This window comes from Malaclemys terrapin, chromosome 8, assembly GCF_027887155.1.
Source record: "Malaclemys terrapin pileata isolate rMalTer1 chromosome 8, rMalTer1.hap1, whole genome shotgun sequence".
In the NCBI taxonomy this organism is placed as follows: domain Eukaryota; kingdom Metazoa; phylum Chordata; order Testudines; family Emydidae; genus Malaclemys; species Malaclemys terrapin.
This window is the reverse complement of record NC_071512.1, coordinates 62,769,416-62,891,311: the sequence shown is the minus strand read 5'-3', so window position 1 is coordinate 62,891,311 and position 121,896 is coordinate 62,769,416. Positions and strand designations below refer to the sequence as shown.

Genomic DNA, 121,896 nt, shown 5'->3' with positions numbered 1-121,896 from the left:
TATTGCAAAATCCGTAATAAAGAAAACTGTGTTCATTAACAAAGTTCCATTTATTTTATTTTTAAAGGTGTGTTGGAAGGGGGGGGGAATGGGGTGAACGGGGGTATGTAGCTGCAGAGGATAGTCAAGAGTAAGTGGGTAAAGAAACGGGGGGAGGTTCAGCTTCTCTTTAAACAAACTTAATAGTCAGAGGTTACCCTGCTCACTGAGGAACCTAGCTTTCAAAGACTCCCGGATGCACAGCGCATCCCGCTGGGCTCTTCTAATCGCACGGCTGGCTGGCTGGGCGTAATCAGCAGCCAGGCTATTTGCCTCAACCTCCCACCCCGCCATAAACGTCTTCCCCTTGCTCTCACAGAGATTGTGGAGCATACAGCAAGCTGCAATAACAATGGGGATATTGGTTTTGCTGAGATCAGAGTGAATCAGTAAGCTTCTCCATCTCCCCTTGAGACGTCCAAAAGCACACTCCACCACCATTCTGCACTTGCTCAGACAGTAGTTGAAGAGTTCTTTTTCAGTGTCCAGGGCGCCTGTATAGGGCTTCATGAGCCACGGCATTAGCAGGTAGACTGGGTCCCCGAGGATCACTATAGGCATCTCCACATCCCCAACAGTTATTTTCTGGTCCGGGAAGTAAATACCTTCCTGCAGCCGTCTAAACAGACCAGAGTTCCTGAAAACACGAGCGTCATGAACCTTGCCCGGCCATCCTACGTTGATGTTGGTAAAAAGTCCCCTATGGTCCACCAGTGCTTAAAGCACCATTGAAAAGTAGCCCTTTCGGTTAATGTATTGGGTGGCCTGGTGGTCCGATCCCAGGCTAGGGATGTGAGTTCCATCTATAGCCCCACCGCAGTTTGGGAATCCCATCGCGGCGAAGTCATCTATGATGACCTGGACGTTTCCAAGGGTCACTACCTTTGACAGCAGTACCTCAACGATTGCGTTGGCTACTTGCATCACAGCAACCCCCACGGTAGATTTGCCGACGCCAAAGCGATTCGCGACTGACTGGTAGCTGTCTGGCGTTGCAAGCTTCCAGAGGGCTATGGCCACTTGCTTCTGGACAATCAGGGCTGCTCGCATCCGGGTGTCCTTGCGCTTCAGGGCAGGGGACAGCAGCTCACAAAGTTCCAGGGAAGTTCCCTTCCGCATACGAAAGTTTCGCAGCCACTGTGATTCATCCCAGACATGCAGCACTATGCGGTCCCACCAGTCCGTGCTTGTTTCCCGGGCCCAGAATCACCGTTCCACAGCATCAACATGACCCATTGCCACCATGATGTTCACGACGCGGGGTCCCGTGCTTTGTGAGAGGTCTGTGCCAGTCTCAGACTTCATGTCCTCACCGCGCTGCCGTGGCCTCCTCACCCGATTTCTCAGCATCTACCTCTGGAAAAGATGGATGATAAGGTGCGAGGTGTTGACAATGGCCATAACTGCAGCGATGGTTGCAGAGGGCTCCATGCTCGCAGTTCTGTGGCGTCCGTGCTGTCACTCACCAGAAAAGTGCGCGAACTGATTGCCTGCCGGCGCTTTCCGGGAGGGAGGGCGGGAGTGATGGTTGGATGACGACAGTTACCCAAAACCACCCTCGACACATTTTTTTCCCCAGCAGGCATTGGGGGCTCGACCCAGAATTCCAATGGGCAGCGGGGACTGCGGGAACTGTGGGATAGCTGCCCACAGTGCACCGATTCCAATGTCGACGCTTGCCCCGTTAGTGTGGACTCACAAAGTCGAATTACTGTCCTTAGTGTGGATACACACGTTCGACTTTGTAATATCGATTCCACATATTCGATTTAAGTACAATCGAACTACTCTCATAGTGTAGACATACCCAGACTTGTGGGACTTCAACATGTACGCTAATACCGACCTTGTCAGTGTTAAACTTTCAGCTGTCCCTCTCTGTACTCTGGAAATCTTCAAGGAGAGGTTTAGGCGACAGCAGCCTCTCTGCGTTGCCTCCTGGCTCCTGCCAGAGGTAAGGCCTTTGCAGATCTCAATCAATCAATCTGCTATTGGGGAAAAAGAACTCCTCTCTCTACACTTCCATGGAAGGAAGGCACAAACCCTACTCATCCACTAATGGAAACATTTGGGGAGGCAGCCCACATAGGGGACAATATAGTCCCACATAGAGGACAGTACAGTCCTATCAGTACAAACAAAACCAGTCAGAATATAAAATTGTACCCTATTAGTATCTTTCAATAGAGAGTAAGGTAAATACTTAGGTGCATATTCCATACTCCATCTTTTCAATAATGGAGAGGATATGACTAGAAGTGGTACACAATTCTAACAGATGTACTTAATGTCCTATTGACTGTACTGAATGTTTACCTTCACTCTGCTTATCTAGTTCAAGGATTTAGGTTTTCAACTGGGCTTATTTCAATGATTCAGTATTAGTGTAATTCTCCACTGTCAATCTGTCAGTACGGTCATTAGTCCAATCAAATCCTTTTAATTATCATAGGTTTGTGCAAAATTGCATAAGGTCATTTCACATTTTCTAAGTACACACCTTCCTAATTTTCCAATCCATGTAATTTTTATACTAAAACACTGACTCTTATTACTTCCCAATAAGAAACTGTACTTACAACACCTACCCAGTTTTCATTAACATTTCTGGCTCAGCAGTAAACATTTTTATTAAATATTCAACTATTGTGTGATTTAGAAAAAATTACTATATTAAAACAAAAAAACGACCACTGCCTTTATTTGAAATAACTAACAACGTCTTGATAGAGTATATTCCCCACGTTCTTTGTACCTCTTTTGCAGGAGGCTTGAAAATGTCAGGGAATTTCTCACTCCAAAAGGATAGGTTACAAGGAGAAAAACAAGATGGGGGAACTGCCTCTTGAAATTCCTTTTACAAAGAAAGCAATGGAGTTGCTTCTGGATGTTGTCACCTGAAAAAACTGTTAATAACCTCGCATTTTGAAAACTTTATTCTACTACCAATGATTAACTGCAAGAAGTTCCATTCACTTTGACTGAAAGGCACTACTCCATTACCACCAGTTCTTCAAATGACATAATTTTAAAAAACAGCTCAAGTGCTGTCCGTGTAAAATTCATGACAGAGTGGGATTCTTCACTGTTCTGATTAATCCTCGAAGTAGGGCATACATGGGTAGTATGACACCTTGAACATCAGTCTGACTAACTGAGGCAGTAAGCCTGGGGCATGCAGTCACCCATCTGATATTTTAAATATTGTCAGAGTCTAAAATCTCCATCCTACAAACACTAACTTTGAACTTATTTTCTTTATACTTTAAACATATTGAATAATGAGATCAAGAGTTTATCCATTGTTCAAATGTGAACACCTGCTTTACATCTCAAAGCATATTTTCAGCACAGCAACAGAAGTGTGATGTATTATTTACTATAATTAGCTTATTTTATAACTACAATCTTTTTCAAACAAACACCAAATTACTCTTTTAAAATAACCACAGCTAGCAGGACTAGGGTGACCAGATGTCCTGATTTTATAGGGACAGTCCCGATTTTTGGGTCTTTTTCTTATATAGGCTCCTATTACTGCCACCTCCATCCCAATTTTTCACATTTACTGTCTGGTCACCCTAAGCAGGACACTGACAGCCACATGCATACAATTTAGGGAAAGATGTAAAGTATTACTAAAAAACCTTAAAGATAAAACTTGTGTTTTTAATCTGTGACATTTTGATATTATATAATCGCATTACTATTAATCCCTGCTCTAAAACAGAGTCAAGAAGTTACCTGTAGACATAACTTTCTCCCCTATGCCTTTTGGCCTCTTCTTTCTTTATTGTCATACAGAAGATTAAAACTCTCATTTCCAATACATTGCTAAACAAGTAAGATTTTGACTGTTAAGAGGGCAGCTGTATAATGCAGAAAGATCATTGTAAGAATGTCACTATGAAGTAGACAGTTTTGAAAATAGATTACGGATTTAATTTCTTTTTAAAAATCAGAAAAATAAAGTTAATCTTTAAACAGATTAAATGCCATGAAGTGCTCTGCTTTTTTAGGGTAAGATTTCTTCAAAAGAATGAGCAGATAATACAGAAATTAACAGCTAATTTTTTTCTGATTATGATGACCAAAACTGAAGAGTTAAATGCATCTGAATTAGTGTGTTAATCTTCCTCATCAAAAAAGCACTTGAAATCTCAGCAAGCTATTACTTTGGAGGATGGGACTTCAGGGATCCTCTTTTGCTAAAAAGAGTTTGTACAGATTTCTTACAAAGGATACAAATTCCACAATAGTGCTGCTGAAATTGCAATGTACAAAAACTGCCTTTCAATTTACCAAAAAAGTTACATATTTTATTTTAGAAGATCCAGATAGTAATCTGTTCAGAAAAAGTCTGATTATCACAATTTAGTCACATATTTCCACTTTCACTTTGTCAGTATAAAATTTGACAAGTAACTTTTACACTCCATCACAGTTACATGGTCTAGTGCACTCCAGAAAATAATTTCTCTTTTATAGATTTGAAACTGAACAATGGAAATGGTTGAATCTTATTCTTTTCAAATACAAAGATTAAAAAAAAAAAAAAGGTGAGTAAACTGCTGTTAAACTAACACTATTTAAAAACATTAACACCATTTCCCTTTCCTGCCCCCACTCCCAATACCAGAAGTAACTCGTCAATTTATTATTGAAGACAAAGGCATTATACAGTGACAGAAAACCTTAGTATTGTTCAACTATTATAAATGAAATTAAATCAAACTGTGTAGCAACATTTAGAACGCTTTCCCATTGTTATTTTTAAACTATGTGCAACAAAAAAAAAAAGTAATAACTCATCTGCTTTTCTCTTTACAAAAAGGTATCATTCTGATATGTGCATCATGTGCCATATTTTAGTATAGTACATTTGGCTGGGAGTTCTCAGGGCAGAGTCTCTTGCCAGCAATGGACCCACTGTGAATAGCAGGTGCTCACAGATTAAATCAAATCCAAAGTGAAGTTGCGAATGACATCTAGAGCTCCTGTGTCAAAGCCACATATATCCAACATCCCTCTATCATCTGGGTCTGCTATGGTAAAGCCATTTGATGTCATTCCACAAACGATCAGTTTAGCTGGAATACCCATTTTCTAGAAGTAGGAAGGAAAGCAAATAAAGCATTTTCAGTACACCAGAAAATACACACGACAATTTATAAATCAGCTAGGGCCTAATCCTGCAGTCCTTACTCAGGTACTCCATAGTGCACTGATTCAGTGATGATGGCAGCAGGAGATTTCATGAATAAGGATTGCAAAATCTAGCTGTTAATATTTTTTTAAACCAAAATAAAAGTCTGAGTTTGATTTATGTGAAAATTAAATAAATACAATCAGTTGCTTTTACCCACCACCAAAGCCTATGGACAGGAATACACAGTTAACCCACTTTTCAGCACAGACTATTTCAAATGGAAACATTTACATTTTCTATGGACTACATTTTATATGACTGTTGTCAGTAATGGCCATCCACTCATCTAATAGGAGGAATAGCTGCATTTATGGATAAAATAGCTCTTGCAGTCAGATCAGGTCTCAGCTCTGCTACAGACTTCTTGAAAAACACCAAGGAGTCTGGTGGCACCTTAAAGACTAACAGATTTATTTGGGCATAAGCTTTCGAAAGCTTATGCCCAAATCAATCTGTTAGTCTTTAAGGTGCCACCAGACTCCTTGGTGTTTTTGTAGATCCAGACTAACACGGCTACCCCCTGATACTTGACACAGACTTCTTGGTGACCCTTGGTCTAGTCATTCAACATCTCTGCCTCAATTTTACTCAACTGCAGAACAGAGGTAACACTTACCTACCTCACAAGGGTGCTGTGGTGATTAAGTTTTTAGTGTTTGTGAAGAACTCTGAGGTCCTCACATGAGTTATATAAAGTAAAAGGTATAATATGAATATAAATTAAATCTCTTTCCTACAGAGGATGTCAAAGATCTATTATATTCAGAATTTGAACAACATTTTATTACAGTGGAACATGTTTATATTGAAGTAATTTTTCTGCAGTTTGACTTCATTATAAGTGAAGTTTCATTTCAAATCGACTTATAGGGAGAAAGCCTACAGAGCTTACAAGATCAGCACAAGAAAAGCTACTGGAGGCTAGTAGCCTGCCGAGCTAATAACTTCAGTAGCTTTCCTCCTGAAAAGATAATAAGCAACATAAGCTCTGTTTCAGTGGCTTTTTCACTCCTGTTGATCTGCCTTCTTTGCAGGCTCCCATAATCTCATACTGGCAGCTATTTCTATACAAGTTTTTACTTCATTACTGAAAACAACTCTATCCCAAAGCACTGAGGAATATCAGAACTTCACTTTTTTTTTGTACAAGTAGAATTTCACTGATTTACCAATCATATATCCAATAGAAAAGTTCAAAAATTCACTAAGCATGTCAAATTTTGTTACAGAAACTTAAACACAGGATGTAAATATTGGGCCAATAATTAATGAGAAATTTTTATCTGAAAATTGCTGTTTTTTCCCCCCAAGATTTATCTGCAACGAATGCCATTCATTTCTCCCTGAGTGTACAAAGATTCGAAGAATGAACCTTTTTTTCTGTAATACAAAAGTATACATCTATTGCATTAAACCACAAATGCTTTCGTCTCTAAAAGAAATTTCTGAACAATTTAATATTTTTCCCACTATTGTATGAGAGAATAATGATACTGTATTATCAGAAGGTTATTTACCTCCCTGTACTCCTTCAGAGCAACTGCAGGATGAATATTTCCAGCAAAGGTCTCATTATCAGTGAACACAATAAAGACATCAGCAGCTGTGTGTGTTTTTTGAGCCCATATCATTGGAAGAGAACAATCAGTGCCACCCATTGGAATCTAAAAATACATAAGAATATTATTAAGAACTGTATAAGGCTCTTCACCATAAAATTCTGGAAGTATTACAGTGATATCTTATAAATATTATCCTTTCATATTAACAGCTATGATTAACTATCCAACACCAATGTGGCCCTGAATTGGATAATACAAAGGAGGACATGACAAAGTTAACAGCTTTCCTACTTCTATCTACAATGTAGCATTCAATGGGTTACTCTTTCTTTGATATTAATTGCATGAGAAACATTGAACATAAAATGTATCAAAGTATATTTAAAAACAATTATGTTTATTTATAGAGCTGATTGAAAATATTTCAGTGATACAGTGTTTTGTTAGAAAATGCAGATTTATCAGCTTGAAGTGTTTTGTTGAAAAATATTGGGTTTGAGGAACTTTTGATGAACTCAGGGTAGGATTCCAACAGTGAAACTAACTAGAATCATGTCAAGTTTAGTCAGTAGCTACTGGGTCCCAATAGCATATTTCCCCTTGGAATCACAATGTGTTGTTTCCAAAACAATTTTTTTTTTCCAGAATTTTCAGTTTGTGAGAAATTTCTAAAAATTGGGTTTCATTGCTACCCAAAATGAAATACTGAAATTTCTATATAAAAATTTCAAATGTCAAAATATTGAAAGTTCCCACAAACTGGAAATTTCAAGTTTCAGACAGCTCTAGATATTTAGAAAGTAGTCAAAAAGAATTTATGAGCAATTATGGATAAACTGAATGTAAATTTCTCTGAGGATGGTTCTTTGGGGGGGGGGGGGGGGGAGGGAACCTTAACCAAAATGATAAGGGACTCAAGTATAGCTTACAAGCAACTCAATACATTGAATTTAGCTTTAAAAAACTATGTTTAACTTGAGTGGGTTTGAGATGGATGTAGAGGAAATATGATACCTCAAGAATATGAAGCACAGACTTTACCCTTCAACAAAATTGGCCAGTGCCAACAAAATTGAAAACATACAGAAAAATAAGGAGTAGCAACATAAAGGGAAAATTAATAAGTTTAGTAATCAAGAAAAGTCTTTCTGATGGCAGACAGACAGTGAAGTTTTTTTCCTTACAACTTACTTATAACGACTAACTCAGCAGGCCCCATCCTGCAATGCAAGATGCATGTCCACTGAAATCAGTGGAGTTCCAAAAGGGTGCACAAGTCTACCTGTGCTCATCAAATTGTAGGACTGGGCCCTGGATTTTGGCCTTTTTTACTCAATACTGTAATTGGAGGCTAACCTAACCACTGATGTCAACTGGAGTCTTATCCAGCTGCAATGGGCTTTGGATACGTGACCAGAGGAGTTTATTTCCCAGAAATTGATAAATTTTTTGGCACGTGCTGTTGTAAAGCACAAGTTAACAGCACTGAAAAATATGAATTAGAACATTGCAGTGACTATGCAGAATTGAAGATATAAAGATGACTGTTTATACAGTTGCTTTGAAAATGTAAAGTATTTTATGTACTATATGCAGAAGCTTTTTTCGTAATGTTATAAAAAAAAAATTACACCATTTTGCCTTACAGAATTTATTGTTCTCATCTATTTTTTTAAGTTTATGAGATTATGTGCCAATACCACTTCTCTAAAATTAAGTGTAGAACTATTCAGATAGTAAAGTAATACGATTTACTTGACATAGCTTTTCAGTAGCAATCAGATATATTAAGAAAAGAAAAACAAGAAGAGTATTTTACTAAAATGTAGAATAAATGTACTACTAGGATTAATTAGAAAGCACAAATTAGAATGCAAATACTAAATCACTCAAATTATGTCTTAATTTTTGGCAATAGATTTATCAGAATTATACAGTAACTACAGTACAACAAAACAGTCTTCACATACTTCAGACATTTTCAGTAATACTTGAGGTAATGTCATGTCTTTTGTCACTGGACAGGGGACCATTTCATGCGAAAAGGCAACAATATTGGAATCTTTCTCTGTGCGTGCAACAACCTGGGAGAAAAATAAGGTTTTGGGGAATTAGGTCAAGTATTTTAATTATATCACTTTGTAATTATCTGCAGATTGTTTGTTTTGTGATAATTCAACATATTTTCTACTAAAAACACAAAGCACCAAATTAAAATAATACAGATATGACTGACCCCCAAAAAAGTGAAGTTAATGTTTCAACTCTACCCTTAATTTGCACTGATATCCTAGAGTGCCTAAATATTGCAGCAATCCAAGAGGAACTAATGGACCTAATCACTATAACAAAAAAACACCTTAATTTTTAGTTTCTAGTTACAAAGTTAGAATTTTTTCTGTTCTCTCTCTCTTTCCTTTCTGTTATAGGAAACTGACTACATTTTGAACATGGTACATTTCTATTTTTCTATATTCCTGAAATTTAAAAAAGCAAAAGTAATTTCATTTTAAAGTTTAAGTTTTAAAAACAAATTGACTGATATTTGGAAAGTGCACTGGAGTATTTTTCTATATTACATATTTCCAGCAAAGTAATTTTAAAACCTAAAAAGGAAAAAAGTATGTATTTTTCCCCCGATTTAAAACATTATCATCCTTTCTAAATTAACATTCCATATGTGTGAATACATTCCTCAAAACATGGCTTGCTGAGATGGATTCATGTATAAATATTTTCCCAAATCACTTTCAATTCAGTCTGCATTGTGCTGCAAGGATAGTGATTTTAAGACAAAAGCAGCCTGAAGACTCCTCTAATATATGCTGGGTACCAGCCTAGTATTTAGGCTGCTCTTATTGATTCTGGTTACCAACAGTCTTCAGGGGCCTTTCTAGCAACCATGCATAAGGGTGTCCTGGCCATATCTTCTATACCAGAAGCCAGGAGGGGGTTGGCACAGAAGCTACTTTTGGTGTCCCTATGCCACTCACAGATTTCCACCATGCTTAAGGAATCCTCTAGTGGCATCTTGAAGACATCTTTGTGCCAGAAGAGCAGTACAATACTAGGGTTACCATACGTCCGGATTTTCCCGGACATGTCCGGCTTTTTGGGCTCCAAATCCCCGTCCGGGGGGAAAGCCCAAAAAGCCGGACGTGTCCGGGAAAAATCGGGGGGGGGGGCCGGGACGGGGGCTTGGGGGCCGGGCCGGGCCGGCGGAGCGGGGCCGGACCGGGGGCTTCGGGGCCGGGCCGGCGGTGCGGTGCCTGGCCGGGGCCTCGGGGGCTCCGGCAGTGCCAGGCCGGGCCGGGGGCTCGGGGGACGGGCTGGCGGGGCCGAGGGGCCGGGCCGGGGACCGCAGTGCTGGGCGGGCGGGGGTGGTCGGCCGGGGGCCGGGCCCGGGGCCGGCACCCCAGGGCCGGGGACAGCCTGGGCCGCGCCTCCTCCCCCCACACTCCCCCTTAGCTGCTTCAGGCTTCCCGCGACTTAAATGTTCGCAGGAAGCAGGGGAGGGGGCGGAGACTTTGGGGAGGGGGCGGAGTTGGGCGGGGGCGGGGGCTGTGAAGTGTCCTCCTTTGGGAGGCACAAAATATGGTAACCCTATACAATACTGACTCACTGTTCTAAATAATCAAGCCTAAAGAATTCTGGATGGCTACAAGAAGAGATCCATTTCTTACCATACACATTGCTGCAGCAACTGTACTAGCATTGAGCACACTGCCCAAAACTCTTTGTGTCATGGAAGCACTGACATCAACTGCAAGCAAGAAACGCTTCCCTGTTGGTTCCACTGTCTAAACAATGACAGAAAAAAACATATATATAAAAATCTCAAAATACTGATTTATTTTCAACTCTCCCCCTCTCTCCCTTTTCTATTCCAGGAGAGTATATTTTAAAGCAGCTAAACAAATCAAGTGAATGCCCCTTCTCTTTTGACACAATATTAAAATTACTAAACCTTTGCTACAAAAATTCAATACTAAAAAGGAGATTAAATAATAACCCTGGCTCTGGTAAAAAAGGTCTTGAAATCTTCATTGATGACACGTGGTCAGGACCCCCATTTTTCATTTTATTTGAGAGTGCCCATGGAATCATGCTGGGGTATTGATTCATTACAGAAATTTGTCAGAAAAGTACCTCCCTCTAAATCACCAAATCCACATAATGTTCTCTCAAGAAACAAATGAAACTAACCATACAACCAGCAGCTGAATTCAATTTAGCCAAACAATTATTTAGGTATTGTTTAAATGCAAAAGTACTATGACTTCAAAATATTAGTGACAGAACTTACAACGCAATGTAACCTTTTAAGAATTACACCCAGCTTACTTCAACATTTACCAGCATTTTTTTCCATGAACAGTAGATTAGTAACTAGTGTAATTACAGAACTAATTAACTGGTGCCTAATATCTGAAAGTCAATGGACATAAAAATGTGGCAATAAAATGCAGTCTTGACTTCATAATATTCTGTTTCCAGGAAAGGCCCTGACACCCAAGGGAAAAACCAATCAACCAAAACCAAAAACTAACTAGGTAACCGAGTGTTTTGGTTAACTCATCAAAGTTATCACTTTCTAGCTTAGCTTCATTGTTCATATATTCCTCAACTGAAACTGTTGGTTATCTGAAAACATTATCATATTGTGTTTTACAAAATGGAATGCTATCAGCTGATGAAAGAACTTTTTTACGTAATAATTTGATAATATGATTTAGTAATATATTTTTATTTTGTGCCAATGCTTTTGAACAAAGATGGATAGCTACAAAAGTTAAAAGGACACTATAGTTTAAGGTGCCTAAATAAATGTGGGGAAAATTCAATTATGAGGAGAATACTTCTCCCCTAAACACTTCAGATATTAATCATGCTTATCAGAAAGGCACATTTATATCACAGATCATAAAGTTCTTTAAAGCTGACTGCACCTCATGATCAGACATGGCTAACAAAATGACAGCAAAAAATCTGCCCTTCAATTTAAAATAAACAACCTCCCACACAACATTAAGCTATGCTTAAACAAAAAACAAAACCACCACCCATTTTGGGCCATCTAAGTTAAAAAAAAAACCACTAACAATGCACTGGATAGCTGGAAACAGATCCACTTGCACTATAAGAAAAAGAATTAAGGCAGGAGGCAAAATGTCCTTTAATAGTCTTGATGTAATGGGGTCAGCACCCACCTCTCGCAAGTGCCCCTTTCTGGTTGGGGTGTCTGCGTTCCTTCAGTTTTGGTGACCCCTTTCAGGGTTCTTAGGTAGTTTTTCCAGTGACTCAGCCTTCTCACCGAGTCTCACACACTAACTGCATGTGAACCAGAATGAACCCCTTCTGGGGTATACAGTCCGCCAGGGTCTATCTCAATACCCCACTGGTGGTGTTTCTCTAGCCCTCCCTGGGGTCAGTCTTTAAGTAATCCCAGCCCTGATGTGGGACCATATCCCCAGGGCTTCCTCCCTGGATCTTCCTACAGCCCTCCCAAGGTTCACTCCCTACTCGGTAGCAGCCCCGGCCCCTGCTAGCAAACTGTCTTTGGCTCAGTCTTAGCAGCCAGCCAGAAGCCTCTCACTCCCCTGGTCCCTGCCAGCAGACTGTCTGTGGTCCTGCTGCTCTTCCCGCCAGGCATGCAGTCCTTTCTTCTCCAGCACCAAGTACCAACTAACTATTGCTTTGTTCTACAGTTCCTTTTTTATGGCCCTTCTGGCTCCTGATTGGCTGTTCCAGCAGCCTCTCTGATTGGCTGTTTCCTCGCAACCACTCTAGACCTCTTGGAGGACCTCTCCACTGCTCCTTTCCAGGAATGGGTATGGCAGAATCCTGAGGCCTCCAGCAGGGGGCCTTTGGGCCTAGTCCACCCCATCATACTTGGGAGAGAATTTTAGGACCAATCTCAGTAAGTAAGAATACTTGTGTATCTTATTGCTAACTCTGCTTTAAAACACTCCAGATATTTGCAAAGCCAGGCTTATGACTTCTCTAGCAGGGAATATGATAGTTAAACAGACCATTACCTTGAATGTTTTGTAAAAAGAGACATCAAGAGCTTCTAAAATGTCTTTATCAGGAAGCCACCGAAGTTTTCCCCGGTTTCCATGTCCTGCTTTGTAGGTTTCTAATGCAACCAAAACATGGAATGGATGTATTCGAGCCTATAAACAAAACATGCTTTAAAAATACATTTAAAGTACAAAGTTCAATTATTGCAGAAAATATTAACTACAATTGCATTCTCTCTCTACAGCTGCAATTATCTGCCTTATTTTATTGTTTCTTCAAATCTTTAAAATACAATTATAGGCACTCTCTGTGCACTTATTTCGTAAATTAAAAATCACAACAAAATAGAAACAAATGTGGCTATACACAAATATATCCTCTTTAGTCCTCACATCCCTTAAAACAACATACTTAAAGAGAGAAAAAACAGTTATGGGGCTGCTTGGACCTCTGTCTCCTTTCTGGTCTCCTCAGCTGTTTGGCCTCAAACCTTTACTTAACTCAGAGTGGAACTTTGCAATTCTTTCACTCTTAGACCTGGACACAATTACCCTTCAAAAACCAGTGATATGCAGTGACCAACAACCTCTTAAAAATAAAAGTATTTTTTATTTAGCAGTAGGAACAAAACTTTAGAGAAAAATTATTTTAAAACGAACAGTCTACACGCATGTCTATCTTAACTAAATTCCCACCATTCCACGATGGCGACCTATGTAAGCCTAGCTTCTCCAGACACCCCAGCAGGTTCCTGTGTCTGAGGCTAGTTTAAGTCTGGTTACTTGCTTAGGTCTCCTTTTTAAAACAGTCCTTTTTAAAACCTTCTAGAGTTCTTTGTTCTCCTGTGCCTGGGAAGTCTGAGCCATTCCTGTTAAAACCAGTTTCACAGGCTGGCCAGAGACAGAATAATTAAGTCCAATAGTTTTGGCATTGTCCCTTACCAACTCTTAAGTGTTTGCTGATAAATGGCTATATTGAGCGATTCTTATCCTTCTGATCTATATTGCAGACTACCCAATTGAGTTAAACCAATTTTGTCATACAGCAAACACTATCCCAACAACCAGGCCAATACAGAACGTAACTTATTACAGGGCACCCCCAGAAATTTCACAATGAGCTTTACAGTATGCCCTAAGGTTAACAAGTTTGGGCTCTGGCAAACAAGGGAGGAGGGTGAAGCAACTTAAAAAAAATTAAAATTACCACAGACATTTTTTTCCCCAGTAGCGCTCTCTCTCATTTATGTTGAGAGAACTCCAGATCCACTGCCTCTGCTAATCTCAACAGTGGCAGTATACCATGGCATGAATCACTCAGCTAATCAGGTACCCATATATTTAAGGCTTTATAGTTATAATCAACTCTTTGAATTCCACCCAGAAGCTTACTGGAATCAGTGCAGATCACACAGCACTGGTCTAAAGTGCTCCCAAAGTGCAACTCCACTTAATAAGCAGACTGCAGCATTCACACTACCTTCAGCTTCCAAACAGTCCTAATGTGTACCCTGTGCACAGTGCATTGCAGCAGTCTAATCTTGAGAGTTAACAAAAGCATGAATAATTGTGTCACCAAGGTCCTCTCTCTCACAAAACATACATAAAATTGCACTCTTTTAATCAGGCACAGATGGAAAATCTCCACTAAGGGACCCAGGCGCATCCCAGGATCTAACAATACCATCATAGTGTGCACCTGTTTTACAAACTGCAGTGACACTCCCTCTGTGAGGGGCTCAGGTATGAGGGTGCCCACCAACATAAACTCAATTTTCTCTGGATTGCTTTGCAGCCACCTAGCTCTCATCAATGCCCTAAATTCATCAAGGCATTAGGCAAGTTGTTCCATTTCTCCAGCTAGGTCAGATGCAATGGAGATGTAGAGCTGTGTGTCATCAACCTACTGACTGAATTTCAGCCTATGTCTCTTCACTAACACTCCTAGCGATCATATACACTTTAATCAAAGAAGTGACAATATCAAGCCCTGCAGCACCCTACATGAGTGCTTGGGATAGAGCTGAAGCTGCCCATAAACACCTTTTGAATTTGTTTTGAAAGAACAGAATCAAATAGCAGCAGCTCCACCCATCCAAACTTGTTCGCAAACAAGCCAACAAAAATCTCATGGTCAACTGAATGGCAGATCTAAAAAAAAAAAAAATCAACAGGCATACTTTTAGACCAATCTAGTATAAGATGAAAACATCAACAACAATAAAAACAAACAACAACAACAAAAAACACCTGCAGGGCAGCCAGAGCGGCAGAGCAAAATAAAAAACCCGTGCAGGGCGGCCAGAGCGCAGGTGCTGGGGGACTCCCGGCGCTGCAGACGTGCCCTGGGCAGCAGGGGGAAGAGGGAGGGAGCGGGGGGAGAGAGAGAAGGGGGTAGAGAGAGAAGGGGGGAGGTCAGGGCTTCCTTCAGCGGGGCGCTCGCCACTCAGCCCCTCCCGCCGCGCCGCCTTCCGGGAGGGCTCCGCGCTGGTCCGATCAGCAGGCAGGGAACGACACAGGCTGCCCTGCCGGGCTTGCTACAGACCTGGCACCAGCTGGGGCAGATGGAGCGCGCAGCCTGCTCCCAGCAGGGTGCTCCCCTCCTCCACGCCGCCGCCCCCTACAGGGTGGCCAGAGCGGCGAACCAAAAAGAAAAAAGAAAAAAAACCTGCTGGGCGGCCGAAGCGGTGAAGCAAAAAATAAATAAATAAAAGGATTTGAGGGAATCTGCCGCCCCAAGCACGAGCTTCCTCGGCTGGTGCCTGGAGCCGGCCCTGCTGGGAATCTTCTAGCTTGGAAGATTTGAGGGACAGAATGCAACCCTGTTAAGCATTCTCCATCTTAATAACTGAAAGACATTTCTTTTAAGTTGATCTACTGTAGCACTTAAATAGGGTTTCATCTCAGAGCCAAGTGAAAAAAAGAAATCCTTTTTCAAAATAGAAAAGTTGTCATTTTTATGTATTAAATATGAAGCTACGCTGCCAAATTCAGTTATCTGAAACTGACTTTTTTGGAAAAGTACTATGTTAGCCTATTGGAGTGGTCCCCAAACTTTTCAGGGTCATTCCCCTCCTTGTCCATGTCCATACCCACGCCTCCTGAAGCAACATTCAGGCTATGCGGACAGGGGTAAGGGGGCTGAGGCTGGGACCACAGCTGGCGGTAGGGTTGGGAGCAGAGCTGCGGCTGGGTTGCGGTACAGCCTGGCAGCTGGGTCTGCGGCTGGGTGTGGAGCTGTGGCTGAGGGCCAAGGCTGAGGATGGGAGCAGGGGCCATGGCTGGGGACAGGGCCGGAGCAAAGCTGGAGCCAAAGCAGGGCTGGGTGGCGCTCCCTCCCTGTCCCCTGGGGGGGGTGGCCTGGGCCCCGATGTGCCTGCCTGAATGTTCCTCTGTGTCCCCCTAGGGGTTACGCCCCACAGTTTGGGGACCAACCAGTCTATTGTCTCTTACGTATTTTAGCCACTGTTTTTTATTTTGCTTTACTAATTTATTTTTTCCCCTCATTTTGTTCTCCTTTAGTGGTGTTTATGTAGCTTGCTTGTGCCAGCAGGAAAATGTGAAGGTCCAACAGATCTAAACATGTACACACCTTCTCCCCTCTTTCGTAATAGCGCCTCCCCTCTTTTGGTCACTCCTTTCCCTGCCAGTTCTGATGCTATAAGCTTTTTGGAGGGATCTAGGAAAGAGGAGACCCTTTCTTCTGACAGGCTTCTGCTCTTCTGTGGGCCTCTTGGAGAGGATCCTGGAAAATGAAGATTCCTTGACTGCAGTCTTCTCTGCATCATCCCCAGTCCATGGAAGGCCCAGGGAAGGAGCCACATCCTGAAGTCCAAGTGTCTCATCCATCACTGTCGCAAGGACCAACCCACTTTCTTCCTTCATTTTCTCAGCAAGTGCCTCAAAAGGCTCAGAGTGGGGTGGGGGGAAGGGGGGAAGAGTGTCTCTCCCCCACTTATCATGCTTTGTCTTCCTGTCTTGGCTCTATGCACTTCTCCTCCACTTGCTTTCCTAGTTTCCTCAGGGATCCTTAGGAGTGAGGAGATAACCTCACTTCTGCTCCTTCTCCTTGTGCAGGGGCCTGAAAATGGAACGCATACCAGGCTGCTCTTCCACTCCATTCCCAGGCTTTTGCTAGACTTTTCCATTAACAATATTAAAATTTCAGAAATTCATAAATTTAAAGTATTTCTAATTATATATTTCAAACTCTGAAATAGCAACTGCTGCACTTTTACCCCACTATTGGAGTAGCTTCAGAAGACCACGTACAATTGATTACTAAAGCAGTACATAAGAATGCTTAAGTTACAACATTAATGCATGAGACCAGCAAATGAAATTCTCCATGGCTCCAACTCAGGAAAACACTTAGTCAAATACTTAAAGTTAAGTACATGCTTAAGTGCTTTCCTGAATCCAGGTTCATAAGCAAAGTGAAGTCAACTGCAGAATAGTAAAAAAATAACAACTTTCACATACAAAGGTTATCTTTGATTAGCAATTATTATATGTAATTGGATCTATGTCAAAACATACCTAAACATTTCCCATCAATACATACACTTCTGAAGTTTTTAAGAAATGCAATTTAGGAAGACAATCATACCAGAAGTAAAAGCACTGAGTAGTGAAAACAGTTCTTACCTTTTTTAACAGTTTCTCATTTCTCAGTCTTTCACACACTATTGCTACTTCTGGGCTTGCTGGTTCAAGTACTGAATTTGCAGTCATCTTTCCTAGATTCCTCAACATTGCTGTAATGGGCATCTCCTGCAACAATGCCTTCCACACCTGTTACAGTAGTATACGGAAGAGGGGTGGAGGGAGGGAGACAACATTTTAATTTGATGAGAGGCTGTCTGGTGTATACACAAAACATCAAGCAAAATATGCAAACAATGTATTTTAAAATGTCAGAATTATACAGAGAGCTTCATCATGTTAATTTAACTACTTATTAATTTATTTTAAAAAGCTTTAAGAGTTCCATTTGGATAAAAATATATTTTCAGCAATCCAAAATTGTCAAGATAAACAAGACAACAAATTTTAAAAGGGCACTAGTTATTTGATGCAAGATGTTAATATTTACATACACATACCCACCTCTTTAGATTTCAAATGGTTTGTCTGGAGATGCTCCCTAACTAACCTATACTCTTCTATCAAATTAATAACTTCCAATTCATCTTTCGTACGTTTCACTTTCTCCACAGCCTCCAGATATTTTAACAATTTTTCAGTCTCAGAAGAAAATTCCTTGTCTTTATATGCCTCTTGGACTTCCTTCCACCCCTTGGTGATATACTTAGTAACTACAGCGAGTCCTATTGAAAGACAAAAATATTTTCCATTCAGGATTATGACCCAGATATCAGAGAGTTTAGTAAGTCTGTTAGGAGTGTTGGTTAGAAGGATGCTTTTAACTATGGTTTCATTCCCAGAACTGCTAGCCAGCTATCAATAGAGTGGGTTTAAGTTAGAACACTATAGTCAAATACATTAGGATGCGCAATTCAGAATACTTTCCAAGATTTATTTTATTTACTGTATCATCTCCCTTTGGAAGGATGAAACTTAATACAAGTCGTCTTCTTTACAATGTTTTGTCCCCTACTTTACACCACAGCAAGCACAGTGTTGTGAAAAATAAGGGGATAAAACTAGTGAGAACATACAATGAAAAGATGACTGTCAATCTGCTATGTATAAATATTTCAGTTACCCCAACACGCTACAAAGCATTAAAGCATTTTGACGTAATCTGCATTTTTTAATATATAAAAATAAATTATATTTGAGGAGAAACATAAAACGGTGACCAAAGGTCAAAAATAATGAGGAAACAACAGATCTGGTTGAATAATGAAAAAATAAATGTATTTGCCACTGATGGGGAAAAAAAAAAATCAACTAAATGATTTGTAAGAATTATTCAGCCATCTCTTGACAGCAGTCACAAAAGATAATGAAAGACCAGATTTATTCTTAAAGAGTCAAGATAAACAGACCATATTTTCTAGCTATCAGCTCTGTATTATTTCTAAAGTTTAACCTGAAGGATACATGGATGCTGAGAGACCACTATTCCATCAAGACCTTTAGACTTCCAGGACAGACATAGGCTAGAAATGATAGGCTTAATGTAGTATTGATATAGCATATTTTCTTAACTAATCCAGTCTCAAGGTCAATTAAACATTACTGTTACCTTCACTGGCAGGTTTTAGGTGGGACAACCTCAGTAGATCTTTATGAGACCAACCATTTCTTTGTTTATATTTTGTAACTGCTAAAGCAACCGCCAGGCCATTCTTTCCATTGTACCAGTCTGCAACAGCTTTTCTCAGGGCACGGCCCCACATGCCACACTTCATGCCCTCCTTCAGATCCTTTTTAAACTGGATGAAAGTAAACAGATGAGTTGGTATGCGGCAGACTTCAGAAACAGCCTTAAATGCTGCTTGTTTTGTTTTTGCATCAGAGCACTGTGAACAAATTGCAAGAGCAAAAAGCATGGGCTCCTGTTTTGCTGCCCTGCCTTCCTGGCTGAATGTCTTTATTTCCTGTACCACATCACAACCTTTACCATCTTCAATCAGTCTTATTAAAACTTCAGCATTTTCAAAGCCCAGTTTCTGCTCCTTGATGTAGTATGTACCACCTTCTGAACCAAAACATAAGAAACGGTGGAGTCGATTTATATCGGTGACCTGCCATACATATCCACCTTCAGAGTTCGGCACCTGCTTGTCATTCAAGGGCTGCATTTGATGTGCGTCTTCATCCATTGCTTAGAGTTTCAGGAAGCCTGTTAAAAAAGAGAGTACAACTTTATTACAAATAAATGTTGAACTATGTTGGATTTTTTGGCTCGTAACATTTCCTCCTTTTACATCTGTAGCCAAATGAGTACATCATATCTGTAATGCCTGCTCCCCTTGCCTCTTCTAGATTTATATTAAACATACTCCAGAACAGCAACAACCTAGTCCAGTAAATGCTTAAGTTACTAAAGAGCATCTTCAAAGAATATATTTAAAAATTGGGTTTATGCCCTTTTTGGCTTTGTTATAACATATAAATAAATTGTGAAAAGTGTTTGCTTTAAGCAGGGATATCAAGTTTGGTTTTAATTTTCCCTGAATTTTCTGGTGGTCTCAAAGCATTTTTATTGTTAGCTCTAACAGCTTAATTGAAGGGGTAGAGGTACTCAATATTTAAATACATCCTTTATCCAAAATGTTAGTCACTGAAGTTAAGCAAGTGTTGATTAATAAAAAAAAGAAGTCATAAGCAGTCGAACTAAAAATCTTTTTCTGAGTGATATGTAGTTCTCCAGGCAGGTAAGTCTTCCAGGGCAGTTAGGTCCTGAATTTCTGTGGGACAGATTGTACCCAAGACTAGCAAAATGATACTAAACTTTATGAAGGGGAATTTTTTAAATTCAAGCTAATTAGGAAGAGCCTTAATCCCAAAGTTGAAAACGTAAATTCCTTAGAACCAGCATACAGGCTAGTTAAAGGTGACCTGCCAAGGGAAGGATGGTGTTTGTGCTCTGTCTAATGTTATAAAAATTATAAAGATTTTTTTTTAAATTAAAATTTATCAGATCTTGTCCCTCCCATTTTTTGCTGGAGGGCTGGATGACAACACTGCATTCGATAAAGGTAAAAAACCTGAGCAACTCAGAATGCAAGAGAGTCCTAGACTTAAAAACAAAAACAAAAAAAACTTTGTATTTTGTTTGTTTTGGTTATCATCTATTTAAATGAAACACCTGACAAATAACGAAGAAAAATGCCATCGTTAATAAAGATTCAAACACACTTGTCCTTTCAAATGAGAACTGAGAAAGCTCACAAGCAAAGAGAGAAAGAGAAACAAAATACATCCCAAACCTTTCAGGTCTTGTTTACACACTGCTAGACAGAGAACTAACATAATATCATCTGTAGGCATACCATATTTTATTCCTATCCAAAATAAGACACAAGGCCACAAAATTTATATGGTTAAAAGGTAAAAAGTTATTTTTTGAGAAGTAAAAATCCAGTTGTAGTGTAACCAAAAGAAAGAATCATACATCATAACAAATGAAACATAAGCTGGAAATTAGAAGGCCTACGAGGAAATTTGAAGATATAGACATGCATGTTTTTATGTCTTGGGCTACTAAGTATCAGAAAGAACAATCCTCTGCGTGTCAGATGATCTTCTAGATTACTAGGGAGTAAAAGGAGCAACAGAAAAGAATAAGTACATTAGCTTCTTTGCAAAGTACTTTGCTGCATCAATTTTAAGTACAGAAGATCACAGACCTATTCTTTTAGGAGTAAAAAAGATGAGGCACTGTCACATCCTGATCATGACTAGCTCACACATTTTTACAGGTGTTAAACTGTATTACTGTTTAAAAGCATTTTAATTAAAAACATAATCAACATTTGTATTTATTAATTCTATTCCTACTTTGGATACAGACATCTCACAGATTGAAGCGAGTCAGTATTCTACCCCCTACATGTGATGAGATATACACACCCTATCCAAGAATTACAAGGGAAAGAATTAAACATTAGTTGTCTCACTGTATCCCTACTCGGCTAGATTTTTTTTTTTTTTTAAGCAGTGAGGTGCCAGCAACTGGATTCGGAATGCTAATTTTATTCATCTTATATTTTCAAATAAAATTTCCAAGTATTTCTCACTGTGAGTTTTCAAAGCAAATATGTGCAACTTTCTTTTAAAGGTTTCAAAGGCTCTCCGTTCAAAAACTGCTTGCAGCCAAACTCTAATTTTAAAACACACACTGATTCTGAGACATGCCAGATACCCTGAAAATAACAAGTGTTAGCTAAAAGGGGTGCATGTAAGGTATATATGCAACAAAAAGTATTTTGATATCTGAAACACGATATTCCAACATGTATGAAGTCAAAAAGAAGAACAGGAGTACTTGTGGCACCTTAGAGACTAACAAATTTATTAGAGCATAAGCTTTCGTGGACTACAGCCCACTTCTTCAGATGCATATAGTGGGCTGTAGTCCACGAAAGCTTATGCTCTAATGAATTTGTTAGTCTCTAAGGTGCCACAAGTACTCCTGTTCTTCTTTTTGCGGATACAGACTAACACGGCTGCTACTCTGAAACCTGTCACGTATGAAGTCGTATGCTTTGCCAAATTGCAGCTATAGTTACATCATACTTTCAAAATTAATCTTTAAAGTCAAGTGTTACACAAGAGATTAATTTAGTCAATTAACTAACTACAAAGATTTTCTTCCATATGTAGAAAAATGTTGGTATAGAACACTAACCTGAACATCTCAGTAATAATACAAGTGGGATGTGTAATACAAGTGTGATTGTGACTCTCAGGAATCAGAATCCTGTGTGTGAAATCTATGGAGTGATTTTACCCTGTAAGTACCTGCACTTCTGTAATTCTGTACAGTGACAGGTTGGACCCCTTGGGAAGCCACCTTATGTGCTGAGATACCACTGAGTCTACCTGTTCTGCAGCATAGGCCCCCTTGAACTTGTCTTGCTGAGCCAGGCTATTAAAGCCTTCTCTAACACACACAAAGACAGGGCCACACCCAGCTGCACATCAGCTCTGGGAAGACTCGGTTTAAGGGACTTGCTCCAGCACTCAGATGTCCACCTCCTTTGGAGTGCAGACCTATAGCTATATTATGAAATTCGCCCCGTCCCTCAATGTGGAGAGAGGTGTGCACGCTTCTTGCCCCTCCCAGTTAGAAATTACAGAAACTGGGTTTAATAATAAACAAAACTATAAAAAGCAGATTTTAAGTGGTAACAGGGGTAACCAACACAACAAAGCAGATTACTAAGCAAATGAAATCAAACACCTAAACTAAGCTAGTTTCACCAAATAAATTGGTTATAAATAGTATTTTTCACCCTAGATATTGTTGCAGGCAGGTTGCAAAGTTTCTGTGGTTCAGAGTTCCAGTTATATTCCTTTTCAGACTGGACCCCCGTGTCAGTCAGGACTCCACACTCCACCCTCCCTTCAGGTGGCCTTTGCAGATTTTCTTCTTGGGCAGGTTTCAGAGGGATAGCCGTGTTAGTCTGTATCAGCAAAGACAACGAGGAGTCCTTGTGGCACCTTGGAGACTGACTAATTTATTTAGGCATAAGCTTTTGTGGGCTAAAACCCACTTCATTTTTCACTCCATGCATCTGATGAAGTGGGTTTTAGCCCACGAAAGCTTATGCCCAAATAAATTAGTTAGTCTCTAAGGTGCCACAAGGACTCCTCGTTTCTTCTTGGGCAGACAGCCATGGAGAGGAGGATTCCTGTTTGCCTTCTTCCTCACGCTTAAACAGGATTTACATAAGGCAGGCATGCTTTGTTTCCCAACTTTGAACCCCCTTCCCTTCAGTGGAACGTTACAAGACACCCCAGGTAATGTTTTAGTATCAGGTGACAAGACCACCTGACCCTGTAATATCACAGCATCCATGAGTCAGTGGCAGTATGGAGTGTCCACAGGAAGGCCAAGCTTTTCACAGTCCATTGTCCTCGCTGATGGGCCATCCGCTCTGTCTGGCTTTTCCATTGTTGTACCTGAAGTGTTAGCAGTGGGCATCACCCAGAGTAGCATAGTTGAAATACAGATACATAGTCAATATTTCTTACTTCAGATACAGAAATGATACAGGCATACAAATTGGATAATCGCATTCAGTAAATCATAACCTTTCCAATGATATCTCACAAGGCCCATCTTGCATAAAGTATACCTCAGTTATGTCATATTCATAGCATAAGCATATTTTCATAAGGAATACGGATATATGTGGCCCTCCCAGTGTGTGTGTATTAGAGGAAGCTTTAATAGCCTGACTCAGCAAGACAGGTTTGTGACGGGTTGGATCACAGAAACCCCTTTGGGACTGCCACCTGATATGCTGAGACTACCTCTGAGCCCATTTTCCCTGGCAGCTTGGGACCCTGCCTGGTTGTGCTAGACACACTAGCCTGCTACAAACACAGACCAGGGTCTGAACCACATCCCCCCCAAGCTGCAGGCTTAACTGAAAACAGCTTAAGAAGTGTTCCTGTCTCCAACACTCAGCTCCCAATGGGATCCAAATAAATCCATTTTACCCTGTATAAAGCTTACACAGGGTAAACTCAAACTGTTCGCCCTCTATAATACTGATAGAGAGGTATGCACAGCTGTCCTCCCCCTCCTCCCCAGGTATTAATGCATACTCTGGGTTAATTAATAAGTAAAAAGTGATTTTATTAAATACAAAAAGTAGGATTTAAGTGGTTCCAAGTAATAACAGACAGAACAAAGTGAATTACTGAGCAAAATAAAATAAAATATGCAACTCTAAGCCTAATACAGTAAGAAAGCTGAAATACAGATAAAATCTCATACTCAGAAATGTTTCAATACGCTTCTTTTACAGACTGGACACCTTCCTAGTCCGGGCCCAATCCTTTCCCCTGGTACAGTCCTTGTTCCAGCTCAGGTGATAGCTAGGGGATTTCTCATGACTGCAGCCCCCTTAGTTCTGTTCCACCCCCTTGTATATCTTTTGCACAAAGCGGGAATCCTTTGTCCCTCTCTGGGTTCCCACCCCTCCTTCTAAATGGAAAAGTAGGGGGAGGGATGTTTGAGCATCGGCCTGCTAAACCCAGGGTTGAGAGTTCAATCCTTGAAGGGGCCACTTAGGGATCTGGGGCAAAATCAGTACTTGGTCCTGCTCAGGGCCGGCTCTAGGATTTTTGCCGCCCAAAGCAAAAACAATTTTGGCCGCCCCCCTCCCTTATTTAATTACCCCACCCCCGACCCCGCCTCAACTCCGCCTCTTCCCCAAATCCCCAACCCTGCCTCCTCCCCCCAGGCTCTCAAGCCTAGGAGGGAGGGAGGGAGGGGGAGAAGCGGCGCCGCGGCACCTCGGAGTCTCCCCCTCCCTCCCAGGTTTGAGAGCCTCGGAGGGAGGGGGAGATTCTGAGTGGCCACGGCGCGGGCGCCCCTTCTCCCCCTCCCTCCCAGGCTCTCAAACCTGGGAGGGAGGGGGAGATCCCGAGCGGCCGCGGCGCGCGAAACAGCTGATTCGCGCGCCACTGCTCCCCCTCCCTCCCAGGTTTGAGAGCCTGGGAGGGAGGGCGAGTAGTGGCGCCCGAATCAGCTGTTTCGCGCGCCGTGGCAGCGGCAGCGGAGGTGAGCTAGGGCGGCCGGGGCACATTTTTAGGGGCGGCATTCTGGCGCCGGCCATGCCGCCCCTAAAAATGTGCCGCCCCAAGCACCAGCTTGTTTTGCTGGTGCCTAGAGCCGGCCCTGGTCCTGCTAGTGAAGGCAGGGGGCTGAACTCGATGACCTTTCAGGGTCCCTTCCAGTTCTAGGAAATAGGATATCTCCATTATTTAAAAAAAAAAAGAAAAGCACCATGTTAAAGATGGATTCCAGTTCAGGTGACATGATCACATGGCACTGTAAGACTTCATTACCCACTTGCCAGCACACAGGTATACAGGAAGACTTACAAGTAAACAGAGCCATCTACAGTCAGTTGTCCTGGTTATTGGGGGCCATCAAAAATCCAAGCTACCATTAATGGCTCACGCTTTGCATAATTACAATAGGACCTCAGAGTTATATTTAATATTTCTAGTTTCAGATACAAAAATGATACATTCATACAAATAGGATGAACACACTCAGTAGATTATAAGCTTTGCAATGATACCTTACAAGAGACCTTTTGCATGAAGCATATTCCAGTTACATTATATTCACTCTCATTAGCATATTTTCATGAATCATATAGAGTGCAACGTCACAAGGCTAAAGGGGGCTTATGCTGCAGAACAGGTAGACTCTGGTATCTCAGCACATCAGGTGGCTTCCCAAGGGGTCCAACCCCTCACAACTATCACTGTCCAATTAGGCTGAGCGGAAAAAAATTCTTGTCACTTGTCCATGGACTGCTAAGATTTAAATTTGAATTGTCTGAGAAGAAAACATGGTCATCCAAATGTTCTGGCTATGGTCGCATTCTCTCAAATTAAGGAGAAATATTGTTACCGCTGTGATTATCTAGAGGCATTTCTACTATGTTCTGCTTTTTCTTGTTTCAACTACTAGGCCAACTTCTTCTTTTAGTTCTCTTGTTTTCAGTGCACCTATTTCTCCTGGTCTTAAATGCTCAGTTTTGTTTTCACTTTACTATAAATTAAATGTCACAGCCCCCAACAGTTTGAGACCACAAGTCAGAATAGACTATTTAATCATTTATTTTAAATTCATTCCAATAGTTTAACAATATTATGGATAATGCCCATCTAGTTTGAAATGAAGATCTGGATTCTAGAAAATAGAATTACCGTAGTCTAAATCTCCACTAAAACAGCTTACTGTTGCTACTGAATACACTCTGCCTTTGTACTCTCACATGTGTTTTATTCTACTTGAACCTTCATTTCAACAGAGAACAGCCTTGTGGTAATGGAAACTATCTATCCCTGAGCCATTCACTTGCACCTACATCAAGTCCTTGGAGTCGGTGCTCTGCTGCATATACTTACATGACTTATTTTAATTAAATTTACAGTGGAAAATGTACATTCCATTACAACAGTGCTGTCCGACAAAAGCAATATATCCTCCAAGAGCCATATATCCTGAAAGAAAAATAGCCTGGTGGTAAAAAGAGTTGTCATATGCAGGGTTCTGTGTCTGCCGCGGAAGTCACAGATTCTGTGACTTCCTGTGACCTCTGTGACTTCTGCAGCGACCAGTGTGGCTGACTCCAGGGTCACCCAAGCAGCTGACCCCAGAGGCAGCTGCCCAGGCAGCCCAGGGGACAGTCACATCAGCCGCTGCTAGAGCAGCTCTGCAGCCAGCCGCTTAGGCGGTCTCGCAGCCAGTGTGAACGGCTGCTGCTCTGGCGGCCCCGGGGACCACCCAAGCAGTTGCGGATACGGCTGGACCCAGGGCTCCCCCGTCCCGGTGGCGGGGACCCCCAGGACTCCCCCTCCCAGCGGTGGCCAGAGCAGCAGCAGGCCCTCTAGGGTTCCTCCACCACAGCAGGTCCTGTCTCCCCTCCCCCCCATTCAATTTTGAGTATTTTTAGTAAAAGTCATGGACAGGCCATGGAGCCATGATTTTTTGTTTTTTTGCCCGTGACCTGTCATGATTAAATCGTAGCCTTAGTCATATACAGTGTCATCGTTATATTTTTATAGTAATAAAGTGTAATTTTAGAGGTACAACTGATGTAGGGCTCTCTCCCTCACTCCTTTTTACTCAATATCTCTATAAAGTGGTCTAGCACAGTGGTTCTCAATCAGTGGTCTGAGGTCCCCTGAGGGGCTGCAAGCAGGTTTCAAGGGGTCTGCCAAAATAAACCAGAGACCAGGGCCAGTGTTAGACTCATTGGGGCCCAAAGCAGAAAGCTGAATCCCGAGCCCTTCCTCCCCAGGCTGAAGCCAAAGCCGGAGCAACTTAGCTTCACGGGACCCCCTGTGGTGTGAGGCCCTGGGCAATTGCTCTGCTTGCTACCCCCTAATGCCAGCCCTGGCTTTTAATCTACTGAAAAACAGTTGTTGTTGCACAGGTGCTCCGTGGAATTTTTATAGCATGTTGGGGGGCCCTTAGTAGGAAAAAGGTTGAGAATCCCTGGTCTAGCAAATTGCTAATTCGTGCACTGCAATAATGGATTTTTTTTTTTTAATCACTAGGCCACTGTGGAGTCAAAGCATTGAAACCACATGTGTGTCAGTCACTGTAGGCTGATGAATCTGATATCTGTATGTTTAATGTCAGCTTCAAGCTTACAGATTTGATTTTTCTGCAGCTTTGGCTCTGAAGACCCAGACCTATTGACTTCTTCAAATCTGCCATAAAGATATATTTTCTTCCCATGTAACAACCAAGATTGTATTTCACTACTGCAAATTCTAGCTGTTGCAAAGCCACAATCAACAAACTCCTAGAAAAGAGACTTCAATCAGATGGTAATTAACACCATTGTGAAATACAACATGCCCACAAGTCTGCTTATCTGATCTTGTTAAGAATGCCCTTAACTTGGGCAAGGTCAGCCCCGACTCAGTTTCTACTATATATTTCAAATAGGAATCAGCCAAATATTTTTTTTTATTGCCTTCACAGCTGTGGCTTGACTAGCAACCCAGTGGATACCTCTGAAATAGCTCACAGTTACCTCAACAGCTTGAAGTTGATGTAATCTTTTGGGCCTTAAATACAAAGGAAAAAGGTGGTGCAAAATAAATTCACACTTTTTAAGATAAGGATAATCTTTGAGATCAAGACTACCAAGCTCAAGGTAGACACTCATGTACTGCACAACATGAGAAACATCTTATATAAACTTCATCTTAGCGTATGTGCAACGTGCCTCAGGTGGCACGTGATGAGGATTCATCAGTGAATTTGGTCCGCTGATTGGATCATCAGCTGCCCTGGCCCAGGCCAGGCACTGACGGGAAGTGTGACATGAACACTGATCCATCACATCAGTTGAAAAGTTCATATTCACTGCTGTATCATATAAATCTGAGTTGATCATTTCTGACTTGAGCTCTTCTCTGTTGATCTCCCAACTCCTAAATCTGAATTCTCCCATGTGATATCGTCGGTCCTCCCAGATTCCAGGACTACTATGTTAGCAATGTTTTCTACTTAGCACCGATGTGATATATACCTTCTACTATCCAACGTTCAGCAGTACCAAACTCTGAACTTCAAATTAACTTGCTCTATTATGATCTGAAGTTCCTCTCTTTAGCAGCATAAGCAGCAGCAACAACAAAAGGGCAACAATCATTCTAATGGTTATTGTCAAGCTGTACAAATAATGTTACCCAGTAATATACTGGATTATTTTATCTTAAAAAAAAAAAAGGTATGTGTGTGTGTCTAAAGTGCAGAATGGAAAAAAATTCTCTTTTTATGTGACTACAAACTTTCATGGCTTTATGACACAGACAGTAGGTTTGTTTTTTCCTGAACGCAGAAAACTTGCAGAATTTGAGAAATACTTTAGAGCCAAAATTCTTGTGGGACTTGTTCCCTACATCCTTGCTATTTTGCGCACATTTTTCCCCTTTATATATTTGATTATTTAAAAATAAAATATAAAATGGCTGGTCATAATTTAACCTGAGAACTTAGGGAAAAAAGCATATATCTTTGAATGCTGAAAATACTGACGAACACAAATTTTACCTGCTACCTGAACTGTTCCCTAAGAATGAGTATGCTCAATATACTCCTGGGGGAATTCTACACCAATGCACACACGCAGAATTTATGTCCCCCGAAGGATTTCTCCCTCCCTTCCTCCCTCCCATTCCAGAAAATACATTCTGTTGGAGAGCTGCTCCAATTACACCTTTTCGACAGACTGGGGTGGGGGCACAAGAGCTAGTCCGGTGACAACATTGAACCAGGGGCTGAATGGAAGTCGGGATGCAGGGCCACATGGGGACAGGGGAATAAGGGTGGCTGAGTGGGGGTGCAGGAACACATGGGACGGGGGGAGGAGGGTGCCTGAGTGGGGAGGGAGGGACAAATGTGGACAAGCGGGTGCAAGAACACATGGGGGTGGACGGGGGGGGTGCAAGTGACACATAGGGAGAAGGGCAGATGTGCCTTACTGAATGGGAGAGACTAGGAGTCAGCCAGGGTCTGCATGAGGGATGCTCCTTAACAATCCCTCCCCACCCCAAAAAAACCTGTTCCATACTTTCCCCACCCATATCAACAACCCTTCAAATTCATACCCAGGCTCCTTCCCAACAATTACTTCCCTCTCCCTCAGCTCCTTCATTACTCCAGCTTCTCCAATCCTTTGCACTGCTTCTGAAGGGTGCAGGAAATACATTTCTGTATTGTAGTTTAAATAATTATTACTCAAAGTTCCGTATTAATATGACTAGTAAGGAATCTACTTGTCAAAAAACATTTCCTGAATCTTTTTTGTTGCCTGCATTGTTACAGACATGCTTGCTGACAGGTATTTTGAAATAAATTGTCAAACTAATTGAAACAGGCATTATTACATTGTGTTATTTGACAAATGAAATATGCAGAATTTTAAAATACCATGTGGAGAATTTTTGGCACAGAATTCCCCCAGGAACATCAATAACACCTTTCCCACTCAAATTTATCTATTCCAAAACAATTAGATGCTAGTAGAGCAGTGACTCTGTGGTCAAATTTAATAATATATGCTCAGCAACCACTTGCACATAACCCTGGCCATCCAAAAATCAATACAAAATAGATTGTCCATTATTTTTCATTTAAAAAAATAAAAGTAAGTATCATACTCATGAATTTCCTCTTGGACAGCCAAAGATAACTGCAAGTGTCCATTTAATATTTAATTTTAAAGGACTTTACCTCGCTCTTTACTACTAGTACTGCATTTGAATCCAAGTCTTGGTGCAAGACTTAAAGCAATGACATTCTGGCTCAAGAATTCTACCACCTGAGTTACTCTGAGACCAACAATAGGGTTACCATATTTCCACAATCAAAAAAGAGGACACGGGGGGGGGAAGCCCCACCCCATCCACTCCCTCCCACTTCCCACCTCCTGACTGCCCCCTCAGAATCCCCAACCCCCCCTGCTTCTTGTCCCCCGACTTCCCCCTGCTAAGAACCCCCCCACCCTAACTGCCCCCCTAGAACCTTACCTGTCCCCTGACTGCCCTTACCCTTATCCACTCGCATGGGTGGCAGGGTTGTAGAAATTTTGGTGGTGCCCAGAACCCTCCCCACCTGCCTAAGGCTCTGGGAGGGGGGTTGGGTGGGGGGAGGAGGTATGGGATACAGGTCCTGGCCTGGGGATTAGGGTGCAGGAGGGGTGCAGGCTCTGGGATAGAGTTGGGGTGCTGGGTGCAGGCTCCGGGCTGGGGCAGGAGGTGGGTGTGCCGGAGGGGGTGAGGGGTGCAGGTTCTGGGATGGAGTTTGGAGGTGGGAGGGGGTGCAAAGGGAGGGAGTTTGAGGGCAGGAGGAGGTGTGTGGGAAGGGGGAGGGAGTTTGGGGATAGGAGGGGATGCAGGGTGAGGGCTGTGGGTCTGAGGATGAGGGGTTCATGATGCAGGAGGTGGCTTAGGGATGGAGCAGAGGATTAGGGTGCGGGGGGATGAGGGCTGGGGCTGAGGGGTTCATGATGCAGGAGGGGGCTCAGGGCTGGGGCAGAGGATTAGGGTGCTGCGGATGAGGGCTGGGGCTGAGGGGTTTGGGGTGTTGGAGAGGCTCGGGACTAGGGTGGAAGGGCAGGGTAAGGGCAACCTGTCTTCCCATTAGTGGATGTGGGATGCTAGGTCCCAGGGGCAGCAGACAGCAGTTGCTGCTGCCTCTGGCAGTACAAGCAGGCAAGGGAGAGGCAGGCGGGGGGGACCCCACAAGGGGGGGGCGCATGGAGGGGGGGGCAGGTGGAGGCCGGGGACCCATCCAAACACTCCCCCGCTCCCTGACTGCCCCCCCCCCCCGGACTCCCCTTACCATTCTGGCTCCACGTGTAGACAAAACATGCTGCCCGGTGAGTCGGTTTGTGTGTTACACAGGGCTGCAGACAGAAGGAGGGGGGAGCAGGGGAGGGCTCTGGCTGCTGGAGGCCAATGGGAGCGGCTCAATCGGCCCAGCCGCCCAATCAGCAGCCGCATTCTGCATGGAAGGGAGGGAGGCGAGGGAGAAAAAAACCCCGGACATTTTAACCTTGTTACCAATTCTCCCCGGACGGCTATTTAGAGACGCAAAAGCCGGACATGTCTGGGGAAATATGGAGGGATGGTAACCCTAACCAACAACATCAATGCAAGTCCTACTATGTTGGGATAGCTACTTTGTAAAAAAAAAAAAAAAGACACTTACTGAGCCAAATAATACTCACAGGTCCTCATCTTGGCTACCAAGTAATTATTAGTATGACTTATAGGCTCAAGAATGTATGGTTCCTGCTAACAGCAGAAAGATTAGGAATAGATGCTGATGATGCAAATTGAAAATATAAAGTTAAAACTTGATTTCAATTAAAATATTGATTCAAATTTTTAAAAACTAAATTTAAATATATTTTAAAATCATGATTTACACTGATCACGTTACATTTTAATGATTTTTGCAATGTTATTGGTACATGTTATTTTTAGTCTTATTTTTTTTTTAAAACATGTACATGAACCTTCCTTATTTACAGAGCAGAATTTTATCCACTGTGAAGACTTACAGGAATATAACAGTACCCTTCATACACAACGTTCCTAAAGAAATTTAGGAATCTTATTTTCAAACTACACACAATTTCATCCACCTATGAAATACAGCTCTTTCTGGGATGGAACCCAGTAGCTATTAAACAGTGCATGGAAACACTACACAGCAGCTTAAGACACAAAGTGAAGAATACCCTATCCAACTGTAATTTAGGAACGAAACATTTATTCTCTTAAATGTTTGTTTATTGGTATATAATTTCAATTACAGAATGAAAGCATTACAAAACATAAAACTCCAGTATACTTTCTATTCCTGATCATTGCACGGGCACCTATCATCATGTAACGTAAAAGCACACTAAAGAATTTTTAGTGCACTGTAGTATTGTAATGTCTATATGTGGGTCATGGCTGTGCAACAAGCTACTGTGTTGTAGTCACACCCTGTCTTGCCCTGCAGTAGTGTTCTGTGTAGTCAAATCCTTACAGCTGTATGCTTGGTTATTTTTACATTCTGCAATTAAAAAATTAGAATTTATGTCCTGACCATCACCCATATAAGTTAATATTTCTAAAAAACTACCATGTGATTTTTGAAGAACCCAAATGATCAGCTGTAAGCCTCATTAGAAATACAGCCCCCTTCCAACAGAGAACTGTGCTCCCTAATACCACAGTGGAGGAGTTCAGCATTGACTGAGAGTTACTCCTGGAGGAATTCTGCAGGACTGCATGCCTGCAGAAAACATTCCCTCCCTCCCCCCAGATAAATTTCCTCTGTTTCTCTATGGAAGACGGCAGGGAAGTAAAGGGAAGTTATGCTGGGGGGAGGGAGGGACTATTGGTGCAGTTTTGGGGGGGCTTCCCCCCTCCAGAGGCAGGACATGGGGGTGCACATGGGGTTACATGCCTCGCCTCCCCACCCCCCATTCTGCAAGCGCAGAGCTGCCCAGCAGAAGGAGGCTGTCTGTGTCTCTGCTCTACTGACTCTGCAGCTCAACGTTGCCTCTTGGGTCCTAGTGTCAGTCATGCTCCCCTTCTGTGTGCTGGGAGCCTTCTTGTTTTCTATTCTATGCAACAGTGAGTGGGGTGGGAAAAATGAGGAGGGGGGGAAGAGGCAGGAAGAGGGGTGGAATAGGGCAGGGGGAGGGAAATATGGCAGAGAGTGGAGGGAGATGGAGAAGAAAAGGGGACAGCAGAATTGCGGGGGGAAGTGGGAGCCTGGCATGCGGCATCCCTTCGGGCTCTCCCGTTAAGCAGGCCCATCGAACCCTCACTCTGACAAGCCATACACGCCTACACTGGACCCCTCCGACAAACCCTCCCACATCCAGACCCCCATCCCACTCATTCCCAACCTGCTGCACCTGGACCCCCACCCCATCTAGTCCCACTGTCCCAGCACCCGGACCCCTCCAAACTCCCCTCCCAGCCCCTTCCCCCCCACACACACACCTTTACTGGCATCCCCTGTAGATTCCCATTGCCCCTGCACCTGGAACCCTCCAACGAGCCTGTGTGCATTCAGATCTCCCACTGAGCCACCCGCACCCAGATTGCCCCACACAGAAACCTCTCACCCCAAATCTGGATCCCCCCCACAAGCCCCTCCACACTTGGATCCTGCTGGGCTGAGTCTGCCCATGCACATCTGGTGCACCTGGCACAAAGGGGCAGGGCCCCTGAATGTTTTTGGGTCAGGCTCAGCCCTTGCAGTGTCAGGGTCAGCTGCAGCCTCACTGCCAAGTCTCTATACTGAGGAGGTGGGGGCTTCAGGGTGATCTCCCACCTCAATGCAGCCAGTGGCCTGTGCTCCCCACTGCCATGCTGGAGCCAGTTATTTATTGACAAGTAAAATTTGCAGAATTTTAAAATATTGTGCACATAATTTTTAGGCACAGAATTCCCTCAGGAGTACAGAGTGCAATGTTCTTGTCGGCCAAAACCCTAATGGGGAAAAGTTGTCTTAAGTAAACTGTATTCTATTTTGTTTATTTTGCTTTATACTACATTTTGCTAGTTTTAAATTAGTAAAAAAAAAATTTGTTCTGAGTTTATTCTTTGCTAATTGTATTAATAATTGTTCTTAAATGAATAAAAGTTTTGTGGCTATAATTATTGCCATAATTATTGCCTTATTTACTGGTTGGTAAATAAGTAAAAAATGTATGGTAATTAATTAAAAAAAGACTGCTGGGCTAAATGGTCAAGAAGGGAGTGAAGGAGTTGAGAGGCACAAACTTTATTATCAGAATCACCCAGATGGCAAATTGACAACCCCAAAGAAAAGGCATACACCCTAAAAACAAAATGAAAAATAAAGCCAAAGAAAAAAAAAAGACCCCCCAAAAAACCCAGAAGCAAATAGTCCCAGTAATGACTCAAATAATGCTAATTAAAAGCAACCTTAACTACTTCATAATTAACAGCTCTGGTGTAACACAGCAAGGTCCAAACACTTGTATAAAAACTTCTTACTATAAAGAAAAGGGTGTATTGCCATGGGACTTTGGGTTCGTTCTGAATCAACATCAAAGCTTCAAACGCGTTCGACAAAGGCCCAGCTCCCCTCCTTCCTGTGCAGTTTCAGCTGGCCACTGTAACTAACCAAGCAACACTAAAAACTGGTAACTATACAATCCAGCTGCAAAAGTGTGTGTGTATGAGAGAATCAAAGCATATGCTGGTTAAATAAAGCAACTCCTAAGTTCATACGGTCACTCTCTAAAGGAAGATTGGTACAGAACCTTTGATAAGGAAATGGGGTTTGATAATATTAATTTCTAGCTAATATATATCATTTTTCACTTGCAGACTCCCATTTCTATCTTACAGATGTGATTTCATTTTCACCAGGAAACCATTCTTCAAAGGGCTTTGCCGACCCCTTGCTTTCAACCCCTTGTATGACTTTTTGAGATATCTTAACAAAAAAGGTTGCAAGAAACAAATATCAGTATCCCAGAACACCTGGAGCACGAACACCGGTGCCCTGCGCGCTGTATGCGCGCGCCTCACCCCTGTGTTTTTTCCTACCCTTCCCTTATACAAGGGATCTCGGGCACCTGTCCTGGGGGTTTACTAGGCGCCCCTTCCCGCGGAGAGCTGCTCTGCCGACCCACTAACACTGGCCGTTCACCCGCCCTCACCCTCCCAATTTGGGAATATCAGCAGCGGGCGAAACGCTCCACCCCAGCGCCTACTCCTGCTTCCCTCGGCAGCTCCCGGGCCTCCCCCCACCCAGGGAGTGGCGAAGGCAGAAGAGGCCTCCGCCCGCAGAAAGGCTCCACACGCAGCCTTAAGCAGACGGGCGGCTCTCGGTGCCTCCTGCTGAAGCAAGGCCGCCGGGAGGGGCAAACCTGAAGCGAGTGTGAAAGGTGTACGGCTAGGCAGCTGCCCAGCGGCCTTCCCCAATTGAGGCCCTGCCTGCGGCGCGGAGCAGTGGCGCAGCACGGGACGCTCGGCGGAGACGGCGGCTATTGTTGCTCAAGCGGGGCCTGGCCCTACCTGCGCGCGTGAGCCGCGGGCCTGGGCGCAGCAGGTTCCGCAATCTGTCTGCGGCCGGCTCGGTTTCTCCTCAGGCAGCTGATTTCCCTCGAACTCAGCCCCTCCCTGGTCGGATTCCTGTCAGGACAGCATCGCTAAGACCCGGATGGAGCCGCTCTTCCTTCCCTTCCCTTCCCACAGTGACCAGGCTCCGAGGCCCCGGATGGAACCGCCCCGCCTATCCTACCCCAGGGGCCAGCGACCGCGGATGTAGTTCCCCGCTTCAGCAGCGAGGAACATTAGGACCCGGATAAAGTTCTCGTCGCTCCTCCCATTAGTCCACTCTCCGAGCACCCGGATGGCGCGCTCCCGTCAGGCACAGCGGCGGAGGACCCGGATCCCCCTCAGCCGAGAGGCTGAGGCCTCTTCCGCGGCTGCTATTAGTATCCCGGATGTGCTCTCTCTTCTCGTTTTCCGTCCGGGCCGAGCCCGCCCCCACTTCACCATAGAGATGACAGCGTGGGCCGCGCAGCCTGCTGGGAAGGAAGCGGCGGCGGCGGCGTGCGTGGGGGCGTGCGGAGAGCCTCAGCCGGCGGCTGGTGGCAGCGGCTGCTCCTTGAGAGCCTGTGAACCGCCACCATGTCGGGAGGAGGCAGCGCCGGGGAGTGGTGCCTGATGGAGAGCGACCCGGGCGTCTTCACTGAGCTCATCAAGGGCTTTGGTGAGGGGCCGAGCGGGACCCGGGCAGGGGGCTGGGACCGGCGTCTGGGCAGGTGGCGGGCGGGCACTTTTGAGGCCTGCAACTGTCCCTCCGCCTCTTGCGGGAAGGGGGTGGCTCGTCGCTTCGGGACCTTCCTGAACTTCGTCCCTAGTTTCTTCAGCGGCGTTGCTGGGGTGCGACACCCCCTCCCTCCAGCAGATGAGACGGGCTGAGACGGCAGTTTTGCTCTAGTGGGATCAGACACGGATGCCCAAATCCCCGCGAGCCAGACATTCCCCTCCGCTGGGAGGACGCAGTGCCCAGCACCTGCTCAGCTTCTGCAGGGCTAGTTCTTCGCAGGGGAAGCCACAACCCGCTCTTCTGTTCCTACGCTTCAGCCTGCCTCGACCCATCCCAGCCTGCAGCACGGTTCAGCTCCCCCGAAACCCAGTCGGGTCCCATTTGTGCTTGAAAATGGGACTACATGGTTGTTATGAGGCGGCTTCGGCCCTCAGGCACTGAACTGATGCTGTTTCTTTGAGGAAGACCTTGCCCTCATGTTCAGTAACTGTAGTGACCCCGTGCCCATGGTGTACATATTAGCATTTTGAGAGTAACTTAAAAAAAAATCCTGAATGAATACAGTTGTACAGAGGTTTGCATGAGCATGTGCCTGCTGATCTGTGAGAGATTTCTTCTATCTCAGTATGTACAACATGTTGCATTTAAGATGTAATACTTACATAGCACACTTGCATTTTCCAAGCACTTTATAAATGGTAACTAGTACTCAGAAAACTTGTGTGAAGTAGGTAAATAATATCTTAATTTTACAAATTTGGATACTGATTTACAGAGGGCCAAGTTCTGTCTTGATTTACACCAAATACAATGCAATTGGAACTATTGGGATTTTATGGATTGTAAATCAACATAGAATTTGGCCCAAAGAAGCTAAATTGTGTATCCAGTTCCACATAGTAGATTAGAGTCCTTTACTAGACTATCTTGATTTATAGTTCCAAGCATGTTTCTTACCTGCTCCATCTTTTTTCCCCTCACTTATCTGACCCATGAATAAGTCTGACTTTTTTTACACCAGCGCTTGCAAAAATGCCTTAGTAGTGACATTGGCGCGGGCACTTAAGCCATCCATTTTTGCAAGCCATAATTTTTTTTCTTTTTTTAAAATAAAAAGTTTCCATCCTTCATGGCTGTGAAGATGAAATGTGAATTGTAAACTGTTGTAGTGTTCCTATTCTGGAGTCTTCAGACACAGGTCCAGTGTGTCTACTTTTACTTGCAGCTTTGTGAAGCAGCGCAACCCAAATGAGTTTAACAAGTTTCTGGGCAGTAAAACTATTGCTGTTGAGAATCATTTGGGCAGCACTGAATTTGTCAAATCATATTAATTTCATGCTGCTGCTGTTTGTGAAAGCTAAGGGGCAGGCACTGTAATTATTCACAATTTTGGAGGGAGGCGGGCGAGGTGGGAGCATGGTAGAATAGCAGAGACTTTCCTGCAATCCAGAAAGCCTAAGAGGGGTAAAATAGCGGAGATTTGATCCTACTCTTTAGGAGGCTGTATCTTCCAGAAAGAGGAAGAATTCTGGAGGGATGTGGAGCTAAGCTTTATCACATGAACTAGCCAGAAGCTGATATGAAGTTCCCCCTTCCAAGATGCTCAGACACCTTCTTGAAAGAAATGTCAGCATACTTCCCAGCAGGTGTTGATTGCCGGATGGGCTGAATTTCTCACCAAGGATTTGCCCCTGTACTTCACCAGCAAAGCCTGCCCCACTCCCATCCTTTGTATCTACATCTGGCTAGTAGATCTAATTTTCCAGCTTGTACATCTCTGGAAAACTTCTCAAACTCTGTTTTACATAGTCTGATTCAATAAACTCGTGTGATGGCTAACTTAATTTCTTCTGTAGGTAATGAGGAAGGAATTAATATAATTTGACAATTGGATGATGCAAAGGACTGGTAATGGGATAAAAAGTGTTTTTATTTTTACATTTGTGTCCGTGTCAAATTTGATCAGTTTAAATGATCAAATTTGAAAGCCATTCAGTTTCGTGAATTGTACTGGCTGTGTGTCTGATATGTAGAGCAAGAGCATTATCAAACTGTGTATCTGCAACCTCCTCCCCTAGGGATAATTTGACAATTTGTCTTCTATGGAACCTATTCCTTATTCACTCTTCCAGACTCCCACTGAAATAGGCTTAGATCCTTAGATGCTACAAATATCCATCAATAAACATTCTGTCAATTCTTGGAGGATTTTTTTTTTTGAGAGAGGAACCCAAAGCTTCATTGGAAGCCTGAGGATTGAAACAAAAGACTGAGATACATCTGAGGACTGGTCTTGATTCGTTGAATGTTGTACTATGTTACGAAAAAAAGATAGCTTCTCTCTTAAAAGGCCTGGTTAAAAGGCTACCTCTTAATTGGCGCTGTTGTTGGCAGTATTCTCAGTGAAGTGAAAACCTGAAAATGAACTATGAAGCCTGAACCATCCTCATTCCTAGAGATGGTCCTACCAGGTCAAAGCTGAGGCATATTGGCAAGCTGTGCAGGAAGCTTGTACTGATACTTGGTTTATGGGCAAATTGAGGACTTTAGTCTCCAGGATTGCCTAGTTTGCTCCCTTTCACGAGTACTGGCCTGATATTTACAAAAACTATTTATTTGTGTAGTACAGATACTCCCCGACTTGCACAAAATTTGAGTTAAGCAAGGCATTCAGCAACGTATCTCTAAGCAATCCTCCCTCCCCCTCCTCCCCCCAAAAAACCCTCCTATTTCTAGCTTACAGAACTTTTTCCATAAACTCGGATTTTCATACGTCAGGTTTACGTAACTCGGGGAGCGTCTGTAGTTAAATCTGAATGAATATTAATTCAAATTAATGTTTATGTAGTGTTTTACATGCTTTTACCTACATACACTATCTTAAAATTGCTGTCAGTCACAAAGTGAAGATTAGTGGCATTATGAGATTCTTGTGGTTCTCCATTAAAATATTTGACTTTCTTATTCAGTCAACAGTGGTTTCTCTTTATAAAATTACGCAAACTGAACTAAACAATTTTTTTTTCTCTAATCTTTCATCCATATCAGTCATAGGCTTATTTCCTTCTTAAGTCTGGGCTTAGTTATAAGTAAGTTTCTTTAAGTGTGTGGTGTGTTCTTTGGTTTTTGTTGTTGTTTTATTTCCCCTCTCCCAGGTAGGATAGTTTTAACTATATCTTTGCTTTTCCAGGTTGCAGGGGAGCACAAGTTGAAGAAATATGGAGTCTGGAGCCAGAGAACTTTGAAAAATTAAAGTAAGCTATTGGATTTACAAAAGCAGTCTCCTCAGATAAGATTTGCTTAGTCTAAGTTCTTTGTAAAATCACTGAAGATGCATTGTATTGCTACTTGTCCGATATACTGTATTGCTTTTGGTTTCTATAGCAATTTGCCAGGATTTTAAGCCCTCGTTATACAATACATTCAAGTTAGTGAACTTTCAGATGTGCTTTTTGTTGTTTAAACTAGCTTCCCTCTTTATGGGAAGTGACCTAGACCAATGGCTAGAGCATAGGACTAGGAATTAATCAGCATTGCTATTGACTGACTTGCCCAATAGGAACACACAGTAAATTGCTCTATTCTTTGGGTTTTTGCAGTGATATTTAAAGTATCTACCACCTTAAATTAATTTATTGCACTTGTGCACAACTACAGCCTCTTTCTTGTTAATCTCTCTCCTGTCAACACTAATTTTGTTGTCATTCTGCATATCTGATCAAGAGCATTGTATTTGTTCATGTATAGTACCTTAAAAGAAAAGTATCACCTAATCTTCTACTTCACTCCTGTGCAAATATTCTACTCTATAATCTTCTAGAAAATAGGACAAGAAGTACAGAATGTACGGTCTCAACAGCTAACTGACTAAAGCTTCTTAGGTTAGCAATGTATTTGAACTAGAGGCCCTCAAACATAACTTGCCCTGTCTACAATAGGCATTTTTAAAACCTCTTGGTTATCACATTTTAAAAGCACTAGGAAAAAATTCTGTCAAAACTCTTAAAAAGCATCTTCTCTTATGTCTGAAGTAGTGAATAAGATGCCAATGCATATGAACATGCACTCTGACTGTGTTTCATTTCATAGAAGATTAGGGTTGAAAGAGACCTCTGGAGGTCATCTAGTCCAGCCTCCTGCTCAAAGCAGGACCAACCCCAACTACATCATCCAAGCCAGGGCTTTGGCAAGCCAAGCCTTAAAAACCTCTAAGGATGAAGATTCCACCACCTCCCTACGTAACCCATTCCAGTGCTTCACCACCCTCCTAGTGAAATAGTTTTTCCTACTATTCAACCTAGACCTCCCTCACTGCAACTTGAGACCATTGCTTCTTGTTCTGTCATCTCCCACCACTGAACAGCCTAGCTCCATCCTCTTTGGAACCCTCCTTCATATAGTTGAAGGCTGCTATAAAATCCCCTCTCATTCTTCTCTTCTGCAGACTAAATAAGTCCAGTTCCCTCAGCCTGTCCTCGTAAGTCATGTGTCCGAGCACCGTAATCATTTTCGTTGCCCTCCGCTGGATTCTCTCCAGTTTGTCCATATCCTTTCTGTAATGGGAGGCCAAAAACAATGCAATGCTCCAGATATGGCCTCACCAGTGCCAAATAGAGGGGAATAATCACTTCCCTCGATCTGCAGGCAATGTTCCTGCTAATGCATCCTAATATGCAGTTAGCCTTCTTGGCAACAAGGGCACATTGTTGACTCTATAGTTGTTGTAGTGGCCTTTGTTTTATAGCTGACCCTAAATTCAGATTACTATGATGGGGGAAAAATTTGTGCTAATGCATTTTAAAAAGATTTCCTAAAACATTTTTAGAAGGACTCGTTCCCTCTACAAACGTTATTTATCACTGTTATGGTAATACCTAGAGGCCGCAACTGAGATCAGTGTCCCATTGTGCTGGATAATTTATAAACATAGTAAGAGTCCATCTTGTGAAAGACATAAAACCTAAATAGACCAGAAAAACAAATGATGGAGAGAGAGAGAGAGAGAGAGAATTACCTTCATTTTACAGATTGAGAACTCATGAAATCTTCGCGGGAGCTTAGCTTTATGGATTTTTCCTTTTGAACCCAGCAGGATTACCAAATTTATAGTTTCAGTGCTTATCAATGCTTGGATAATGAATCTGATATTAGTTTCCAAAGAAAGTGTTACTAATAGCGTTACTGATGAAATTGCCAGATGCATCATGCAGGGAAATATATAGTTCCTGTGTGGGTGGTGATGGTGTGGGGAGGAACAGGGTCTAAGGTTAATATGTACTGGATTTCTTTAACTTCTAAATGTGTATTAGAGCTGAAGCAAACTGGCACTTAAAGCCCAGTTTACCAAGTGATCAGCGAGTCAAATTTTGACTTTTCAACAGTGCTATTTGAGTACTAACTCCACCTGGAATTGTGGGTGGCATCTCTGAAAATTTTTAATCATTCAAAATTAGAGGTTACATCTGGGAGTCTGAGCCTAACTGACAATATTTAGAAAGGAAGAATTAACTAAGTTGCCTTATCAGGTGATGATACACTTAGATTAAAAATAGTTTGCGTAGTTCTTCATCACACTTTTTCTGCTTTGACATTTTATTTTATAGACCGGTTCATGGGCTGATCTTCCTCTTCAAGTGGCAGCCAGGAGAAGAGCCAGCAGGCTCTGTTGTTCAGGATTCCAGACTAGACACACTATTTTTTGCTAAACAGGTACAGTATTTTCAGTGACTTCCTTAGGTGCCCCATGTGTACGAGGTATGTTTAGTCAGACAAAATCTTGCCAAAAAAGTAACATTCTGTTGGAAGAAGGAGCTGAAGAGTAAATGAAAATGATGCTTTTAAAACTTCCTTTCAGTGGCATAAAGGATTATTTTCAATGTGTGTGTTTTTGTTTTGTTCGTTTTGTTTTTTTTTTTCTTTAAATCTTCATGAGTCAATGATATTTTGAAACCACTTTCAACAAAAGATCATGGGGGAAAAAAAATTTTCACTCCATCAAAGTAGAGCTGCTATCACTATATTTCTCAAATACTCTTTGTTATAGGAAATGTTCACATTCTAGAGCCATATTTACCTGTTTTCCGTACAAACTTAATCTGAAAATATTCCTTCAATTATTTATATCTGAAATACATAAGGTTTGAAACAACTGATTGAAAATGTTGTTAATGAAATCCATCTTATCTCATTAGATATAATGCACTAATACAGAATTCTTGTACACCTCTACCCTGCTATAATGTGGTCGTGGGGAGCCAAAAATCCCTACCACGCTATAGCTGAAACACTGTTATATTGGGGTAGGGGCGGCAAGGCTCCGGCAGTGATTTAAAGGGCTCCAGCCACTGCGGGGAGCCCCAGACCCTTTAAATCGCCAGTGGGGCCCCGCTGCTACAGCCCTGGGGTAGAGGCAGCAGGGCTCCAGCAGTGATTTAAAGGGCCTGGGGCTCCCCGCAGCAGCTGGAGCCCCGGACCCTTTAAAGCGCCGCCGGAGCCCCGCTGCTACCGCGCTATATGCGAACCCGTGTTATATCGGGTCGCGTTATAGCGGGGTAGAGGTATATTTTTGCTTTGGCAGGCAGATCAATGTATATTACTAGTGACTTAGAAAAGCAAGAAAGAGTAACCAGATCAAATGTAAATTTTCTAACCAACAGAAGTTAGTTCAGTAGTAGGTTTTTTCGTTTGTTTTTGTTTTTTAATGCATATAGGTATGTATGACGGGCTACAGCTGGCCTTTGTGGCTTCTTACAGGAGGCCCTGTGTCTGCCGACACCCCACCCCAGGAAAGGGGCAGCAAAGGTGGGTCCTCCAGACCTGCATAAAGAGGCTGCACAGAAGCAGCCAACAGACCAGGAGGCTCAAATAAAAGAAGCTGTATTGCCTTAGCAGATTAGTTTTTGGCTGGGACCAGAGGGGCAAAGAAGGGTACTCCCTTCTATCTGGCCAAAGGAGCTCAAGGGACAAGTAGAGCTTGGTTCTGGCTTCATTTGCTCAAGCTCGGGGAGAGAGGATCTGAGAACTTAACCCTAAGTAAGGGGCAAAGATAAAGGGGCCAGGTAGAAAGAGGCCCAGGGAAGTAGCAGCAGTTAATCAAAGTGAGCAGTACATGGCAGATATTTATAGTGTTCCTGAGTTGAAACCAGGAGTGGAGGAGCTGGGATTCCTCCACTGGCAAAGTGGTGCAAACCCCAAGAATGGGACAAGGCTTGTTTGGAGGCCAAGCAAAGGGCTGAATTAAAGGGCCCAGGGCTGGGACTGAAGATCCTGGTGAGGGCAGATAGACAGTTTTGGTTGGACTTCTGTTACCCTGGAAGGAGTTCGTTTTGATTGTATGACTGGGCAGAGGGCTGAGCCACTGAAGATCAACCAAGCAGAGTTGACAACCTACAGGGGATACCAGGAGTGGGAAAGGACTGCGGTAGCATACCCAGCTGCTAGCAGGCACTCGAGCTGAGTTTTCCCCCTCCATCACAATTTGGTATCACAGGTGGGGTTACAAGACTCCCTTCCCGTCAAGGAGCGATGTCAGCGCAGTGATGCTTACTCCTGTCTCTAGTGCATGAGGTCTGATATCTCATCTGAAGCTTGAAAGGGAGCTGGGAAGCCATGACGTCATCCAAATAAACCTGGGTGTCGCAGGTGCCAAAAGGAAAGAAGGCAGATGGCCCACTAAGTAGACGCATCTACTGTGTGATTGAAGGGAATGCAAGTGCAGTTTGCCCCTGGAGTAACACAGACAAGATGGATTATTGGCAGGTACAGAGTACTGAGATGCCAGGGAAGGTCAAAGTCACAAACGATGCCTTCCCTCAGATGCCAGAGGCTGTGGTGGCTGCTAAATAGACTGATAAAACATGGTTTGGGGCCAAGAAAAGTGAGGGCTGAGGGGAAATGTGTGAAGTGTATCAGCAGTTCAGTGAGGCTCACAGAGAGTAGCGGAAGGTGTGATTTGAACTGCCACAACAACTAGACAGGCTAGAGGAGCAGCAGTACCTGTTATAGATCCTGCAGGAAAGAAACAGCAATGTCTTCAAGCACTGGGTAGACAAGAGTGATCCAGTGGGCCTGAGACCTGTCTGAGGAGATGTTATGGTTGTGGATGCTGCTTGCCATTGAGTGAACTGGGGTGGGAAAAGACTGAGTTGCTGGGGTGAGCTGTGGGAAGAACCACAAACTCTGCTAGGGGCAGGGAGGTGGACAAGACTTAATTGTCTTTGGGTTGGAGAGATGGGCCACATAAAAAAAGTTTTGCCCTTTTGAAGATGGACTTGCTGCAGGAAGAGATGCAGGAGCCCCAAGGCAAGATAAGAAAAAGGTGTCTGATGGTACAAATGCCTCTGAGCTAGGTTCATCAGAACTGGACCTGGAAACAATGTATACAACTGGTCGGCAAACCTATCCAGTGGAGGATGAAGGAGTGTGGAATGAAACAACTATGATCACTGATGCACATCTTGCTGAGGTGTCAGTGTACACAGACATGCCCCATGGGGGCTATGAGGTGACAGCAAACAGTCCACAAGGGCAACCTGGTGCCATGAGGCAGACTCTACTGGCAGTCCTAAGTAAACCTGAGTTGTTGGATGTCTTTCTGAGGAGATGAGACCAAGGCTTCTGAAAACAGCTCAGCCTTGAGAGGAGAGAATGTGAGAAGCCTTCTCTCCTTGCCAGAGACGTATAGTAGAGAACTTGATGCTATGAAAGAAGCTAGATGGAAGGCTCTGGAGGAAAAGGAGCCTGAGTTGCAGAAGCTCTTCAGGCAGAGGTGCCTGAGAGAAGACCTTGACCAAGCAGGCCACCTGATTAATCAAGGCAAGGACCACAAAAGCTCTCCAGACAGAAGCCTGAGACAGAAGACTCTACCCAGGGCCGGCTCCAGGCACCAGCCCAGCAAGCAGGGGGAAGGGGCCGCATGTCGGGCTGTTCGGCTGCAATTTGTCGGTGGGTCCCTCTTGGAGGGAAGCACCTGTTGCCGAATTCCCACCGAAGAAGAAAGAGGCGCAGTGGAGCTGCCGCCGATCGCAATTGCGATTGTGGCTTTCTTTCTCCCCTCCCCCCACCCCCCGCCACCCCGCTACCCGCTTGGGGCGGCAAAAACCCTGGAGCCGGTCCTGACTCTACCAACCAGGGCAGGGACTAATAACAGCTCTCCATAGAGAGGGGCCTGGGAGAGAATACCTTGAGGAAGAAGGGCAAAGACTGCATAGGAGAGAACACTGCCTTCAGACAGGATCACCACCCCAAATTCTTTCTGTGGGGGGAGGTATGTAATTGGGTATACCTGGCCTTCATGGCTCCATACTGGAGGCCCAACAGTTCTTCTACACCCTGCTGCAGGAAAGGAGTGACAAAGGTGGATCTTCCTGGCTTGCCTAGAGAGGTTGCACAGAAGCAGCCAATTGGAGCCCAGCAGGCTCAGATAAAAATAATTGTAGGGCCTTAGCAGGTCAGTTCTTGGCTGGGGCCAGAGGACCTGAGAACTGCACCCCAAATGTAAGCGGTGAAGATAGAGGCCAGGTAGGAGGAGGTCCAAGGTAGTACCAGCAAAGAATTGAAGTGAGCAGTATATGGCTGCTGTTTATAGGGTTCCTGGGTTGGAACTTGGAGTAGTGGGTGGGCCCAGGTTCCCCCACTGGCCAAGTGATGTGAACCTCAAGAAGGAAACAAGGCATGTTTGGAGGCCTGAGCAAAGAACTGAGATTAAAGTGCCCAAAGCTGGGACTGAAGACCCAGATGAGGACAGACATAGTTTTGGTAGCACTTTTGTTACCCTAGAAGAGACGGTGCCACTGAAGACCCACCAAGCAAGGCTGACAAACCTACAGGTTACACCAAGACTAGGAAGAGGACTATGGTACTGCACCCAGCTGCTAGGATGTTCATAAGAGGTGAGCCCCACCCATCATACCTTGCCTCTCAAATATAGAGGTATAGCATTCAGTTTAAACCAAATATTCATCCTTTCCACAAAATTTATATTATGTTCCTATTTGTCCTTGTAAAGATCTGAAATCTTGCAAATCTTGAAACAGAACTTATAGAAATGTGTCATAAGTAGAACACTGCTATTTTTGTTGTTTGTTTTTGTATCTGTTATAAATTGAGACCATTATCACACATTTGCATTTTAGGAAGTTGAGAGGTATCCACATAGATTTATCCACAAATAGAAATGTGGGAGATAAAAAAGCATACTTAACCCCTCTAACTATCATGGCTCCTCTATATCTGTGCTTCTGTCATATGCTGATGAAAATTCATCAATGCTTTGTTCTTATCCCACTGTCTTCCTTTTTCACTCCTCTTTTGCCCTGCTCTAGAGGCCCTCATTCCTTGGCCTTTCCTAATCCCACTTTCTTCATTTTTCTCTGCAGTCTCTTGAGTCTTATCAAACAAGAAGCCTAAGATCCTGTTGTGGTCTTGTAATGCAGTGAGATAGCTGACAGTTCAGCTAGTGTCTGTATGAATGGTTGGTTGCATATTCATTATTCTGGGTTCTGCTTTCTACCATAATCAAACATTCTGTTGCTTCTTAAATATTCTAGACCACTTGTGTGTTCCTCTGCTTTACGCTTGCTCATGTCTTTTCTCTTTCTCCATTAGGCTCGTTTCTGAAGCATTGCACTTGGTGTTTAACAACTTGTTTTATTTGATTATGTTTAAAGGAGCCTATTAGAATTGACCTATAGAATGCAAATACAGAGACTAAGCTCAAATAACATTACATTTCTAAATGGAAAAAGCTAGGAAACCTCAAAGCAAATGGTGAAAGAGTGTTTAATTTCCAAGGCTCTTGGTAGTCTCTGAACCCTGAAAGTATAGCTTGTCTGTGTAATGGGAGAAAGGGAAATCGGCTTTTTTGGACACCCTCTTACAGACAGTAATGACTGCTCTGAAGTGTCTGGCATATTGTATTTCTTTTAAATGGTGAGAAGTAGCTAATGTGCACTTGTAACTGCTCTTAAAGTAGTAGTGCATGATTTTGCCACATGATGGCGCCAAATATTTGAAAAATGACCTGCTGGGGGGTGAGGAGAAGGGAAAAGGAGGGTACCTTTTTGCTTCTTTGACCTTGTCCATATTAGACAAGTGCAGCAGCCTAACTAAATCAAAGCACTTGATGAAATAAGGATGCCTAAAAGAGTTCTCTTGCTTGTTTTATACATTAGAAATTCACATTTGTCTATACTGAAGGATTTAGTGTGACTAGAGAACAAGTAAAATTATGGCTTATAGGAGTGTGAAAGCTGGTCATTAAGAGGGGAAGAGTGATGGTTTTTTTTGTTTGTTTGTTGTGTGTGTGTTTGTTTCATTTTTTTAAATGAGACTGTTAAATAGGTATTTTTAAACTTTTAGTGATTAAAATTTAGGGGAAAATAAACCTTCGTTAAAGAATCAGCCACATCAATTGTGGTCTGAGAGCTACCCAACAAGTCCTCCAGCAAAACAAGGGACGACCAGGGCTGTTTCTTGTAAGAAATGGGGGGCAAGGGGCAGTAAAACTTTCTTTATACATCATAAAGAAGCAAAAAGGGGTATAAGCCTAGGTTTTTTTTTTTTTTTTCCTTTTCCTTTGCAGGTCATCTTCAGAACAGATTGCTATTTTATAAAGTTTTTCCACTGCTGCTTTTTTTTTTTTGTAAAGAACAGACGAATAAAATACCTTTTTGTATGTAATCCACCATAGTGTAAGGGAGAGTGAGCAGATCTTCTGTCTGGGCAAGCAAACTTTCCTGGCAATTGTGTAAGACTGAAGTAAGCCAATGAAGTAGTAAACATTGGGGATTGGTGGTGTCAGTTTGCATAGTCTCTTTTAAAAATAATTAATAATACAGTGGGAGTTCCAAACATCTTGAGGATCCCCCAACTCTTTTGCTCTCAAAACCCAAATTTTTAGCCATCCTCCTTCCATATGTTCTTTCTCTTAAAAAAAAAAAAAAAAAAAAAAAAAAAAAAAAAAAAAAAAAAATTTACAATCTAGATCGAGATCTTGTACTCTGTTAACTTCTGTGCTGAAAACTTTTTTATAATGTAATGATAAATCTTTATAAGACTAAGTGTGTATATATCCTTGTATGATAGTACTATAATATGGGGACAAAATAAAGGTATTCTCAGTGCTACAATTCAATTTGTACCTAAGTTTCCATACATCTTAAAACTTTTTAAAAAAAATTTCTGAACGTAAACTTTACATGAAAAGATCATAACTCTGAAACAGTGTTTTATTGTAAAATTTAAATACCTCACATGACAATGGAACAATCTAAAAACAAGCTTTGAATGCATCTGAGCGCTTTTAAAGCACATGAATATGTACCGTAGTTGTGGGTTAGTAACTGAAATCTAACAACTACTGTGTATTACAGGTTAGAGCTTGAGTATTTTGAAAAATAAATTGAATGATAGTATGTTTAATATGCATGCTTATTAACTTTTTATTATCTTGGTCAGTTTTATATGTACTCATGTTAAATTTGGCCTCCCTGTTATGCCTAGGTATGATATGGTCCTCTATTTGGGGCCTCAGAACTCTGGATGATCTTACATGCCATTTGAGCTAGGATACCTAGGCACAATGAGGTGAGTTAAGGATACGATTTCAGCCTTAACTCTGAATGTCTTAACGTCTGTGTGTTGTTAAACCAGACCCTTAATTTTATTTTCCACACACAGTGGTTACATGTGTTAATGCTGCCACTAAAGTATTCAATAATCATTAATGTTGCAAACCACTGTTTGCCAAGGAACAATTGCTTATGGCTTAGCACAAGAAGTAGACCCATCTCTCCAAGAACAACATTTGCACAAGTTGCCACTGTGGGTTGACACCTTTTATACTGGTTTTAATTTTTTTGTTGGGTCTCTTCAATATTTTACTAGCCAAGTATCAGTATGACATATGAATTTTTACTGGATATTCATTCACTGTTTTGCAGTAGCATGATAGAACACTAACTAGGAACTAAGTACGTTGTACCTGGCGGGGGAGGAAAGGTCACATACAAAGAATGGATTTTAGGCATAAGTGCATCCCAGTAATCTGGGGAGATTTGTTTTGTTCATGTAACACTCTCATTGATTTAAATTGGTTGAGGATCAAGCCTTCGTTTGCAGGTTTAGTAATGCTAAATTTGAGCATTGAGGTTGGCCCAATTTGAGAATTAATCTGGTTAATAGACGAATTAATTACGAAACATTTGCACCTCATGGCACATACAATATAGTCACGGTCATGGAGGGATTGTCTATAATGGAGTATAACTAATATAGAGAATTTACGTTTGTTCTGAAAGGTAAAATTGTGCATGTGTTGAAAATAACAAGTTTTAGAACCCAAATCTACCCTATAGTAACATGGTTGCGTTTGGCTGCAGATCTGGTAAAATAATCTATTTTGTGGCATGCAGAAGTTTAGAAGATGAATCTACAAGATTCACAGTGATACAAACCCATGTATTATAATGCGAGACCCTCAGCCCTTATCCTCTTTGGTTCTCCAGAACTCTTTAAAAAAGAGAATAGCTGACCTACAAGACCAAGGTACTTCTCCCCCCATCCACAAGAAAGTGGATTGGAATACTGCATTGTAACGTATGTAGTGCTATACGTGACATCAACCAGAAACTCAAGCTGATGCACAAGACTGGTTCCCACTTATTAATGGTGAATATCACTGGGAGCATGTGACATGAGTGCTCTGGGATAGGCATTAACTGCATATTGGTTTCTGGGTGAACTTATGATGTTGGGTTTAAACGAGTAAAGCCAAAAGCTTTGTACTAGCTTATTTAAGATCGCTTTATGCCATACTGCTGCAGTATGGCATCAACACAGATGCTTAAATAGAAGGGCAAATACTTGGGGAGACACCAGTAGAACCAAAGAAAAGACAAGGTGGGAGTGGGGTTAGGTAACCCAATCTTCCTTTTTGTTTTTGCTCTTGTATGTCTGGCTGTCATCTGAAGTGTCCATCTTGATCTTCAGTTACCATGTTGAGTTCCCATCCAACCCCTTAGCCTCCCACCTCCATGTCCTCTTTTCCTTGTTTGACTTTCAGTCTTGGATCAGCTTTCCTAGTTACCAAAACAGCCATTTGGTCAAGCTTGTCTTCACTGTTCCTTTTCACCCTCTTCACGTCTTCAAGTCCTTCTGTAATTTGTTTATGACTTATGTCCCCTCCTCTGATTTATCAACTCAGTCATTGACTCCTTTGCCCCTCATTCCTGGTGCAAAGCCCATCCCACCACTCACAGCTCACTCCTAACATCCACATCCACTTGCTCAGCACCTCTGAAGAAAGGTCGATAATTATGGACCTTTCCTCCTGCAGTTCCTCTATCTTCCTGGTTAAGAAGAGCGACTTCTCCACTCTCAATTATCCTAGGCCTGCAATCCCATCTATATGCCACTATTTGGCTCTGTTGTAAAACCCTTCCATTGTTTTCCCACTACCTTGCTAACTTTTTCGAAAGAGATGTTCCCTTTCCCCTACTTCTCCATAGTCTCTGAAGTTTCTCACCCACTTTCCAGTTGAGCCCATCACCTCCTGTTTTGTGATTCCCTATCCCCCCACTTTTGTTTTTCTCCTTAATCTCTTGCTCTTCCCTTCAGTTTTTCATCTGATAATATATCTGCTGTGGTCTTCCCTCATTCTAAGGTCCTACTCTAGACTTCATCTGTGTCTCCTGCTAATCCAGTCTCCCTTCTCTCTGTCACCTAAAGTTCATATATATTCCATCTTCAGCTGTTACCTCAACTTCTCCCCTTCAGTCTGGCTTGTGACCTTTCCACTTTACTGCAACTGTTCTCACCAGTATCTACAAGTACCCTTCCTGGTCATTTCTCAGAGCTTCTATTCCAACTTCATCATCCTCAACATTGAGTGCATTCTACACGTCATGCAGTTTTTTTTTTAAATCTTGTCCTTTCTTATCTTTCACAGCTGTGTGCTGTTTTTCACTTTCTGCCAGTCTCTTGATGCTTCTATTTCCCTTTCCCACTGTCTTAATTGAGGGACATGATGGTGTTCCCATGTGCTCCATCCCTTGGCTTCACTGTATAACTATGCATCTAGATGCTCTGTGTAAACATGTGTTACTGTCATTATTGTGTCTTAATTCTACTATTGCTTCCCATTGTCTTACACCCACTTATCTTATTTCAAAATTGACTCTACTTTCTTCAAAGCAAAGTCTGTCTTACATGCTTAGAACATTGGGACACCAATCTTAACAGGTGGCTTCTGGGCATTATAAATCAATTAATTATATCTGGCATGGTGTACAACATTAGAACAGCTGAGTCTTCTCAAAAAAGGGGTGATGTTTCAGGTTCTTTCTAGAAGGTGAGGGGAGCAAGGAAAATGAGAAGAGGGTTGAGGGAATCAAATAATATGTATTCAACAAGCTAAGAAATATCTGTCCATCTTGGCTTTGTCCTCCATACCAAGATGGCTGTATTTAATGTGTGTAACTTGTGAATTAGTCAAAATAACTTTTTGTCTTCCCCTTCCCTCTGACATTTTGAGGCATGTTGTAACACTGCACCTTTGTTAGAAGAGCCGTACAATTTCCAAGAGCATAATTCCATATTTTCCTTTAAATAGCAGCTCTAGATTAACTTTATTTCCTACATGCAAAGCTATGCATGCGCTTGAAGAGGGAAAAGGCTAAATATGTATTCTAACTCAGTAGTATAGATGCAGTCCAGTTTTCCAGTGACACACCTATTTTTGGACAACTGAATGATAAACTCCTATCATGGAGCAATGTACTGTTCACTACATAAAGTACAAATAGAGCACTTTCTAGCATCCTGGAATCTTGAGGATTTTGTTTTATTTTCCCCGATCTTGCCAAAGAGAAGGTGTCAGTCTGTTCTGACCTGCTTTGACTAGAAAACAGATGTTGTCTGTTCACTTTTTTTGTTGGAAGTGGTTTCATGTTTACAGCCCTGAAGTATATTTCAAATGCTTGATATATAATTAACCTTACCTTGTCTTCTTTTAAAATGTATGTAAACCTTTATACTGGATGCTACTCACACAGACTGGAAAGTCTCTTCCCCTTCTCTCTCCTCTCTCTTCCCCCCCCCCCCTACAAACTTACAGCTAATAATCATCCCTCATGCTGCACATAGCCCCAAACCAATACAAATTCCTTGTCCAAATTCTGCCCTTAATTACACCCTTGTCAACTCCATTGACTTAAAAGGAGTCACATAAAGGTAATTAAAGGCAGAATATGGCCCCATATCTTTTATGATCACTTTTTTGAAAGGTAATATTCACTCTCCATCCTTCAACATGTAGATCAACATCTTCAATATATAGAGCCCATATTTCACTTCCCTTTAATAATAATAATAATAATAATAATAATAAGAATTAATATTATAAAAAAAGGCTGTTGAATAATTGCAGTTAACTTGCGTGATTAACTTAAAAAAATTAATCACGATTAATCGCACTGTTAAACAATAGAATATCTATTGAAATGTATTAAATATTTTTGGATGTTTTTCTACATATTGATTGCACACAGAATACAAAGTGTACAGTGCTCACTTTATATTTTTGATTACAAATATTTGCACTATAAAAATGATAAATAGTATTTTTCAATTCATCTCATACAGGTACCATAATGTAATCTCTTTATCATGAAAGTGTAAGTTACAAATGTAGATTTTTATTTATTTTGGTTACATAACTGCACTCGAAAACAAAACAATGTAAAACTTTAGAGCCTACAAGTCCACTCAGTCCTACTTCTTGTTCAGCGAATCGCTAAGACAAACAAGTTTGTTTACGTTTATGGGAGATGCTGCCTGCTTATTATTTACAGGGTTACCTGAAAGTGAGAACAGGCATTCACATGGCACTTTTGTAGCCAGCGTTGCAAGGTATTTACGTGCCGTATGTCCCTTCATGCTTCAGCCACCATTCCAGAGGACATGCTTCCATGCTGATGATGCTCGTTTAAAAATAAATGCATTAATTAAATTTTGTGACGGAACTCCTTCAGGGAGAATTTGTATGTCTTCTGTTCTGTTTGACCCGCATTTGGCCATATATTTCATGTTATAGCGGTCTGGGATGGTGACCCAGCACACGTTTGTTTTTAAGAACACTTTCACAGCAGATTTCACAAAACACAAGGAAAATACCAGTGTGAGATTTCTAAAGCTACAGCACTTGACCCAAGGTTTAAGAATCTGAAGTGCTGTCCAAAATCTGAGAGGGACGAGGTGTGGCGCATGTGTTCAAAAGTCTTAAAAGAGCAACACTCTGCTGTGGATACTATAGAACCTGAACCACCAAAAAAGAGAGCCAACCTTCTGCTGGTGGCATCTGATTCAGATAATGAAAATGAACATGCGTCGGTCCGCTCTGCTTTGGATAGTTATAGAGGAGATCCTGTCATCATCATGGATGCATGTTCTCTGGAATGGTGGTTGAAGCATGAAGAGACATCTGAATCTTTAGTGCATGTGGCACATAAATATCTTGTGATACCGGCTACAACACTACCATACAAATGCCTGTTTTCACTTTCAGGTGACATTGTAAACAAGAAGCGGGCAATGTTCTCCTGCAAATTGTAACCAAACTTGTCTGAGTGATTGGCAAATAAGAAGTAGGACTGAGTGGACTTGTAGGCTCTAAAGTTTTACATTGTTTTATTTTTGAATGCAGTTATTTTTTGTACATAATTCTACATTTGTAAGTTCAATTTTCATGATAGAGATTGCATGACAGTACTTTTATTAGGTGAATTGAGAAATACTATTTTTTTTATAGTGCAAATGTTTGTAATAAAAAAATAAAGTGAGAACTGTACACTTTGTATTCTGTGTTGTAACTGAAATCCATATATTTAAAAATGTAGAAAACATCCAAAAATATTTAAATAAATGGTATTCTATTGTTTAACAGCGTGATTAACCGCGGTTAATTTTTTTAATTGCTTGACAGCCCTAAAAAAAAATGTTTTAGGCCATGTATCTCTCTTTAATGAACAAAAGCTCTGACTAGCAGTAAGGTTTTGATTTACTTTTTCAAAAAATAGAATATTTTACCAAAAAAAAATATTCAGCAAGGTGAATTACGGCTGATACTCTACCTTCTTAACTGGCTTGAATTTTTTGGTGTACTAGTTTGTGCAACTGTCTCAGTTTTTAAAAATTAACTTGGATTGAAGGAAGATAAGTGTTCTTGAAAGTTCTTGCTTTTCATTTCATAGAAGTTTATAAAACTTTTTAACACAACAGATCTGAATTTGAGACTAACTCAGTGTATTTGCTGAGGGTTTTTCTTTTTTTTTTTTTTTTTTTTTAACAGGACTATCTTAAGTCTAGGTTGCATGCGATGAACTCTTTTAAAAATTTATATTTTGGTAGTCTTTTCCCCTGTTAATCTAATTTGTAGTGTTCATTGAATGGTATTGTTATATTTTAAAGGGGGAAATGGAAATAGCGATATGAACAGCCAGGTTCAGACACTTTTTTTTGTGTTGAGTAATACCTTACTCTGCCAGTGGTCCCATTGAAATCAAGCAAGGTAAGGTGCTAGTCAGCCTGAGTAAGGATGAAGCCCTGAATTACTAGTAGAATAAGGGTATACACTAAAAGTAACAAATGTGTCTAAAAGTAAGCAAAAGATTCTTTGCTGTGCTTTAGCAATCGATGACATCACTACATCTTGGTCAGGTTGTTGTGTTCTTTACTCTGTTTTAACTGTTCTTTTAGAAGAAGTGAGGGGGCAGATTACAGGGTGTTTCTAATATATTTACTTAGAATAATTGCACTTTGTCTATTTTGCCAGTTGTACCTGTACAACCAGCATCACTTGGTTTGTCTTGTACAGCAGAGGCTTTTATGGCTGTCCAGGCTAGATTTGCTACCTAGGTGGTAGTACATGTTTACCAAAAAATTGGTACTGCTTCCAGGCTGAAATTTTTGTAACCTAAATCAGAGCCATGTAATCAATGGAAAATAAGGGTTTATAAAGGAAGAATTGGTCCAACTTTTAATTCTTTCTATGTCATCATCTGTAATGAACTGGTCCTCACTTTCCATTCCTCTTTCTAGGTAATAAACAATGCTTGTGCTACTCAAGCCATAGTAAGCGTGCTATTAAACTGTATTCATCAAGATATCCATCTAGGAGAGACACTAGCAGAATTTAAAGAATTTTCACAAAGTTTTGATGCTGCGGTAAGTGCAACTAACTTTTGTACCTGGTGTACGCTGATTTGAACAATTGGCTTATGTTCTTTCTCTTATTTTATTTTTTTTATATATTTTTAGATGAAAGGTTTGGCACTAAGCAACTCTGAAGTGATTCGGCAGGTTCACAACAGTTTTGCCAGGTAACAAAAGTTATGCGTGTTACAAATCATACAAAATCCAGTAACTTTTCTCTTTCACTTCAGCATTGTTTATTTTTAACCTTTTAGACAACAAATGTTTGAGTTTGATGCAAAGTCATCAGCAAAAGAAGAAGATGCATTTCACTTTGTAAGCTATGTTCCTGTTAATGGAAGGCTATATGAACTAGATGGACTAAGGGAAGGACCAATTGATTTAGGTAAGTTTAGTTCACTGTGGCTAATTTAAACATTGTACCTTTTTGCATTTTTCACAGTTTTTTTGGTGGCCATATGTGACCAAAACAATTGTCCTTTTGAAATAACAGCTGGTTCTTAATACTTTTTGATCTTTCACTGAGAGACTTATTTAGACAGTGTATTGAAAAGGGTGATTAATTGGATTAGTCCCCTCCCCCACCTTTTCAGGTTTTTCCTTTCAACTAGTTTTTGTGATGTCAGAATCTCAGAATTTTATTATTCATTCCCTTAATATTTTAGTTCCAAGGCAAAATCAACTGGTACAAAGAAGTGGAGCCTGTTAATGCTAGGTCAAGAAGTTAAATCTAATTTTTTCATTCCACTTTAAATGTTGTCATCTATCAGATATCTCTTCTAATTTTTAAGATTTGCAAAGTCTTGTTAAACTAGCTCAGTTTCACCTGGAACAGTTCTTGTTACCATATCTTTTTTTCATGTTGCCTTCCACCGCCTTTTTATATTCCAGGGAGCATGTTAGTCATCTTTGTAATCCTAATGTTATGAGAGTAGAAATCTCACTACTTGGCACTAAATTAATACTTTATTTGTTCCTTGCAGTATTTATTATGGTAATGTAAAAACTAGTAAAGTAAATGCATCATCGAAAGGTGTATTTCTGTCATAGTTTCTCAATTATTAAGATAAATGTGAAAGATTATTAGTTTCAGTATAGTGAATCTTTCATTCTGAAATATTCTGATCACTTAAAAACAAAAAAACCCACTTCCTACCAGACAATGGCCCTGATGTAGTCAGACCTGCATGTCATATCATTGATTGATATATATGGGCTTTCTGTGGACGTAAGGATCTGTTGGCATGGAATCCATTTGCAGGATTGGGGAGTATGCATATAATTGCTGCTCAACTCACTACTATAGTGAATACAGAATTTAAAAGTATGCTGTGCAACAGTTTAGGACTGGAAGTGAAGAATACAGATAAAACTACAGGGGGAATCTTATGTCTCTTTGATCTAGTCCTCTTTTTGAAATGAGAGTAGATCAAAGTGCTATAAGGAACTGTTAATGCACATTAAATGTTCATTTAGACAAGCCCTTACTGTTTCATCTTCAAATGCTTTACAAGTGCTAAGTACTGTTTTAAAACATGAGGAGGAACCCTCCAAAATTTGGAGAACAGAATGGAAGAATAGATGATCCTAATGATATATAAAGGTTTCTAAAGTCTCTAAATTTCTGGCAGAAATTACTGCATGAGGAAAAAAATCAAGAATTTCATATACTTGCTCCCTCCCCCACCCAATTTGGAAAACCAAATTTCTGCCTTTACACTCTCACCAAATGACTTGTGCTTTTTTTCCTCTGCCAGTAATAGAGTGAAGGTTAGACCTTTTTTCCCCCTTTTAAAATCTAATCCACCTCTGTTGCTTTTCTAAATATTATTCAGTAGAATATTGAAAGGTATTAACAAGAACCAGTGATTAACTTCCTATTTCAAAAAGATCATTTTGAACAATCTAGTATTGTCATTCTCCAGAGAAGAGATCCACTAGTAGCCTTTGCAAATGAGTATTCAGAGCTTGAATTGTCAGTGTCTTGAATTTGCAGCAAAGCTGGCTCTTTTTTTTTGTTTTGTTTGTTTCCTATCTAGGTGCCTGTAATCAAGATGATTGGATCAGTGCTGTCAGGCCTGTCATAGAGAAACGAATACAAAAGTAAATGTCCAGCGTGCTTTTCTTTTTCTTTTCTTTTCTTTTTTTTTTTAAAGAACATACATGTATAACTTTTTACTGCAAAAGAACCAATTCCTAACTTTCTTCGATTAAAAGTAGTTTTCTTTTTTCTTGTTTAGCTTTCTAAAAATAAGCTACGGACATCAGTTTTCCTAATTTCTTAACCTTCCTCCTCAAATCACAACTCCAAAACAGCTTGGGCTAGAAACACAACTTGTTTGTGATTTCAGTTATGGAGGACAGTTACTAAAGGGAGTCTTCTCATATGCCTACGTTTTATATTGTGTAAAGCAGTTAACTAACAGTCAAATTATATAAACAGAAAGATTAACATTTAAGCTCAGATGGGGAAAATAAACCTTTGTGCAGGTGCTGTAAAAGTAACTATTGGACTAATCACCATATTTAGTGTTTGTAGTTCAGTGCAGTCATCTATGATGTGACTTTTTTGTTCCATGGTAAGAGTGAAACAATATCCACAACTTTAATGTGAAATAAATAAATATTTATTTACAATTAAGGAAACCATAGAGGATTTTTGTTTGTTTATTTGGAGCTGCTGTGCTCCAAATAAAATTGTAATTTTGAAAACTATGTTCTCTTTTAGATACAGCGAAGGGGAGATAAGATTTAACCTTATGGCCATTGTGTCTGACAGAAAAATGATATATGAGCAGAAGATAGCAGAATTACAGCAGCAACTTTCAGAGGTAGGATATGATATTTAAATAATGCAATAGTTCCATGCCACAGTCACTTTTTGCTTAGAAGGGTTATAAAAAATAACTTTTTAGTTAGTATTTATTTTGCAACTAACTATTCTATTCCTGCCCCATAAAGGGGAGTGAGGGGGGAGAAAAGAAAAACCTGGGCAGTGTTTTTACTCCACAAAGGGAGATGTGCCAGAGACTATGAAGTCTGTTATGGACTTCATGTTGCTATTGATCTTTAAATGAAAGATGCTCAGATATTATGTTAATGGGCTGCGGTGTATAACACTAAGACCAAATTAACCAAATAGGTGTAGCATATTGCTACCACAGTCCTTAAAATATTAATTTAGATAATAGCAGTATAAACACTGTACAAACCAGACTTTTTATAAAATTCTAACTTTATTGCATTCATTTTACTTTCTTTAAGGAAGAGCCAATGGATACAGACCAGAGTGGTAATATGTTAAGTTCCATTCAGTCGGAAGTTGCAAAATATCAGATGTTAATTGAAGAAGAGAACCAAAAACTAAAAAGATACAAGGTACGTGTAGTTTTTATTTTGTTTTGTTTTCATAGTAAAACTGTCAGGAAGATCGTAATGAAGAGCCAGTTTGATGTGAGGCCTGGAAATGAGACCAATCTCATGCTCCTTCACATCAAGGCTGGAGGAATTAAAAGGGTATTAGCAAGGCACTGCACTACATTATTCACATGCGTCAACTTACTCCTGAGTTATTGGTTTGTTCACTCATCGTCTTTCTTTCTAGATAGCTGGGAAACTGATATTTTTATATACTCTTCTTATACATTTTCTTATGTATATTCTCTGAAGCCTCCCCTATTCTGCCATCTCCTCCCATTCAAGTATGTGTATATATAAAAGTTCATCAGAAAGCTGCACTTCATTATTTACAAGAGAACTTCTGGAAAGAAACAGTTGCATGTGCCTCAAGAAGTTACAACCATGGTCACCATCAATTCTGCTCTATAGTGGCATTCTTTTACTTCTCAGAATTTGTTCTTTTTTTTTTGCTACAGTGTTGTGTTGTGGGTTTTTTCTTTTCTTTTTTTTTTGGTCATCCCTTTGAACTCCTTTTATAAGATTGATATTTCTAATGAACTTTTCCACCTTTCTTTGTTTATAAGGGTATGTTTAAAGTTAATGAAGAACATTTGATATTCAGCTTATCAGATGTGTGTACTGGATTGGCAATGAACTACAGAAAAATGAAAGTACACTTCTACCCCGATATAATGCAACCCGATATAACGCGGTAAAGCAGTGCTCCGGGCGGGCGGGGCTGCGCACTCTGGCAGATCAAAGCAAGTTCGATATAACACGGTTTCACCTATAATGCGGTAGGATTTTTTTTGGCTCCCAAAGACAGCGTTATATCGAGGTAGAGGTGTACTTAGCTGTTTGATGCTCTGTATGAGAACATATCTGTGATTCCTGAATATGGTATAGAAACAGCTTGCATTTTTTTGGCCTTTACATTAGGTACGGATGTGAGATTGTACACTGTTTAGAAACTAACAGAGCATATTTTTATTCTTTGCTTTTTGAAATCCAGCCCCTAGTTTTTGATGAATGGAATGAAGTGCAGAAGAAGTTGGCATGTTTAACAGAGATTCTGACTGATTATCTTAAATAAGGAATTAATGTGAACGTATTTAATTGTATTCCTAGAAATGGGGAAAGATTTGGGATACGTCTGCAGTGCAGTTAGACCCCCACAGCAGTCTTGGGCTCAGGCTGTTTTAGTTGGTGATGCAGACATTTGGGACTGGGCTGCAGTCCAGTCTCTAGTATTCTGTAAAGTGGGAGTGCACCAGAGCTTAGGCCCGAGGCTGAAAATCTGCACCAGCAACTAAAACAGTCCCATGAACCTGAGTCAGCTGGCACAGGCCAGCCACACGCTTTTAATTGCGGTGTAGACATACCATTTTTGATCAACATTTGGAGCCGGTCACCAATGATTTCAGGGGATATAAAAGCAACAATAACTAGGCAACTTCAAAATTATTTGCTTTAGTTTCTCCAAAGTGATGGCCAGCTAGCTCCATTGGTTGGTTTGTTTGTTTGTTATACCTACAGAATACATGCTGTGGAATGTTTAGAGAAATAAGAGAATGAGTTAGGTAACCATATAGGTTTTTCCCCATCTTTAATATCTATGAATATCTCTCTGCCCCTTGTTGGGTAGGATAGAAAATAAATTTATTTTAAATTATGCAGGTCACCATCAAGGGAGATACTCCTAAAGCTTTTTACTAAAGTGCATATCTGTACAGGATACAGTAATTTCTTTTGGAGAACCTTACTTATTTTACTAGTTCCCTGAAGATAGAATTTTTTTTATTGAAACCTTTGCCACCTATAAGAACTTAAATTCTGTTTCTGTTCTGCATATTTAGGCCTTTGCTATATTACAAAGTGCTATGAGATCTATTAGGAGGATTTATCTCTGTAAAGCATCTTTCCTCTGATGTCAAAAATTGATAAACACTACTAATTACTTTTTGTATTTCAATTTTGTCTAAGGGAACCAGTCCTGAGCAGAACCCCATTGTGCTAGGGAGTGTGCAAATACATAATAAAAAGACAGTTCATGCTCTAAAGAGCTTATACAGTAGTTGAAGTATAAAACGAGAGATGGGGAGCACAATTAAGCAGTATTTGTCAGCATGTTAAGCAGGAGCTGTGACATGCTAACTGTCTAATCATTTTCAGGTTGAGTGTTTTGGTAAGAGGCATGATATAAGGTGGCATGAGTCTTAAGGAGGGTTTATATTTATGCCATACAAACTTTGTGTAATGCATTGACTTGTCTGAAGTGCTCTAAACCTCAACATCTGAACTTGGCACCTGGCTCAAAAAGAGAATGTAACCTTCAGAGAACTCTTATAATGCGGGGGAGAGGTCCCTTTTGTCTGACACATAGCAGTTCCATTAATGTTTGCAATTAATTTTCAGATTGAAAATATTAGAAGAAAACATAACTACCTGCCTTTCATCATGGAATTGTTAAAAACTTTAGCGGAACACCAACAGTTAATACCACTGGTAGAGAAGGTGAGCATTTCTTATGACTTTTTTTTTAAAGAAGCAAGATGTATTAATTCATGTATTTTGCATGTTTTCTACCTGAACAGAAATGTAGCTGCACTTCTAAAACTGGAATTCTTAAGCGGAAAAAGGTTTATTGAGTTAAACTTGCTGTGTGCAGCTAAATGGCAAGTATATATGGGGATTTCCCCCCCCATCCCCTCCCCCCACCTCCAGCCCTGTGTTTTGAAGATGCAGAGTGCTCACCAAGATGGGGGTGCACACTCTGCTGAGCAAAAACTCCAGGGAGGGTCTTCTCTGATAGCCCAAAGTCCCCTAATGTTGTAAAAGCAGGGGACCTTTCAATAACGACTATATTAGTGAAGTGGAGGGCAAAAGGAATCACGATGTTGCATGAGGAAGTAAAAAGCAACAGAGGGTCCTGTGGCACCTTTGAGACTAACAGAAGTACTGGGAGCATAAGCTTTCGTGGGTCAGAACCTCACTTCTTCAGATGCAAGGAAGTCTTACTAAGGGCTAGTCTACACTAAAAATGCGTGCAGCTGTGCCGCTGTAGCATGTCAGGTGAAGACACTGCCGACGGGAGAAAGCTCTCCCATTGGCATAATAAAACCATCTCCCCAGGGGCAGTAGCTGTATCAGCGGCACTGACATAACGCTGTCCACACTAACACTTAAGTCAGTGTAACCTGTGTTGTTTAGTGGGTGGTTTATTCACACCTGTGAGAGATGTACGATATACTCTGGTGTAGAGAAGCCCTATAACTTATCTCCCCAAGGGGAGCAGGGAAATCTAAAACTTGTCCACACACAAGGCCTGTGTATCCTTTGTCTTATTAGATTCCAGGACCCAGTCTATACTATCTGTGAACACTAGATGGCAACCCATGGGTGGCTGTATTGCTGCATAAAGGGCCATTATGTTGTACATGTCTGCTTCTTTCGTTTGATCTTTCCTAACTTTATTGATTTTGCTAACTTTTACTGTTTCCTTTCTATGCTGCTTCCACTATAGTTTTGATTTAATGTTAAACATGCCTTGATTTAAACTTTATTTAAAGTATGTAATGTTTCAGTTGTCTCCCTGTTAAGATCATTAAACTGTTAGGTTATTCAAACAGCTGACTTAATTGGGGTTTTTATCATGGTACTGGCTTGCATATGTGTCTCCTGTGCAGTAGATATAACATGTATCCCTGATGTTAGACTCTTATATTAAATAAATAGCTATTTATTTAGCTTAACAAGCATCTTCATTTAATTGAACATTTTGGGTTGGGGGTAAAGGGAGAGTTTAGAAGGCCAGTTGCTTGGTCAGATCACTGCTTTACCAGTTGATGATATGACCACCATGTTTTGAGGTGAAGGCATTTTGGTCTCTGCCACTTCCTCGTGTTTTGTCTAATGTTTTTACCATGTGAAATGGACACAGAAAAAATCTTAAAGATCCTTAAGTAGTTGGCCTCACTTCTCTCTCTGTACACATGCAAATGTGAACGAACTTCCTTACAGTTAGTAGTTTAAATGTGACCCAGAGAAATTAAGCCAACTTTGAATTTTCTTGTTTTGAATTAAACTATATATTTTTCAATCTTGTGTTACCAACAATGTTGTATGGTTTTTGTATTAAGTTACATATTATGAGTTTGTTTCTCACTACTGAACTTCAGGGGTGACTTAGAGGATTCGTACAGGGCACAAAGAATTTTACTTCAGGGTCCTTTAGTTAGAGCCAAACCAGTTCAGTAGCAAGTGGCAATCAGAACTAGGTGCATGCACACCTTTTATACAAAGAACCACAGTTACTATATGGACAGGTAAATAATGTTTCTCAATATCATTTTAGTCTCTAAAATCCTGTATATAAAGGGAAGAGGTCAAGTAATGTGACATCAAGTTAAATGCCCCTAGGTGCTTATAAGATTTAATGTGAAAACCAGTGATGAGCTCCCAAAATCCTAATAACTGGTTCCCTACCAGGTCCTCGGCAGTGGGGGAGGGGACCTTCACTTGCTCCGGGTTTTCAGCGGCAGCTCCTTCACCCGGAGCAAGTGAAGACACTCCCATCCCCACCGAAGTGCCGCCGAAGACCCAGTAGGGAACCGCGTGGTGAGTACAAGCCCCACATGCCTGCCCCCCCCCCCATCTGACCCAACCCACTCCCTGCCCCGGACAGCCCCCCTCAGAACCCGCAACCCATCAACCACCCGCTCCTTGTCCCCTGACCACCCCCCACCCTAACTGCCCCCAGGACCCCACCCCCTACCCAACTCGCCCTGTCCCCTGACTGCCCCGACCCCATCCACCACCACCCCGACAGACCCTCAGAACTCCCCATGCCTACCCAACCCCCCGTCCCCTGACCGCCACCCCCAGAACCTCCGCTCCCTGCCCCTTATCCAACCCCCTCCTCCCAGTCCCTTACCATGCTGCTCAAAGCAGCAGGAGCTGCAGAGCTGCCCAGAGTGCTGGCGGTGTGGTGCACTGGAGCTCTGCAAGAGGGCAGGGGAAGCGGGGGAGGGGCTGGGGGAGCCTCCCCAGCTGGGAGCTCAGGTGGGCCGCAGTTGGCCCACCCACCGGCCCCTTTACAACCGGTTCTACACTGGCTCCTAAATTTAACAACCGGTTCTTGCGAATCAGCTCCAGCTCACCACTGGTGAAAACTGCCTCAAACTTGAGTGATTGAGACAATGAAGAAATTCTCACTCATATCTTTTTGACATATTCGGGTGATCCGTGTTTAAAGAAAGTTTAGCTTGATTTAGAGCTCCATATATACACATCAAGAGGAAAGTCACCCCTCAGAATTCTGTTGCTGATCTTAGTTTAGTGTGCAGCTACCACAGCAAATGATACGATGAATAACAAGATAGAAAATGAAGAGGGATTTCTATTTCAACAATGACAGATTTTTTTATTTATTTATTTATTTATTTATTTTGCATCCTAAGGGAAATGATTGCCTGTCTGATCTTCTCGCATAACTATTCAACACAACATTTTCTAGTTGAATATTGGTAAAAACCAAAATTTGCATATTAGTATTTTACTAAATGGCATTATGAAAACGATGTACCAGGCTGCAAGTTTGTCGCAAAACAATTGCGTTCATTTGTATGGAATGTAGACTTTTAACATGTTGTGGAAAACTGAGCAAGAAATTCTATTTGCAAATAACCTCGCTCTTAGTTTCTGTATTTTTCTTCCTCTGTGCTTCTTGATGATGAAGCAAAATACCGGTAAAAAGATCTTTGTTGCTTCAGAGCTCATAAACTGATTATTCTTCACCTGAGCTCATTTTCTGTTTGATTTATATGCTTCTTCCCACCACTCCAATTGTGATATTCATACAGAGGATTATGATTGTCAGGTGGAGAATAAACTGCATGAGCAGGTGATCTCCAGAATAATAAAAATCTTATTGTTCGATATCTCTCCTTTTTTATATGAAAAAAGATAGAAACTTAAGACTAAACTGTTTTTTAAGTAAAGTGTTGGTTTTTTTTCAGATTTTTCCACAAGGAGTCAAGAGGTCTTTAACCTGTTTTGTATTATATAAGTGTATGCCCAGAGATGATATTAAGGTTTAGTAACTGCATGTGCAGCATTCGACAAGCATCCAAATTTATGTTTAAAAGTGGCTTTTGTTACAGTAAAATATCATTTGTGTTCTATGTTCCAGGAGGTAACAGACAGGCATGTATATTTTGAGTTGTAGACAAAAGTAGGTAGTATTCTCATTGTAGTATAACATGCTTTTTTTTTTTTTTTTTTTTTTTTTTTTAGGCAAAAGAAAAACAGAATGCCAAGAAAGCTCAGGAGGCCAAGTGAAGATAATTTTGGAGGAAAAATATATACAATAATGTGCTTCTGACCTTGTTTTCATGAAACAAGCCTACAAGACTTTTCCATAAACTTTAAATTTGTCCAGCGCACGTTTGACAATTGTAACAGTTTGTCTTGTATCGTATGTACGGGTCTATAAATCTCCTCCCCTTGCATCATGTGCATGTAGTATCTACTAAGTAATGTTTAGAGTCTCTTGATCAAATTCCATTATTTAACAGTTGTAGCTGATCAATTCCTCATAGCTTATTGGGAAGTAGAACTGCCATTGTTGTAGATCTGAAAATGTGCAACTAATGTACCCATATATTTTAATCTCTTCCTAATGAAAATATTTACACCTTATCCCACGTTAAGGGACTTGGATTTCTAATGATGCAGAGAATGTCAGAATTTTAAAATAACGGTTGGGCTTTCTCTGTTCATCACCATTAACAGTTATTATAGTCTCTGACTCTCTTCACCAACTTCCCCCGTGTCTTTGTTTTTATGAACTTTGACTAATTTTTTACAGAATTGAAAAGTATGAATTTAGCTGTAAACCACTTGCAAAGACCAATGTGTAATCTCAAAATATCTGCATTGCTTTAGTAGAAAAGATAATAAATATTCCCATTTTTATTTTGGCAAACTTTCTTCAGGTGGTATTTTGTAGCCCTATCATTTGGTACTGTGACTGTTTTGGATAGGATAGTACTTGAAATCTTGGCTTCTTGGCCATATACATCAAACTTGCAACAAGGAAGTTCACCATTTGATTTCAGGAGGTAATATTTCTGGAGATGTGTTTATTCCACAGTTTTAGTTGTAAACCTTTTAAACATACTTTGGTAGGTTTGTGGGGGGGGTTTCTTGACCAGTAGGAGAGACCGATTTTGGGAGGGGCAGGTGGGGACTTAACCATATAAGAGAACTAAATGCATGGGAAAACTTAAAATACCAGAGTTTAAAAACAAAATTTCAGTGAAGACCTCAGTCCAGACCATGGGAAAACTAGCATTGCAATTACTCACTGATTTCACTAGCTCTGCTCTGCTAGTGAAATGATAAATCTGCTTTAAATCTCAAAGTGAGAGGAAGGTGTTTGTATTATAACATATGGTGATGCACTGTTAAAGTGGTTTGGTATTGTGGAACATATTTACAGGTCTTCTACTCTGTTTGCCTACCTGTACAGGATGGTTCCTGATAGTATAATCTGAACTGATTTACTCAGTCTGGTTTTGAATAAGACAGTGATTCTGCCACTAACCTAGGGAGAATTTCTCTCTCTCTCCTCCCTCCCCCTTCCCATTTCTTTTCCTCTTCAATCTAAAGTGTGTGTGTTTCATGACCAGGGCGGGCTCCGGCTTTTTTGCCACGCCAAGCAAAAAAAACTGTGGGGCGGCCGGAGCAGCAAAGCAGAAGGGGGAAAAAAAAAAACCTGCAGGGGGGCCGGAGCCAGGGTACAGGGGGATTCCCTATGCTGCAGACATGCAGCGGAGTGTGCGCCTGGTCTAGCGGGGGGAGGAGAAGGAAGCGGGGGGGGGGGGGGAAGAGAAGGGGCGGCCAGGACTTCAGCGGGGCGCTTGCCTCGCAACCCCTTCCACCATGCTGCCTACTAGTAGGGCTCTGCGCTGCTCAGGTTGGCTGGGAGGGAAGGACACGGGCTGCCCTGCTGAGTTTGCTGCAGGGTGCTCCGCGCCTCCGCTCCCTACAGGGCGGCCGGAGCGAAAAACCAAAAAGAAAAGCAGGGGAAGGGCGACCAGAATGCCGCCCGTTGGAATCTGCTGCCCCAAGCACGAGCTTGCTCAGCTGATGTCTGGAGCCGGCCCTGTTCGTGACATTCTCTTTTCTTTATTAATAGATTGTGCTTTATTCTGAAACTTTCCTCATTTTTTGGAGGAAGGTTGTGTGTTCAAAGCACATTGATTACAATGAATAAAATATTGTACTGTCTTTAAAAAGGCAGTATATAATGACAATATTAAATATGATTCAAAGGGGTAATGCATGCTAATTTTATGTTCAGTCCACTTTTGGTCCCCACCCAGAAGTCCTATTTAAGAAATACAGTAAAATCAATTCCGAGAAAAGAGACCAATGACTTAGAAAAGGAAGGCAGCATGTTTAAAACTGGTAAAAGAATATAGTTCTACATAACCTGCCTGCAGGCATACCTCCTTGGGCTGTAAGTTCCTTTGATTTTATATGCTTTGCAGGGCCAGGTCTGCTCTTTATTCAGGGAGATCTTTAAGGAAATATAGGAAATCATGCCTAAACTGCTACTGCAATGCTACTGGTCTCTGTGTCTCACAACTCCCTGTACGTGCAATGTCAGCAACACACACAAGTCCATGGGTTCCATGATGTTTTTTCCATCTTGGTTGTTCCTTTATCTCCATCCCTTTTTTGGATCCAAAGGCATTCTTATTACCAGGGCCAGAAGTTAACACTGTGTACTCCCTGTAGATGTTGATGTGGTATTTCTGCTACCTTAACCCATGGTGGTGGGGGAGAAGGGAAACCTGTGTACGGATTTTGCTAATTGCTTCGCTCCATCTGATGGAGGGAAGATTCTGCTGCTGCCTGCTTCCCTCATGCACGATGCTGAAGATTTATACTGTTCCACTTAAAAGTGAATGCTCTGTAGAAGTATAATAGCATCTTTTCTTTCCTGGCAGTGAGGAAACCCAGCTGAAATGAGGGAGGATGAGAGCTGGTGCCTCAGACTGGGACATGGGAGCCAATTTAATGGTTCAATATACAGATGTTCAAGTAAGCAACCAATGAGAACCACTAAGATGTCCAGAGTGCCCTGGACATCACTGACTCGTTTGCATCCTTTGCTTGGGATGGGAAGAAAATTTTCTTCATAGTGACAAGCCTCACTGGGATCAGGTTATGTTCAGAGCTCTATTTCTGCAGGGGAAAAAGTCTATTTCCATTTTTTTTTTTTTTTTTTTTTTTTTTTGGCCCCTTCTTTTTTTGGATTGAGGGGAAGGGGGGTTTGGGAAGGCTTTATTGAGGATTGGGTGGGGGAAGGATTGACTAGGGAGTGGCAAAAGTTATTATTGAAACTGGAAAAACATTAGTGGGTGTTGTGCACCAGCACCCTTCTGTCCAAATCTGTCCAAATATTTTTTTCTATCCCTATCCAACTCTATCTTGTGGATCTGCAGGGTGGGGAGAGGGTGTCAAGCTCAAGCTTGTAACAGACTCAGTTGCAGCCTTACTGTATTACTCCATGATCAAATAACCAGGAACTGTGTCTACACTAACCTAACTTTTGTATGGGGAAAAAACAATTCAATTAATGAAGTTGAGCATTTTTTTTAAGCTTAAGCCCATTGCCTTTTTATGTAATGCTATATATACCTTTTCTCCTGAACAAAAGCCTATTCTGACTATTTCAAAGGTTATTAGGGCCAATCAATAAAGTACTTTTCCTCAATGTGGACCTTAGTTTTAATTGCAGTACAAATAAGCTGCCTGCTTCAAGTCAAATGATAGACCACTGGCCATGGACGTGAATCACTTTTCCAGAGAGCAAGAACATAACAGCCATACTGCGTCAGAGTATGCAGTGGTTCATCTAGCCATGTAGCCTGTCTCTGATAGTGTCCAGAATCAGAGCTTCTTGGACAGATCCACCCCAGTCTTTCCCTTCTTCTAGTCAGAGGTTTAGGGTCAGCTGGAGCATGGGGTTACATCCCAGATCATCTTGGCTAATAGCCAATAATAGACCTATCCTCCGTGAACTTGTCTAGTTCTCTTCTGTACCTAGTGTTTCCTTTGCAACATCCCATGGCAATGAATTCCACAGGTTAATTGTGCATTGTATGTTTAAAAAACACAAAAACCCTTCTTGTTTGTATTAAACCTGTTGCTTATTAATTTCATCTGACGACCTGTGGCTTTTGTACTGTGGGAAAAAATTGAAACTTTAAAAACTGTATTATAAGCTGATCAAACAAAGGTGGCAAATTAGATTTTGCCTTCTTTAATTTAAAAGTGTGTTTTTCCTTCCTTCTGTATCCAGGATGGTGATAGCATTTCCGATTCTGGTTATGGAACAACTGGTTTCATCCAGGAGCTGTGGTTTCTGCTGGCATAAACAAATGAAAATTTGTTGTAGGCTTCCACAACCTGATGTATGTTGTCTATACTTAATATAAGCCTCATACGTTTAGTTTCTGTGAAGAATTCTGCCTGCTCTTGGTTTTTCCTGTCTCCATCAAAGAGCAGGCGCATTTTCAAAAATTCTGCTACTTGCTGAGAGGTGGTTGTTTTAAGCTCTCCTTGATCACACTGCATTGTGCTTTTGCTGCCCTTGTCAAATCTAATAATAACAAAGAATGCTTCCTTGTCTCTGTTAATGTCAAGGTTTCCTGACATTTGGTTCAGGTTTGGGTCATTCTTAATCCTGTTTCTTTCATTGTAATGTTCAAATGAGTTATGCCAGTTAATGTGTTAGTGACAGTCACCACACTTAAAAAGAGAAGTTTTTTGTATACCACATCAAATTAGTCTGAGTAATTTAGACATAATTTAAAATGTTTACAGAAATACACGAACTTAACTACATGTGAAAATACCCTAAAACTTCATATATTAGATGGTTGCGTGATGCATCCCCAGAAACCTTACAATATTTCACAGGAGGCTTGAGGTCAGCATGAAGGCTGTCCCAGAACAAATCTTCTAATGCCATATTATAAAATGATGGTATCTTTTCTTCCCCAGGTGTTTAAATACTTCCTTACTGCTAAGAAGTGCATTGACCTATATAATGAATTGAATGTAAATGAGTGTTTTAAAAATAGAACAGTATTCACTGAAAACAAAACTCTTAATAAATTGAGAATTTGAACAGACATGTAACCTGGCCACTTCCTTCAGAGGTAGAACTTTTTATTACTGTGAATTTTTTAAAGTCATCTGCAGCATGTATGTACAAAGGGATTGTGGGAGGGGATGAGATTCCATTCATTGAAATCAAAATGTGTTTTGTGCCTCCTTACTTTGTGAATAAGTGATTAGCTGATAGATGCATCTAGTTAAAAATGCAGTAGCCTGTTTTTTTATAAGATGGGATAATGGGATGGAACTATCAGTCTTAAAGCATATTGTTCTCTTAGGGCAACATCCTAATTCTTAGCCAATGGAGAACAGTAATATTTTTTCCCAGTTCTTTAATCCAGAGAAAGATATTGGTCACATGGGAGCCAGATGACTTCTGGACTTGCTCCAAGAGAATGGAGAAGAAAATATAATTTAAAATAATTTAACACAAGCTTCCCCAGAATGGAAACAAAGTATTAGATGACAGTCCTGATTCAGACAGTGAGGGCATTAGCAGGGCACACCATTGTGTTAGAAAAGTAAACAGATTTTAGAAAAGAAAAACTGGAAAACAAGTATAAAGCTAGTATTAAGTATGTTTAGAAGTTTATACTAATCTACATGTTAAAAAAACTGACCTCCCATTAGCAGTTGCTGAGTTCATATAACATCTTAAATCTCCATATAAACAAACCCTCACTGACTATGCAGATAGATACGAGATCTAGCTAAACATATTTTTCTAAGGTTTCAGAGGGGTAGCTGTGTTAGTTTGTATCAGCAAAGATATTGAGGAGTCCTTGTGGCACCTTAGAGACTAACAAATTTATTTGGGCATAAGCTTTCGTGGGCTAAAACCCACTTCATCGGATGCATGGAGTGAAAAATACAGTAAGCAGAACATATATTACAGCACATGAAAAGATGGGAGTTGCATTACCAAGTGTGTGGGGGTGAGGGGGTCCGTACTAATGAGGCCAATTCAATTAAGGTGGAAGTGGCCTATTCTCAACAGTTGACAAGAAGGGGTGAATATCAAGAGAGGGAAAATTACTTTTGTAGTGCTAATGAGGCCAATGCAATCAAGGTGGATATCGCCCATTTCCAACAGTTGACAAGAATGTGAGTATCAGCAGAGGGAAAATTACTTTTTGTAGTTACGAAGAAACTGCAGAACTGGAAGTAGTTTGCAAACTGAACACCATCAAATTAAGCCTGAATAAAGACTGTGAGTGAATGGGTCACTACAAAAAGTAATTTTCCTTCTGCCAATAACATAAGAACATAAGAAAGGCCGTACCGGGTCAGACCAAAGGTCCATCTAGCCCAGTATCCTGTCTCCCGGCAGTGGCCAATGCCAGGTGCCCCAGAGGGAGTGAACCTAACAGGCAATGATCAAGTGATCTCTCCCCTGCCATCCATCTCCATCCTCTGACAGACAGAGGCTAGGGACACCATCCCTTACCCGTCCTGGCTAATAGCCACTAATGGACTTAACCACCATGAATTTATCCAGTTTTCTCTCAAACTCTGTCATAGTCCTAGCCTTCACAACCTTCTCAGGCAAGGAGTTCCACAAGTTGACTGTGCGCTGCGTAAAGAACTACTTCCTTTTATTTGTTTTAAACCTGCTGCCTATTAATTTGATTTGGTGGCCCCTAGTTCTTATATTATGGGAATAAGTAAATAACTTTTCCTTATCCACTTTCTCCACATCACTCATGATTTTATATACCTCTATCATATCCCCCCTTAGTCTCCTCTTTTCCAAGCTGAAGAGTCCTCGCCTCTTTAATCTCTCCTCATATGGGACCCGTTCCAAACCCTTAATCATTTTAGTTGCCCTTTTCTGAACCTTTTCTAGTGCCAGTATATCTTTTTTGAGATGAGGAGATCACATCTGTACGCAGTATTTGAGATGAGGGCGTACCATTGATTTATATAAGGGCAATAATATATTCTCAGTCTTATTCTCTATCCCCTTTTTAATGATTCCTAACATCCTGTTTGCTTTTTTGACCGCCTCTGCACACTGCGTGGACATTTTCAGAGAACTATCCACGATGACTCCAAGATCTTTTTCCTGACTTGTTGTAGCTAAATTAGCCCCCCATCATATTGTATGTATAGTTGGGGTTATTTTTTCCAGTGTGCATTACTTTACATTTATCCACATTAAATTTCATTTGCCATTTTGTTTGCCCAATCACTTAGTTTTGTTGAGATCTTTTTGAAGTTCTTCACAGTCTGCTTTGGTCTTAACTATCTTGAGCAGTTTAGTATCATCTGCAAACTTTGCCACCTCACTGTTTACACCTTTCTCCAAATCATTTATGAATAAGTTGAATAGGATCGGTCCGAGGACTGACCCTTGGGGAACACCACTAGTTACCCCGCTCCATTTTGAGAATTTACCATTTATTCCTACCCTTTGTTCCCTCTCTTTTAACCAGTTCTCAATCCATGAAAGGACCTTCCCGTTTATCCTATGGCACCTTAATTTACATAAGAGCCTTTGGTGAGGGACCTTGTCAAAGGCTTTCTGGAAATCTAAGTACACCATGTCCACTGGATCCCCCTTGTCCACATGTTTGTTGACCCCTTCAAAGAATTCTAATAGATTAGTAAGACACAATTTCCCTTTACAGAAACCATGTTGACTATTGCTCAACAGTTTGTTTTTCTGTGTCGGACAATTTTATTCTTAACTATTGTTTCGACTAATTTGCCCGGTACAGACGATAGACTTACCGGTCTGTAATTGCCAGGATCACCTCTAGAGCCCTTTTTAAATATTGGCGTTACATTAGCTAACTTCCAGTCATTGGGTACAGAAGCCGATTTAAAGGACAGGTTACAAACCTTAGTTAACAGTTCCGCAACTTCACATTTGAGTTCTTTCAGAACTCTTGGGTGAATGCCATCTGGTCCCGGTGACTTGTTAATGTTAAGTTTATCAATTAATTCCAAAACCTCCTCTCGTGACACTTCAATCCGTGACAGTTCCTCAGATTTGTCACCTACAAAAGCCAGCTCAGGTTTGGGAATCTCCCTAACATCCTCAGCCGTGAAGACTGAAGCAAAGAATCCATTTAGTTTCTCCGCAATGACTTTATCGTCTTTAAGCGCTCCTTTTGTATCTCGATCATCAAGGGGCCCCACTGGTTGTTTAGCAGGCTTCCTGCTTCTGATGTACTTAAAAAACATTTTGTTATTACCTTTGGAATTTTTGGCTAGCCATTCTTCAAACTCCTCTTTGGCTTTTCTTATTACATTCTTGCACTTAATTTGGCTGCGTTTATGCTCCTTTCTATTTGTCTCACTAGGATTTGACTTCCACTTTTTAAAGGAAGTCTTTTTATCTCTCATTGCTTCTTTTACATGGTTGTTAAGCCACGGTGGCTCTCTTTTAGTTCTTTTACTGTGTTTCTTAATTTGGGGTATACATTGAAGTTGGGCCTCTATTATGGTGTCTTTAAAAAGCGCCCATGCAGCTTGCAGGGATTTCACTTTAGTCACTGTACCTTTTAACTTCTGTTTAACTAACCCCCTCATTTTTGCATAGTTCCCCCTTTTGAAATTAAATGCCACAGTGTTGGGCTGTTGAGATGGTCTTCCCACCACAGGGATGTTGAACGCTATTGTATTATGGTCACTATTTCCAAGCGGTCCTGCTATAGTTACCTCTTGGACCAGCTCCTGCGCTCCACTCAGGACTAAATCTAGAGTTGCCTCTCCCCTTGTGGGTTCCCGTACCAGCTGCTCCATGAAGCAGTCATTTAAATTATTGAGAAATTTTATCTCTGCATTTCGTCCTGAAGTGAAATGTTCCCAGTCAATATGGGGATAATTGAAATCCCCCACTATTATTGAGTTCTTAATTTTGATAGCCTCTCTAATTTCCCTTAGCATTTCATCATCACTATCACCATCCTGGTCAGGTGGTCGATAATAGATCCCTAATGTTATATTCTTATTAGAGCATGAAATTTCTATCCATAGAGATTCTATGGAACATGCGGATTTGCTTAAGATTTTTACTTCATTTGATTATGCATTTTCTTTCATAGAAGTGGGTTTTAGCCCATGAAAGCTTATGCCTATATAAATTTGTTAGTCTCTAAGGTGCCATGAGGACTCCTTGATTTTTTTTTTTTTTAAAGGTTCATTGGAGTCTCTTCAGTAACTGAGTATTACTGATAGAGTACTCTAACTCCTTTTAATGTCCATATCTGTTGTAGTATGTATAAACCAATTGCTGCATCAGCTATTTAACTGTATTAACCAATTTTATATATTTTAATTATGCAGTATATGTGATATAGTGTGTATGGCTACTTAAAGGCTGTTTCACGGGATACAATCAAAGACAAGGTCATTTCAGGGACTGAATGATGAAAATCATTTAAAACCATTAATCTTAGGTGTTTTTCTATTACTAACATTATTAGGTAATCTAATCTATTTTCCTGTCTGTATAGAATTCTTCTCTACAGCGTGTTCTCTGGTACTTTGTCAAATCTAGTTTTAATTTACTTGATTGGTGGGGATTTCATATATCGCTCTGTGTCAGAAAGGGTTTCCTTATATTTAGGTCCCATTTTAAGTTGAAATTCATGAAACCCCCTCCTTTAAAATCATTCTTAAAAAAAACTACTAGTTACAGGAATCTTTCCTGCCTTCCTTCCCACATTTCCTCACTCTCCCTTTTCTAAAAGTTTGTTCCACATCTTGTTCAGTTATTTGTCTTTTGGGGTGGGTAGGGAACACCTTTAGGCCCTGATCCTGCAAACATATCTGCATATGTGAACCCTTAATTCTCCTGCAGAGTGCTACTGAAATCCATGAGATTATGCATGGGAGTAAACAATAGTGCATGTGGATCTATTTTCAGGATTAGGCCCTTAGACTGCAAGCTCTTTTAAGCATTTTTCTGTTAGTTAATCTTTAAGTACCACCCTGTTGTTAATAATAATTAATAATAATAATAATAAATATTCCTTTGTTTAATTTCTCCCCATTTGTCAAGACTGATTCCCAACTCTGGCACTTTGAGTGCAGAAGGTGGGGGCCCACAAGGATTCTAAATATTAATACCAGCCTGGCATGGCTAGTATTAAACATCCAAGGTTACAGCTTCTCTCTTTTTTTTTTTTTTTTTTTTTTTTTTAAAAGTCCAGTGGCACCTTGAAGACTAACAGATTTATTTGGGCATAAGTTTCGTGGGTAAAAAACTTCACTTCTCTGACCTGGGAGGGGTAGATGCTGCCATCACCCAAGTGCAAAAAACCTCTTTTGACCCAGGAAGGTGCACTTGGGAATTCCTCCCTATGGGGTACCCTCTAGCCCTTTCATATACACCCTCCTCCTCCGGGAAAGAGCGGAGAAAGAAAACAAAGGAAATCAGCTGTTGCCACCAGCTAATTAAACAACATATGCACAAACCTCTTAGGACACAAAAAACCCAATCCTGTTCTTAAAAAAGGTAAATTTTATTAAAAACAAAAAGAAAGAAAATACATCTGGAACTTAGGCTATGGCTAGATTTAAAAAGAGCAAATATAATAATTAAGCAGCAAGAATGGTTTTCTTGAGGTCCAGCTTAAGGATTACAAACAAACAAAAAAAAAGCACCTGGGGTTAGCACAGAGGTCAGGGGCAGCTATGTGTATTTTGCTGCCCCAAGCATGTCAGTAAGGCAGGCTTCGGCGGAATGCCTGCGGGAGGTCCGCTGGTAATGCGGATTTGGCGGCATGCCTGCGGGAGGTTCGCCGGTCCCGCACCTTTGGCGTACCCACCGCCGAAATGCCACTGAAATCGTGGGACCGGCAGACCTCCCGCAGGCATGCTGCCGAAGACGGCCTGACTGCTGCCCTCAGGGCGACCAGCACGCTGCCCCCCACGGCTTGCTGCCCCAGGCATGTGTTTGGTGCGCTGGTGCCTGGAGCTGCCCCTGACAGGTGCTACAGAAGCCTTACAGAAATAAAAGAAACCTAGTCACATCTTTCTAGACATTTCCTGATCTACTTACATATCTGGGGTTTCAAACTGAGGAGTTTCTAGGTATGAGCTGATGATTTTTCATACCAGGTCTACAGCTTTTTACAGCATAGCTCAAGCCCTATCTTTGCTCTGTCCCCTCTCTCTTGAGAACGACAGACAGACAAGGGGAGTTTTTTCCTCAATTTTAAAAGTTCTAGCCCTCCATTGGCCCATTGGCTCTTTTGGTCAGGTGCCCACTCCCTTCCTTTTACCTATGGGCTTTTTTTTTTTTTTTTTTTTAACTCTTTACAAGTAAAGCAAGTAGAGAACAGCTACTACCAGGGATTTTATAGCTAACTGGCTGGCTGCCCATAAAAGGGAGCTGCCCCACTCCCTTTCATTTATCACACCATTACTCCTAGTTATGGAGATACATATATATTTTAAAGGCATGATCTTTAGGCACTTCATTACAATATAATTAAATATAGAAAAGCAATATCACCATAGAGTGAGTGCAGGGAAAAAAAACATAGGACATATTTACCTCAAACCTTCAGGAGTTAATCTTCCATCCTTGATGTTTTGTAATGTTTTTTTGACACCCCAATTTTTTTTTGTTTGGGTATATGCTAGAGGCATAGCCCTGCACTTAAGAAATACTTGTCAGAGAGACTCAGGTGGTGAACAGACTTTACAAGCGATTTACTCGGCTTCTGAAAAGCTCTACTCTGCAATTGAAAATACAGCATTTCTTCCAAGATCTAATGGCCTCTATGTTCACTTAAACAAAACTGCTAAAACTCTCTTTAGTAGTACCATCTGGTGATTCCCAATAATATTACACCATTCCAGTTTGTAAAACTTAGGTGTTTGTAATTTCTAGGTTTATGCAACAGAAAAACAATTTAATGTAAAGATAAACAACTAATTGTCAGGGAAATATTACAGTAACAGATGCTTATGGAGAATGGACAATACTTTCCAATGCCTCCAAAAACCTTTGTCATCTGGACACAAGTGTTTTATGCTCTGGGATGGATCTTGAAGGACTAAGCAACTTTAGCTCCCATTGCGATCAATATTCATATGAATCCACAGTCTTCTGTTCTAGAAGAATTAAAAATAATACATATGCATGTATTGTTTCAGACCACAGAACATTGTACAGGAGTAGTCCCTTTGCAATCAATGAGACTCTCTGTAAATAGTTAGCCATCAACAGCGTTGAGAACCTAGTTACTTATTGAGTACAGTGCAAATGCCTTTGTTAGTTATTGGACCTTAGATTAACAGCTATGATTATTATTGTTAAAATTGCCTTGTTTCCATGCAGTCTTAATGTCAATGTGAAAAAGAATCCCAGAAGTGCTGTCAAATTCTCAGTGAGTTGAAATACATTGTGAACTTTGTGTAAATATCTGCTGCTGACTCTATTTGAGTTCAAAGGCATTAAAAGTACTTTGTTGCACTAGATGCAACCTTTTACAGAAGCCATTCGTAGAGTCCAGGAGAAATTGGAATAATTCATGTTACTTAACAAAAAATCATTCTATTAAGGGTTAAAAATACCAATGAACAATACAATTTTTATAGTGGTGGAGCAAAGAAGGGTAATATTAAAAACATGCTGAGGAGGTGGATTTAGGGGACTTGGGTTCATTTCCTGGCTCTTCCTGTGTGGTCTTGGGCAAGGTATTAATCTCTTTGTGCTTCAGTTTCCCCATCTGTAACATAGGGGTGATAAAATTTATTTATCTTCTCTGTTTAGGTTGTAAGCTCTTTGGGGTAAGGTATGTCTCTTACTATGAGTGTGTACAGTGCTTAGCACAATGAGAGCCTATCTTGGCTGGGGCTTCTTGTAATGTGTCACATAATTGTCAAATATTAATAAAATCAGCTGTAAAGAAAACAGTAAAGTTCTTATATTAGCATATACTACTTTTATATACACCTGCAGGGGCTTTTAAATTGCAGTTGTTGGTAGGTAGTGTGATCTTTAATCCACTTCAGCGGCAATGGAGCAATGTAAGGAGCTCTGAATATGCTGTCTGGCATTTATTTTATCTTTTGATGTCAAGAAATAGTTTGTTTACAAAAGTAGTGATAACACTGTGAAAGGCATTCATGAAGAATTACGATTGGCTTTTGTCCTTTTAATAGAGTCTGACACTGACGTGGTGTTCTCTGTTATGTGCAATATCCACAACTACTGCAAAAAGCAATTCAACCATGGAGACTCTGTCTGTTCTGGATAATCTCACTTCCCTTTACTAACAACATCTAGTGGAGCTTATTCTATTGAAGGTATTTTCCATGTGTACCAATGAAAATACAGTTATCTTACCCTGATAAGCAAGTGTTTCCCCCAGTTTGTACAGTTTTGGGGGCCTTTAATTACACTAGTTGAAGGCAATGTTAATGTTTTGATTGATTTTTAACTGCTTGGGTGACATCTCAGACAGGAACAGAGCACCTTCTGAAACTTTATCAGCACCAGATATTTACAGTTCAATAAATGAAAAATAGTCATCTTAAGCAAATATTTTTCTTAATTTGGCTAATGTTTAAATGAGTGGATATGAAACACCTGCAAACCATTACCTGAATACAAAGAATTATCTGTGCTTTTAACTTCAGGGAGTGCTTTTTATTTGAGGGGAATAATGACACTCTCCACATACACACACACACACATTTGGCTTGTTTCTCACAATAGATACCCAGTGAGGACCAAAGGATATTGTTTCCTCAACCAGTCAGATTCCCCTATGCTCGAATGATTTTACCTTAATGGGTAATTTTTAACCAGCTGCATGAATGAAATCAAGACCAAAGCAGTTATAAAATAGAACAGATTTAATATGCCCCATAGGGTTTATTAAACTATCTCACTATACACTATTGATGGCTATGATTGATGCCAAATGGTGAATAAAGATAGCAAGAAGTACAAAAGTGTGTATGTTGTTAGGCTAGTGGTATTCAAAGTGCCCTTCTAGTCTACTACTGCACATGCTTGCTTGACATGTTTCTGTTAGAATGCATCTCACTAATTTTAAATTCCATTTTAATAAAATAAATCACTGTTCTGGCTTATGGAAAATACCTTTCCACTAGAAAAAGCTGTGTCCAATAGAAGTGCAAGTCCTGTGCTCTGAAGTCCTATAGATAGGCTTGGTAGAATTTGATTTTAGGGGGGTTTATTTTTTATAATTTTGATGGATATCAATGATTATCTTTAAGCATTTTTAAATATTTTAATCAATTTAAATTCAGTTGCACAAAATTATGGGTTTTAAGCATTTTCCCCCCAATGTTTATCTATTTAAATTTTCACTGTTGCAGGAAATTATGGAGGGCTCAGAAAATGAGGGGGCAGGTCAATTATTTAATAACCGCAGACTTGAAGATTCAAAAAGTTAAAGCTTTATAACAGTTAAAACATGAACTGTCAACAGCATGTCAACATTTTAGCCTTAAATCAAACTCAAATTCTCAAGCAGAATTTTTTTTTTTTTTTTAACTTTACCTATCTGTACATTTAGATTATTATTGATGGAAATATTTGTTCATTGGTTTGCATGTGTATGGCAAAATCAATGTTTACCAACATTTACCAATAAAAATAGTATCCTTTCAAGCCTACCTATAGAGTAAGGAGCTGGTTATTGACATGTGTTGGTGAACAGGAAGAAGAGCAGTCCAGAATTGCCTGAGAACTCCAGAGCGGGGCAGAGACTCCATAGGAGAAGGAGCTCTTTACTGGCATCTGTTGGTGAGCAAGGGCAAGTGAGTGAATGAGTTCTTATCTGCACTTCAGTTCAGTTAGCATTTTGGCTAAAATACAGTTAAGTTTTTTGTGTTGGGGACCAATAAAATGCTATAGACCCTGGTGGGAAATGAAAGGACCAGAAACTGCACCAGCTGTGCCTGAGGTGAAGGGTAGAGGATCTTCATCGCTGTCCTAAATGCCAGAGGCGTAATGGGAAGTTCTCTCCCCCTGCCCAAAGTATTTAACAATAGTCCCAACCCCAGTCCTCCTCTTGCAGTTGTGAGTGACTAATGCATTCTACCTACTTCCCTTCTCCCCAGTTTTTTGTCCAGAGTCAGAAGAGTCCAGGAATTCTGTCAAGTTAGTCTCCAGCCTCCAAAGACTGGAGTAAGGCATAGTTGAACCTGGATAGGGAGAGAGAAGAAAGATGTTCATATTTTCTATGGAGTCTGCCTCTCTGGCAGTAAGGACTCTGTTAAGGGTCCTCTGTACTATTGATTCCTTTCCAAAGATTAAGCATAGAGGCAGGTTCAAGACAGTTGCAGCACTGAGATGACAGACAGAGCTGAACTGAAGTGGTGTTAAGGTGGCAGATAGAGCTGAGTTGAGGCAGGTGATGGCTCTGAGGTAGCTTGGGTTTAAGCCAGGTCTGAGGGACCCTGGTGCAAGCCCCTCTACCCACTAATGAAAGCTGAAGTCTAGTGGGAGAGCCTCTCGAACAGCCCAGGCAGCACTTTCTTTGGAGGCTGGAGACTAACTTGACAGAATTCCTGGACTCTTCTGACTTTGGACAACAAACTGGGGAGAAGGGAAGTAGGTAGAATGCATTAGTCATTCACAACTGCAAGAGGACGACTGGGGTTGGGACTATTGTTAAAATACTTTGGGCGGGGGGAGAGAACCTACTTTTTCATCATCATCTTCCCATTACGCCTCTGGTGTTTACGACAGTGATGAAGCTCCTCCACTCCGGTCTGTTTCTGGCAAGTCTTTCAGTCGTGCCCCAGGTTTTTCAGCTTGGCTTCCACAGCTCTTCGCCATGTTGTTTTTGGGCGGCTGCATTTTTTGTTTGCCTTCAGGAGTCCATCTTATTGCTATTCTGATGATGGAATCAGTTTCCATCCGAAGCACGTGGCCAATCCATCTTCAACACTTCTTGACAATGATGGTTCTTCTTGGCTGCACTGTGTCAATAGATCTTGATTTGAGATTGTTTTGGGCCAAAAGATGGAGGATTTTTCTGAGGCAGGTTGTATGGAATGAAGACAATTTGGACATGTCATACTTTCTCATTCCCCAGCATTCTGCACTATAAAGTAATGTTGAAAGTACGCAGCTCTGATAAATCTTGAGTTTGGTTTTGGTGTTGTATTTTGAGGATTTTCAGACTGCATTTAAGCTCCTGAAGGTGTTCCTGGCTTTACTGATTTTGTTCTGGATGTCCTGGCTTGCTCCACTGTCCTGGCTGATGGTACTGCCCAAGTATGTGAATGTTTCTACATTGGTGAGAACATAATCCTCTATCCGTACTGGTGAGGCAACATTAAAGGTCATGATATCAGTCTTATTGCAGTTGATTTTCAGTCCAGTTTGCTGACTGAATGCATTGTCGAGTTTTTTCTCATATATGGTGTTGGGTATGTGATAGGAGAGTGAGATCAATTGCAAAGGCCAGATCTTCAAGGGATGAGAAGAGTGTCCATTTAATGCCTCTTGGCATGTCTTCTGTTGTACACTGCATTACCCACTCGATGACAATGCTGAAGAGGATTGCAGACATGACACACCTCCGATGTACTCCTGTTTTGACTTCAAAACTGAGCTCACGGTGATCAACGCTGCATGTAAAGTTGAAATAAAAGCTTTTGATTATGTTGATTATATGGAGAGGGATTCTGTATGCCCGCAGAATGTGCCATAGGCTGGTCCTGTGAATGCTATCAAAAGCAAGAGAGATCTTTACTGGGCAAGAGAGAAAAGGGGTACAACAGAATAAACTTGGGAAAGCCAGCAATTAATAAATTAACAATATCTATATCCTACTTAATAGGATAGTTAATTTATTAATTGCTGGCTTTCCCAAGTTTATTCTGTTGAATCCCTTTTCCCTCTCGCCCAGTAAAGCTCTTAGTGTTAAACTCCTGGACTCAGAGTTTGTACATGGGGAAGTATTGTCTATCAAGGGCACTCAGGGTGATAAATATAGTTTCCCAGGTTTCTGGGTGAGGGCTGAGGTGGTATTATTATTTAATTTTTCAGAAGGAACCCCTAGAAAACCAAACCTGGTTCTTTCTGCTGCCAACAACACCTGGCAGAAGGGTTACTGAAGGGTAAGAAAAATATGACTTGTCATTTAACTCCCCACCTTCCCCAAAAACACTTTTTTAGTGGCTCCTCCTGGATTATTTGGATTTCTTCTCTAATCCTCTAGAAGCCTAGATATCCTTTTAGCAAAAGTTGGGATTCAACAGTAATTGTAAACTCACTTTCTATGTGAAAAACTAAATTTGCAATACTGAACAATTCTCATTTTAGTTTTTAACATTAGAAAGTGATTAAAAGTGACTGGAGATCCCCAAATTTCTGCTGAGACAGCAGCTTGTCCCTTGGAAAAGTTTAAACATGTAATTTCTCCTTCGGCCTCTTTCTTTTCCTCCTGCCCCAATTAAATTTCATCTTCCCTATTAACTCCACCCACACACTTAATATAAGGTGTGCAAGGATTTGTTCTTAAAGACAATAAGCTATCAGATGTGCACTACTAGCAATTGGTACATGGGTGACATCATCAAAAAGTCCTAACCAGACAATCCAAATGGGTCATTACACATTTTTTTAGTCCTAGCAAGGCTCTAGTACTGGAGAGAAAGAGGGATCCTGCATAGTTCAGATAGTTCACCTCAGTCTGAAGTTGTAGTGAGGAAGGCAGTGGTGTTATGGGCCAGTTCTTAGCAAGGAACACTTCAACATACTCTTAAATTGCATGTGAATTAAATAAAAAATATATATATATATATATATTGTGATTAAGTTCTGGCCTTGACTCCATGGGTCCTGCATTTCCTGGCAGATTTTGCTAACCTCAGAGGCTCACTGTGAACCTCCATGTAGCCCTTCTCTCTCTAGAGGCAAGGGTCACGGCCTACTGAGCCATTGTCATCATAAGCCAACAAGGGAGGTGAGGAGAAGCAACCCTCCCTCACACAGTCTCTGTTGTCTCCCAGTCTCAGTGATTAATCAGGGAGAGGAGGGGGGAAGCCCAGGCCCACCCTCTACTCCAGGCTCCAGCCCAGGGACCCTAACATTAGCAGCTATGGTAGCTGACTTTTTGAAATAGGACATGTACAATTCCCTGGGCCACTTCCCCAGAGCAGCCCCCACTCAATATCTCCTTCACTGTTACCTCAGGGCCTCTATCCTTGCACCTGATATGGCAGCATGGTGGTGCATGCGTGCCTAGCATCCTCCTATAGCTCCTGACACCCACATCTCACTGACTAATTGGGAGGCTTTTAACTTGTTCCAGCCAGCCCTTGATTGGCTTCAGGTGTCCCAATCAATCTAGCTAACTCCACTGCCTTCTAGAAGGATCTTAATTGGCTCCAGGTGTCTTGATTAACCTGGAGCAACTGCCATTTGGTTACCATGGTACCAGGGATTTGTTTAGCCTGGGGCTAACACACCTGTTCCTCACTACTTTACTGTAGCCATCTGGCCTTGCCCCATCACCATATAAATAAATATATATATATATGCTGCTTGTAAGCAACCAGCAATAGGAGGCATATCACTTCCCCTTTTCTCTGACTTTTTCACCTCCCTTTTATCCTCCTACAGCTGTTCTCATACCTCACAAATGTTAACCCAGTGGTGAAGTACAAATAGATAGATAGATGGAGTCAGAAAGAAGAGTTTCATCATCTCAGGTTTGTGGCTTTACCTGCTGGACTGACTCTGCATAGGTTGTTCTGCCTGAGCAGCGTAGAGGAGAAGAAGTAGAAGTGCCTTAATCTCGGTCTATGGGAGTGAGACAGACACCAATGGCCCATAGGAGGAACCTAGCAGAGACAACTCCTGCTGATCCTGGCTCCTTTTTTCCACAGGACAGGGAAAGAAGAATCCCTGCTTGCTCCCCTGAAAGGTGACTAGGGAAGACTACACCTGCCAAGCTCTGTGCCAAGTTCTGTGACATTTCATGCAAACTGTCTAATGAAGTAACTTGTATAAAACCCATGAACTTTAGATTTAAAATAACTGTGTAGAGTTGTTGGTGGAAGGTGCTGGCTTGACACAATGGAGTCATTTGTGTATACCCAGGGCAGCAGCAGGGCAATCTTCCCACACATAGCCTTGCCAGCTATCTCAGTGGGGTGGTGGGTTTTCTCTAGGGCAGTGTTTCTCAACCAGTGGGCATTGAAAATTTTATTACAATCTAAAGTAAAGAAAACTCTGCTCTCTCCACCCCATGTATTCTCCGACAATCTCTCAAAACTCACAAATTATATTGGCTTGTCACTGATACATTTTTTTTACAGTTTTATAATAAATATAGGAGGACCATGAACATTTTTTTCTTTACTTCAGACAATGGGTGCTTGAAAAGGCTGAGAAACTCTGCTTTAGTGGTACCAGGAGTAGTTCACTATCATATTATCCATGCTTTTTCTGGTCTCTTCTCTGAGCCCGTCAACTAATCTGAAGTGTGGTGGTAGGTTTTTGATGTAAAAAATGGATCTGAGTCCCTCTCCAAACCCATGTCTTAGCAGGACTGCCACACATCCATTAACTAGGAGCAGCTTTGAATCTCTAGAGTGGGATTCCATCTAGTGACTTACAGAAGTAAGGTTGTATAGGCATGCCCCGAAACATCCAGTTGCCCAATAAATCTTAAAAGGGGTCCCCTAGATATATCCTGCATTCTTGGTAAAAGAAAGCTTTTACTTGCAAAGTCAAGCACTCAAAAGTTAGAATTAAGGTTATTTGAGCAGCCTTAATTCAGTCCCTCTGGGTATATTCATTATGATTCAGACTTTAATGACATTATCCTACATTATTTTGCCTTGAGTGGGTTCGCAGCATAGTTTGAACCCAGGCCCTTCAAATCCACAGTATAGCTCACCTCCCCTTAAGCTAATAGGTAACTGGTAGTAGTGGCAGGCTGTCATTGGCTGTGTGGTCCAGCCACTAAAGTGGGACCTGACACTTCTAGTGGGTTACTAGTGAACTTTTTGTGATACAGCAGTGGCATGCTGGGCATCAAGATTCTTGGGTCTGAGAGCGGAGTTTACTCTAGTTCTAACAGACAACATAGCCAAGCACTTGAGAAGCAGTGTAGTTGAGTGGCTGAGACTGGGGTCTCTGATAGTAGACAATGGGTCTTTTTCCAGGTATGGGTACAAGGCCTTGCTCAGTAATGAAGACTGAACTGCTGGTATGTTAACAGCAGTGTGTGAAAGAAGTGAACCTAGCTCTCATGGTTTTCTGGCTTACAGCCTAGTGTATTCTACCCCAGGCCAGATAGTGTATGAAAGCACATGTGTTTTGGGCAGTCTCTCTCTCTCTCTCTCTCTCTCTTTTTCTTTGCCCCATATTGTATTTTATATGTGGGCAAGTGCGATAAAGACAAAATGCATTAATGTTACTGAGATGTGACATTTCTTGGCTCTGGTGAAAGAGACAGCTGACTTAGGCTAAGGTGGAGAAGACAATACAGGTATAATGGTGGGGGAAGGAAGGGGAGTCAGAAAAACTGAGTAAGGGACAGGGAGAAAGTGATGGATGATTTCTAGGACAGGGAGAAGATTGGGTGAACATGACAGGCAGAGTTGGGATTGAGGAAAAAGGTACCTACTTTCCTCAGTAGACAGGATATGGTCACTGTGAGTATTTGGTATTTGTGCTGTGGATGGCAAGCTAATCACATAATATAGTTTTTTCTTTTTCTTTTTCTTTTTTCCTCTTGGCAGAATGACTTTCCAAATAAATCCACAAAGATTTCTAGATAACTGCAGAGTCTTTTTGTCTCTGAATTTACATTTGTATGAGTTTTTGTGCTACTTTAACTGTTAGCAATTTTTTTTTCAAACAAAAATTTGCTTGGACAAGTTTTTGCAGAAAGTGAATAAAGTATCTGCACAATGAATTTGTAGTTCTTTTATTTAAAAAAAATATTTGCAAATGCTGCTTTCCCCTGGATTCATTCATCTTTCCCGTGGAAGATGGGAATCTTGTATATGCATCTTGGGCAGAATTGGAACCATATTCTTGCTTTTTATGACATTTTGTTTCAGTAATTCCTCAAAATACACCACTTAGTAGAATTTGATGTATTTGTTTCTGAACCACAGAACATCTTGAATATCAGTTTTATTCCAAGAATATTTATTTGACTGGGAACATTTAATATGGCCTTTTACTTTGACACTTAAAATTTCATTCTTTAAACAGTCTTGTGTAACAGGGCTCTTTTTATGGAGGGTACTGTTATATGATTCTGTGATTTATAGTTTGTTTTCAATAGTGTTAATTCTCTCGATGTTTGTTACGGTTTCCATTAAGTTTACGATGTTGGATAATAAAAGGACCAAACCTCTTAGGATGTTTATAACCTAGGAGAATTAGAAGGACAATGAAAGCAATAGTGATTTCCATAAAACAGCGAGATTAGGTTGAGGAAGTGGCAATAGATGATGCTGTGCTATAGGTTGTGTTTAATTTACCATTGAACTTGATTCACATCTCATGACTCATTGCGAACTACTAATTAGATATGAAGTGTTCTCTCTCATCACAAACAGCACACAGAGTTCAAATGAAAATAACAGGTTCTACACAGTGAATAGTAGAGGGAACAGTAAGGGAATAGTTATTCCCTTAATCAAGCAGAGATATTAAAACCTCCTGAAAACCATCTCCAGTGTTATGTTATGAATTTCTGTTTCATAATGAGCATGAAATACATCAACTAAAATACTAGAGAATGTCAATAAATCTGATCAGTCATGAAGACTGCATTTAAAGCAATAGGAAATACCAAAATAAACAAACAAGGGCAATTAGAAGAAAAGTATTACTCAAACATAAGCCGGGTCGTTTATAAGCTGACCCCCCCCCCCCCAAGATGGATAAGTAAAAATGTAAAATTTGTATAACCCATTCATAAGCCGACCCTATAATTCAGGGACCAGCAAACTTTGGCTCCATCAGGATAAGCCGCTGGGGGGCCGAGATGGTTTGTTTACCTCGAGCGTCCGCAGGCACGGAGGTAAACTTAAGTAAACAAAGTATCCTGGCGCTCCAGCTGCTTACCCTGATGGGCTGGGACAGCAACTGGTGGGGAAATTTTTTGGGAGCAGAAGCTGGGAGTCAGGGGAGTAGCCCCTGTGACCACCCCCACATGACCCTACCCATAGCCCGGAATCCCCACACTCTTCCCATCCATCTCTTCCCACCTTATCTGGGGAGGGCCAGGGGAGGATGTCTCTGATCAGGCTGGAGTTGCTCTGGCAGGCTGGGCAGCGCGGCCGCAGCCTGTTCCAGGGGGCCAGACCAGGCAGCGCGGTCACAGCCTGTTCCAGCAGTCTGGGCCGGGCGGCACGGCCGCAGTGTACTCCGGCATCCGGGCAACGCGGCCACAGCCTGCTCTGGGGGGTGGGGCCAAGCGTCGCGGCTGCAGCCTGCCAGCCCCGGCGCTGCAGCTACTTCGGAGTCTGGGGGGAGAGCAGCGTGGCCAGAAGCGGAGAGACTTTGGCCCCGCCTCTTCCCTTCTGGCTCTGCTGGCTGCGCTGCCTCTCCTCTCTCCCTCTGTTGGGGGGAGGGGCTGCGTCCCACCTCTCCCTCTCTATACCCGTTCAAAAGCCGACCCCCTTCTCTGGTGCTTCCCTTTTTTACTAAAAAAATTCGGCTTATGAACGAGTATATACGGTAATTAGAAATGCTGGAAATTGAATTAATATAGTTTTAATGCAAAAACTATCTTTTTTCATTCACACTTTTATGTTTGAATGGCAGTGTGCAGGACTGGTCCCAGGGAATGAAAAGTGAGAGAGGAGTGTATTTCTTCAACCTGAACTGTAAGTTTTCTGCCTTATGTTCTGTATAAAACAAGTCTAATATTCCACGTGCATCTAATTTCTTTCAACAGTTATTGTATGTGTGGATATTTGTATAAATTTTAAGGGAATCCTCTAAGATGACTGATTTAATTAAATCCTTGCTATAATCAATCCTTGGAGGTTTAGATTTATATTGTGTGTGTAAAGCTACAAATCACTAACTTTATTTAAGTAGCTTCATGGTGCTTAAGTAGCAAACTCTGGTATGACTTTGGAGAAATGCTGAAGAAGTTTGGAATCAGTGTAGGTGTCTTTCTTTTGAATATACAGAGCCATAAGAGTGCATAACAATTAACAGCAGAGACCCAGATGTAAATTGGTGTAGCTCCATTAAAGTAAATGAAGTTATGCTGATTTACATCAGCTGAGGGTCTGGCCCAGAATCTCTCCCCTAATCAAGAGTTCACAATCTCAGGCCTCAATCAAGGAAATCTCTTAAGCACATGCTTAACTTGAAGCATGTGAATTGTCCTGTTGAAGCCAAGGGGACTGGTCATATGTTTAAGTGGTTTGTGCTCAGAGGTGAAAGTAAGCCGGTATGGGCCGGTATAGAGGACCGGTAAGAAAAGGTGCAGTAGCGTACCGGCAAGAAAATGGAGCATTCTCTCCCTCTCTGACTCCTCCTCCTGGCTCCAGCACTATTAGGGTTACCATATTTTGTGCCTCCCAAAGGAGGACACTCCACGGGGCCCCGGCCCCGCCCCCAGCCCCGCCCCAACTCCGCCCCCTCCCCAAAGTCTCCGCCCCCTCCCCTGCTTCCCGCGAACATTTGAGTCGCGGGAAGCCTGAAGCAGGTAATGGGGAGTGTGGGGGGAGGAGGCACGGCCCAGGCTGTCCCCGGCCCTGGGGTGCCGGCCCCGGGCCCGGCCCCCGGCCCACCACCCCCGGCCCAGCCTGGCACCGCCGGCCCGGCCCCCGAGTTCCCGGCCCGGCTGGCGCCCCCGAGCCCCCAGCCGAGCCCCCGAGCCCCCGGCCCGGCCCCGCCGGAGCCCCCGGCCCGGCCGACCCGACCCGGCCCCACCAGAGCCCCCGATCCCCCAGCCCGAGCCCCCGAGCCCCCGGCCCGGCCCCGGTGGAGCCCCCGATACCCCAGCCGACCCGACCCGGCCCCGCCGGAGCCCCCGGCCCGGCCCTGCCGGCCCGGCCCCAGAGCCCCCGGCCAGGCACCGCACCATGGGCCTGGCCCCGGAGCCCCCGGCCCGACCCCCGAGCACCCGCACCGCCGGCCGGCATGTCCCGATTTTCCCGGACATGTCCGGCTTTTTGGGCTTTCCCCCCGGACGGGGATTTGGAGCCCAAAAAGCCGGACATGTCCGGGAAAATCCGGACGTATGGTAACCCTAAGCACTATTGAGGGTCCAGGGGCCTGGCTCCACGACTGTTCAGGGCCGGGTCTCCTCTCTGGCCCCACCTGCTGCCCCTCCCCCCCGCGCCTCCCCTGAGTGTAGGCTGGCCCCCCTTTGCTGCCCCTGTGCACCCCCCTGGGTCCCAGAGCAGAGCTTCCCTGTCTCTCCCCTGAATCTCCATGCTGCCTGCCTGCATTAACTGCAGCTGAAGGGTCCTAGTGCCCCCCGCCACTACTGCCAGGGCAGGCTGCCCTTCCCCCTCACACCCTTTCATTTTCCAGTGGGACCCTCCACCAGTACAGCTGCCCCCCCTGCCCGCACTCACCGCTGTTGCCCCATGCTGGGCAAGGGGCAGCCTCATCCCCCACCCCCAGTGAGGCTACAGTTAGGGGCAGCAGCAGGGGAGGAGGTGCATGTGTGATGGCAGCTCTCCCCCCCCCCCCGGCACCCACTACAGGGGAGGCGAGGGGGATTCCTAGACGTGAGAGGGGCCCTAGGAGCACATGCACTGACAGTGGGGGGTGAGTGTGCTGCCGTGGGGGAGAAGGGGGTCCCTACACCAGAGCATGCTGCTGCCGGCAGGGAGAGGGCTGGGGGGAGTCCTCCTCTCTGGCTCCAGTCCCAGGGCAGCCTGCCTGCACCCCAAACTCATCCCCAGCCCTGCCCCATCCCAGAGCCCACACCCTCAGCCAGAGCCCTCATCCCCCTGCACTCCAGCCCTCTGCCCTAGCCCTGAGCCTCTCCAACACCCCAACCCCCTCATCTCCAGCCCCAGCCAGAGCCCTCATCCCCATGTACCCTAACCCGCTACCTCAGCCCTGAGTCCCCTCCCACACCCCAAACCCCTCATTCCCAGCCACACCCCAAATCCACCCCCAGCCTCACCCCACAGCCCTCACCCCTGCACCCCCTCCCTCTGCACCCCCTCTTATCCCCAAACTCCCCCTCAGAACCTGCACCCCCTCCCTCCGCACACCCTCCCATCCCCAAACTCCCTCCGAGAGCCTGCACCCCAGTCCCCTGCCCCTGCCCAGGGCCTGCACCCCAGACCTCCTCCCCTACCCAAACTCCCTCCCAGAGCCTTGGGCAGGTGGGGGGTGGAGGGTGGAGTTGGGGGAGGGCAGAGTTTGGGCAGGGGCAGGTTCTGGGCACCACCAAAATTTCTACAAACCTGCCACCCCTGCCGGCAAGAACTGGTGTGCCATACCGGGGTGGACCAGCTTCCTGAGGCAGCAATTTAAAGGGCTGGAGCCCAGGGCCCTTTAAATTGCCACCAGAGCCCCGCTGCCAGAGCCCTGGGGTAGCGGCGGTGGGGCTCGGGTGGCGATTTAAAGGTCCCAGGGCTCCTGCCGCTGCTACCATCCCGGGCCCTTTAAATCGCCGCTGGAGCCCCACTGCCGCTACCCAATGGCTCCGGGGACAATTTAAAGGGCCCAGGCCCTTTAAATAGCCCTCAGAGCCTGCTGGAGCCCTGGGGTAGCGGCGGCAGGGCTCTGGTGGCTATTGAAAGGGTTCAGGGCTCCCACTGCCTCTACCATCCCGGGTCCTTTAAATTGCCGCTGGAGGCCTGCCGCCGCTACCCCAGGGCTCCAGCAGCAGGACTCCGGAGATGATTTAAAGGACCCTGGAGGTTAGCAGCAGCCAGAGCCCTGGGTTCTGTCGTCAATTTAAAGGGCCCGGGGCTCCGCAGCGGTAGCAGCAGCTAGAGCCCCGGGCCCTTTAAATCGCCCCATTTAAATCACCACCGAACCCCGGGCTCCCAGACACCTCTGCAGCTGGGAGCTCAGGGTGTGATTTAAAGGGTTTGGGGCTCCCAGCTGCTGCGACCACAGCCCTAGCCCCAGGCCCTTTAAATCAGGATTTAAAGGGCCTGGGGATTTAAAGGCCCCGCCTCTTCCAGTGGAGGCCACGCTCCTCCTCAGGTCTCCGGAGTACCGGCAAGTCCTTTAAGTTACTTTCACCCCTGTTTGTGCTGCATATCACAGATCCACAGGTCCAGTGCTCTCTCGCACAGCTCTGGAACAGTCCCTAGGAGGACCCCTTCAGTGTGCTACCCCCCTGCCCCCGGGTCACTCTCTTTCACTGGGATAAGCCCCTTGGCTTCACCACCTCCTGGGACAGACCCTCTGAACCTTCAGCACCCCTGCTTCACTCCAAGTGCTCCCCTCAGTGAGTCCACTCAAATTGGACACCTGGGGAAGACTTGAACACCCAAGGGAGCAATGCACCCTTAGCTTCCTTAATCTGGAGTGACTCTCAGGCAGGGTTGTAAAAAGCAGAAGGGTTTATTAGATGTTTGGAACACAGTATAGAAAGTCCTTGGTTGACATAGAGAGTTACAGCATAGTCCATCTGGGGTCAGTCCTGAGCCCCAAGCTCTCTTTCTTTCCCCAGCCCAGAAGAGTCCACTCCAGAAGTGTGTCCTGCTTCCAATAGCCCACACTATACAATCCCCTCTGCCCCTCCCCAGTCCTTTGTTCTTCTTCCCGAGCAAACCTCTCATCACCTGTCTATCCACCTTAGTTCTTTGTTCTCCAGGGGTCAAAACCGGCTGGCTTCCTGCAGAAGGGGTCAGCAGTTCCTGGTCGTTAGTTGCTAGGTACCAGATGTCTGTGCAATCAGAGTTGTCATTGCCTTTTGAGATTCTGCATGGGCATGGGGCCCAAGCCCCAGACAGCCAGGTGATAATCACACCTGGATCTCTACAAAGAATAAAAACCACCTTTTCCCACTGCCCAGTTAATCATGCAGTACATAGGGGAAACTGAGACACAATATTCATCCAAAATATTATGAAAAATTCCCACTTCATCATACTGCATCATAACCTAACAGTATGTATGGGTACACTATTGCACAGAGCAAACTGGCTAGTAGTTAAGCTTTGTGGACAGTTAAGCACAGACTCTGAGAAATCTTTCTGAAGAAGGAGACTAAGGGAGGATGTTTGGAGCTTATCTGAAGCAGAAGGAGAGGTATGGAAGAAGGCACGTAATAGAGTGTGGGAGGAGACCAAAGAAGTAGTCACGGGGGAAGCCTGGGCTAAGTCTAGGGAGCAGAAGCTGTTTTCCCTTCCAAAAGATGCTCAGCAGTGCAGCCTCTTTGATGTCACGTGTAGGACTGACATTTAAAAGCATTTCTTCCAGAAAAGATGCGGCAAGATCAGAAATGCTGAGTGGCTGGAACTGTGATGTCTGTCCTTGAAGTGGGAGGAGAGACTTCCAGGACATTATTACTGTGTTTCATGAATCACTGTAAGCTATTGTTCTGCCTTCTGTTAATAGTTGGAAACTACAGACAGCTATTCATGTTACTGTGTGGGTTACTTAACAGCTTCTGACAAACTAGGCTTACAAATTTACATAGGCTCAAGACACCAAAAATGGTAATATCTCTAACCGCCCAAAATAGAGCCAGGTACTCTTGTGCTGTCTTCGTGACCAGCAGAAGATGGATGGTGTCATGTGTTTTGGAGGGTTAAGCAATGCTTGTTTTCCAGAAGTCTATGAAAGTGCAACTACATTAATAGTTTATGGAAAATTGTGAAAACAAACTGCTTCAAAACTGAGCTTAAGGCCGGCAAAGAGCACTCAGATTGCCAAAACAAGCAGTACTCTAAATTGGACAGTGTAATCACCCAGACAACTCTGCTCTGCAGCTCTTGCAAAGTGGACAGGACTTAGTGAGAAAATATGCAAGTAAAGAAACAATGGCTATTCTAGTTTACAGCAATTTTTTTTGGTGATAAAAATTGATTGTTCTGGTCTAGTCCAACCAGGACTCATACAACAACTGTATTATACTAGCTATAAAAAAGTTCACCATATTGTTTCTCCCCAAATGAGGCTGAATATAATCAGACACGTAACAGAGTTAGCAAACTGACACTGTTTACTGAAGAAACATTTTCAGGTGATGTTGTTGCCTGGACTCTCTTTTGTGAGTTCCAGTGAGATAGATTCTCATATACATTTGTATGTATGGTTAATAGCTCATATACATTCAAATGATTGCAAAGTCCTTATATCAGGTTTCTAGCAGTACAAGATTTGTGCAATTGTATAACAGTGGTAGCAAGTGACACAAATGGTAGGGTGACCAGATAGCTAGTGTGAAAAATCGGGACAGGGGGTGGGGGTAATAGGAGCCTATGTAAGAAAAAGCCCCAAATATCAGGACTGTCCCTATAAAATCGGGACATCTGGTCACCCTAACAAATGGTCATCTTTCTTCTACACAGCATTACAATAGTAGTGAATCTTACTGTGTGCATAAGCATGTAACTTGTATAAAAAGGGAAGATCAGTGCCTCCCCTGTTTGATGCAGTATTGCTAACCACACATATTCAAAAATCCCGAGTCAGACCCTTAAAAATCATGAGATTTGTAAGCTAAATAATAAAATTGAGTGCTTTTTGCTTGCCTTCTGATGCAATTCATGTATTCAATCTGCTCTTAGAAAACATGAGGGCTAGAATTTTTTTAACAAAAGCTGAAAATTTCACATAATGTGACTCCAGTACATAATTTAAGAAAAACACCTCAAATATTGTGAGAATTATGAGAGTTAGTACTCACACACACATTCACATACATGTTTATCTTTAAGCTCTTCTTAAGACTTAATGGGACCGGTGATGGGAGAAAAGTTAAGTCTTTGTGTTTGCAAGAGTGGGGCATAGGTGTGTGTATGGTAGCTTTATCACTTTCATTCTGTTCTTTCCTGAATGAATCACTGGAAGCTGTTGGTTTGGTATCTTGTTTGATGGCAGAATCCACACTGTACTAGGTGTTTTTTCAGATGTTCAAGAAGGGGTAGTCCCTGCCTTGAGGAGCTCATAGTCTAAGGAAGATCTGAGCTGGCTATGGGGGGTTGGTTTGTTTGATAATCTGATGCAGGTATTCTTGTAGTTGCAAAGAGGGCAAATAAAAGGAAGGGGGAGAAAAAAAGACATGTACAGTATTAATAACTCCTATAATACCTTCTATAGTGAGCTATAGCTGCATCTATAGATAGATATTGTGTTTGTCAATGGGAATCTCCAGTGCAACCCTCTATTACTTGAATTAAGTCCTTTAGTTCTTAATAAATGGCAAGCCTCTTACCTTTGCTGGGCCAGCTGATAAAGTTGGATATGATCACCCAACACCCAAAGAGCTTAATGAATTAGGGATGTTGATTTATTATTATTAGTTCTTAGAGGCCCCAGTTCATACCAGTCCCATTTTGTTAGATTTTGTGTATAGACACATTGAGAGAGAGTCCATGAGTTGAAGAGCTTACAAATGAAATAGACAAAACAGAAAAAGAATGTGAGGAAAAGGAAGGCACAAAGTGGAGTGGCTTGCCGTGGTCATTACCCCTTAGTACCTCTGTGAGGTGAAGAAGTAGTATTATCCCCACCTTGCAAATGGAGAAGCTGAGGCAAAGGCAGGTTATGTGACTTGTTTGAGGTCACACTGGAAGTCTGTGTCACAATCAAGAATAGAACCTAACTATTCTAACTCTCAGGCCTGTGTCCTAACAGTAAGTCCAGGTCTCTCCTCCTGGTAAGAATATTTCAATTATAGCAATTAAGATTTTTCAATATTCTAACTGTGTACAATTTAAATACATTATTCTCAGTACAGTACTTGAAAACTGAAAATCAGAAATGGGTTTTTCTGGATCTTTGAGGAAGCTTAGTTGTGAATCCAAACTTGTGGGTCACTCTCACCTCTACTCATGATCAACCATTGAAACCATTGAATGACTACTCATTCTTCTGTTAGAACAAGGTGTCAGGAGAGCAAAGAAAACAATGAATCCTGTTTCTCAGTGGTGTGGGCAGTAAATTTGGTTGCCAACCCTCAAGGATTGTCCTGGAGTCTCCAGGAATTAAAGATTAATCTTTAATTAAAGATTATGTCATGTGATGAAACCCCCAGGAATTCGTCCAGCCAGAATTGGTGACCCTAACAGTAAATGGGAAGAATGGCTTCCTGCCCTTAAGGCTCAGGTGCAATTTCAATTAACATTAATGACTCAATTATACATATTTTTGATGGAGACATATGGTTTTCAACAAAGATATAAATGATAATGTGGTTCTGATCCTATAGAATATGAATGTGTCAGCATAAAATAAAAAACTAATGCAATTCATTTACTTAATGAAACATGAACAAAACTTTTTGTTTCTGATATCAAAAACTTTTGATGAACTTCTGTTGACCACAAACATCTGGGTATTTAATTTCCTCTTCTACCTGTCCATTCACATCTACAGCATGTGGCTGAAAGAACACAAGAGTGTGCAAAACCATGGCAAATTATGTTTCAATGTAAACATGCAGTTACATAACCAGGTCTAATGTAATAACTTCCTACTCACCATATGGTGTATTGTACACACAGCCATAATATACAGCAAATAAAGTAGGAGCTAAGCATTATAGGTCAGAAGTGCTGTAAAATGTTAATGACTGTGCTATTGCAAAGGGAGTGGGGATCATGATATGCTTCAGTGTCTATTTTAGATAGTCCAAGTTTACAGTTTTCCAGACGCGGCAAATATTTTTCTCAACCCACACGGTGAAAACAGTGATATAAAACTAGTCTTTCACCAAGACCAAACCAAAGTCCTTGTTCTTATTCTGACATAAAGATAGTGTTTTACCAATTCAAAACCCTTCATATTCTTGCACTTTCAAATGGGGCAAAGACTCATCAGTGAAGTCTAAGCCAAACAGATATAAATGGTAGGAGAATAGGACAGCAGGCCAGATCCACCAGCAATACCACAAATGTAAAATGGGGCAGATGTGGGCTCACAGTTTTTAAAGAACAGGGACATTGAACAGTTATGGGGTTACTATGTTCCAAAGGGCTAGTTGAGAGACTTGAATCTCAAATGGCTATTGTGGGAGCTGAAGTGAATACCAGATAGATACGTGTGGTATTTTGCCTGTTGCTGCATATCCCCTTCTTGTTAATGGAAATGCCCTTTAGTGGTGTCACATCACGATTTTGGTCAGTGTTGTTGCAGCACTCTCAGAACTAGTTCTTATAGTGATGTTAAAATTATTTTCTTTCCCCCTGCTTGGTAGGTGCCTGATCCTGCAAACGCTTATGCATGTGGCTTTACTCACATGAGGATTCCCTTTGAAGTCACCGAAGGTACATCTACATTGCAGCTGGGAGCATGTCTCCCAGTTCCGGTAGACAGACACATGCTAGCTCTGCTTGAGCTTGTGTGCTAAGAATAGTAGTATGGGTGCTGTGGCATGGGCTAGCCACCTGAGTACAAGCCTGCCAACTCAGGTATCCAGACTGTGCCACAGTGTCCACGCTGCTATTTTTAGCATGCTAGGTCTACTCGAGCTAGCTGGTGCCTTTCTACCTGGGTTGGGAGGCATGCTCCCAGTTGCAGTGTAGCCGTACCCTGAGTTCCTCACATGAGGAATCCTACTGAAATCAATGTGACTCCTCAGGTGAGTAAAGTTACTCATGTGTGCAAGTGTGTATAGGAATGGGGCTATATATATATATAAATCAAATATTTGGGCAAGGGGTACCCATGAGCAATTAGTTGCTGCACTTCTAGCTTCTCTGCCGTTATGAGTCCCTGATGAGTAATTGCAGCAAAGGAGTAATAATGAAATCTAGTATTATGTAAACCAGGGATCTGCAACCTTTGGCCCACGGCCCACCAGGGTAAGCCCCCTGGCGGGCCGGGCCAGTTTGTTTACCTGCCGCATCCACAGGTTCAGCCAATCGCAGCTCCCACTTGCCGCAGTTCGCTGCTCCAGGCCAGTGGGGGCTGCGGGAAGCGGCGGCCAGCACATCCCTCAGCCCGCACTGCTTCCAGCAGCCTCCACTGGCCTAGAGTGGCGAACTGCGGCCAGTGGGAGCTGCGATTGGCTGAACCTGCGGATGCGGCAGGTAAACAAACTGGCCCGGCCCGCCAGGGGCCCCCTGGCGGGCTGTGTGCCAAAGGCTGCTGATCCCTGATGTAAACCCAAATTGGGTAAGTAAACCCAAATTTAGAAGGTTTCTAGAGGAGTTTTCAATTAAAAATGCAGTATTTTAGTTTAGACTGGGCCGTAGTCCATAGTGTCCTTTTCCCATTGTTAATCACTGTGCTTTTACATATTTACAAACCTGGTAAGGAATTCAGTGCTTAACATTACCACTTCTTTTTCCTAAACCACATGCTGACCTCTTAAAATAAAAAAGTCCTGAATGTAATGTTCCCATTCTTCATTTTTACCTAATCTTATCTCCCCTCCCTTGTTTTGTCTCCTTGTCTGATTTTCTAGTCAGAGTGTAGTTATGTGACATGTATGCTTCAATGAATTCACAATAAGAGAAACATGGAGAAAAATGGAAAATGTGGTGATATTTATAGATGAATAGATTGGTTCAAAATAAAACGATGATAAATCATTCTGCTTTACTGGAAGTGCTAAGTATTTCATGCAGTCCCAATGCCCTGCTCTCATGTTGTTTATCTTTGCTAGTAAAACATAGAGTAATTGATTTATAATATTAAAATACCCAGTCCTGCAACTACAGAATTGGACTAAGAGGCAAAGGTTACTATTTCAGTTGGAACGGTTTGATTTGTGCACTTTGTGTTGTATACCTTTCCCCTAAATTGTGAGAGATACACTTGCAACACAATTTATTATGGATGGAGTTAATACAAGCAGAATAACAAGATTTGTGATTGTATTAAATTGGCTTCAAAAATGTACCAGAGTCCAATATTTGCTCTGAACAGCTGAGAATACAATTATGTTTATCACATATTTGTATTGATTCCCCCCCCCCCCCCTTTTATGCCAGGTCAGTGACTCCACATAAACAATGCCAGCCCTAGGTTCCCCTGGTTACACATCTCCTGGTTACACATGTACAGGACTCCAGAAAGACTCCAATAGCTTCCTGAGGGAAGCAACTGGTCAGGTATTTGTTGGCTTTCCAAGCATCAGTGATATACTGGCAGGAATCTGGAGAGGAGAGCTTGTAATGGGAATGGGACTCTTCTCTGAGCTAGCCAAATGGGGGAGACCAGGCCTGTTGCTCTATCTCCACTCACTTCCAGAGATTGTGTCTTCAGACCAGCCAGTCCTAAGTTCCTGGAACCCATAGCTCATAATAAGGGTCCTTCTGAGGCTGCACACTTTGCATGTTTTTTGCACTGGCCTGTAAACATGCTTTTACCATTATCTAGTAAAGCACTGCATTTAGAATAATTGCTCCAGCTAGCCATGGGGGGGCGGTGACCCAGCCGTTAGGGGAGGCTACATCCCTCCCCCTCCCCTTTCTGCCCCGCTCCCCTGCAGGAGCCCAGAGCACCCCCGCCGTGGCCCCGGCCCCAGTGCCGGGCGGTGCAGCCGCAGTGCCCCCAGCCCCCGTACACCGGGTGGCTGGGAGACGCGCCGCAGTGCCCCCAGCCCCAGTGCACCAGGTGGCTGGGCGGTGTAGCTGCAGTGCCCCCAGTCCTGCCCCAGTATACCGGGTGGCCGCCCACAGCCCTGGTTCACCAGGCAGCCAGCCCCAGAGCACCGGGTGGCTGGGCAGCATGGCTGCAGCATCCCCAGCCCCTGAGTGCTGGGCAGGTAGCGCAGCCCCAGTGCAGCCACCCTGAGTCCCCGTGGGAGGCATGCCGGCCACCTCCAGCCCCAGCCGCAGCCAGCCGCAGCCAGGGCAGAGTGCCAGGAACTGCAGGAGGGAGGCTGGGGGTGGAGTGTGGGTGGGGCCACACCAGGCTGTTTGGGGAGGCATAGCCTCCCCCTGCCTATGATACCCACTGCCCATGCAGCTAGCTCAATTAGCCATGAAACAACAGTGGGGGGAGCCTAGTTTTATGATAAATGGCTTGTTGGTGGGATTTTCTAAGACACTTGGACACTTTTGAAACCCCATCTGTAAACCATTTATCATAACTTTAGGCTGCCCTTAGTGCCATTAGCAGACAATGAGATTTGTGCTCCGAAATCATTTTAGGTGCTTTTGTGAAAATACCACCTAGAATCCATGAACAACTGCCTTCTACAAGTTGGGATGCCCCGTGTTCAAAAATTTATTTTCAGTCCACTATACTACTGGCTGAACTTATCCTTTGTGGTTAACAGCAGCCAGTGGAGGCTGTTTGCATTGTACAACACATTGGTTCGGTCCTACAAAATCTAGGAACTAAGCTACATTCTTGATTGCCATCTATTGGCACTTTATCTATTAACTATTTACATATACACATATAAAATACTCCTGTAATGCTTTGGAACTTCTCTACATTACACCCAGGCCCACCAAGTTGGGGGAGGGAGCAATTGCCCAGGGGCCCGGGCGATTTAAAAATGTCCGGGGGCCCCTGGCCTCCGCCGCTAGCAGTTCAGCAGAGCTAAGGCACGTTTTCTGTGTGCCCTCGCTCCGTGCCGCTTCCAGAAGTGGTCAGCACACTGTACGTCCCTGCAGTCCCTGGGGAGGGGGTCTCCACACGCTGCCCCTACCCCGAGTGCCAACTCTGCAGCTCCCATTGGCTTGGAACTGCGGCCAATGGGAGCTGCAGAGGTGGTGCCTGCGAGCAGTGGTGCGCGTGGAGACCCCCTGGGCTCCCACCTAGGAGCCGCTGCCAGAAGGGTGTGCCGATCGCTTTTGGGAGCAGCCCAAGGTAAGCGCTGACCTCCTGACCCGCTCCTGCACCCCAACCCACTGCCCCAGCCTGGTGAAAGTGAGTGAGGGTGGGGGAGAGCGAGCGACAGAGGGAGGGGTGGGGCTTCAGAGAAGGGGCGTGGTCTCAGGGAAGGGGCAGGGCTGGGCAAGGGTCTTTAGGTTTGCGTGATTAGACAGTTGGCAACCTTACCTGGCGGGCATGTGGAAACCCTGGCCGTGCTGGAAGAGCGCGCCCAGCAGCACAGCCGGCAGCTTGCTGAGCATCAGCCAGCACAGGCGCAGCACCATCCAAATGTCGGGTGATCTGTGTCTGCGCAGGCGCAGCTTGGGTGTGCGTGGGGGCCCCTTGATTATTCTGCCCTGGGGCCCGGAATTACTGTCAGTGGGTCTGACTACACCCAGCGTGGTGGGGGATTATATCAGGTAGACTTGACCAAACTGTGTTTATAATCGTGTTAAGGGGGCCATGCTACAGTCGTGATTTTTTTCAGGGTTCTATCTATGCAGGCAAAAAACATTTTTATAACACATTGGGAGCAAAGCCATTGTAAATGAGTCCCCCAGCAAAGTCGTATTTGCCGTGTAGATAGACCTTAAACACACTGAAAGACGCACCTTCAGCAAATTTCAGTGGATAGCAAATTAATCACAAGTTTCTAAAAACTGAAATGGAATCAATTAGAGTGAAATCTTGAATGCACTTCATTTTTTTAATGACCTACCCGAGTAAGTTTGTGCTCAAGTCAATTCTTTTACATGCTGAATTATTTATTTTATTTGTATCTTCCCGCTCTTTCAGTAAGTCCTAGGCTGTAACTAATTATTAAAGGTCAGTTAACTTTGTAGTTTTAAAAGGGACTGAATTGTTGACAAGAAGGACTGAAATAGCTATCAAAATTTACCGTTTGCCTCAAGACTTTATGCAACTAGTAACTTCCAGAGGCTTACCACAATTGTACAGTGTATATTCCGTGTTTAATGGATTATATGTTTGGCATATGAGTTGTAATTTAACATTTTATGTTCCTTAGTAATTATGTTGCCATACTTGCATAGATGCCTAGAAAGAAGCTTGTCAAAAATGATACCAACAAACAAGATATACTGTAAATAATGTAAATTAAAAAATCCTGTATAATACTTAAAAGGTCTTCAGTAGCAATATAGCTCAAAATCCCATATTGCAAATGCTGCTGTTTGACCTATCCTGAGTTCTCAGATGTCTTTTTTTTTTCTCCTCACAAAAGTCTGAGTAGATATTGCTGCCACATTAAGATCTCTAGGTACCCATCTCCCTAGTAAACATCCAGATCAGGATTTTGTCAGTCACGGCATCCAAGATGGCAACATGCACCATGCACTAGGCATGCAAATTCAGAATAAACTTGAAGAGCTCTCTGCTTCTTTAACTGATATTAGCTCAACTGGAAATAGTGAGGAATCCTTTCCCCACACATCAGAGATACTGAAGATGTATTTATTTTGTGTAATCTCAGGGCCCAATATCTGGCATGGCCTGCTGCCTCCTAGCCAATGAGGTTATTGGAATTGTGCATAGCTTCTCACACCTGATGTAGATTCTCCTAAATCTTTGGTGGGTTCTAAACTGATGTTTGAACCAGTGGGAATTGATTTGTAAAATTTCACCACTGCCTGGGAGATACATCTTTGACTTGAGTTTGTGCAAGGTTGCACACACACAAATCTGTCTATCCTAATTAACACTTAAGCCCTTTTAATATTAAAATTGGCTTCTCCGTCAATTCTATAGTGAGATGCAAGTCAGAAAATTACTTTGGCAGTTACAAAGTTAGTTTAAAAAAAATCCATGCTAATTTATTCAACTCTGCTTTTAAAAACAACAAGCTACTTAAAAGCTTCTGTTCTATTTTGGGAAATTCTATCCCATTATATTTACTTCTTTGAAATGAATAGTTACACAGAATAACTTTCTGCATATACAGAAAATTCATTGTTTAGTTGACTTGTACTGAAAATAGAGAGAGATATTACATCACAAATCATAAGGAGCTATCACATGTGTCAACATTTTAATGGTATTTATGAGTTTTCTGTTCTCTTTGAACTGTGCTTATTGTTGGCCCTTCCGATGTTCAGATTTATTTCATTTCAGGAGGGAAACACTGTGGTGGGCTAATTTTGTCTTACTAATGAGCCCATGTTCAATATTTCAATTGAAAGTACCACTAACCCCAGTTTGGATAAGATTCGAGTTTTTATTTTAAATCTAAATAGACACATTCAGAAAGAATCCTTGGAATCTTAGTGATGTCACTTTTGAGTTCATGGAAGAGAAGGGAAAAAAGTGCACAAGGGCTAATACAGAGGGCCAGATCCTCAGCTGTAAGCTGGCTTAGCACCATTGCCATCATGATGCTACATCATTTTACCCCTACTGAGGATGTGACCCTTTATGTCATTTGTCAGGATTTTCTGCAATGAGCAAAGTTCATGAGCCGAAAATAATAACGTACAAAATGTACCAGTAAACGTATCAGTTTTATCTTATCACTACCTCACCAGATGAACTGGTTCAAACAGGTGACTAGGAGAAGCAGTTCTTACGTGTGCCTATCTCATTCCTATCTATGTGCACATACGGTCATGATAGGCCATGTCATAAATTGTATTTTTCATGCACCTTTGACTGATCTGCCCTCTGCCCCAATCCCTGTCCGGTGTGATTTATGCTAACTTTCCCAACCTCTGAGGAGAGTCAAACGGACATCATCCCCACTCCTCTCACCCCATCGCTTGTCTGAAAGCCCAGGACATCTCTAGATAGAGGCATTGCCACGTTCTCCTACTTTGAAAGGATTCTTAAAGCCAGGCTGATTGAACAAATTGCCAAGCAACTGGTTTCAGTTCCTCAGTTCATACAACAGCTGTGTTTTTGCTCTTTACACAACATGCATAACATGAAGAAACCACCTGGGCAAAGTGGGGTCCAAGTTACCATGTTGACTAAACACATATAACATGCAAGACCTAGCTACATGTATGGGTTCTAGTGGCTTCTGGAACAGAGTGAGGGCAACTATTTAAAGAGATACTACTCAATTTCTATACACTACAAACTGGCTTGTTTATGCACTCTTTAGATCAGAATGGGAAGCAGTCACAATGTTCTATCATTGCCTTCCTAGCAAGAAACTTCCTGTTACAAAAGAGCTATATCCGACTTATCTATATAGTTCATTGTTTGTTGCCCTTTCAGAGCCTTCCGCACCAGGATATGATTTTATCACTTCCTCATTTGCAAAAGGAAATGTCTTGTGTGGTATGCCTTGCATGTGACCCACTGTGCTAGGATCTGGAGCAAATGCATTTTGCATTTCGTAACATGAGCTGGCCCGTGGGAGAAAACAAATTAGTGCAAAGGGGGAAATGCATCTCTCTAAAAAACAACTAATGAACAATCCTCTCCTCCCTTGGTGTGGGCTGGGGAGGGAACAAAACCCAGGAGAAATAGGGCAGGGAGTGCAGGAGCTTCATAGCACATTCCTGTACCTCTCTAAGAGCTTGCAGAAATGTCTTTACACAGGCACAGCATGATATTGGGGGCCTTTAGAGGGGAAAGTGCCCTTAACTTTGTCACTCCCTCTGAAGTTCACTTTGCGGAATTTAAGCAATTTGTCCTTTCACTACTAGTACTATGGACTATGGGCTACAGAGTAAATGGGGCAAGACTTCCAACTCTGAGATGCAGGGGATGGGCAACACTGGATCCAGGGAGGCAGAAGCCATTCAGCATGGGCAGCTACCATAACCTTTCAGATGGCTGTGATGTCCCACCTGGAAGCATAACTACCACCAAGTAAAGTTGTAGTTGACTGAGGTTGTCCTTTGGCTGGTTAGCTGTGGCTATACAGGGAGCCAGGTGGGAATTAATCCTGTTTTTAAGCAATAACAACGTGGACTCTAGTAGGCCCATACAGGACAATGCTGTTAAGAGCAGTTTGTCCCTGATTCCACTCTACCTGGCTCCACTCCATTGTGCCAAAGAGCCATTTCACTGCTTCAGGGGTTTCACAAGGTCCCAGGTACACTGCTGTAGAGCTGGGGTTTCCACCATTCCAGAAGATGCCATGAGATGTCAGCTGCAGCTCTGTTTCTTGTGCTTGGAAAGGACAATCTAGTTAATCTTTTCAGTATATGTTCTTGCACAGCTCAAATGTACTTCAAAGTATGTGAAACTTCACTCCTATCATCTCTCTTGTAGCAGGAAACAACTAAGCTAATTTTAGAATCAAATATAGGTAACAGAAGCAGCTGACATCCCTACCATCTGACCTGTTGTGAAACCTAATTGATGTTAAAGCATTTTACTATATTCTAGTGGAATACTTCCTCAGTAGCCAGGAAAGCAAACCACTGAGAAATCTTTTACCAGGCTGACCTAAACGAACGGTGGCTCTTTAAGATTGGACCAATGTGAGATGAAACTGAGTGATGCAATAAACTTTTATCTCACAGAAACAGGCCAGATGACAACTTTCTGAGTATAACTTGGCATGTAATCTAGAAAGAGAAAAGAAATTGTGACACTTTTTTTTTGCCTAGCATGAGCTAGGAGAAAACACTGGTGATTGGACATTCTGTACTTGAATCCAGGGCTGGCTTGCAATTTCAGGCATATCGTGTATCATAGTTATTAAAACAGTACTTTTAATGACAACAGAAATCCCAATGTCCTTCAGAATTGCATGTAAGCTATAACAGGACAAGTACTGACGCACCTTATGTCATGTTTCAGCGTATATTTTAGCAACTCTGTTTTATTGATCGTGTTTCCCATACCGTCAGTCTGAATGCAAGCACAGGCATACAAAATTTAACAACACTTTTCTTGTTTGAAAGGGGAGAGGAAACCTGCTATTCAGCAGGCACTTGTATCTTTAAACCTTAGAGCATCTGCTATGTGTGGGAGGCGGGGAGACCTCACTAAATGCGAAAGCGCATAAAACTAAAATTGTCTCTGCTTACACAAGCAGCTTTATTAATTACATTGATATGCAACAGGTGTTGCTGCTGTTGTAAATGTTATGTCCCTAACAGAATTAAAAATGAAATTAACAAATCACTGTCAAATTAACTACACCTTTTTTAAGAAACAGATCTGCTTTCCGTGGGGAGCATTATGCTGCTTCTTCCTTGCTCTGGTGAGGGGGAATAATTTGCTGCTGGCCTATACTGGCAGCAAACAGATGCCCTCTACACTAGTGCATCTGTACTGGCTGAACACAGTCTGTGGCTGAGGGTTGGATGTGGGGATGGGGACGGAGGCCTTAGAACCAAGTTTCTGTCCATTCCCCGTCCACTCCCAGCCCACTTGATTCTGGAGGCATTCCTGCATGCTGAGCCCAAGGTCCAGCTAGCCAATGCAGGAGTATAAAGGGGTTCTTATTCCCCAGTGTGGGCATCTAGACCAAAAGTAATGGCTGTTTGCTGTAATCACACAAGATTTTACTGCTGCTTATTCCCATCACCCTGCAGAACCAATACCTATGAGACAGTGAGCTGCATTCAGTTCTGATGTTCAGATCATCAAGTCTTAATAACAGGGCCAAATCTGCTGTTGGGCATTCTATTCTATTTGGGTTCTTATTGTGCTCATCACTGTGGTATCTAAGCATGGAGTTACCAAGCATATACTAGCTTTTCCTCTCCTTCAGCTCTGCTCTGTCAATTCTTTTAGCCACTCTCGCCTCTAATCCTAAACAGATTTGTTGCCTTCCACTCTGTTTAACCCCCCTTCCTCATCCATTTCTATCCTCTCTTCTCTCTCTGTCTGGCCAAGATCATGCTAAATTTTAAAAAGTAAAATTGTTGGCATCTGACAGGAGTTGTCTTCCCCCACTTCTTCATTTTGTTTTCCTTTAGCTCTGTGTCCAATTCCAAGGTATCCACATCTTATCAGACCAACCCCCTCCTCTCATGCTTCCTGACCTCCTTTGCTATCTGTTTCATTCTTTTCCTATTTCTCATCAAACACCCTTTCTCCTCTGATCCTGTCCCCTCTACATTCAGACATGCTGTTTCCCCTCTCTTAGAAGTGCAGTCGAGTTCTGCTAGAGTCCAACTTCCATGGCTCTCAACAGATTACATGGGATAGGGAAAGATATAGGCCTTTCCGGGCTAGCTTACAATTTAACTAACAAATTTAACGGTCTGGCCAGAGCTGACATCACTGCTGGAGGTGGCAAATAAAGCCCCAATCCAACTCCCATTGAAGTCGATGGGAATTGACTTTTTGGTAAGAGTTGGATCAGGCCCTAAAAGTAGGGTTGCTTACTGTCTTATCACACAAACATCCTTGCCCCGCCCCTTCCCTGAGGCCCCGCACCACTCACTACATCTGTCGCTTGCCCTCCCCAACCCTCGCTCACTTTCACCAGGCTGGGGCAAGAGGTTGGGGTGAGGGAGGGGGTGTGGGCTCTGGGCTGAGGGCGTGGGGCTGAGGGGTTCGGAGTGTGGGAGGGAGCTCTGGCCTGAGCCTGGGACAGGGAGTTAGGGTGCAGGAGGAGATGTGGGGTGCAGGCTCTTGGAGGGAGTTTGGGTGTGGGATGGGGCTCTGGGCTGGGGAAGGAGGTTGGGGTGTGGGAGGGGTGCAGGCTCTAGGAAGGAGTTTGGGGGCTGGAGTAGGGGGTTGGGGTGCAGGACGGGGTGTGGGGTGCAGGCTTTGGCTGGGAGGCGCTTACCCCGGGCAGCTCCCGGGTGGCGGCGCAGCAGGGCTAAGGCAGCCTCCCTGCCTGTTCTGGGCCTGTGCCACTCCTAGAAGCGGCTGGCACATCCCTGCGACCCTAGAAGGAGGCCTGGGGGCTCCACAAGTTGTTTGCACACACATTCGCTGCCCCTGCAGTTCCCATTGGCCACAGTTCCTGGCCAATGGGAGCTACGGAGTCGGTGCTGGGGGCAGGGGCAGTGCGCAGAGCCACCTCTCCCCCCCCAGGGGCCACAGGGATGTGCCAGCCCCTTTCAGGAGTAGTGCGGAGCTACGGCAGGTAGGGAGCCTGCTTTAGCCCCACTGTGCTGCCGGACTTTCAGCACCTAAAATCTCCCAGTTTGGCTTCAGTAGCCTCTGGGAGATAGGGCCTGATTCCAGGAGATTCCCGGTGAAACCGGGAGGGGTGGCAACCCCAGCTAAAAGCCTGGCTGTTAGATTAATTAGAAACAGAGGGGGAAGGAATTAATGTTCATCTCTTGAAAAAGGGAAAATTATTATGGCTGTCAAGTGATAAAAAAAATTAATGATTAAAAAATGAATCACAATTAATCGTGTGATAAATCATGCTCAAACAATAATAGAATACCATTTATTTAAATATTTTTGGTTGTTTTCTACGTTTTCAAATATATTGATTTCAGTTACAACACAAAATACAAAGTGTACAGTCCTCACTTTATATTTATTTTTATTACAAACATTTTCACAGTAAAAAACAAAAGAAATAGTATTTTTCAATTCACCTAATACAAGTATTGTAGTGCAATCTCCTTATCATGAAAGTTGAACTTGCAAATGTAGAATTATGTACAAAAAAACCTGCATTCAGAAATAAAACAATGTAAAACTTTAGAGCCTACAAGTCCACTCAGTCCTACTTCAGCCAATCGTTCAGACAAACCAGTTTGGTTACAATTTGCAGGAGATAATGTTGCCCGCTTCTGGTTTACGAAAGTGAGAACAGGAGTTCACATGGCAGTGTTGTAGCCGGCATCACAAGATATTTACGTGCCAGCTGTACTAAAGATTCATATGTCCCTTCATGCTTCAACCACCATTCCAGAGGACGTGTGTCCATGCTGATGACAGGTTTTGCTCGATAACAATCCAAAGCAGAGCAGCCCCATATGTTCAATTTCATCATCTGAGTCAGATGCCTCCAGCAGGTTGATTTTCTTTTTTTTTTTTTTGGTGGTTCAGGTTCTGTAGTTTCCTCATCAGAGTGTTGCTCTTCTGAAAGCATGCTTCACACCTTGTCCCTCTCAGATTTTGGAAGGCACTTCAGATTCTTAAACTTTGGGTTGTAGCTATTTTTAGAAATCTCACATTGGTACCTTCTTTGTGTTTTGTCAAATCTGCTGTGAAAGTGTTATTAAAATGAACAACATGTGCTAGGACATCATCCGAGACTGCTATAACATGAAATATATGGCAGAATGTAGGTAAAACAGAACAGGAGAAATACAATTCTCCCCCAAGGAGTTCAGTCACAAATTTAATTAATGCACTATTTTTTTAACGAGCATCATTGGCATGGAAGCATGTCCTCTGGAATGGTGGCTGAAGCATGAAGGGACATATGAATGTTTACCATATCTGTCATGTAAATACCTTGTAACGCTGGCTACAAAAGTGCCATGTGAACACCTGTTCTCAATTTCAGGTGACTTTGTAAAGAAGAAGCAGGCAGTAGTATCTCCCGTAAAAGTAAACAAACTTGTTTGTCTTAGCGATTGGCTGAACAAGAAGTAGGACTGAATGGACTTGTAGGTTCTAAAGTTTTACGTTGTTTTGTTTTTGTAACAAAAAAATCTACATTTGTAAGTTACACTTTCACAATAAAGAGATTGCACTACAGTACTTGCATGAAGTGAATTGAAAAATACTATTTCTTTTATCATTTTTACAGTGCAAATATTTGTAATAAAAAATAATAATATAAAGTGAGCACTGTACATTTTGAATTTTGTGTTGTAACAGAAATCAATATAGTTGAAAATGTAGAAAAACACCCAAAAATATCTAATACATTTCAATTGGCATTCTATTATTTAACAGTGTAATATGTTAGGGGAGGGATAGCTCAGTGTTTTGAGTATTGGCCTCCTAAACCTAGGGTTGTGAGTTCAATTCTTGAGGGGGCCACTTAGGGATCTGGTGCAAAATCAGTACTGCTAGAGAAGGCAGGGGGCTGGACTTAATGACCTTTTCAAGGTCCCTTCCAGTTCTAGGAGATGGGATATCTCCGTTATTTTATTTTATTTTTATTATTTATTTTATTTTATTTATTTATTAATCGCGATTAATTTTTTGAGTTAATTGCGTGAGTTAACTGCGTTTAATCTACAGCCCTAAAAATCCATTTTTTTTTTATTTTGGCTTTTAATAGTTATTTTTCAGTATCCTGGAAGTTCAAATGATCTCTCTTCTTCTCCTATCCTATTGCAGGTTATATTTTAACATTTGTATGACGAAACATCAGTAATGAGGGTGCTTTGTGTTAGTTTCTAAACAATTATAAAATATAAAAGTTAAAACAAAAATACTTTTCTTTTAGAGTAGATTTTTATCTAATAATATTAACAATTAGTTACTTTAATCCAATACAGGAGGAAAGTCTTACCATTTTGTAGGAGAAACAAAACAAATACAGGCTATGCACTGATCTTCTCCTTGTTCCCAAGACCTTTGAGGAGAAAAAGCCTGAAATAGTTCAGTAAACTAACAAGTTACAAACAACAATGCTGATCTCACAGTCCACCTGGATATGCACACTGGATGTTCAATGGGTCCCATTTGAGCTGATCACTGCACAGAATGAATGCCTGATTCATAAATATCACTAGGTTGGAAGGCATGAACCAACAGGCTTTGTCCTAACCGGGGATGTGCCCAAATCACAAATTTCATATCCAGGTTTGAACTTCCCCTGATTTTGAAGCATTCTAGGTGTCCTCTAGTCCCAGTAGAAAAAAAACCCAACTTAATAGTAACTGTAAATATGTTTGATCCCTGATTACTACATCAGGAGGAACTCTATTTGCACAATACCTTACTGTTGTGCTTGCTAAAGGCATGTTTTTGTTCATTACATTTAATGGATAAAACACCTATTGACTTTAATGGGGTTTTGAGCAGACCACAAAAATGTAAAGAGAGAAATAATCAGGAATGTAGGTATGTATTTATTGAGTTGCATTTTTCAAATAAAAATAGTGAATTGTTTCAGTGGATATATGACAAAAACTGAGTACATTTTTCTTAATTATGTTTTGTGAATGTTGATGGAGCCATATGTAATTTTTGTTATGGCTGCTGAAAACCATTTCTAAAGTCAGATGATTTCAACCACCACTTTAAAAAGTCCTGTACTGTTCAAATTGCTTAGCACTGGATGTTATAAATATGTTCCCAATTCAGCAAAGCACATATTTAAGTCCCTTTTGATTTCACTGGGGGTCTACTCATTCTTAAAGTTAATCACGTGCTTAAGGGCCTTGCTAAGCAGGGTCAATCTGAGTTTAAATGGCTTTCCAGATCTGTTCTTGAAGAACCACTTCAGAACAGGGGCAGTTCCACAGTGTAGATAGGGACTTTCACTAAACATTAATTTCATAGTCTTTGTTGATAGTCTGAACTTTAAGCAGTTCATAGAGTGCATAATTCATTCTAGCTGTAAACAGGGTTGGCCTTACCATGAGGTGAACTGAGGTGGCCTCCTCAGGTGCCAGACAGTGGGGGGGAGGAGGCACCACTAGGACCCAGGGTGTAGAAAATTGTGTCTGCTGCTGGTGCATATGTATTCTTTCTCTGCTCTAGATGCACAGAGATGGTGGAGTGCTGTGCTGGAGGAAGGAGGGCACAAGAGACATAACAGGCAGGCAGGAGAAAAGGTGAGAAGGAATAACGGAAAGGAGCAGGAGCTGCAGGGGGAGAGAGAGGAGGAAGAGCCTCTTATAGCACCCTCTAGCACCCCCAGGAACCTGGACTGATTCACACCAGCTTCTCAGGGAGCTTCCTGTTTCCTGCTGCTTCCCTGAACCCACTTGAGGAGAACAGGCACTCAACTGAAGTAGTAGGAGCCAGTTAGGGCCTTAATACGCTGATATTTTCCCTCACTCAGGCCCTGCTACCAGCCTGATTATTTGTCCCCTTCAATTGTGTGTTGAGAGCCACTATAGCTGGCACAGAACAGCAGTCCTGAGTGAAAGAAGAAAATGCCCCTCTGGGGCAGCATTCAGAAAAAGAAAGAAAGCAAAGGAAGCTTTTCTATCTAAGCAGGAAGGAGCTCTCCTGAGATACATAGACACAAATGTTCACGGTGAGCCTTCCGGCCCCAGTGAGGATGTGAGTGATGAGGACATGTCTGATCTTCCAGTTAGTCAGAGTGCAGGTGGCCTGGCAGCTACTGCAGCATCCATATCTCCATCTCAAATGGATGTAACATGCACATTCCTGAAGAAAAGTGTAGATCAGAGAGGAGCGTGGTGGAAGCTCAAGAAACAGCTGCTGCTGAGTTTAGTTCCTTATGTCTAGATGATCCAGGACTGTGGATCCACTTGAGCAGTAGCCTGAGGGACTTCCTTGTACTGCATGGGCCACAGCAAGTGAAAAATGTCATGTTCCCCAAAGACAATGAAAATAGAAGTTTCCATTCAACACATTACTGGCGTGAAATCCCCAATGGTGACAAAGTGGAGAGGCCATGGCTTACGTACTCAAAAACCCAAAATGCTACATACTGGGTTTTTTTTTTAAATGGAGATATCCTATCTCCTAGAACTGGAAGGGACCCTGAAAGGTCATCAAGTCCAGCCCCCTGCCTTCACTAGCAGGACCAAGTACTGTTTTTGCCCCAGATCGCTAAGTGGCCCTCTCAAGGATTGAACTCACAACGCTGGGGTTAGCAGGCTACTGCTCAAACCACTGAGTCTTGTGGTTATTCCACTACATCTCTGCACTGACTACCAACAGTATGTGGCTAGACTCTCAATACTTGTAATACTTGTAAACTGACCCTAGCTGTTTCCAACAATTTCCATCTAATTTCCAGCAAGATGACTAGTTCCTGCTCTTCCTTGCAATTGCAAACAGTTGCTGAAGAGCCATTTTTTTAGCACAAAGAAAAGCTATCCTCTCACTTAGCTCAGCAGTGCACTTCTAATGGTTTTGTTATGCTTGTTGTATTGCAAAGAACCCTCAGTAGATTTAAGTGTCATCTTTTATCAAGAACTTTTTATTTCTGGCCTAGTGGTACGTGCTAGAATGAGCATGGCTGGGCTATTGACTGGTGTGGCTGAAGGCCGTGGAGAATATCTAATACGTGCACCCTGACAGGACTCAAATGCTTTTGAAAATCCTAACCTATAGTACTATCATTGACTTCAGTGGGAGCCGTTAGGCCAATCTGAATGCTTTTGAAAATCTTACCCATAGTATTTTTCAGAAACTGTAGCCCCTGTTTAAGGAGGTAGTTAAGCATATGGTAACCTTAAGCATTTGAGTAATCCCATTAAATTAAGAGTCTACTCGTGCTTAAAGTTATGTTGCCACTTGAGCCACTTCCTGAACTAGTGGCCTTAAACTGTAATAAAATTAAACAACTTGTGAATGTCAAAGTAGTCCTTTTACTCAGAGAAAGTTTCTGAAATGGGATTTGTAAATCCTCCTTCATAACCACATATTTACCATTTGGTCCCATTCTAAACAAACTAGAAATACTACAATTTACCTAGCTCATTATTTTAATATTTTCCTGAAAAGCTTGCAAGCTACAGGCAATAGCAAATGCTCCTTGACTGCACACTCAAAAGAGCATATCAACTAATGAGTCAATCTTATACTGTGGTGATCTGCCTGCATGGTTTTCAGACCTTCACAGCTGCATTCCTTCAAGGACATTAAAGCATTTCCACTAGAAAAGACATGATATAAATGTAACAACTTTTCATCCATCAAATGTTAGAAATCTTGTGTCCTCCTTTAGCCAACAGTAAATCAGAAGCAGGGAATCTGAACACCTTGGCAAGCATAAACAAAAATCTACAATGTAACACTTTGGTAAAAGTTTCCTTTGAGAGCCAGTCAAAGGGAATTGTATATATTATGAAAATATAGCACAGAAAACCATAGCTGAAAGCAGGTGAAGGATCTTTCTCTACTAATTTCTCGAATCATCTCGGTGCCAACAGCTAGAGTGTCTGAGGTACTGTGTTTAGTCGTGTTTTAGAAATGAATGCAAGGCTGCCAGATCTTTCAGATTACTCATTGGAATGAAGTCTGCACACTGCAAAGACTGATCACCAACGGACCAAATTCAGCTCCATTATATATGTGCAACCTTGTTGAAACCTTGTTGAAGGTTGTACAAATACAAATGAGAGAAGAATCTGGACCCTTATATTAACCCATTGTTAGAATATGAGCAAGTCCCAAACCATGCTATCTCTACAGCAATTTACCCTGCAACACTGTTGCTTTTCTGTCCAATCTGGGAACTATATAAAGGCATGAACTTTTTTTTTAAAAAGTACTTAATCTTCAAACGGGTAAAGTTTAAAAAAAAAAATCTAAAAAGTCAGTGCCTTAGCAGACATGAATTTCCTTGTCAATGTGAATGTTGTCTCCAAAGTGCAACTTTAAGAAGTTAAATACCATGGAACAGAATTTCATCCTTCCAATGCCGTATACATCTTAATATAATTTATATGTATCAAATAGATATGCAGTACAGTGGGTGCATTTGGGTATTTATGAGAGTATTTTTTTTAATTTTGTTTGGAGATTTATTTCTATTAAGATACATTTTCTACAAATCACAGTTGAAATAATAAACTAAGTGGCACGATTTGACATTGTCAGTATTTTCTTCAGCACCATTCTTGTCTGATAGAGAAAAGAGTAACACAAGTGTTAGGAACTGAACTGAACAAAAGGAGAATTACTGGAAGTGACTGAGACAGGTTGTTTGCAGGAATTCAGTATGTGTATAAATATTTCAACCAGAATCACTTCTTTATACTCCTTTGCAACTGATTGGAGCGCAACTTGCAGTTCATGGTGTTGTGCTGACAGTTCCTTCAATTGTTGGTAATAAATGTCTTATATGCCAGACTTTCAGCTGTGCTTCTAAATACAGAGATGGATTTGCTTGCCTATGCCTGCATCACATTTATGTGAATATGTAGATTGGGTAGTTACATACCCAGCTACTTGCCTTCTGCATGCAAATGTAGTTTTTGTTCGTGCAAATGGGTATATGTATGAACTTTGCATTCAGAAACTGAGATCCAGCTGAAAACTTGGCCCCAGATACTGTACTTGATCAAGGCAAAGCTAAAGTGAAGCTGAAGTTTAATATCCTCCCACTTTCTGTTACTAGGTTCTCTTAATTAGCTTTGGTTTTTTTTCTGGAGGGACGTGTATTCATTTATTTTTTTCAATCAGATTGGCTTCTATTTGTTGGCAACAGTCTTTTCTCAGCTCTGCACTTCAATGTTCTGCTTTCCTAACATATAAATCTCTCAATCTGGAGCATATAGAGCAGAATACTGTACAAGCTGAAAGAGCTTTTTTTATTGCATCTGTATTTTTACTGTGTTTTTGCATTTCTACAACAATTTATAACCAATGAATATTTATCTAAAGAAAGAAAATCGGGTATAAGTGGCATACTTCCATGTCACTGCATTGAAATGAGAGCTCTTTTAAATGAGGCGGATATATCATCAACCTTCTAGTGAGTAATTAACGAGTCATGGAAAATGCCATGTGATGGCTTTCTTGTAAGTTTGTATTTGCAAACGATGACACCTTTGCAGCTGTGCACTGTATTCAAAATACTTGAAGGTTACAAAATAAAGAATACACACAAACGTATTCTTGTTTGACTGAAAATGCGGCTTTTACAAATCTTATATCCCAATCCTGCAATTGGACTGCTATGGGGGGCCCGCTGAAACCATGCAGAGACTCACAAATAAACCAAAATTCTCCTTATAGGTCTTGATCCTGCAATGTCTGGGCAAACTCATGCGCTCAGGTCAGGATTGAGGTTGTATGCTAATAGTACTCAGCTTTGGTGTTCTGCTTTTGTATGCTCCCTGCTGATGGGACTAGGAGATTGATGCATGGAAGAAGGGCAGAATATTGAGTTTTGTACAGAAGCAGGTGGCCTTCTATACTGATCAGTTGCAGAACTGGAGATTTATTTTCCTAGATCTTTTTATAAGGTGATAAAGTCTAGGTTTTCCCACTCCACTCTATTATCTTCCATGTTTGAAAATGCTGATACACATACCTGCTTAATGTTAAGTAAGTGCAAGACTGTGTGGTGAATATTTTATTTGAATTTCCTTAATAATATACCACTAGTTCCGCACAACATGCTTCAGGCTAAAGTGTGGGTCTCTCCTATTGTTCATTTTATTTACAGTAAGTACCAGAGTCTGCATGTTCCATATCTCTTCTAATGTAAATATGTCATCAGTATTATGTGTGGTTTTCAATATTTTAGTGCATAGAAATAGAATTTCCAGGCATATGAGCTTCACAATTTTCAGTCACAAAAAAAACAAAGACTTTTCTTGTGGGGTGTTGTGTTTTTTTTTTTTTTTTTTAACCACTGGGGGGAAAAGGCATAACTAAAAATAGTAACAGCGCAATAAAGCAAAAGTTGAGTTTGTTGATCTTTCACAGGCACTCATCCAACTCAATCCTTTTCAGGGTCTGGCTGAAAAAACAGATTGGAATAGTTGAAGCAGAAAGCAAAATCTTATTTAAGAACAAGATTCAATCATGAACTCAGTAAGTCAGCCAGCAGCTTCTGCTGTTCCCTAAGGACTCAGTCCAGCACTCCATGATGTCATTAGGAGCTATTCCAAAGGTTCCTACCAGGGCCGGCTCCAGGCACCAGCCGAGCCAGCTTGTGCTTAGGGCGGCAGATTCTAAGGGGCGGCATTCCGTCCAATCCTTTTTTTTTTTTGCTTCGCCGCTCTGGTCGCCCCACCGTTTTTTTTTCTTTTTGGTTCGCTGATCCAGCCGCCCTGTAGGGGGCGGCGGCACGGAGGAGGGGAGCACCCTGCTGGGAGCAGGCTGCGCGCTCCATCTGCCCCAGCCGGTGCCAGGTCTGCAGCAAGCCCTGCAGGGCAGCCCGCGTCCTTCCCCGCCCGCCGACCGGAGCGGGGCAGAGCCCTCCCAGCGGGAGGGGCCGCGTGGCAAGCGCCCCACTGAAGGAAGCCCTGTCTACCCCCCTTCTCTCTCTCCCCCCACTCCCTCTCCCTCCCCCCCGCTATCTGGGGCGCGCACTCTGCTGCCTGGGGCACATCTGCACCCTGGCTCTGGCCACCCCGCACGGTTTATTTGTTTTTTTTTTTTTTTTGCTTCTCCGCTCCGGCCTACCCACAAAAAAGCCAGAGCCGGCCCTGCTTCTGACTTTAGCAGGAGCTGGGTCTAAGAGTTACTTAACTTATCTTAAAAGTAGGCACTGTGTTTATTTAACTCCAGTGGATCAAATCTTGCTGTGTTTGCTCAGGCTAATTCCCCATTGCATGCAATGTGAATTTGGCCTGCATACAAAATGAGTAAGTTGAGAGGAAGTAGGGTCGTGTGAGTGAGGAACTGGACTGAGAGTCAGGAGGTCTGTATTCTAGTCTCATTCCATAATAGATTTGCAGTGAGTCTGGGCAAGTCATTGCCCCTCTCTGTGCAGCTGTTTCATCAGGTGTAAAATGGAGGTAGTAATCCCCAAAGTTGATGATGGTGAGGCTCTCAGGTACGATAGTGATGCAGAAAATAAATAAGCACAGAAGGATTTGGTTTACTGTGATCAGGCTCTGCAGAAAGTTCACAAAACTTTTCAGTGTTACAATTAATGTAATTGTACAATACAATAAATGTATGAGAAGTACGTGTGGAGGCAAAATAAGTGAGTAGACAGAGCAGAAGATGTGGATTTGGAAGATTCTGTTTCTAATCCTGCCTTTAACAGTGACTCACATTAAATAAATTATTAACCTCTGTGTATCAGTTGCCTCATCTTTAAAAAGGGGATAATAAATACATGTGTCTGAAAAGTGTTTTGAGGCAGTCCAATGGAAAATGCTGTGTAAGTACATTGTTTGTTTTTCCTCTATTTCCACAAAGCTATTGCGTTTTGCATTCTCGTCATGAAAGAGCCCCACTTCCCTTTTTTTTCTCCCCACGTTCCTTTTTCACTTGATTCAGGAGCTGAAACTGTGACATGATTGTGAAATTATCTGTCCCCCACACTTTCAACATCTCATGAACATCATGTACAGCAGCAATACCTTATAATCGTGCCCCCTTCTGTGTGGTAAAGAATACATTGGAAAGCAAACACACTGGATCACAAGGGCATCTTGTTCTTTGCCTTTGTGTAATAGCTCTGTTTAGGGATGTAACTTCATCTTGTTTACTGTTTCCTTTCTCTGTTTTAAAGCTTAAACCTTTTTTTGATTCATTAAATAATGATCAGTCAGAAACCTACTTGCTCATTAGCCTGAGATGCATGAATAATCAGTTTAACAAACAATTTCCAGTGTTCATGAATAAATATCTCTTTCTGGATCCTTGTAAAGGTATGCTCCAGCAATTTGATGCAGTTATTTTTGGTCCCTCTGTAATTGTTCCTTGTCCTTCTGAAACCATGGGTGATGATTATGTAAAGGAAATTCACCAGTGAGGATGGCTTTCCAGGGTGAGGACATAGCCTCCTATGCAGAAGTGGTGCTGGTGGCTTGGGGACTTGAGTCAGCCCTGAACTTATGTCCTTGCATGATGGTGTGGGAACAGCACTGTTCTGCTGGAGGTACTGTCTTTTGATGCTAGACATAAAATGGAGGAGCAAATCCCTTTTGGTCAATGACATCCCATAGCTCTGTTTATAAGGGTAGGGGATTTAATGTCCTGGCTAACCTGCTTTCTACCAAAATTCCTCTAATAAATGTCAATTGGAGAAATTATTCCTCCTTTTCCTTAAGACACTGTAGTTGTAGTGTTTATTGCCAGCCAAAAGCTGATTTATGTTTGAGTGAAATTCTCCTTCTGCATGGAGCTAATAATTAAACAGGTTAAGAGATACAGTGCATTAACAATATTTCATTTTGACAAACCAAGCAGGTTTTTATATGTTCCACTATACTCAGAAGAATATGGGTCTACAAAAAAAAAAAAAAAAATAAATGCAGCATTTTTAAGAGGAGGAGTTATTCGTGATACAATAGGTGGAAGCACTACAATAGTAATGGAAACCTTGAGTGTGCATCAGCTGAGGTGTTAGGCTAACTTATTATCACAAAGCAAACCTACAGAAGAAGTCTGAGGGTCACAACAGGAAGCATCTGCCTTGCTGGAAGTTAGACTAAGGTGCAGTGATTTCCAGCTTATTTCAGCAACGATTCTGCAATGAGATCCCAGCTGCTCCCCGATTAGAGCATAAAACGACACTAAAAATGTCCCAGCTCATCAATCTGAACATGGCTTTGGAAAATCTCAGGGTGGATACAAAATATAGATGCACAACTGTCTTTCACCATCAGAAGGATATTGTTATGTGCTTGCTCATTGCACCAGGTATTGATTCAAGTGCTGATAGCATACTCTGGGCTGTACAAAACAAACAAACTACAGACTTTGCTCCAAATGCTTACAGTACTGTTGTTGGGTGAGCAAGTCCCAGGTTTTAAATTAGCCTTGTTCCCTCATTTCTACGTCTGCTATGAACTCTGATACCTATATCAATAGCAGTTTTAAAATCTATGTTGCTTCATTTGAAATGAGCACAGTATTAATTCTGAAAGAAAACACTGATAAAAGCAGTACCAGGTGTCAGATGTAATAGAGGTCTAGTTCTGATTGTATGTATTGTTCGGGTTGTGTCTGTTAGAGCCTGCACTCTCTCTGACCTTCCTGAAGCTCTGTGATAGTACAGGCAGTTCCATTTTGGGCAGCCATGGATTACGTAGGGAATCACTTTATTGAAATACAGATATTAAATATGTTCCTTTCCTTTCATCACCTGATCTGCTGTGTGTCAACAGTGCTGGTGATGAAATGGAGAGTTCCCATGATGCAAAAGTAGCTAGGCTTTCCTTTTTCCTTTCTTCTCTCACTGCACACTGAATAAGTTGGCTGGAGAAAGGGGGGGGGGGGGGGGGGCTTTTGACTTCGTGTGCATGGCAGGTTATGAGCTGTTTAGCAACTACAAGGCAAGATTCAAGCAGGAACAGCTGGCAAAGATGATAAAGAGGGGCTGAAGAAACATGCCTTCTTTCTTGTAGGTGAAATGCATATGCCCTGCTTTGGGTTGTCAACAGCCAAAAAGGAATCCTTTGTTGGAATAGTTCCATGGATACCATTTTCTGAAAGACAATGTGGAATTTCTGTTGGAATCTGTGGCCTCACTAGGAAAGGGTGTTAGCAGCCTTCTTGAAACTCTTTCCCATGAAACTCTTAACTTCCAGGCTGCTACAGACATTATAGGTCAAGTGAGCTGGTAATCCCAGAAGCCAGGGGTAGATATCAATAGTTATCTCCTGGTAAATATGGTGCATAATAATTATTCCAACATCCAGAAGACTGAAGAGCCCTTTCTTACAGAGGGCCTGATTTGGCCATCCTTATTCACAAATGAGTAGAAAACAATTATTGTTGTCAGAAGGGAATGGAGCAGGGACAATGGATGCGGTTGATTAGGGAAAACCGGGGTAGTGTCTGAGGCTTAGGTGTACTTTCCAGTGGACTATTGGTTGTAATGTTATATTAAATGCACAGACTGTGGGATGCAACTAGATTTGGTCCTGTGGCATTAATGAGGACAGCAATGTGGATATACCACAAGATCATCCACTAAGAAGTGGTCAGCCCTTCACTTGGGGACCTAAGGAGAGGTGCCCCCATATGCATGTCCTTGTGATGGAGGGGCAGAGTTAGACAGATGTCTCCATCTGGTTCCAAAGCAGTAGTGAATGTGACCTTTATACTGTACCTAGAGGTTTTCACAGAGGAGTTTAATAAAATATCAGGCAGGAACAAATCATTGCCAACAAATCGACAGTATTGGGAGCTAAATGAGAAGGCATGTGGGGAGGTATGCACATCTCTCCCTCTGCTAAAAGGGCAAAGAAAGTTCCCTCTTCTTACCCTTAGTCAGGTAAGTAGAGCTCCCCCACTGTGCCCCTTCCTCCTCAACTGGCATGGTGAGACATTCCTCATCCTGTTTCTACCTTAACTTCTGCCTGCTAAAGCTGATGTTCTTCAGAGTGAATGTCAGTAATGTAGACCAGACGTACAACAAAAAAATTACATGAAGGCTTGCAACCTTCCATTGCCACAAAATCCTATGTGTAGGCTCTGATCAGCCCCATCCCCCATCTAGTGTTATCTTCTGGCATGGAGGACACCTAGCCTCCTACGTTTGTGTAGAGACATTAGGAAATGGCAGGCCAGTTTTCCCTTCACCTGCTTCAACCCAAGAACCATTCAGAGCTTGTCTGACTATGGCATCCCACACAAGCACGGGAAAGCAAGGCATTTTGTACCAGCATACCTATTTTTTACTGAAATAGCTACACAGGTATGACTTCTAGTGTGGATGCAGCTATACCAGTATAAAAGTGTTTACAGCAATATAGCCAGTTACCTTCCCTGAATGGGAATAAGTTATACTGGCATAAGTTCATTTAGAGCAATATAACTGCATCAACAGTAGGGTTTTGATATGCATCCGAAGAAGTGGGCTGTAGTCCACGAAAGCTTATGCTCTAATAAATTTGTTAGTCTCTAAGGTGCCACAAGTACTCCTGTTCTTCTTTTTGCGGATACAGACGAACACGGCTGCTACTCTGAAACCTTTTGTATCAGTGTAACTATAGCTATAAAGCAGTACATCTTTTATGTGTAGACAAGGCCCAAGTTATAATGGCATCTGTGGACCCTGCTGAGAACATGGTAGTAGGGACAGCCAAAGAGGGAACCTGAAGGAAAAATATTGGGTTTAACATATAGTGGAAATTACATCAAATGGAAACTCACAAGGGCCCCATGACAGTCTGCACTTACGTTTCCACTGTCCTCCATGGAGAGAGAATAATATTGCATGCTGTGTTTCACTGTAATTTTTGTTACCATGAAAAATAGAACTAGAAATATTGTACTTTCATAGTGAACACCATGAATTTGAAAAAGCAGAGTGCTTTCAGTTCTGTAACTGACATTTTATCAGCTGTGGGAATGAAGTCTTCTCAAGGGAGTTCAAATGGGCCTGGAGAGTCTGTATCTCTGGCCAGAAGATCTCACTTCAGCCTTTATCAAAGCAATGCATGTACCCTTCACAGCACTTTTAGCTCCTATGCTTAGATCTTAAGGCCAGAAGGGACAACTACATTTAGTGTTACCTCCTGCATAAAACTAGGGTTACCATTTGTCCGGATTTACCCGGACATGTCCTCCTTTTAGTGCTAAAAATAGCATCCGGGGGGAATTTGTAAATCACTCAAAATGTCCGGGATTTCCCCCCTCCCCCGGCAGAGCAGAGCGAGTGGCTGGGAGGGCTGCAGGGAAGTCCCGGGCTGGACTCCAGAGCAGCTGTAGAGGAGCCGGATCCGCCCTGCATTCTGAGCCGGCAGCTCTCCCCTGCAGCCCGGCTCCGGCAGCACTGTACAGGGCCAGGGACCGGGTTTTGTTGTGCTGGGGAGCGCAGACACGTGTCCGGCTCACACAGAGCCCAACACCCTGTTCTGAGCAGCAGGGTAAGGGGGCCAGGGGGCAGGAGAAGGGGCAGGGAGGTTCTGGAGGGGGCAGTCAAGAAACGGGGGGGGGAGTCGGGAGTTCAGGGGGCGGCTTTTTGGGGGGAGTGGAGAAAGTTTTGGGCAGTCAGGGTACAGGTAGAGGGTAGGGTCCTGGGGGGCAGTTGGGGGGGTCTTAGGAGGGGGCAGTTAGGGGACAAGGAGCAGGGGGGGGTGTGGGGGGCTGGGAGTTCTGGGGGGGAGCTGTCAGGGGGCAGGAGTGGGGAGAGGGATCGGAGCAGTCAGGGGACAGGGAGCAGAGGGGTTTAGATGGGTTGGGAGTTCTGGGGGGGCTGTCAGGGGGTGGGGAGTGGTTGGATGGGGCGTGGG

General features: G+C 42.3%; 2 protein-coding genes across 3 annotated transcripts; one reads left to right on the top strand and one right to left on the bottom strand.

Moving 5' to 3' along the window:
* Window positions 1–3,687: 3,687 nt before the first annotated feature.
* RO60 (Ro60, Y RNA binding protein) lies at window positions 3,688–35,843 on the bottom strand. The gene is made up of 9 exons (XM_054038322.1): window positions 35,589–35,843; window positions 19,048–19,647; window positions 17,943–18,163; window positions 17,481–17,627; window positions 12,849–12,986; window positions 10,494–10,610; window positions 8,781–8,894; window positions 6,766–6,912; window positions 3,688–5,145 (listed from the first exon to the last, which is right to left on the bottom strand). Exons 2-9 carry the CDS (start codon window positions 19,625–19,627, stop codon window positions 4,993–4,995), a joined length of 1,617 nt encoding a protein of 538 aa, XP_053894297.1. The 5' UTR covers window positions 19,628–19,647; window positions 35,589–35,843; the 3' UTR covers window positions 3,688–4,992.
* Window positions 35,844–36,109: 266 nt separating this feature from the next.
* On the top strand, window positions 36,110–65,945 carry UCHL5 (ubiquitin C-terminal hydrolase L5). 2 transcript variants are annotated; one of them, XM_054038326.1, is made up of 11 exons: window positions 36,110–36,288; window positions 39,539–39,602; window positions 41,952–42,057; window positions 55,444–55,569; window positions 55,663–55,724; window positions 55,812–55,942; window positions 57,597–57,660; window positions 58,286–58,388; window positions 58,822–58,935; window positions 61,372–61,470; window positions 65,251–65,945. In XM_054038326.1, the coding sequence occupies exons 1-11, from the start codon at window positions 36,207–36,209 to the stop codon at window positions 65,293–65,295; spliced, it is 996 nt and encodes a 331-aa protein (XP_053894301.1). In that variant the 5' UTR covers window positions 36,110–36,206; the 3' UTR covers window positions 65,296–65,945. The 2 variants fall into 2 exon arrangements, with proteins under 2 accessions (XP_053894301.1, XP_053894302.1); XM_054038327.1 differs by lacking the exons at window positions 36,110–36,288; window positions 39,539–39,602 and adding an exon at window positions 48,850–48,933 and having other exon boundaries at window positions 41,970–42,057.
* The last annotated feature ends 55,951 nt before the right edge of the window (window positions 65,946–121,896 follow it).

Bases quoted from the DNA above. Each gene is read 5' to 3' on its own strand.
- UCHL5 (XM_054038326.1), top strand. From the start codon at position 36,207: ATGTCGGGAGGAGGCAGCGCCGGGGAGTGGTGCCTGATGGAGAGCGAC. The intron at 36,289-39,538 runs GTGAGGGGCCGA...TTGCTTTTCCAG, and splicing joins TGAGCTCATCAAGGGCTTTG to GTTGCAGGGGAGCACAAGTT. The intron at 61,471-65,250 runs GTGAGCATTTCT...TTTTTTTTTTAG, and splicing joins TAATACCACTGGTAGAGAAG to GCAAAAGAAAAACAGAATGC.
- RO60 (XM_054038322.1), bottom strand. From the start codon at position 19,627: ATGGATGAAGACGCACATCAAATGCAGCCCTTGAATGACAAGCAGGTG. The intron at 17,628-17,942 runs GTGGGTATGTGT...CTACTGTAACAG, and splicing joins ACCATTTGAAATCTAAAGAG to GTGTGGAAGGCATTGTTGCA. The intron at 12,987-17,480 runs GTAAGAACTGTT...TTTTGTTTATAG, and splicing joins ATGAGAAACTGTTAAAAAAG to GCTCGAATACATCCATTCCA.